The sequence below is a fragment of the Schistocerca piceifrons genome, chromosome 8 (genome assembly GCF_021461385.2).
Source record: "Schistocerca piceifrons isolate TAMUIC-IGC-003096 chromosome 8, iqSchPice1.1, whole genome shotgun sequence".
Classification (NCBI taxonomy): domain Eukaryota; kingdom Metazoa; phylum Arthropoda; class Insecta; order Orthoptera; family Acrididae; genus Schistocerca; species Schistocerca piceifrons.
In genome coordinates this window covers 436276378-436420556 of record NC_060145.1, presented here as the reverse complement: position 1 = coordinate 436420556, position 144179 = coordinate 436276378, and the positions used below count along the sequence as shown (strand labels likewise).

Sequence of the window (144179 nt, the reverse complement as noted above, 5' to 3'; positions counted from 1 at the left end):
TCGTGAGTCGTGCTTGGGTAGCTCACTTGGTAGCGCACTTGCCCGCCAAAAGCGAAAGTCCTGAGTTCGAGTCTCGGTCCGGCCCACAGTTTTAATCCACCAGGAAGTTTCATACCAGCACATACTCCGCTGCAGAGTGAAAATTTCATTCTGTAAAAGAAAATGCTCTATTTGAAAAATTAAAATTGATTTCTATAGCTGTTTGGGTAATAACTAATGCCCTTAACGCCAAAAAAACGAGTAAAATTTCCCATGATCGACTTTCTAATTAAATATTCAAAAATGGTTCAAATGGCTCTGAGCACTATGGGACTCAACTGCTGAGGTCATTAGTCCCCTAGAACTTAGAACTAGTTAAACCTAACTATCCTAAGGACATCACAAACATCCATGCCCGAGGCAGGATTCGAACCTGCGACCGTAGCAGTCTTGCGGTTCCAGACTGCAGCGCCTTTAACCGCACGACCACTTCGGCCGGCTTAAATATTCCTTACAATTATTATTTTGTAAGTTGGAGAGAGAACCACATTATCTGAACATCCTGTGTATTTAACATGGTTTTGAAATTTCTTTTATTTTTAGTATTACTGCTGTAACGGGATTTAATATTCTGTTCGTAGTTAGTATACAGAGACTCTGTTGCTGCGCAATAACTTTTAATTCCTTAATTTATTTCCTTCATACTGTTTATTATAAAACAATACATTTGATCCGACGACTCTTTGTGTAGAAATAGAAATACAGAGAGCAAAGTGAGTAGAGTTTTACTGAAATTATCTCATAGTCGCACAGCAATGACGTATAAGTTCGTTACACTTTGGCGTTATATTTTGGCGTAACTGTAGGATGTAGGATTTTATCTTGTATTTGGTTCCAAGTCTTTTACATCTGCTGTATCTCCTATTATTCACCTACTATACGAGGATAAAAATGTTTTAAGCTGCATGTTGTTGGCCTTTGGAGAATAGACACCCAAGATAACAGAGGCAATAAATAGTTTTTTTAAAGTACACACAGCTATGGGAAGTATTCCACAGATTCGACACATCTTACAGTAATTGCGAAATAATGAAACGTAGTCAAAAGCACAGAGAGTTACACTTACCAGATGAGCAGGTGTGGCTCGTACTGTTTGAGAAACTGCAGTCGTAAATTGTGCTACCCGGCAGTCTTACTTGAAAATAGCCGTTTCCATACGGACTCGAATGGCGGGAGCATACAACATTTGAAAGTCTGCCATCTGCACGAGTAGGGAGCCCGCTGACCAAGGAATGATGGAGCTGTTTCTCCGAGTGCTTGTCATTTGTTTCCAGGTCTGAGTACACCTGGAATGCGCATTCCAGCCTGTCACCAAAAACACCTAGCAGCTTAAAACGATAAGGCGAGTTAGGATAATGTGCTTGGCATATAATGGTGGGGTACCCTGGAAGCCTGACGTACAACTTTTAGTCCAGGCTATGGAAACGACATTTCACTTGACCTTCCTCATTAGGGCGCTGTATTCTCAGATGGAAATACTCCTCTGGTAGCTGTGAATCGGTAGTGCATCTGACATCGCTGCCGCTATAGACTAGTTTCCGCTCCCCTTCGGAAAGGAAAACTCGTGGTAGACCTTTCAGGATCAGTTTCAAGTCAGCGTGTGATGTAGCATTTCTTTCGAACGAACACGTGTAGAACGACCTGGCGTATGCCAATTTGAGAATGAGGTCGGCTTTCAAACGGTCTCCCCCTGTCCAGTCGCCATCCATCTCCAGCTCGCAAATGAGGGGCGCAGCAGCGGCCGTGAAGAAGATGAAGGCGTCCTCGGGCCTGGAGGGAATGTGCTGGAATCTCGCCTGCTGGAAGTATTCTGTGGCGTTGCGGCCGCTGGACACTGCGGCCATCGTCAGCAGCAGGAGGCTGCAAGCCCCGCCCGAGCTCTTCATGGCGCACTGCGCTCCGGCACTGCTCCCTCCTCAGACTGCGCTGTGTAACAAACACCGCGCCCAAACGCCACAGCTGTACCTCACGGTGCGTTCTGTTTCTCGGATTGGCCACTAGCGCAGTAATTAAACAAGTGTTGCGGTGACGTCACCACAGCTGCTGCGATGGCCGTGATCCGCACTGACTGCTGTCCCCCAGGCTCAGAGTGTTTCCTGTTTCCTGTTTGCGACTGACACGTGTGCACGTGTCGCTGCTTGTCGACAGACACAGCAGATTGAATTCAAGAATAATCATTTCTAAATCTACTTAATATTCTGGAAGTCACTTTCTGCGGATGGCGGTCAGCGCATTGCGAAGCACAATCTTCAGCCTCCAACCGGCCCACTCTTTCGCCGTCATAACCCTTAACGCCAGTAGATCCTCGTGAGAACGATTGTGGTAAGCTTCCTGATGAAGCAGGAATTTCGTAGATTTTGTTTTCTTTTCAAGTCTTCGATTTTTGAGAGTAATTTCTTCCATAATGCATACTAGCACTCTGGTATTTTCTAACAGTAGACACGGTTATGTATATCTGAGGCGCTCTTGCGATAGCTAAAACAATACGAGGTGAAAAATTTCTTTTCCTTCCTCACTATTAACACTATTTGATAAACCTTTCGTAACAATAGTCCGAACTGAATATGCTCAATTCGTGAGCTAATTACATTTCCTTGAGATTTTTGTAACGTATCTCATTTGGAATCTGCCTCTTCTGCAGCTGGCACCATATCGTTTTCCCACCTTAAACTACTGTGAATGACTGTCTTGCGGCTGTGGGCTTCCAGCAACTCTTTAGCAGACGTCTAGTCACACAGTAATGACGAAAGGCTTCTTTCCTTTTCCATCTTATCTGTTGACAGAACAGATTTTACATGCAGTCTTTTTGGAAGCATTCGTATCACACGAATCAATCTACTAACGTATGCTGCCGCACAGAAATACAAGATACACTCTAAGACAAAAAATAACGGAGCACCATGAACGAGTCATCTGATTGGGAGAGAAACCAGTAGATGTGATGCACACTTACAGACGAATAAACTGTTGCAAGTGCAGAAAAATTGCATGATTTATTCAAGAGAAAGAGCTTCAAAAACTTTGCAAGTCAGTAACGCGTTGGTCCACCTCGTCCATTATACAATCGTTTATTCGACTTGGCGTTGATTGACAAAGTTGTTGGATGTCCTCGTGAGGAATACCTTACCAAACTCTGTCCAACTGACACCTGGCGTGTTAGACCTTCAAAATCCAGAGATGGCTGGAGGGACGTGCTCATACTGCTCTGAACGTTCTGAATCGGGGAGAGATCCAGCGACACTGCTGGCCAAGGTAAAGTTTGGTTAGCTCTAACGTAAGCAGTAGAAACCCTAGCTGAAATGTAATTCCATGGTGGCTTGCCATGAAGGGCAACAAATCGGGGACTAGAATATCGTCGACGTACGGCTGTGCTGTAAGGCTGTCGCGGATGACAACCAAAGAGGTCGTGCTATGAAGAGAAACGGCACCCCGGACCATCACTCCGGACTGTCGCGCCGTACGGCGGTCGACAGTCAGGTTGGCATCCCACCGCTGTCCAGGGCGTCTCCAGGCACGTCTTCGGTGGTCATCGGGCCTGAGTTCGAAGCGAGACTCATCACTGAAGACAATTCCACTCCGGTCAATGACATTTCAGGCTGAAGACGTGAGTGGAGACGTCCCAGACACCGGTGAAATATCAACCTCATTGTCACCCGCCACACTGGCCGACAACCAAAAGTTATGGTCTGGGGTGCTGTTTCTTCTGATAGCAGAAACCTTTTGGTTGTCATCCGCGACAGTCTTACAACAAAGTGATGCCTCGACTATATTCTGCTCCCCGATTTCTTGCCCTTCATGGTAAGCCACTATGGGATGACATTTCAGAAAAATAATGCCAGCCCACACACGGTTAGAGTTTCTACCACTTATCTTCGTACGATGGGGACCAAGGTCACCTGATCGTATCCAGTATCATAGGTACCATCCGACTTCTGCGTAAAGAGTTTAGAGAATCTACAGAAATCCAAATTCTGGATGGCTGTACGTGGGTTTGAATTCTGGTCGTGTCGAACGCATGTCCAATGTACTACTGGCCACTTCATTCGGTCCCAACATTCGGGGCTAAAGTAACGATATTACATGTGTAGCATTTCCCCAGTGCAAATATATATAAACTGTGGTGTCACCGCCAGACACCACACTTGCTAGGTGGTAGTTTTAAATCGGCCGCGGTCCATTAGTACATGTCGGACCCGCGTGTCGCCACTGTGTGATCGCAGACCGAGCGCCACCACAAGGCAGGTCTCGAGATACGGGATAGGACTCGCCCCATTTGTACGGACGACGTAGCTAGCGACTACACTGACGAACCCTCGCTAATTTGCAGAGCAGATAGTTAGAATAGCCTTCAGCTAAGTCAATGGCTACGACCTAGCAAGGCGCCATTAGTAACATTTCATGTATCTAAAGAGTCTCACTTGTATCACCACAATCTCCAGATGTACCAAAGGGATGGATTAAAGTTAAGTATTCCAGAAGCTACGTACTTTTCTTTATAGCATTCATTACGTATCCTGTTTCAGACCTCACGCCCATCTGCGTGAGCGTAGCGTGTGCCTTTCGGCTTCCTCTCATTGTGTCTAGGCTGTCTTGTCTAGACACAACAGATTTCATCACTGGTTGTATCGTGTTAATTAAATAACATCACAAGGGATTTAGTATAGCAATTAATTTGTGTCAAAGTTACATCTTGTTTCTGTATTAGCAATATCTGTGAGAACCCTCCCTTATATGTCGAGAGAGTGAGGGTGAGGCGCGAGAGACCTCCCTGAGACACTGAGACAACCAGAAGTGGAGCAGTGCTCACTTCGTGCGTGCCAGCGGAATCACGACACATGTTCGATATTATACGGTGTGAGACAAAATTATGTGAACACTATTCGGGACAAAGCACTCATAATACAGAGTCAACCTGACCACCATCACAATTAATGCACTCGAACCAGCGTTCGACAGCACAGTTTAGTGCCAGAAGACACATTTATGAGGTAGTATTGGATATCACAGCTTTTATTCAGTCCCTGAGTTCTTCGAGGTCTATCGTTTGTGCGCTACATACGCGCTCCTTTATCTACCCCATAACCAGAGATCAAAGGGTGTGAGATCTGAAGAATGGGGAAGCCATAACAATGGTCAGCCAAGGCCAACGTTGTGGGGACGTTTCATCAATATAAGCACGAACGGAACCAGCAAAATGGAGCGGTGAACCATCTTGTTGGAAATAACCGTCTCGCATAAGCTGTAGGAGCATGTTGTCAAGGAAAACTCTTTCAGCATTTGCAAGTAATCATGTGCGTTCACCGTTGGGGTTGTAAAGATAAATGGGACATGTACACCAGAAGCCGTCACGGCGCACCTCACATTTACTTTCAGTGACGCACGCTCATGCTCACGTGTGATACGCGGATTTTCAGCACCCCAGAAAATTGTGTTATGACGATTAACCACTAATCTCAAATGAAATGATGATTAAATGGACACCCTAGCTGCAAACAGGCGTTGATATACTTCATTGGGGACATGTTGAAAATGTGTGCCCCGACCGGGACTTCCTGCATACATGGCAGACGCTCTATCCATCTGAGCCACCATGGGCACAGAGGGACTTATCCCTTACACGCTCCCCGTGGGACCCACATTCACAACATGTCCATACCACTACATTCGTAGTGCGCCTAATAGATGTTTGCCCATCACACTCATTACTCGTGGCAGATTAATCTACCAAGTCCCGTAAGAGTTTGGGCATAGGGCGAGCGTTCGCACAAGAAGGTCAATAGCTGGGAAACCTGTTTGCAGCTAGGGTGTTCATTTAATTATCATTTCATTCTAGCGAAAGCTGCATGGTCATCAACTGTAACTGTTCTTTCGGGAACAGATACTACCTTCATATATACTAATCTCAAAGGTAGCTTCGTCACTGTAAATCATTTGGCTAACAATGCTCGGCTGCCAGAATCTTACAGCTTTCCACTCGTACCTGTTTCTGCCGAGCAGTCAGAACCTGAACGATTTGTGGGTGATATGGTCTCATGCTAAGGTTCTTGGATAGAATTCAGTTCACTGTCCTCCGTGTAATCCTTATTTCTAGACTGCAAGGTGTCGTCGCTTTTGATGGACTCCGTAGTATGGCTTTCTAAAATGTGGCAATGTATACTTCACTTATGCCAGTTCTAGGTCACCCAACATTCACGTGATAATGGTCTACTAGTGATCCAGTTGATACAAACTTCTAGTAAAAGCAAAAAATTACCAAACGAGTTGAGCCGTCTACCTGAAAACCGTTCTGCATGCCAACGCCCCTCTGCCGCCCACTACAGAACTTCGATTGAGTTTGCAACCACTCTTCGCTGCTCCAACGTGAGCCTCTCAACCATGGGTACTAACAGCTTGCAATAAAAAATGAAACAAAACTAAGACTGTTCACATAATTTTGACTCAGCCATTGGTAATAATCTGGAGTAGGAAACGAAACAAAATTAAGACTGTTTATGTAATTTTGACTCATCTTGATATCAAGACCCTAATAAAGCCTGTATATGATGTCTATGTAGTAGTCTGTAACTGTACAAGAATAAGGCAGCATTCGTTTTCTTGTGACATGGAAATACTTTTGTAGGAAGCTCTCACACTCTGGGGTATATTGCTGGAAATATCGAAAGAATCATCGCCAGCATTTGTTATCTCACTTCGATACTGCCTCCTACGAGAACTCACCACATATGTCGAACGACAGTGTGTCGTAAAGTTCTCCAACGAAAGATGAGCTATTGTATTTAGGCGCAATGACCAGTGTACACTGGCTAATACCTACAAGTGCAAATAATAATAACAAAACGAGAGGTGAATTTTACAAATTTGGATAGGATGAGGAATTGCACCTTATGCATGACACCTTTTCAGTTTGGTTTCACCTAGACAAGTTTCAGCGCTTTTTGTGCTATCATCATTGGGTTACTTTATTTTCTTACTTATATGAAGATATTGTGTATTTATGTTGGTAGCTAATCTGCTACACAATCTACAACTTGTCTTGGCATTGATGTTGTAGTGTTTTCAAACATGTCTGAAAATTCGTAGAAAGTGCATTGTCAAACGACCATAAGTCACAGAAATCAGCGTATTCATCTCGACAAAACATATGAGAAAATACTACAACATCAAAGCCATGACACATTGTAGACTGTGTAGCAGACTAGTTACCAACATAAATACACAACAGCTTCATGTAAGTAAGAAAATAAAAGAACCCTTAAAGGTAGCACAAAAAGTGCTTAAACAAGTCTGGGTAAAACGAAACTGAAAAGGTGTCTAGCATAAGGCGCAATTTCTTGTCCTATTATCATACCAAGTGTGGACATAAGAAGAACTGCAACACCACAAGATGATTATTTACAAATTTGTTTTGCAACGCTTTGCTGGTAGGCAGTAGATAGGCTATGATACAAAATATCTGTCACTTTTCATTAGCGCAAAATATATTGGTAAGCTTTCCTTTTTCACTTATTAGTCTTGATCATTAATTATAAGTGAATCTTCCTGGCAGATTAAAACTGTGTGCTGGACCGAGTTTCGAACTCGAGACCTTTACCTCTCGCCGGCAAGTGCCGTACAATCTGAGCTACCCAAGCACGACTCACGACGCGTCCTCACAGATTCAAATCTGCCATTACCTCGTCTCCTACGTTCCAAACTTCACAGAAGCTCTTCTGCGAACCTTGCAGAACTAGCACTCCTGAAAGAAAGGATATTGCGAGACAAGGCTTAGCCACAGGTTGGGGGACGTTTTAATCTGCCAGGAGGTTTTATATCAGCGCACATTCCCCTGCTGAGTGAAAATCTCATTCTGGATTAATTAGAAGTGTTTAGAAGCTGTGCTTAGGAGTGTTATACCTCTGTAGTTTTCAAATGCTGTTCTGTTCCGTTTCTTATAAATAGGGATTATTATTCCAGTTTTCTTGTTATCTGGCATAGTTTATGTTTCCCATATATCTGATGTTAATGTGTGCAGTTCTTTTATTACAGCCTCACTACCAGTTTTTATTAATTCAGGTGTTATGCTGTCTTCCCCAGGTGCTCGATTGTCTTTTGACTTGTGCACAGCCTGGGAGACCTGTTATAGTGTTGGCTTTCTTGCCACATTGGTTTCATTGTCTGCTTCCAGCTCCTCTCTTTCCTCCCCTGCAGCTGTCTCTTCATCTTCTAGGCTGGTGCTTTGTGTATCTTTGAAATACTCTGCCTGTAATACCACTATCTGTTGTTACTTCCTTATCATTACTATCAATATATTATTTTTTGCAATTTTTAAACTTTTTTAATTCCAACGCCAGCTTCTTTTCCGTCAAAAAATTGTGTCCTTTTTGTCCCTCTAATTCTTTATCAGCTTTCTTTTTATTTATTACTGCCTTTGTAATGGCTACAGAACCACCAGCTAGTGATCCGATAGTTGCTAGATATGATTATGCAGCCAGTAGTAATGGCGAAAATTGGTCTTCATGTTGTGTTAATCAAGAACCTTCTTTCTCTTCCAATAGATATTCATCGATTTCGGTTTTGTTTTACCACTAAATAGCAAAGTATAGTCCATACTGAAGTTATTAATTTATATTGATGAAAAATTGTCAACATTTTCACAAAGCCCATCCATTTTCATCGACAGCTAAACCAACAACAGCTGACAAAGTCTCAATACAGAGTCCATTCCGAATTTTCGTTTTCCATACATTGTTCCTCCGACTGCAGTTGCCGTCGATTTTTCACAAAGTGAAGCATCTTTAGAATGCATTCTTTCTTTTGCAGGTAAGTCCTTTATCTGCTTCATACCTTTTTCCCAACTCTTTATTATCTCAACAGGTAATATCATGCATTTTATAAGGTTCGTCTAATGGATTAGCTCCTTTATCACCTCTAGATAATCTTTCTTCTAATTTTGTTCCAGGGTCACAGTATATTTATAATTAGGAAGATGCGTTTCAAACGTTAATTTGCTAATCAAAGTATTTACTAATCCTTTTCCATATTTTTCGCTTTTCCGAAATGTGGGAGGGATATTATTCAAAAAACTAATCAGTTATAGAATTCCTTTTGCATTGTTGATGATGAAATCAGTAAATTTATTAGTAACATTTTAGTTATTACAACATTTTCAATATGATAATTTTTATTTCCAGACAATTCTTCACCTTAAATTTCTGACAATTTATTGATTAAATGATGGACATCATCCATCCAGCCATACGTGATTTGTTTTTCTGAATATTTCTTTATTAGACCTTGACCTGTTTTTTCATCTAAACTTGAATTTGTATCAATTATGTTTTCTCTTATTAAGTTTTAAATAGTCATCAATAATTTGTTTTATCAGTCCTGGAGTACCCATGTCGCCACTGTAGTGTCTCGTACCACAAAGGAGTAAGGGAGAGGACGTTACAAGGGCTAGTGTCCTTTTTTACAACACAGATGCACACGTGGATTAATGTGGTTCTTTATTTACATGAACATTTACTTATCTGGAATACAGTCTGTGTGTTGTGATACATGCTCATTTGTAATAGTCCTCTTGCAGACAACAACGGTAATCTTGCTATTACAAACATTAATCTCAGTGTTAGTGAGCCGTGGCGCGGCTTTTGGGCGCAAGACGCTATCGATTACTCCTCTGATTGAGGTTGGCACTATGTGCGATCGCGAGCGCCTGTTGTCGGACCGAGTCCTAACGAGGAAGTGAGTGCGAGTACGGGAGTCTGGGGCAGACAGCATGGGAGAACGGACATTGTGGCCGCACTCTGAGGCGACAAGAGAAGAGTTGTTGTGCACGGCCGAGAAGGGGCGTTGAGCAAGGCGGCAGTCAGCATCGCTTTCCGGGGGACAGAGAGTTGCGGCAGTCCAGCAAGCAGACACCAGCTCCGGGAACAGTGCTCCGGTTTGTGGACGTGACGTGGGTCGTATTTTGGCGCAGTATAGTTCGCTTGGTACGCATCTGCTGCTCCCTTTATGCCCACGTGTGTTGTTCTGTCCGTATGTGCATTGAAAAGGTTGGAACAGTGGCTTGTGTTTTACGTTCATGTACCCTGACTCATTTGTTTTGCTGCAGGCAGGCAGCTCTGAGTGGCTTCGGTCGCTTGGACTCGGCAGTTACCTTCTGGTTAAACAGATCAAACTTGTTTATTTGCTGTAAATTCCTAAGTAGTTTATGAGAAAAGTTGTAACTCAGCTTTTCATGATTTTACACAATTCAAGCATTTTGGTAAGGCATTTTCCTATCTATGTTTTATTTAAATGAGAATTCTTTATTGGGGTTATTCACCTGTTGAAGCTTAACATAAAATTTGTAACTTAGCATTCATGATTTTATTTAATTTAAGCATTCTTGTAAAGCAGTCCTTTATCTACGTTTTATTGATTGGTTATTCTTTATTGGTGTTATTCATTGGTTGAAGGTTAACATATGTTTGTAACCAAGTTTATGTCCTTGCTTAATTGAGATTTGTTAAGAGCCTTTATTGCTGGAAGATCATTAAAGCTTGGGTGCTTGTAATTGTGAATACTGTTGTTTGTCTATGTTGTGGGCTACCATTCCACAGCCAAGCTGTCCTATCTACCAGTACAGTTAGTCCCGCTATCATCACTCATCTGGTCGCTGTGAACTGTCGCAACCTGTGATGTGGACTGAGGCTGCTCTGTGAATGTGCCGACAGACACCAAAGTCGACTAGTAAGTCAGTGAGACGCTCCAGTCAGCGACGGCGACCTAACTACATGCTGTCGAAAGGGCGTTGGCAGCGTGTTGCTTGTCAGTGTGTCTCTGGCCTCACTGATGATAGGTGTGCTTGATCCAGCCCCTACCACCAATCTTCGAGCTTCATCTTTGATGACCAGTGTGCTGGCGACAGCTAACGCTAGCACATTCCTGCGCCCCTGTAATGCCAGACTGTCGACATGTAGGGAGGATGCAAATGATAACGGGTGGGGGGACGCAGAATGCAGGAGACAGAGATGAGCCAGCGACGGTGACTGGAGGACGGCGTTCTTTCGACCCTACCCTGCTATATAGCTAGCGACGCAACAGGAACATCCTTCGGAAGACTGCTGCCAGGGCACAAATCCAGACTTGAGAGCGTGTCCTGGAACGATGATGGCGACAGCGACGGGGACGACGGGTCCACGTCCATTGGGCCGGCGAGCGAGTACGGTGGGGGGCGAGGGCACACCGTCCATCTGCTCCTCCTGGGGTGCCCTGGTGGCACCACTGGGTTTCTGCAAAGGCCACGCGGTTCCGTGAGTCCGTGGGTCTGGGTGGGTAATAGCAGCAGAATCACGGGGCAAATGACACACACGAATTTGGTTCTGGTGGCGGCGCTGCAAACAATCGGTACCTGCAATCAAGTACATAAAAGAATCAATGCGTTCCTTTATCACACCTCTTTCCCAGCGCCCTTGTTTGCCATAAACTGTGAAAAGAACAAGATCGCGTAATGCAAAGTGATACCAGCGGACCATTGGCGGTACCGGGTGCTGCGTTGGGTGCAGGAAGTGCAGCAGCGTTCTATGGCGGCGGCCATGCAGATGTTCCGTCGGTAATGGTCCGTCTTGTGGCTGTAAGCGACGGGAGGGGAGAAAGTTGCTGCGCCTGTTCCCGTGTGTGGGTGCTGCGGACCTTGCCCATCTCTTCTTTAAAAGTGCGTAGGAAGTGTTCTACTTCTCTGTCGGACTGGGGGGTGAAACGGAGCACTTTTTATATGACGAATGTTGGATGATGAGCTTTCAGGATCACGTAAAATGAACTGTAGTCTATTGTCTGATACAAGTACTCCTGGGAAAACTTTTATGCAAAATATGGAGGACAACGCTTGAATGGGCTACGTGACGTGGTAGTGTTCATATGAGCCAACGAGTGTTCCAAAATCGTTCTGCAAAGTCTACGTGCACTCGTTGCCGTGACGACTAGGTGTTAGGCCAAGCTGAGAACGTCTGTGGCGGAGGGGATTGGTTTTGCGAGCATGTGCGGCACTGCGACGTCATCTGTTCAATATGGGCGTCCATACTCTGCCAAGTACAGAGCCTTCGCGCTAACTGTTTAGTGGGAACAATTCCCCAATGTCCTCGATGGAGCAATCGCAACACATCTTTTTGCAAAACTTTAGGAATAAGCACATGCGATTGTCCACTGTCAGTTTGAACCAGAATCACACCCTGTTGAACTGAAAGGTTATGCCAACATGCAAAATATCAGCACACAACTGGTTCTGGATACTGTTCAACCAGTGAGGTCAAGCGGTCCGAATGTAATGCAACAGAATCTTCAGATCTGGTCTGCTTCCGCGGTCTGCGTAATTTTTCTGTAGTGCAAGGGAAAAGATACCAGTAATTCAGAGTCCTGCGCATCAATCTGGCAACAAGATGCGGAAGATGCATCAATATCAGAGCCTGGGTCAATCAAAATGCGAGATAGGGCGTCTGCATTGCCATGCTTTGCTGTAAGTCTGTACACAATTTCATACTGATACTGTGAAAGCAACCAAGCCCTTCGTTGCAATTTTTGAGCAGTGCGTGCAGGGACCGGCTTTGACGTATGAAACAAGGACTACAAAGGCTTGTGATTTGTCACTAAATAGATCTTTCGACCAAAGAAATACTGATGGAATTTCGTAATGCCATACACAATAGCGAGAGCTGCTGTTTCAGTTTGTGAATAATTGCACTGAGTTTGTGTTAACAACTTTGAGGCAAATGCAACGGGTCTGTCTTGGGCACCAATTCTGTGCAAAAGCATAGCGCCGATTCCGTAGGAAGAAGCGTCGACTTGCAAAACTACTGGTTTGGCAGGCTCAAAATGCACCAAACGTCTGTCAGCAAAGCATTTTCGAGTTTCCGAAATGCGTCTTGACAGTCTTTAGTCCACACAAAGTTTACATTTTTCCGACGCAAGCGATGCCATGGAGCCGCGATCTGAGCGGCATTCGGTATGAATCGCGTGTAGTATGTCATTTTGCCTAGTGCTAACTGCAGTTCAGATACATTGCGAGGAACAGGCAGGTCGTGGATTGCAAGCAAATGAGACTGGGTGAGGGCGGGAGGGTGCACAGCCGCCCTGTTTATCACATGACTTAAGTACTGTTGTTCAGTTTGAAAGAAGTCACACTTTTCGAGACGATACTTGAGTCCTGCTTCTGACACACTCGAAGAAAGAGTGCGCAAATGGGCAGTGTGTTCCTCTGGTGCACGACCTGAGACGCCAACATCGTCAAGGTAGTTTGAAGAAAATGGAGCTTTTGCCGTCAGCTGTTCCAAGTAGCGTTAAAGAATGGTGGTGCGGAGGCCCTGCCGACGGGCAAACGCAAATATTCGAACATTCTTAAATGTGCATTTACAGCAAACACTCTCTGTGATTCTTCATCCAATGGAAGTGGCAAATAGGCATGACGCAAATCTATCGTAGAAAAGTAACGTCCTGCACCAAGCCTGTTCATGAGTTCCTGAGGGCGAGGTAACGTATAAGTGTCAACTACTCTCTGTGGGTTGACTTAAGACTTGAAGTCAATACAAATGCGTAGGCAGAAAAGGAGAGGACTGGCCCACTGACTAGCTTGAATGCCAGCAATTACACCATTATCTTGCAAGTCTTTCAATTCACCGGCTACTTTGTCTCTGAAAGAAATTGGAACGGGGTTGGACCTGAAAACTTAGGCTACCCATTGTCTTTCAATATATCATGCGCTACAATGTTATTAGATTTTCCCATCCCTTCTGAAAATAGTTCAAAAAATTCGTTGAGCAAGCTAGCTAGACTGCCTGTTGGATTAAAATCAGATACTAAAAGTACGTTGTCTTGGATGCTAGGTCTTAGCAAATCAAAGGCATCTAACAGAGTACGTTCTCACTGTCTCTCGATTTCGACACAGGAAATTTCACTGTTCTGGTGCGAGATTTGTAAGTGACAGGCAAACTAATCTGTCCAAGCAGTGAGGGCTTACTAGATTTAGAAAGGTGTGGTGAGTCTAACTGTTGGCATGTGGTACGATTAAGCAAAGTTACTGAGGCACCTGTGCCTAAATGACAGTTCACACAACGGCCGGAAATTCGTAATGAGACAAATAGTTTGTTAGAACGTCGTTGCACAGCACTACGGCCGGCGAGAAGGAGGCACAACCTTAACCTTAATTTTGTCACAACCTGTTTTACGTTTTGAAATCAAAGCGTTCACTGCATGTGCACGAGCCTTTTTTTTCTGGGAGCGGGCAAAATTGGCGTTTTTGTGCCGTTGCAAACAAACTGCTTGGAATGGCCTTTTTCTCCACACGTGTAACACGTTCCGTTACGTGATGGGCAATCCCGTCTTTTATGGCGAGCAAAACGTCTAGGGCAAGATCTCACTAAATTCACAGTCCTACGTGGCTGTCCGCGCGGCTGTGTACGTACTCGTTGTGGTTGCTTTGGGCGGCCGCGAGGGAAGGGCCTGGTCAAAATTATCGGCCAATCGGCCACTATGGCACCCTAACCACATTGCTCTGAGATTTGCAATACTTGGGAGAGTGATGGATCGGAGTACTTTAAGACCTGTTCTACTTGGAACATTGGATATGATTGAATTGTGTATCATTAAACCAACTTAAAACTTGCCACAACTAAACTTAAATTTACGCTTCACAGTCGTTCCCGTTAATTCCGTGTACCACTGGCGGTACCTCTGTTCCGGCTTTTTATACAAACGAAAGAACTGATATCTAGGTGCAGCTACTTGGACTTGCTGATCGTAGTATTGAGTTACTACAGCAATTACCTGGTCGTAGAGGAGCGTTGGGAGAGGCGGTTGGGATCAGTTTCTTATTAACCTGAACACTGGGGGTTCTGTAATCTTAAGTAAGTATTGTATCTCTACAATACCTCGAACACCATGAACTTGACAGTGTGCTTGGAACTGAGTCAGGTATTCAATCAATTCTTACTGTGATTCCTTAAATGGCCGGAACGGATGTATACTGTTCGGCAGTACACTCTGTGTACAGAAAACCGACGCATACAGAGTTATATCTAAACGCGCGTAGTTTTCACCACCCAGCTCAGAAGAGAGCTATGCTGAATACCTTGGTACACAGAGCAAGGACTATTTCGGACAAGGATCATCTCGGCTCCGAGATTAAACATCTGACGACGGTATTCAGAAAAAATGGATATTCCGACCGTGATATCAGATCTACTCTGCCGAAGAAACCTAGGAAGGACACTGTTCGAACAGATGACCAGCGCATCGCGCGGCTACCATTCTGCGGTGCAACGACCAGCAAGATCGGCAGAGTCCTGAGCCGGCAGGGAATCAGACCAGTCTTCCGGCCACCCAAGAAGATTAAGGAGATGTTGCGACCCGTGAAAGATAATCTCGGCCTGAGAGTACCGGGAATTTACAGCATTCCTTGCGAGTGTGGGAAAAATTATGTGGGCCAGTCTATAAGAACTGTTGCCGATCGCTGTGTGGAACATCAGCGTCACCTAAGAAAGAGGTATCTAGAAAAAATAAACAAACATAAGATCGTTTGTTAAATAAACATAAGATTTTATTCGATGAAACAAGAATACTTGCTCACGCTTCAAACTATTGGGACTCTGTCATCAGGGAAGCAGTTGAAATTAGACTCTGTGAAAATAATTTCGACAGAGACTCCTGTTATGCACTCAGCAATGCATGGAAGCGCGCAATTGATAAAGAAAGAGCGCTGAGGGAGGCTTCTACAGTCCTCACAGTTCTCCGCCTGTTGCGATGGATGGCGCTGCAAGCAACGCTGGATAAAGCGCGCCGAGAAATTCCATGGATACAGAGGCCGCCACCTCGGTACGCGCCGTTTTCACCGTGACGTCAACCAGCCAATCAGAAGCCGTCCACTGCTTATAAAAGCGGAAGCCTCACCGGTCCACGACAGTCAGTATCACCCCTGACAAAGATGACGGAGGTAGTCACCGAAAGCTTGGGATTTTATCCAAATTTGACGCGTCAAGTAAACCGAGAACTTTTAATGGAACCATTCTAACAGTCTCGTTACTATCGATCTTTCCATGTGGGTCAGGCATGGAGATGGCGTCCCACGTGCCGTGCCGCCAGCGCTGAAGCTGCGCTGCCACCTCTTATGGAACGGAGCTGACCAGGCGACCAATAAGCTTTCAGCACTTGGATAGTACGATTTTCACCTGTAGCAGGAATGGCAGGCCGTTCATTCCCTCTGTTTCTGACCGCGACGCGCCACAGATCGACTTCATGAGATACCACCCCCGCGCAGGATGTCTGCATCCCTCTTCCTATAAAACACTTTCGCGTCAGTTACACCTTCTCCTCCTTACCCCTAAATTTCCAGCCCATCATTTCGTTCACACTCCTAACTTTGTCACTCTGTACAGCCTTTGCACGCTCCATAATTTCTTTAATTTTGTCTTAGTGCACCTTAGTGCACACATATGTAGGCGTCTATAATATATTCCTATATTACTCACTTCACACATGTTAATGAAACATCTCTCAGGACCTGTACATTAGTTTTACAGAGGAATGGATAACCGTATGTCTTACTTTGGTGTACTATTGTAAGAAAAACATGACAAAACACATTTCAGAATCCCTTAATCTATATTACCACATATAAAGAATTCACCATATCCACCTAAATGATGCTAACGAGATACCCGTTTCTCTTAAGACCATATTATCAAAATTTTCTCATTGAAGGACGGTTTCATAATGCCGTATATGTTAAGTACGCATTCACAGTACAATGTAGCAATGTAGATGAATAAGAGAAACAGGGAAAGAGGAGATTTAGTTCTGCTTTGACTGACATACAAACATAATAACACGGAAGTATCAATACAAGCCTAATATAAAAGCTCATCGACTGTTTCTCATATAATTTTCCCCTCTACCCCAAGCCAAAAGAACTCTAATAGAAGAAAAACTCAGAAAAAAGTTTCAATAGTATGCGTATGACACAAGTTACAACTGACCAGATTTGCAGAAAAGGTTATTAAAAGTATTTAAATTCAAAATACAGATACTCCGGTATTTTTACTATTTCAAATGTAAATACAAAACGGTTTTAAGTAAAAGTATTTAAATACGAATGCTAACTACATGTTCTCGAATACCTTTATTCAAATACCTTTATTCAAATAAAATACCTCCAGCTAGTGGACAATTTACAAACCTTTTGTTTCACAGATTTTAACACTAGTAATAGTTCGAATATATAATCTTTTGTGTTTCACGTATGTGGCCTTATTATTATTCCACAGAAGGTAAGTAGTCGTTCAACAGGAGGAGAATTTGGTAAAGAAGTAATATAAATATATTTTATAAATGTTTGATATCTCTTCAAGAACCTAGACTATTGTCGTCATCCTTAAATATTGTAGTGGTATCAAGATCTATTATAGTGTGGCCACTATCCCTGGCCACAAAATAATCAGTCCTCAATCAGAATATAATTAACTTCAACCTTTTCTTTATCAGACCGTCGAAAGTTCTTCCCATCTTCTCGTTCTTGTTTCTTCTTCTGCACTTCTGAAATAAACTGCTCTTTACCGTATTGCCCGCTAGTTTTCGGCATCCATTTCAGCTGGAAGAAAAGGACAAGACAAGTATGCTAATATGCCATCATTTGCTTTTGGTTCCTGTACATTATAGGCTCTTTCAAAAACTCCATTAATACCTTCTACATCACAGTACGCAGGTTTATCCATTTGCAATCTGCTTAACATTTCGTTAGTTCTGGCAGAAGACATCGGTAGTAGGTATTTTTCTTCCCTTCTAAGCTTTTCATATTCTCAGCAAAATATTTAGAACAGCTTACGTATTCATTAATAAACTGTATTTCAGTTTTAGCCGGCCGTTGTGGCCGTGCGATTAAAGGCGATTCAGCCTGGAACCGCGTGACCGCTACGGTCGCAGGTTCGAATCCTGCCTCGGGCATGGATGTGTGTGATGTCCTTAGGTTAGTTAGGGTTAAGTAGTTCTCAGTTCAAGGGTACTGATGACCACAGATGTTAAGTCCCATAGTGCTCAGAGCCATTTGAACCACGTATCTATTTTGTACGAGCTGTAACTAAGCAGATGCCACTATTAAAGTTTCAACACTCACATTTGCGACAAGTTGTTTTGAATTCAGTTACCATTTCACCTTGAAGTTGGTTGTAATTATACCAACCCAAATATCGAAAGAAAAAATAATTTGGTCCTGGTTGCACTCCTGAAGGATTATAGAATATTCTATATACCAATAAAACTCCAGGAAATTGTATTTCAGTTTCCTTAAAAGCTCCTAATTTGAGTTTCGTTTAAGCATCCTTGAGTGTCAGTAGATCTTGAAAAGAATTATAGTATGAATTCCATCGTGTTGGACATGTACAAGTAGGGGATTTTCCAGTTGCTCTTAAGTAGGTTTCATAAGCTTTAGAAGACTTTGAACATAAACTTCAATTGTCTTGCTATGTTGATGTAAATGTATCAGAAACTTTCTTGTATGGATTACTTCTAGATCTGGCCTCATACTTACCTCTTGAAGTTGTTATATGTAATGTGTGTGACGTTGCTTCCTCCTTCAGCCAGTCACATGGTGTTATGAGATCATTTCTGTTTGTTTTACATTAAAGTAACAATAATGATAAACACATAACATGTACTCAGGTCTTACAGACTTTTCTAGTAATTGGGGTCATCGACATATTCACATGACAGGTATACCTTAGGCGCTTATTGCGCCATTTGTATCTGTCGTGGATGAAAACTATGAAGTACGAAATAAAAAATTTCAAGAGAAGCATTTTGCATTTTACAAATTTCTATTTTTTAAGTGTTTCAAAAAACATATGAAATGCTTTTCGAAAAATAATGTTTCAAATGCTGCATAAAAATAGGTATTTGCCATTTTGTATTTGCTTTACCGAATTTAAGCGCTGTGCGGCTAGGCCAGCACTTGGATGGGTGACCGTTTGGTTTCCCGAGCGTTGTTGGAAAGCGGAGTGCACTCAGTCCTTGTGAGGCAAATTGAGAAGCTACCTGATTGAGAAGTGGCTGCTCCGGTCACGAAAACTGAGAACGGCAGGGAGACTGGTTTGACGTTATGTCCGTATCCGCACCCAGTGGCGCCTGTAGACTGGGATTGACACGGCAGTCTGTCAGTACCGATGGTTCCTCCGAGATCTGTTCGGACGGAGTTTAGAATTTGACATGTGGGTAAGCACCACCGGTAAAAGAGAGTCGGGAGTACAAAACATTGTTATTTAATTAAAAATAGTACCGTTTAGAATCGGCGTATATATGTCAGAATCCTTCATAGTTTTGGATGCACTCTTGCAATATGAGTTAAATTCAAAAGTTTCCATCTATGTAGATGATCTTTTGATACCTACTCGACAATGGGAGGGGCACTGTCAGATACCTGAAGAACTACTCAGAGCACTTAATCAGGACAGACATGACGCTGAAAATTGCTGAATCAGAATCTGTAAAAGACAGAACCATGGTTTTGGAGCATTACGTTTCTCAAAAGGGAACTGAAGTGAATTCAGAAAAGGGAAGAGCAATCAAGGAAGCACCTCATCCGAAAGATAAAAGGCAGTTAAAATCACAGTTTATAATGTGGGAACTATATCGCGAATTCATACTGAATCAAGCATGCATTGTACAATCAGAATTTAGCAACATTATGTAAGACCAACAGCATTTTGCTATGGAGTCTCGATGCCAGCAAGTATTTGAACAGATTAAAGGAACGTTAGACAACATCCTAACATTGCAGTGGCCTAATTTAATGTACCGTCTTGTCTTGGACCAGAATCAGGTGACCGTAGGACAGCATGCCATCTACACTCCTGGAAATTGAAATAAGAACACCGTGAATTCATTGTCCCAGGAAGGGGAAACTTTATTGACACATTCCTGGGGTCAGATACATCGCATGATCACACTGACAGAACCACAGGCACATAGACACAGGCAACAGAGCATGCACAATGTCGGCACTAGTACAGTGTATATCCACCTTTCGCAGCAATGCAGGCTGCTATTCTCCCATGGAGACGATCGTAGAGATGCTGGATGTAGTCCTGTGGAACGGCTTGCCATGCTATTTCCACCTGGCGCCTCAGTTGGACCAGCGTTCGTGCTGGACGTGCAGACCGCGTGAGACGACGCGTCATCCAGTCCCAAACATGCTCAATGGGGGACAGATCCGGAGATCTTGCTGGCCAGGGTAGTTGACTTACACCTTCTAGAGCACGTTGGGTGGCACGGGATACATGCGGACGTGCATTGTCCTGTTGGAACAGCAAGTTCCCTTGCCGGTCTAGGAATGGTAGAACGATGGGTTCGATGACGGTTTGGATGTACCGTGCACTATTCAGTGTCCCCTCGACGATCACCAGTGGTGTACGGCCAGTGTAGGAGATCGCTCCCCACACCATGATGCCGGGTGTTGGCCCTGTGTGCCTCGGTCGTATGCAGTCCTGATTGTGGCGCTCACCTGCACGGCGCCAAACACGCATACGACCATCATTGGCACCAAGGCAGAAGCGACTCTCATCGCTGAAGACGACACGTCTCCATTCGTCCCTCCATTCACGCCTGTCGCGACACCACTGGAGGCGGGCTGCACGATGTTAGGGCGTGAGCGGAAGACGGCCTAACGGTGTGCGGGACCGTAGCCCAGCTTCATGGAGACGGTTGCGAATGGTCCTCGCCGATACCCCAGGAGCAACAGTGTCCCTAATTTGCTGGGAAGTGGCGGTGCGGTCCCCTACGGCACTGCGTAGGATCCTACGGTCTTGGCGTGCATCCGTGCGTCGCTGCGGTCCGGTCCCAGGTCGACGGGCACGTGCACCTTCCGCCGACCACTGGCGACAACATCGATGTACTGTGGAGACCTCACGCCCCACGTGTTGAGCAATTCGGCGGTACGTCCACCCGGCCTCCCGCTTGCCCACTATACGCCCTCGCTCAAAGTCCGTCAACTGCACATACGGTTCACGTCCACGCTGTCGCGGCATGCTACCAGTGTTAAAGACTGCGATGGAGCTCCGTATGCCACGGCAAACTGGCTGACACTGACGGCGGCGGTGCACAAATGCTGCGCAGCTAGCGCCATTCGACGGCCAACACCGCGATTCCTGGTGTGTCCGCTGTGCCGTGCGTGTGATCATTGCTTGTACAGCCCTCTCGCAGTGTCCGGAGCAAGTATGGTGGGTCTGACACACCGGTGTCAATGTGTTCTTTTTTCCATTTCCAGGAGTGTATTTCAAGAAACAGATGAGAGTGGGGAGAAACAGCAGGAAATAACATCGTTTTCAGTCATGATCTAACGACCTGCAAAGGGAATTACAATATTTTGAAACGGAAGGTCCATCTGTTACTTAGGGTTTGAAGACAACATACGGTAGTCGTCACAGATCGTAAAGCAGTGAGATACTTAAAGGGACGACATTTCTTACATGGATGCTTGGTCAGGTAGTCATTGTTCCTGCAGCAATTACATACTGATATTATAAATGTAAAAGGAGAACACAGTGTGGTAGCAGATGCACTTCCGTAATGCCAAGAGATACAGAACTGGAAGATAACATGCTGAAAGCCAAAAGAAAATTCAAAATCATGTATTTCAAAGGGATTCCACATAAAGTGAAAATTAAAAGAGTTATAAGAAGTTACACCTAATGAAAGAACAGGACACTTGTTTGAGAATAATACGAGACAGAATTCAGCAAGATGAAAAAAAGTATTGAATCACTACTTCATTCACGGGAAGACCCACTTCTACATCTACATCTACATCTACATTTATACTCCGCAAGCCACCCAACGGTGTGTGGCGGAGGGCACTTTACGTGCCACTGTCATTACCTCCCTTTCCTGTTCCAGTCGCGTATGGTTCGCGGGAAGAACGACTGTCTGAAAGCCTCCGTGCGCGCTCGAATCTCTCTAATTTTACATTCGTGATCTCCTCGGGAGGTATAAGTAGGGGGAAGCAATATATTCGATACCTCATCCAGAAACGCACCCTCTCGAAACCTGGCGAGCAAGCTACACCGCGATGGAGAAGAAAGGAGGAAGATTCTGACTGGACAATTTGTTGACATGAAAAGTTTGTGGATAAGTTAATTGACTACACCTATGACAGTTGTGATGCTTTTGGGGTTCGATAGTGTTTAGGAAAACTCCTAGTGTACCCAGTGGATCCGCCCTCACAGCAGGGTGAGTGGCGGATGGTAATGCATTCGTGTCGCTCGAGGCGGAGGGCCAATGAGCAGGCTGACCACCCGTCCTCGCCTATTCACCCTGTGAGTAAACAGGTGGGCGCCATTCCTTCAGCAGGGTCTCAGTAGGCAGACCTGGGTAGAGGTTTGCTGGTCGGCGGGATCTCCTAAATTATTCAGCTCCTTAGGATGACATCACTTCGGGCTGGAAAAAAATGTTCACTCAGTATGAAACTTCCTGGTAGATTAAAACTGTGTGCCGAACCGAGATTCGAACCTGGGATCTTTGCCTTTCGCGGCCAAATCCTCTATCATCTGAGCTACCCAAGCACGACTCACGCCCCGTCTTCACAGCTTTACTTCTGCCAGTACCTCGTCTCCTACCTTCCAAACTTTACAGAAGCTCTCCTGCGAAACTTGCAGTACTAGCACTCCTGAAAGCAAGAGAGCTTCTGCAAAGTTTGGAAGGTAGGAGACGAGGTACTGGCAGAAGTAAAGCTGTGAGGACGGGGCGTGAGCCGTGCTTGGGTTGCTCAGACGGTAGAGAACTTGCCCGCAAAAGACAAAGGCCCCAAGTTCAGGTCTCGGTCCGGCACACAGTTTTAATCTGCCAGGAAGTTTCATATCAGCGCACACTGCGCTGCAGAGTGAAGATCTCATTCTGGCTCACTCGGTATATCTGCCAGGGGCCCTTATCCGAGATGCAGATGCGATCTTGCCAGCGGCTATTGAGTATGGAGGAAGCAGTTATGGCTCACACTATCACCAGTCATGCCTGTCGAGCGCGTTCTGATGCCATCTGCAGTTCATACAGGGTGCTGGCAGAGTTGATGAAGGATGCCGGTCTTGCGTACAGAATGCAAGCAGAGCTCGCAATTTGAAACACTGTTCCCATAGTTGATTGGGGTCTTTGGTTTGGAGTGGAGGAGAGGATCTCAACGAAGGCCAAATCTTGGCTGCAGATTTCTGGACGTGCGTTGTCTGGTGGGGATTAGTAGGGCTCCCATTGACAGGAATTCATGGGTCCTCTGTTGTACAGCTACTCCGGTAGGAGAATATTTGCGGACTGCACATTGGTTTTTTTATGCTAGACGGTAGGCACTCAAATGAATACTCGCCAACCAATGCGCATATAGCGTTATCAGACCGTATTCAGAGTAAAGGCACTTCGACTATCAAAATTTTATCACTAAATTTGTCAGTGTTTTCCACATATTCCTTTTCTCTCCGATTCTGCGGAGAACCTCCTCATTCCTTACCTTACCCGTCCACCTAATTTTCAACGTTCGTCTGTAGCAAGCACATCTCAAATGCTTCGATTCTCCACACAGTCCATGTTTCACTACCATACAACGCTGTGCCCCAAACGTACATTCACAGAAATTTCCTCCTCAAATTAAGGCCTATGTTTGATGCTAGTAGGCTCTTCTTGGATAAGAAAACTTTTTTGCTAGTGCTAGTCTGCTTTTGATGTCCTCCTTGCTCCGTCCATGATCGGTTATTTTGCTGCCCAGGTGGCAGAATTCCTTACCTTTATCTTCTTCGTGACCATCAATCCTGATGTTAAGTTTCACGTTGTTCTCGTTTCTGGTACTTATCATTACGTTCGTCCTTCTTCAACTTACTTTCAAACCATATTCTGTACTCATAAGGCTGTTCATACCATTCAGCAGACCCTGTAATTCTTCTTCATTTTCACTCAGGGTAGCAATTCCATCAGCGAATTGTATCATTGATATACTTCCACCTTGAACTTTTATTCCAATCCTTAACCTTTCTTTTATTTCCATCATTGCTTCTTCAATGTATAGACTGAACAGTAGTGGCAAAAGACTGCATCCTTGTCTTACAAACTTTTTAATCCGAGCACTTCGTTCTTGGTCGTCCAGTCTTATTACTTCCTCCTGGCTCTTGTCTCTTGTACATATAGTATATTACCTGTCTCTCCCTATAGCTTACCCCTATTTTTCTCAGAATTTCGAACATGTTGCACCATTTTACATTGTCGAACGCTTTTTCCAGCTCGACAAACTCTATGAACGTGTCTTGATTTTTCTTTGGTCTTGTTTCCATTATCAATCGCAACGTCAGAACATCCTCTCTGGTGCCTTTACTTTTCCTAAAACCAAACTGGTCGTCATCTAACACATCCTTAACTTTCTTTTGTATATTATTCCCGTCAGCAACTTGGACTGCTTTAGCTGTTAACCTGATTGGTCGATAGTTCTCGAATTTGTCAGCTGTTGCAGTCTTCGGAATTGTGTCGATGATAGTTTTCCGCAAGTCAGATGGTATGTCGCCAGACTGATACATTTTACATGTCAACGTGAATAGTCGTTTTGCTGCAACTCCTCCCAAAGATTTTAGAAACTCTGATGAAATGTTATCTATTCCTTCTGCTTATTTGATCTTGAGTCCTCCACAGCTCTCTTAAATTCTGATTCTAATACTGAATCCCCTGTCTCTTCCAAATCGATCCCCCTTTCTTTCTCTGTCACATCAGACAAATCTTTACCCTCTCAGAGACCTACAATATACTCTTTCCACGTATCCGCTCTCTCCTCTGCATTTAAAAGTGGATTTCCCATTGCACTCTAAATGTTATCATCCGCGCTTTTAATTTCACCGGAGGTTGTTTTGACTGTCTTATATGCCGAGTCAGTTCCAACAATCAGTTGTTTTTCGATTTCTTCATATTTTTCGAGAAACCATTTTGTCTTTGCTGCCCTGCAGTTCCTATTTATTTCATTTCTCAGCGACTTGTATTTCTTTTTTCTTGAAATTCCCTGATTATTTTTGTACTTTCTTTTTTCATCGATCACCTGAAGTATTTCTTCTGTTACCCATGGTTTCTTCGAAGTTATTTTCTTTGCACCAATCTGTTTCTTCACAACTTCTGTGATTGCCCTTTTTAGAGATGTCCACTCCTCTTCTACTGTACAGCCCACTGAGCTAATCCTTACTGCTGTATCTGTAGCCTTAGAGAACTTCAAGCGTGTCTTTTCATTCCTTAGTACTTCCGTATTCCACTTCTTTGCATATTGATTCTTTCTGACTAATCTCTTAAATTTCAGTCTACTTTTCATCACTACTACATTGTGGTCTGCTCCTGGTTATGCCTTACAATCCAGTATCTGATTCCGGAATCTCTGTTTGACCATTATTTAATCTTACTGAAAGCTTCCCTTATCACCTGGCCTTTTCAATGTATACCTCCTCCTCTTGTGATTCTTGAACAGAGTATTCGTTATTACTAGCTGAAATTTATTACAGTACTCGATTATTCTTTCTCGTCTCTCATTCCTTGTCCCAAGCCCATTTTCTCCTGTAACCTTTTCTTCTTTTCTTCTACTCTTTCCCTTACCTCTGCATTCCAGTCCCGCATGACTGTTAGATTTTCATCTCCCTTAAGGCACTGTATTACCCTTTCGATATCTCCTCATCTTCAGTTTGTGGCGTCGGCATGTATACCTGAACTGTAGTTATCGATGTTGGTTTGCTGTCGATTCTGATAACAACAACAACACCATCACTGACCTGTTCACAGTAACACACTTTCTGCCCCGTTCCTCCTATTCACAGCGAATCCTACTCCCGTTATACCATTTTCTGCTGTTGCTGATATTACTCTATGCTCTACCGACTATAAATCCTTGTCACTTCACTGACCCCTACTGTATCTAGACTCAACCTTCGCATTTCCATTTTCAGATTTTCTAGTTTACCTACCACCTTCAAGCTCCTTGCATTCCACGCCCCGATTCGTAGAACATTATCCTTACTTTGGTTAGTCAAATTTTTCTCATGGTCACCTCCCCTTGGCAGTCCCCTCTCGGAAATGCAGTGTTGCCACTGCCTTCTGCAGCCTCATGTCGTTTGTCGTTGCTGATTCTTCCGCCTTTATGGCCATTTTCCCACCCCAAGGACAAGCGAGTGCTCTGAACCTCTGCCCGCCCCTCCGCCTTCCTTGACAAAGCTTTTGGCGGAATGAGCGTGACTGATAGTGCCGAAGTCTTCAGCCACCAGTGTTGATTATTAATCAAAATCTAAGGAGTGGTGGGTTTCGAACGCGGGACTGCCGATGTTCTGATTACTAATGAAAGAAGCTACCCCTAGACCACCGGTCAGTTATTCTATCACATAACGTCTTTGGACTTGTAAGAAAAAAGTAGTTTGACTTGTTATGTTATTTTTAGTATAATTATATATAACGTCTGTGTATTTTTGAAAGCTTTGGCCTGGTAGGAAATATGGCACATATATAAAAAATTATAAATGCATCAGACCAAAATTTCTTTTGGTGTTACGTTATATAGAAAAGGAACTGTGATTTTTACAGTTCTATGGATTTTTTGCAAGTGGAGACTGTCCAATATGGTTCTGTGTATTGAACTATGTATTATCTTTAAACATCAGACCTAACAGTGTGAGGATTCTTGCTCCGAAATAGTTATTTCCGAAGTCTTAAAGTGTGCTCATCCACGAAACGACGTGTTGCACCATAGCTGAAATTTTATTTGAAGTTCGGTGATAAATTTTCTAAGTGAATAAACAGCAACCGCCGCAACAACCATTTTGCTATGTCCAGAAGTCTTCAAAGAACAGCAGCATTGCACAAGCGGAAAAGAACTTCCTCCACTGCCATGTATCTCCAGGTGAGCCATATTATACATTTAGCGATTATTATTCAGAGGCCAGCTTCATTGTAACATCCTGTGAAAAACACAGTTTTGAGGGGGTTGTGTGGGGGAAGAGACCAAACAGCGAGGTTATCAGTCTCATCGGATAAGGGAAGGATGGGGAAGGAAGTCGGCCGTGCCCTTTCAAAGGAACCATCCCAGCATTTGCATGGACCGATTTAGGGAAATCACGGAAAACCTAAATCAGGATGGCCGGACGCGGGATTGAACCGTCGTCCTCCCGAATGCGAGTTCAGTGTGCTACCACTACGCCACCTCGCTCGGTCACAGTTTTGACTAACTACTAAATTAAAGGGAACAAAAGTATTTGGGTCTGTACATAGAACCCACTATCAGAAGAAATCATTTCAGATAGTAAAGAAAGAGGATTGTGTCCAGCAATATTAGTCAGTTACAGTAGGAAGTATTATAGTTTGCATCAGGATTTCGCATAGCTAATTAAAATTTTGTAAAACTGTTTAAACTAAACCAGTACCCATGATATCACTTGCGGATTGGCTTAGTCAGAAGAGTCAGAGAAGTAAATTGAACCCGTTTGCACTTACCTCTCCCAACTTAATCTCTGCCACAACTGGTAGCAGAGTGTGGTTGTGTATTCCGAAGCTGTGCTCTTTTTGGTATGCTTACATTATTGATTAGTAGTTTTTCTTATGCTATTGCTTAACTGTTAAGGAATGGAAGGACAGTGCTCTTTTATGCTGTAGGGTATGACCATTTCATTTGGTTACTGTCTGTTTATTCGTTTATTCAGAGTCAATGATTGTGAATATTATGGAAAGATGTGACTAGTGTTATGATGAACATTGTTAGGGGGTGTAGTAAGAAATGTAAATGAACGATATGTTTTCAGAAAACTATTTTTAGAAGGTAAACTTGGAATAATACCAAAGCTTAGAAACTAAGTCTCTCTCTCTCTCTCTCTCTCTCTCTCTCTCTCTCTCTCTCTCTCTCTGTGTGTGTGTGTGTGTGTGTGAAATTAACCTGAAAGATACTAAGCAGGACACAAGTGATTGAAGATGGGATGCTGACAGACAGTTCCTGTCATGTTTGTCATGACAAGTGGATTTTTTTTCAATGTTGTATGTATGAATTTTTTAATTGCGTGATATTCTGCCTGTAGCAATATGACCAGATACAGATGAAGGGTAAATGTTAATGTGTACTCCCCATCGAGTATAATCCTGTAATGATTTAATTCAGTAAATTGACTTTAGGAGGTATATTGTGTTTGCTGTTGATTAGATTGAAATGTCTGGGACATTTAGTTCCTTATGTACCGGTGAGGCATGCACTCCCCTCACTGTTGTGCTGCTTCTAAATGTTGCAAACACGCAAGTTTCACTTTTTGTGATTAACTTGTGCACAAGTACCACATCCATGACTTAACAAACCATGGTGTGGCACCAGATGATGGAGCTCTAGCTTCCCCAGAACTACTTAATATGCAATAAAAGATATATCATTCGAAAGTGGAAACGGTTTTCAGTCTAATTAGTCTGGTTATCTGCTTAGGTATTGTGAGTCGTTTTTGTAAGCAGCATCTAACTTTACACTCATCTGGTCTAACTGCAACACACATATCACGTAAGGACATAATATGTTACGCTTGATACCAGGACGGTGCTGTGTTCCATTATATTTTTAATACTATAGGATTATTTCGGCGTTATTGGCATCGTCAGGCTATATCACGTTGTCTTGATGTCCACATGATATCGCTTCTTAGTTGCTGTCACTACAGATATTGCTGGCTCAACTGTCAATATAGCTGTCAGTTCACAACATTATGAAGTAAATTTTCATAATTGATAAACTCCAGAAGCAACATCCAGCTACAGTTTAAAACCTGCCATACCTTCACCACCATCAAAGGAGCGAACTTATACTGTAGTGTCAGCAACTAAAACAGCGATATCATATGGATATCAAGACCAACTGATATCACCTGATGATGCTAATCAACCCGAAATAGGCTTATAGTAATAAAAATGTAATCGAACACAGAAGCGTCTTTCCCTCACAGCATAATGTATAAAATCAAAATTGTTGAGTTTAGTAATGGGGAGATTGCCCATAGATGTTGCAGAATAAATTCGTGTGCAAAGTAAAGAAGACAATTTCTGCAGGAGCCTTGATGTCTTGTGCAACGTATTTAAATGATTGGTATCATGAAGAAAAGCCTTGCACCAGGCGAACGGTCCACCCGACGTGAAGCCCTAGCCACACGACATTTCATTTTATTTCATGAAGAATTACTACCTCTGGCCAGAGTTGAGTGACATGTGATGTTTAGTAGTAAACACCTACTGTTTTAATTCCAACTAGAGCTTCATGTAAACTTTATAAATTAATATTTTGTCTAATATTAGCGTATGTACAATGTGTATTACTCCATTCACAGTGTCGTGCTGCCAAGTATAGGAAACATGAAATTTTCATGGTCTTTGATTTGTTCACACAAATTTTTTCCAGTGATCCAGTTAAAATTAAAAGAATGGAAATGAGGAAGGGTTGCAGTGTTCGAACAAAGTCAGTCAGATTGTAGAGATTGTCTATACGTAATTTTCGGACCAAAGCAGACATCTGTTGTATTTTGACAGTGCCTAAGTGGAAGCTTTGTTCTGGCAATTGTGATCACTAGACTTGTTTGATCAGCTAGCAGGATGAATTAGCTCACGAATCTTGGTACCATTTCTGCTTATAGTTTATACAGTTCTTCCCAGGTATACTGTTTCAGTCCAAGTCACTTTAATAATGTTGAGCAACATAGTCAAAATAGTCACTCATTCGTGCTATTGACAATGCTTTTAACTTAGTAGCAGTTTGCAGTACAGTGCTATTGGAAACTTTGTCAGTCTCAATTAGGATGATGAAGAGATAAAGTTAATGAACCACATTAAGTGCCTAATGCATGAATTTTTTCGGATGGCTGTTGTCAAACGATTGATTGAATAGCATGCTGAGGGATTACATTGCTATTACATTATCCATACCAGTGTGTGCATCTTACAGTACTCTGTTGGGCGTTTTAAGACTAAGACCTGGATGTAACCTAATGTTGAAATTCTACTAAATGAAGTGGGACAGTGTAAGGGTCCCACTAATGCTTTATCTTGAAATTATTTGTTTGAGTGATACTTCCGTTATTGTATTCTTTATAGATACTTCTGTGCCGATGAGACGGACTTCCCACTTTAATTAAATACGACTCTAGGCGGTGATGAGCTGTGCTAAACCACTAGACTAACTACTGACTCCAGCGGAGAACCACCTATTGTTGTAAGTAAATAGTGAAGTAATACATATGCTTAGTGCTTGTTTTATCATAGACACGTATGATGAGAAAGATTTATTTTTATTTTTACATTTAAGAATGCACCACCGTCGGTCTACATCGGTAAATTTGCCTGCAGTCGGTTTTTGTGTGCTTGTCTGTTAACGGCATTCTCACTTGGTACACGTCTGTCAATGAAAAAATAGTCATTCGCCTAGGCTTCATTATGAATTTGAAAAACATTTAGCGAAATTAAGAAAAAAACTGGTTATCCTATCATGAGAAAGGGTTCTTTTTAAATGAACTGCATAGCAGCAATCATTGGACAAATGTTCTTTTCCGTTATCGGCATCGTGTCCCATGTCGCCACATCACCAACGGTTCTCAGGATGTTGCTTCAACGGACAAATGGATGAAAACAGTCTGATGATGTTTTGTCCCAGTCCGAAACCGGCCATACTGTATTCGCAAGTAAATATAGAAAATACATTTGTGACTGACTGTTATTTTGAATATCACGACGCTGCCACAAACCTAACAAGATTTCTTGCAATTTTGTAGCTGCAGATGCAGAGTACGATGTTGAAAGTAGTAGTAGTAGCTTCATTCACTCGTAGATCTCTATTTGCAAGGATGTAGGACATGTCAAAGTATTTACAAATCTATGCCAATTTAAAATAAGCTAATTCGTATACACAAATATTTACAGACTTCTAGTTAAAGACAATCATTAGATTTACTCCTGGTATACTATACTTTTTTTTACAAATAACTTATTAAATAATGTAATGCCACATTGTTCACCCATATTTCACTATCAGTCACTGCACACACTATACACACATTGTTTCATAACACTTCACTCACTACACACACACACACACACACACACACACACACACATACACACACACATTGGTGACCTTTGGGCCATTTTCTGTAACGCAACTTTCCATTTGCTATCCTGAAAAACTGAGTCAGCACCCCTCCATAATGAGTGAGATGTTGAGCTCAGAAAGAGGAGGAGGTGTTAGTATTGTGCCATGCATAGTTTGGGGGTAAGTATTTCTAGAATGAAAAAAAAACAAGAAAAAAACATAAAGCGATGGTGTTATGTGGAATGTTGGATATTTTGTAATCATTATTATTATTATTATTATTATTTATTTGTATATCATTTTTGTCAAATCCCTACTATAAGTAATCCTTCAATGTATAAATTTTATTGCATAACAGGTACTTTTTGGCTGCCTTTTTAAATAAGTGTATTTTTCCAATTTCTTTAATCTCTTTTGGTGATTTATTGTACAGTTTTATTCCTTAGTAGAAAATGCCATACTTGGCTGTAATTCTGCAAGAAAGGTTTCAGTCACTTTGAGCCATGCGTTGCTCACGCTCGTGCCATCTCTTATTTTAGATCTTATTTTTCTTGTGTTGTCACCCGGCTATGTTAGTTTCACTTTCTGTTGTCACTGAGTTGCTGCTTTGTCTGGCCGTCATTGGCTGCAGCAGCGCCTATCGATATAGCCCTCACGTGTTATCTTTGCTGCACTGCTATTACTTCCCGGTTGTCGTCTGTTGTGGAGTCAGTTGAAACGTGCCAGGAGGGCAGTTTGGACCTGGCAGTCGTGGAGTTGGAACACGGCACTAGGTCAGTCCGGTTGGAGCAGCAGTGAGGCCTGGATGTCCATGGCTCACCCGACCGTTTCCGCGATGCATCACTTGAGCCGGGGACGGTCTTCGTGGATCGTCGGTCGGTCGTCCTACTGGACAACGTGAATTCGCTCGCCCATCGTTTATGGGTTGGCTGTGTGTGTGTGTGTGTGTGTGTGTGTGTGTGTGTGTGTGTGTGTGTGTACCGCCTCCCGATTTGTCTTCATGATTGCACACTGCTGAGTGTTGTTCAAGTCTTCGTGCAAGTGTTTGTCAAACTGTGTGTGTAGCTGGTGTCATTTCCACCGACAACTTGTTTTAAATGTTGTCGGCGTACTGGCAGTGAGTCGGTCGGTTGGAGCAGATCAGGAAGCAAGTCTCTACGCGCCACAGTTGGCCGGCCACGCTGGCGGTCTCTACGCAGTGTCGGAGCGTGTGGGGGCTGTTCCGAGTGTTACAAGTTTCGTGCCTCACCGACCCAGGACATGAAAGTTGAGTGGTGATTTTATTACCGAAGCCACGTCTGTACATGTTGTCCCATTGTTTGGTGGTTCGCTGTTGGCGGTATTCCTGGAAGCAACAGCGAGTGTTCGAGTTACTGAAGATTTATCCGCCATGTGGTGGAATTAATTACATTTGTCGGTTTGAAATTCAAGTGCACAAGTGGAATTTTCTGCCTTGTGGCCGTTAGTGTTCTGGTTACCTGCACTGGTCGCTGACGTAGATTCAGGCAGTGTCCTTTCCTTACCTGTTGTCGCTGTCCAACAAGGTGTGTAGTTTTTGACCGCTTAATGTATTTTTGATTGTGGGCGGCTATGTTTGTAACGCTTTTGGCTTTGGAATTCTCGTATAGTGGTCGGTCGTTAGCAAGTCGTCTTTATCGGTGGAACCCTGACTGTCTGTTCGTTGTGTTGCCGGCGGATTGAGTATAGTTGGGCCGACTTCTTGTCTCCCGTAAGCGAACGTTAAGATATCAAGGGCTGACCCCCCTGGAAACTTCTAAGTGCCGTTGCCTATAAAGCCTTCTTATTAGCGTTTAATTGTGTATTTTTAATGGCTCATAGCCGATGGTTGGAATCTGTGTTTTTTTTAAAACAAAGGCCATCATCCCTTTTAAAAGCAAGTTCTTCTAAACTGGGTAAGTCTTACGTTGTCTGAACATAAATCTTGGGCATTCTGCTTGTTAAAAATTTGTTGTAGTTGTGTTGTTCTTAAAATGATGGGCTTTCAGCCTCTTTAAATATTTGGATTCTTCGTTATCAGGTCTTACATCACATGGGCCTAAATACAATTTGAGGATAGAAGCCTTCTGCTTTGGAAAATTGCTTGCAGTTTTTTTAAAACAAAGGCCTTCAGAAATTTGAAGTAAAATTTCTTATTGGTCATAAAGCTTGGGCTTTCTGCCTATTGAAAGATTATTGTAGTTACATTGCTTTAAATGTACGGGCCTTCAGCCTCTCTTAAAAACTTCATCTGATTAGTCAAGTCTTACATCGCTTGGCCTGAAATACTATTGAAGGTTAAAGCCTAGAGCCTTCTGTCCAAATATATATATATATATATATATATATATATATATATATATATATATATATATATATACACACTCCTGGAACTTGAAATAAGAACACCGTGAATTCATTGCCCCAGGAAGGGGAAACTTTATTGACACATTCCTGGGGTCAGATACATCACATGATCACACTGACAGAACCACAGGCACATAGACACAGGCAACAGAGCATGCACAATGTCGGCACTAGTACAGTGTATATCCACCTTTCGCAGCAATGGAGGCTGCTATTCTCCCATGGAGACGATCGTAGAGATGCTGGATGTAGTCCTGTGGAACGGCTTGCCATGCCATTTCCACCTGGCGCCTCAGTTGGACCAGCGTTCGTGCTGGACGTGCAGACCGCGTGAGATGACACTTCATCCAGTCCCAAACATGCTCAATGGGGGACAGATCCGGAGATCTTGCTGGCCAGGGTAGTTGACTTACACCTTCTAGAGCACGTTGGGTGGCACGGGATACATGCGGACGTGCATTGTCCTGTTGGAACAGCAAGTTCCCTTGCCGGTCTAGGAATGGCAGAACGATGGGTTCGATGACGGTTTGGATGTACCGTGCACTATTCAGTGTCCCCTCGACGATCACCAGTGGTGTACGGCCAGTGTAGGAGATCGCTCCCCACACCATGATGCCGGGTGTTGGCCCTGTGTGCCTCGGTCGTATGCAGTCCTGATTGTGGCGCTCACCTGCACGGCGCCAAACACGCATACGACCATCATTGGCACCAAGGCAGAAGCGACACTCATCGCTGAAGACGACACGTCTCCATTCGTCCCTCCATTCACGCCTGTCGCGACACCACTGGAGGCGGGCTGCACGATGTTGTGGCGTGAGCGGAAGATGGCCTAACGGTGTGCGGGACCGTAGCCCATCTTCATGGAGACGGTTGCGAATGGTCCTCGCCGATACCCCAGGAGCAACACTGTCCCTAATTTGCTGGGAAGTGGCGGTGCGGTCCCCTACGGCACTGCGTAGGATCCTACGGTCTTGGCGTGCATCCGTGCGTCGCTGCGGTCCGGTCCCAGGTCGACGGGCACGTGCACCTTCCGCCGACCACTGGCGACAACATCGATGTACTGTGGAGACCTCAGGCCCCACGTGTTGAGCAATTCGGCGGTACGTCCACCCGGCCTCCCGCATGCCCACTATACGCCCTCGCTCAAAGTCCGTCAACTGCACATACGGTTCACGTCCACGCTGTCGCGGCATGCTACCAGTGTTAAAGACTGCGATGGAGCTCCGTATGCCACGGCAAACTGGCTGACACTGACGGCGGCGGTGCACAAATGCTGCGCAGCTAGCGCCATTCGACGGCCAACACCGCGGTTCCTGGTGTGTCCGCTGTGCCGTGCGTGTGATCATTGCTTGTCCAGCCCTCTCGCAGTGTCCGGAGCAAGTATGGTGGGTCTGACACACCGGTGTCAATGTGTTCTTTTTTCCATTTCCAGGAGTATATATATATATATATATATATATATATACATATTTATATATATACATATATATATACATATTTTTAAGGATAACCAACTCACATGTCCCTACACTAATAGAATGTGCAATTCCCTGGTGTACTTTTCAAAGATATCTGATTATCTAATTTCACACGCAACGATCACGCCTTCAAGCAGTACAGCAAGCATCGTACAGACGGCACTACATACATGTACTGGTGACTCAGTCGCGACGCACCGTCTGTGTCCCGTGCAGTACGCCACATGGCTCCAGAACATGGGACCGTGCGAGGGGACCGTGCGAGCCTCTGATTGGCTGAATCTAGCACTGTTAAGTGGTATGCATATCTATTCCAACGTTATTAAGGAAATACAAGTACATTTAAGTGAGTAATCATTCCTCCTGAATGTAATTTATGATAAATACCTAAATATACGTTGAAAGGTCTCTTTTGAATTCCTTTCATGTTAATTTCTTAAATCTATTGTCATTTACGGCATACATTCCACTTCTATATTTACTTTGGTGTTTCTGACTATCTGGGAGGAGACTTAGCAGTGGAACATGTTACTTTTACACATAAGCAAGAACGATCTGTCACACTACTATACTTTAAAACACAGTTTATATGTAATTCATGTCACGCAGTCTCATACAGAACCTACATCCGCTTTCTTTTATATACTGTATATGATAAGATACTGTCATCCCCCTTCCCTTATGTGTGAAAGGATGAATGAGCATGCTTGATGGTAGCAGACAAGCCTGTCTGCTACAGAACAGTAGGACCAACGTCGGAACAGATAGCTACGATTTCTAAAAGCAAAGAGGTTTCTATTCTTAGTATGGTTCTGTCCGCCCCTTGTCATGTTGGTATAGGAAGCTGCCTCTCTGGTCACTTCCGTTTGTATCTGTTAAGCACCCTCGGTAGGGGCCAAGGCAGGCTCTCCGCGGCAAGCGTCTGAAGTGGTAAGATCTCCAGCTAAGCGCGTCTCTGCCAAGTCCGTAGGACAATGGATTTCTTAAGTTCAGCCTAACTGAAAATTTAATCACCTTTATTTCAGGTTTAGATCTAAAATATCTAATGTTATCTTCAATTCCAACGCAGTGTAATTCGAGTGTGAAGTTCAGAATATCTTCCAGTAGTTGCTTTGTCACTACTTTGTGAGTAATGTGCAACCACGTGTGGATGATCCGCAACTCTAACTAAAATCATCAATCTTAAATGTGAATGTGCGTGACATTATAACGTCTCGTCTTGAGAATATTTTTCAATATAGCAACTTTTCTTTATGTTCAACCAACGTGGGGTGTAATTTGTGAGACCAGTACCACGTGCTTATACAATTGTTTGACCCATCAGGTTAATAGTAAGACAATAGTGACCAGTCGAGGTTTTTCTTTTGTAATTTGTGTTTCGATGTAATTTATTTTAATTATCAAAATTATTGTGGAGTTACACTCTTTGTGTAAACCAAGTTGACCACGTGAAGCATGTAGTGTAATCATCAAAGTAGCCCTCAGCTGTTCTTTTCAGGAAGATTTCACAGAGAGTTAGTATGAATTTAGTATACCAGTGTGTGGTAATTTCATGACAGACAGGATTGCACTACGAACGTAACTTCATTGGGTGAAAATTGGATCAGTTGGTTATGGTTAATTTCCTCTGGCATATGTTTCAATGTTCTTCGTGTGTTATTTTATGAATGCAGTGTTGTATGCAGTCTCCCAATCTTGGCTCCATATTTGATGTGTTCCGTAAGATTACAGACTCACAATTTCACAATCCTAAATAAGGCACCAGTTTAGTTATGAATCAAGTTTAATATGCTGAAATTTTAACGGAACAATGATCAATGTTAAAATAAATGTCCAAATATATACTGATTTTATCTTTTTATTTAAATTGTCTTATATATATATATATATATATATATATATATATATATATATATATATATATCACCAGTTATTGTAAGATGAGTACTAAAAGATTATAATTAATGTTAGTCTGGTTGGGAATTTGCTAAGCTAGACTGGACACCTGGTGAAGCAGTTGCTCAGTAATGCAAGGTTAACTTCCCCAGACAGCTCACAGCTTTTAACCCGCTTTTTTTGTCTTGAATATCAGCACCGCTTTTAGAACAAATTAATGCATCAACTTCACAATTTTTAAATGGTAAATTAACTTCTACCAATCACATATTCAGTGATGAATCGGCGTAAATATGCTCCTTGCCCGGTGAAATTATCATATTGTTCTGCAGTTTTTAGTTAACTCTGTATACGAGATTATTTCACTACTGCGCAACGTTTCACACTCTTAATCATTATTACCCACAAATTAAAGATTAGTTCCACACATACACTTCCAATTTACTCCACACACATTCGAATAACATACCAACTGTAATTTGCTCTTAACTATTTGTAAGTTTGTGCTTTAAGGAATTTACGAACTTCAAGCATGCTGGAATAACTTGGGTCAGGAACTTCTTTTAATCAGTAGAACGAAAAACCAGTCCAAGCTGAAACTTTTTACTTTTATTCATTTTCTGACTAGTTTCGGGCCGATATCCATTTTCAGAACACCATAACAAAGTCGAAAATGACATTTCTGAACACGTTAAAAACGTGCAATGAATATTTACAGTTGATACACATAACTGTAAGGGCTGTAAATATTCATTCCACGTTTCTGACATCTTCGGAAATGCCGTTTTAGACTTTGTTATGATGTTCTGAAAATGGGTCTCGGCCCGAAAATAGTCATTGAATGAATAAAAAGTAAAAATTTTCAGCTTGGACTGGTTTTTCGTTCTCCTTTAAGGAACTGCCTATATTTATAAAAGATATTGACTTGAAATTCATATTTCAAGTAACTGCATGCAAGCTTCATTAATATTGGACCATGGAAAGGAATAAAAGTGGAATCTCAATCTGGTGTATGATTTAGAATCTCTCTCTCTCTAAGCACGTGTGTTGAAGCATCGCAGAATGTAATGTGTACGACTATTTAATACTGATGACTACGAACGCACTTCATCAGAAGTTCTCATAACAATTCTCACGCAGAACGTACAGTTCTGGATATTAACAAGCGTGGAGGAAACGAAAAAGACGTTTTATTTTTTTATTACTTCGAAGAAACCATGAACCTCCATATCAAATATAGAAGACAGTATGCACAAAGTGTAACAAACAACCTTTTTTTTATAGAAACAAACGACGCTTTAGGAAGCGAAGACATACTGTTGTGGTTTCTCATTTGTGAATCTCAATGTATTAGGAAGTACATGTTGGTTCATGGAATAATAACCTTATCTTTGATTATTGGTGTCTGCAATTATTATAGAAACTTTTCTCATCATCATATTAATTTTATTTAATGATCTTGTGTGTTTCAGGTAGATGAATCAGGTCGAATCTTCAAATCTATTTTTACGAACTCCGAAATAATATTTATCACTACTTTTTTCATGGATGTCCTCATAGTATTGTATGTATATGATCAAAGAGCCTCCAAACAATGATGATATCAGTAGCCACAAAGGCTGATACCAAGGCTGATACTTCAATAGATCAAGATACGCAAAGGCATAGGTATTTGAATGACGCTGTTTCTGTTCAGTAGAAATTTTGATTGTATGCCGAAATCTGTCCTATTATTAAACACAATGTGCCATCACACTAGTAGCGTTTCTTTCCTGGGGCAAACCATTCTTCATACATAACATACTATCACCAGAATTTAAATATTTCTCTCTTATCTGGCGCAAAGAAAAGATTCTTAATAACACAAACGCCATTCCTCAAACAGAGATGGAAACAGGTAATAAACGTCAAGAGAGGATACGATGACAGGACTAGGATATTACAGATAATTAAACTGGGAAGATGAAGATGACAGCAGGCAGACATTGCGTCGATGATAATAGAGTAAGCGAAGGGCGAGGTCCGCAGTCACCACTCAGTGTGTGAAGCACTGCACTCGCAGGCTGGAGGACGCTGGTTTGTAACCCCTTACTACATGCTGACTCAGGTTTAACGTCATTTCTCTGAAGTGCTTAAGACACTTGTCAATGTGGTCCCTGAGAAACGGCACGGCCAACGTCTGTCCCTACAGTTCCTCAAACACTGCTTTCACTCCGTCTCTGACACCTTGTCAACGACAAGAAGTTAAGTCCGAATCATCCTTCCTTTCCTTCGATCAACAGTGAAATACTGAAGGCAATCAATAGTTGTAATAAACATTTGTCCTCTGGATAATTCTGGTCATCGGAGTTGTATATTTCGCATTTTATTTATCGCCGGCCGTTGTGGCCGAGCGGTTCTAGGCGCTTCAGTCTGGAACCGTGCGATTGCTACTGTCGCAGGTTCGAATCCTGCCTCGGGCATGGATGTGTGTGACGTCCTTAGGTTGGTTAAATTTCAGTAGTTCTAAGTTCTAGGGGACTGATGACGTCCGATGTTAAGTCCCATAGTGCTAAGAGCCATTTTATTTATCTTGGCTCCCTATAATTATGCAGCGCACTTAACCTAAATCATATATTTCTAGAAAGCGTATTGATTAGTGTACAACTACGGAATTAACTCCGCAGAGGGAACTTTAAAGGGGGAATAAAGTTACGTAACACAAACTCTGAAGATCAATTATTCATATTTATTGTAACAGTACAAAGTATTTTAGTTTCTTAAGTGTTCCTGCTTTGTCGTCTTCTGCCTTAATGAGTGACCTGGCTTTCAGTCTTGTGACGTGTTTTCTGGCTGGAGCTGCAACAGAGAAACAGCAGACTTACAAAGGAAGAGAACACAGGTAAGTCACACAAGTAAAAAGTTACTGGGGGTTGAATCTGCTGGCCCCTTCGAGGTGATGCAAAAGCCATCGAATTTGTTGCTGTATAATTTTAAATATAGTTATTATGTAATTCGCTTCGTTGTGTAATCAGTGTAATATGTTAATGTATACATTGTATAAATAAATTGTTATTAGTAATTTCTCTTTATTAATAATGGAAAAGAAGGCTATAATAATATAACTTATAATAATAAAAATATATTGTTTAAATATTTGATCTAAACTTTTTATTAACGATAAAACAAGGAATGTGTTGTGGTCGTATGAGATACGTTATATTCTTGTATAAATTTATTTGTATTAGTCCCTATTTTCTTCATTGTTCTGTTATTTTAAAATGTTGGTTGGTTGGTTAATCAATCAGCTTAAGTAAGGTTTAACTATTATTGAAAATTTTTGTATTTTGTTAAGTTATGTACGTGCTGATGTATTCACTTTTTCTTTACGTTATGCATTATCCCATCTTCTCAGTTTCTCTGAAAACTGCTGTTGTCTTTGCATTTTCGCATCTTTGTGATTTGAAATATTAATATTTACTTAATATTCTGTTACCTGGTCAACGTGGAATTTAAGTTGTTCACTGCAACCTTAAACTTTTAAGCATTCCTCACTGCTAACCACAGTTTCAGAAACTCTTCACAATGCTATCTTAAGGTTGGCAGAGTTAAAAATTACTTCAGCCCATCTCTGGAAAGTACATAAATCCTGTCGCGATAATATTCTACTTTAGGGGGGCAATTCAAACAACACACAGTAAATTGAAATGTTATATATGTGAATCTACAAACGAAAGATTACCATCTCCTTTTATTTTCACTTACTGTCAAAAGCTATTTTTTGTTTTTTGTTTTTTTGTAATCTGCGTATGAAATATTGACAACAAGTGCTTGAGACACGTTGAGAACTTTCAAAGGCCAATAATGTGCACTTGCAACAGACTGCAGACAACTGTTGTTCATAAACACAGTTATGTTTTAAGAAGGCTTCCGCTAGTCCTTACGGCTCCAATTATGTTTACCAAATAATGATACAAAAAGTCTGTTCGTGTTGCCATCCTCCGCCGTTTTCTCATTCTTTTTTTTTCCACCACCCTGCACATAAGAAAATTTTGCTTTAAGTACAAAGCATTACCATTACCGATTTTGTAAACATTGTTGAATGCGTAATATTGGTTTCCATTTTAATTCCGGTGCACATAAAAACATTTCTTCTTCCTTTTAGTATATTTTATGCATATTATTTATGTCGTTTAGTGCTATAGGTGGTAGAAAGAAAATTACACTCTTCCACGTACTTCGTAATGTTTTCAGAGTATAGGTGCAGATGTAGATACCCATAGTTAAAATAACACTGAAGAGTAGCCTATGGAATGTAAACGGAATAATGTTTGAGACGCAAAGAAAATTTTTATTCCAAAATATGAAGCGATAAACATGAAAGTCGTACGTAGACGTGGCAGCTCTGAGTTCCATGCTGAACTACCTTCATCCTGGACAAAAGTTATGCTTATTAGTGCTCTTAAACTTATTTGACTAAATCAGACGAATTCCCAAAATTAATAGAGCGTCGTATCTGATGATTGCCACCTTCTTTGTCGATGGATATGCTTAAATAAAAGTCTTCGATTTTACGTATTAAGTCCGTTAAGTGGTATGCCGAGTGAGTGCATGGTGGGTCAGCTAGTTAAGGCAGTGGACGCTTACTGTGGGGGAGGAGGATTCGAATCTCCAGTCGGACTACCCAGAATTCCGTTCGCCCTATTTCTGTGAATGAAGTCACGCCAATCGAGAGGCGTCTGCATTGATTACCCTCCTGACGGCTAGCCCAGTTTCCCCTTCTTCGCCCATTGCGTATCTGAGCTCCGTGTCTAATGATGTCTTCGTCGTCTCAACTGACAGCAATTTAAGGTAGCTAGAAATTACAAAATAAACAAAGAAAATCGGTACCAAATGGTTCAAAATTAATAGTGGGAAATATACTGTATTCGATTTGCTGATTTATTATAGTTTCAGTAAATCCCGTAAAAGAACATAATTTTTTGTTAAAAACTGTATCTAATGCCTTGGACAGCTACAAACCGAACATAATGACAAAAGTCTAAAATAAGCCAGTAGCCAAATCGAACAGAAGAGTAAAGAAAATGAGGTAAGAAATGCAAATGACTGTTCGTGCATGGGCAGTACCTCAAGGAAGAGTGTAAAGAAGAAAGCGAGTGATATCTCAAGCTCCATGTCGCTTCGGCAAATGATGCGGTTGTCTATAGGAACGTAGCAATGTCAGAAATCTGTAGGAACTGCAGGAGTAGCTGAAGAGGAGTAATGGACGGTACAAGACTGGCAGTTCACCTCGAACGTAAGTAAATGTAACGTACTGTGGGTGAAGAGATGAAGGCATCCACTAATGTATGTTTACAATATTAGCGACAAATCTAAAGAAACAGAAAATACCGTAAAATACCTAGAAGTTAACATTTGGAGGGACCTAAGGTGGAATTCACTGCAAGACTCTTAAGGAAATCTATTTCATCTACGAAAGAAATAGCTTACGAAATACTCGTTCGACTGAATGTTGAAGGTTGTTCATTAGTCCGAAATTCTTACCAAGTAGACAAGAACCAACGAAGAGAGGGTTTTTTTCGACACTGGATCGTTTAGTCGACGCGAGAACATTACGGAGATGCTCAACAAATAACAGGCAGACGACACGGAGGGGGGGGGGGGGAAATACATTGTATGAGAAATTCCTCCGCCACACACCTTGAGGTGCCTTACGGACTACAGATGTGGATATGGATGACAACAGATGATAACAAAAAATAATCTCTTTTAAAATAAGGTTTGCAATGCTCAAGCAAGCCTTAGAAATGAAAGTCATTTATCAACAGATACCCACTTTTATACAGGACGAGCAAAGAAATTTATTGCGAGATTTTGTTAGAGCATTTCAACTATGATTGTGAAGTATGGATTCTGATGAAACAGAAAAGGAAAAATTAGAAGCAACAGAGATTTAGAGATGGAGAAGATACACAAAAATGTTTTAGACTGAAAAAAATTACAGTAAAAATTCAAAAAGAAATTAAGGCGACAAAGCACAATGAGATTATGTCTGGATGCTACATTAAACCATAAATTATCCATCACAAAGTGGCTCAGATCATCAGATCTTCATGTGATCTGGAATCTTAATCTGATGATGGTTATTACAACCGAAACAAATTACCTCCAGTAGGCCGAAAAGAAATTGCGATTTCGAGAGTTGCTTTATATTTTTTATAAAACGTGCACCGACAAACATGGCATAGAAATGGATCGAAATTCTCGACAAATCATCGTTGCACACAGCGTAGTAATCAAATTGTTGCAAAACCAGTTCCAATCATGAACAGACCATCTTCGGGTGTCTGTATACAACGAAAAATTAAAATAAGGAACAACGAGTCATTAAAAAAACAGTAGTAAATATAGTACTCAACATTTATAAGCTATTGGCAACGTGCATTGTGATATCTTATTCAGATGTGTGACAGCTCCTATGATTCCGATATTAAACTTATGTGCTAATGTCACCACAGAATGATTATAAGGTCTGTACATTGGTATGTTGGGTTCACTTTTAGTGCAAGGCTATTCAGTTTCATTCTCCTCAGAGCTTGAAGTTAATTTAGGTTACTTAATATCACCATTGACTTAGGACTGATTGTATTTAACATAAACCATGAAGTTAGTAAGACACGTAATGCTTTGTAAGTTGGTTACTTAAATTTGTTACTTGGTTGCCAATATGGTGTGTTCACCGATCTTGACATTTTATTTTTGTTGTATTCTGCTATGACTATAGATTGTAAGCAGAATAATTGTAAGGTTTTGACAACATAGTATTTTCAGCCATTGTGTTAATGTAAAAATGCCTTCATGTTTCCACCTCCCCTAATAAATATGTGAATAATGATGTAAGATGACATGAATGCTGAGAAAGTTATTTACAAAAGGATGATAGATTAACGCCTGCAGAGTATGTTTATGTCCCCTAAACATTTTATTTTGTGGAAAGCTGTAATCTAGGGTGACCGTTTGTTACTTGCAAACTTGCCTACATGTTTCCACTTACTCGTTCTAATTTTGCCATTATGTGAACAATAGTAAGGTACCACAAATCCAGCGACGCCTTTAAAGTATAAGTATAAAAGACTCTTCCGATCTGCGAGCGTCTCTTCTGCCAGTATGACACTTGCGACGATTTTCTCATTACTGAGAATTGCATGCCACGTTTTATAATTTCAAATGCTTCACGACGGTATTACTGGACACTGCATGTGCTCCAGATTTGTATTTCATTGGAGCTGTTGGCTTAATACATGATGGCTTGTAGTTGGTTATGGGTTGCCGCATGTCTGACGACATTTTCGCAGTGTAAGTTGTCAGCAGGTTATAAACGCTGAGTATAACGTTTATGTTGTTTTTATAATGATTCATTGTGACTTAATTTTGTGTTTCGCTGTATTCAGACACCTGGGTGTGGCCTGTAATCACTGAAACTAGTTATGCAATAAAATGATTAACACAGCTGTGTGCAACCATGATTTTATCCACAATTTTTACAGTATGTAAATCACCACCTCCTCAAAAGTATGTAAGAACTCAATTATCTGGGCACCTAGTTAAACACAACAACTTCATAAAAGATATATTAGAAAGAAAAATCCTTGGAAAAATCATGATGCTGGCTACGAACATCAGCATCACACAGTGTTATCAGCGGACAACTGCAGCCAAATGTTAAAGACGCGAGGGACATAGAAAGATGGTTATATCATCAAGGCGTTGCTTTTAGTGTCTGATAATGAGCAAGAGCAAGAGGGAGACCAAGAAATGAACATACTAAGCAGATTCAGAAGGATGTAGGCTGCAGTAGGTACTGGGAGATGAAGAAGCTTGCACGGGATAGAGAGTAGCATGGAGAGCTGCATCAAACCAGTCTCAGGACTGAAGACCACAACAACAACAATGTGTTAGCAGGTGATGAGTCTATAAAAGACGGATTCGCTTAACTTATTGTTGGTATGATACAAAAATGTGAAAAGTGCGTGCATTCAACGCCTTCGAACTGTTTAGCGCAGTCGTCAATTGGTACACTAAGTTACTCGCGTGTACTACTACGTAAGCTAAAAAATGCAGGCAAAGAGTACGTCTTCTTAGTGTGGAGAGAGCCACACTAACGTCAAGTAGGTTTGCCAACTCTCCCGTATTACACGGCAACTCCCGTATTCTTCTGAATTTTTAAGCCTAATACCGTGTTTATTTTATACAGCAGATACAATCTCCTGTGTTTGAGAAAATGACACCGAGTAAGATTTAGTCCTGCTGCATATTTTTCAAATCTTGATGCCGGACGGTCCCTACAACATCGATTAATCGATACGACGTAGTATTTTCTATACTGTTATTACATCGATATGAAGGAAGCACAAAACGTAACACGGTGTCGCGAGTCACGTTGCGATTATCTTGTTTCTTTGTCGTTCCTCCTAATCCGATTTACGCGAAATGGAAGAAACCAAATCTCCGCATAAGAAGAGAGGAAAGTGTTTCTGTACATATCAGAAGAAATGGGAAGAAACTCATTTATGGATTAATCCCGTAAAAGGAAACAGTTCTAAAGTGTATTGCACCCTCTGCCAGCGTGAATTCAACGTAGCACTTGGTGGTAATAGAGATTGTCAGCAGCACGCCAACACCGAAGGACACAGAAGCAGAGTGAGAGGACAAAACACATCTAAGATGTCCAGATATTTTCAGTGCGTAAGTGATAGTCCCAGTAGTGGTGAATCCGCAAAAGGGGCAACAGTACGTTATCGGCTGTGTATCATACAGTGAAAGACAACCTAAGTAATATTAGCATGGACTGCGCAAATAAACTTGCAAAGAACGTATTTATGGTTCAGATGTGGCCAAAAAACTACGTTGTGGTAGGACGAAAGCAGAATCTATTACATAAAACGTATTAACACCCAGAAGTGTAAGTGCTTTCCTAGATACGCTAAATGAACCAGAGAAGTGTAGCACCTTTTTTCTGTGGCTTCAGATGCGTTGCATTTCAAGAACGGGAAAAATTTTCCTGCAGTAATCAGGTACTTTGAACCTTGTGTTGCCATCAGAAATAAACTATTAAATCATGTGGGACAAGTAGATGAGGGTGCATTTCATCTTACAGTGCCGGTAATGCTAGTGTCAGTTACGGCAAAAATAAATCCGTGATGAAATTGCTGAGCGAGAAAAATAATAAAATATTTAAAGCAAACTGCACAAATCACATAAGCCATAATGGCACTAAATACGCTTCTGATGTCTCATATGTAGACATATAAATGATAGTTCTTAAGATTTATTGACAGTTTTCAGTGTCAGATAAACGCAGGTAAGAATTAAGATCGTTTTTTTAATTTTGTTGGTACTGATTGGTGTGAAATTTTAGGGCATGTACCTACTAGGTGGCTGTCCCTCACACAAGCTGTTGATAGGCTAATAAAGATATGGGAGCCAATAATATGTTATTTTAAAAGCACAAATGAAACTTGTAAGGCTTTCAAATTCTATTTTAGTGAGGAGGCCCCAAGCAAAATGTTAATTCTCGAAGCATATCTTCAATTTTTTCCTACATTGGAAATATTTTGGAAACATTAAAATATCTCGAGATTTCAGATTTAACTATAATGGGGACCTGCAGTGCCATTGGAGCTTTGTCAAAGAAACTTTTAGCACAGGAAAGATGACTCATTTTCTGGAAGCAATAAACTCAACGTTTGAAATAGATTAAATCCTGCCAATGAGAAGAGAATTCAAAATAATTTTGCTGAATTTTATAATATCTTTCACACATATATTGTAAAAAATGTAAACATTTCTTACAATGCTACAATTAAGTCCTTGCCCCCACTATTCCTAAGGAATTCGGTTAATTTTAATGATTTTCAGAACATGCTTACTCATTTTCAGGTAGACATAAAATAAGGATAATGAATTTTGTTCTTTGAAAAATATAATAAATACAAAAATTGCCACAGACGGTAGTACAGTTGAAAAGTGGATATCTGTGATGACTGGGGCAGAGACCAAAATAATTAAATCCAAGGAGATAAATAAGATTCTTGGCTTTGTTCTCGGTATACTGGCATCTAATGCTCACACTGAAAAATTAGTTCTTTGGTGAACAACAAATGGTTTGATGATAGGAACCGTTGCAATCTAGATTTACTGAAATCTGAACTAAAAAAAGTGTTAATTCTGGTTCCACATGTGACAAATTTGTCCAGTTTGTAAAGAATGATCGCAAACTTCAGACTTCTGCCAAAAGTGTAAACAAATATAGTTTTAAGTAAAAAAATTGTGTAGACCTTCAGCTTATAATTGTTATGAATAAGTTATTGGTAGGTCCATGGAATAAACCAGTTTTGAGGTTTAAATAAATTGTGTTAGGCCTATTAATTTTATTGGGTCAAAGCGTCCCTTATTTTGACAAATAAAATTTGGTAATGGAAAAAACGACATTTTGTCAATGGAGTGAGTGACTGATTATTTTGTAAAAATTTTGTTTATTGTTAGACGCAATCACATTCTTATGACACAGTCTTAACCGGTTTCGGCCATACAATGACCATCTTCAGATTCTGAAGGCGGCATACAATGAACACAGGTACATGCATTGTCAAACAGGTTCGTGCATTGACAATGCTTGAACCTCTGTTCAATGTATGACGCCTTTAGAATCTGAAGATGGTCATTGTATGACCGAAACCAGTTATAACTGTGTCATAAGAATGTGATTGTGTCAATAAATAAACAAGAAAAATTTACAAGAGTTGGTTACCTCACAGTCAAGAAGTGCAGCATGTTCCACAGGTTTGTGTGATTTTAGTCTTGCTACCTCCAATGCTAATTTTATTTTATTTTTATTTTATAAACTGACACTGAATGATGGTAATTTCATAGAATTACCATTATCATTACAAGGAAAAACAGAAAAAAGGAAAAAAAGTCTCCAGTCTAGCACTATCTCTCGAGTATAGCTTGTATCTTTTGAAACTTTTTTGAACCAAGTTGACAGTTGACATTCTACTTAGGGAAGTGTTTTATTTATTGTCAAAGAACAACATGGTTCACGTTCTGAGTTGTGATCTGATAAAGGAAGCGATATGTGATAATGGAAGTAAAATATTAAGCAATGTGGACAGTTTTATTCACAACAAAACATTAGCATAGATACTCTATAGGCTCCAGTCTATGAGAGATAATATAATATATAGTCGATTTTCAAAGTTCTGAAATATTCTAATATGAGCTTTAATTAAACAATGTTTTTGTTATCATAGGGTGAGACAGCTGTACCTAGAGAATAGTGAACCCAGAAACACATGATGTTTTTAGTTTGTGCTTTAGTCGAGCGACTGATTTCAGAAACATATGAAGGAATGCACACTAGAGGCCATCATAAGCAAATCTGCCACTTCCTACTAGCTTTTTTGTTGCTATACATCAGGTTGGATTTTGGGTCGCATTTGCTAATAATTGGGGCACTGTATGTTTTGGTGATGTGTAGTACATTCAAGCTATTCGGAATATATTTCTAATTCTTTAGTCTCACCGTTTAAAGCGAATAAAATTCTGTGTATTATTAGAACTTCTTGTGTAATATGTGGGCAGTTAAGTCACACATCGCCAATTATACACCATTAAACTGAAGAGGTTCTTTTACTGTTGAACATGTGACATTTACAGAATTACAGCATCTTGTTAATGTCCTAACAATTAAATCTTTCTTGAAGATGAAAATTTCTCTTAGTTTCTAATGGCTTCAGTTTCAACATTTTTTTTTAATTTGTGTTGTTTTTGATAATACTTCTCCTGAATTAATTTCAGCTATTGATTATTAATGTGTAGTAGAGATATGATGTAACAGATAGACGCCTAAATACAGAACGGACAAGATTTTCTCGATTGCAATGCTTTTAAAGGTTATTAGAATATTTGTTCTGAGGTGCATGACCAAACTGTATGTTTTCCATTAACGGATAAACCGTACTCTTCTGGAGTAATTTTTGCAATTCCAGGAAAAGACTGCAACACATAAAAAGTGAGTGTCATCATTTAAAAATTGGATCAGAAAATACACTAAACTTCTATTAGACGGCTGTGTAGAAGCAAACAGTTGAAAAGTATTCCAAGGTACAACACTCTAACATATAGATAGCAATGTCTGCCAAATTTAATTACTTGACAGCTTGACAGGTTATCAGAAAGACAGGTGAATATAACTAACAGCAGGAAACAGGGTTGCAGCACATCCCCAATGTTATTTAATCTGTACATTAAGCAAACAGCAAAGGAAACTATGGAAAAGATTGGCAGAGGAATTATAATTTAGGGGGAAGAAATGAAAACTTCGAGGTTTTACCGAGGGCAGTGTAGTTCAGCAAGAGACTGTAAATGACTTGGAAAAGCAGTTGAACGGAATAGATAGTGTCTTGAAATGAGACTATAGGACGAACACTACCAAAATTAAAACAAAGGTAACGGAATATAGTCGAAGAAAATGAGGCGATGCTTAGGAAATTATATGAGGTACGGCATTAGGAATGGTATATGAGTTTACTCACGAGAGGCGTGCGGTAGTTAATGCAACAAATTTTTTTCTCGGCCAGGTTCGATTGAAAAGCAGCGGAGTTTGTGGTGGTACATAGTGGAATATTCCAGCTTCAGCCCCTATAGTTTCGTGAGGTTCCGGTAGGTGGTGGCTTTATGCAGCTTGCGAATTACCTTCTATAACAGAGAAGCGCTCCAAGCAAAGAGCCGTCATTAGTTTCTTTTAGAGGAAACCCAGAGCACCTCAGACATTCGTAGGCGTTTGCAGAATGTCTACAGACACCTGACCCTGAACAATAGCACGGTGAGTCGTTGGACGAGTAGTCTTTCATCGTCGCAACGACATCGCGCAAACCTTTCTCATCTCATGCATTCCAGCCGGCTGCACACAGCTGTTACCCCAGGAATCTTGTGACATGCGGACTTTCTCATTCGAGATGATGGATGCAACACAATTAAACACCTCTCTCCACAACTGGCTGTCTTTGTTGGTAGTACAGCCAGACACATTCAGCAGTTGGAGTACTCAAAGGTACTCCCACTGGGTTCCCCACCGACTACGTACCTTCCATCTGTTTTGCCTAATGAGTTGCACACTGCGGGAAGCAGTACATGATGATGGGGAGGTTATTGATGCAGCAAGACGTTGGCTCCGACGTAGACAAGTAGGGTGGTACAGTGTTGGCATACAGGTCCTCCTGGTAAGGTGGCATAAGGCCGTAGTACTCAATGGAGATTATGTTGAAAAACAGGATGTTGCAGCCAAAAGAGTAGGCAATAATAAGGTATATTGGAATCCTGCACAAAACCAACCTACTTTCAAAAGAAGTGTTGCATTATTTACTGAACGACCTTCGTATTTAGGCAACATAATAACTAATGACGTGCGAAGTAGAGAAGAAGAGCAGATTCAAAGTGCAGGTTTGTTATAGTAAGACAAGTATTCCCGAAAAAGAGGAAATCACCAACATCTATAGGTTACTAAGTTCTTCTAAGGGTATTTATAAAGTTTGTGGTTTGTGGCTTTGTACAAACGTGGAACGTGGGCACTAAGCAGTTCAAACAAAAGGAGATTAAAAGATGGAGTAACTAATGAGGAGTCACTGAACCGAAACTGGAAGAAAAGAAATTTATAGCACAACATGACTAAAAGAAGGGATCGGTTAATTCGATACATCAAACAATAGTCAGTTGTGTAACTGTGGGAAGGGTGGTAAGACGGGGAGGGGGGGAGAGGAGTGGGGGGGGGGGGGGGAAGTTGTAGACGGAGGCCTAGGCATGAATACAATAAGCAGGTTAAAAAGGTTGTATGTTGCACGTGGAACGCCAATGGAATTCGCAATCAAGTAGGAGACTTCCGTCAATTCCTCCAAGATGAAAGAATCGACATGTGCCTTGTCACCGAGAAACACTTGAAACCCGACATCCAAGTACGAGTCGCCAACTACAGCTGTTTCCGGACGGACCGGCCGACTGCTGGTGGAGGAACAGCAGTATATGTAAGAAACTCGTTGATGCATCACCAACTGCCGCCCCCAGCATTAGCCACAGTAGAAGCCACATCGGCTGCAGTACAAACATCAAGAGGCCGCATACAATTCATTAAAGTGTACAGGACCCCCCGTGGCCATCTAGATGAAGCAGGCTTTGAGGCGTTACTGTCACAACGAGGAAATATTTTTCTTGCTGGCGACCTTAATGCCTAAAATACCAACTGGAACACCCGCATCACTAACATCAGTGGACACCGTCTCCTACGAGTTGCAGAAAGAAACCACGCCATCATTGTGGGACCATACGACCCCACATGCTTTCCGAACAGAGGCCAGAGTGACGTTCTGGATATAGCCATCATTAAGGGATTTCCCAATGATGTTACTGCCACTACCAGAACGGCCCTTACATCAGATCATGAACCTGTCATCTTTGATGTCGACCTCGTCGGCATCAATAAACGGGCAACACACCACTTTGACATTCGAGGAATCGGCTGGGAAACATATCGCCAGCTGCTTGAAAGAGACCTTCCGGACACACCAGACCCAGAGACAGCAGGAGCAGAAGCCACTCTATTATACCTAACAACTAAAGCACTAGACGCTGCAACAGAAGGCACGCCTCCGAGACGGCCTACACGACCAAAAACACCAGCTGCCTCCACTTATCATAGCAGCCAGGGAAAAAAAACCGAGCATTCAGAGAATGGCAGGCAACGTGGAATCCAGCCACAAAGCGCCTAGTAAATCGACTGCAACGAGAAATAAAGGCAAAAGTAGAAAAATATAAGAATCAGGTCTGGGTAGATAAGGTTGCACTGCTACAGCTACAAGACCAATCAGCCTAGAAGATGACGAAGTCTCTACTGAGGAACGGACAGAGGTTACCCCCACTACACGTGGCCAACAATATAATTAGCGAATCAGATGCCAAAGCTAATGCTTTGGTAGATGTATTCGCAAAAAACTTCATGCCGATGAATGACCCCGCCGACGCAGCCCACATTGGCCTAGTCAACGAGAGACTTCCAAGATTCCTCGCCAATCGAGCCGAAGATGACCACATTCAACCGATTTCTACAGCAGAAGTTACAAAACAGCTCGAAGAACTAAATCGGAAAAAGGCTGGAGGACTAGACCGCCTAACAAATGATCTGTTGAAGCAACTATCACCTACTGCAGTACCACTAATAGCGGGCGCTTTCAACGAGATCCTGGGAACTGGCGACTTCCCCCTCACATGGAAACATGCCGAAATCGTCGCCATACCGAAGGCAGGAAAGGACCCTCGATCACCTGCTAGCTACAGACCAGTCTTTTACCTGCTAATCGAAACCTTTCGAACGTTTATATATAAAGAGACTTCAGCAGCATGTGGAAGCAGAGCACCTGATACCAGACGTCCAGTTCGACTTTCGCCGAGGCCTCTCCACCACCCAGCAGCTACTACGCCTAGCTGAAGAAGCATTCGGCGCCATGGAAAGAAAGGAATTCTTCGGGGCTGTATTTCTGGATGTCTCTCGTGACTTTTATTGCGTGTGGCACGAGCGACTCCTGTATAAACTCCTAGATAAAGGGGTCCCCGTGTCACACGCAACACTCCTGAAGGGCTATGTCGAAAACCGGACATTTCATGTCCGCACTCAAGATGGTATATCGTCCACCAGACCCGTCAACGCAGGATTACCTCAGGGCAGTGTACTGGGACCACTGTTATACATCTTGTATACATCCGATCTGCCATCGACGGCCAGAACACACCTATCTTTATATGCAGATGATACAGCCATGTACTCCCGAAGTATGAATGCTGCACACCTCCAGGCAAGACTGCAACAAGCATGTAATAAGCTGAGTGAATGGGCGATGAAATGGCGATTGTCTTTCAACGCCACGAAGACGCTGGCAATAGCTATTTGTAGAAGACCACTCTCGCGTAACATCCAGCCCATTGAGATAAAGGGCACCCCAGTCCCACGGTTAAAAACAGCAAAATACTTGAGTGTGACCCTTGATAGGCGATTGACGTGGCAACCTCACATAGAAAATATTCGAAAGAAAGCCAGTTTTACCCACTATTAAACCCATCGTTAACACTACCATCTAGACTTGGGGTGATATTGTACCTCACATTGGTGCGACCAGTCTTGAACTACGCCGCTGTTGTGTGGGGCAATGCTGCTCCAACCCACATACAACGGCTGCAAAGAATTCAGAATCGTGCTCTGAAAAGGGCACTCCACCTGCCATACCGGTTCCCAACGAACGAACTTCGCCAACTCGCAGGGGTACCCTATTTGAGGGACCGATTCAGAACCACTGCCAAAACCTTTTACGAAAACACACAACAGTCGGATAACGAACTTGGACACAGGGTGCACTCCCTGGCCTCCACCAGATGGCCCGACGATCTACGCGAATAACAGGACTACACATCTTGTGTATATATTTTTATATAATCTTCATTTTATTTTATTTTGAATCTTATTTTACTGTATTTAATATTTATTTATTATTTATTTATTTATTTTATTATTTTTTTAAAAATAAAAGGTGAATGAATGAGTGTGAGAATGTGTTAACTGTAATATGTATGAGTGTGTACAATGTATATATCGTGTGAATGTGTGAGATGATGGGAGAAAAAAATAAAAAATAAAAAAATAAAAACAAAAATAAAAATAAAAATAAAAAAATAAAAAAATGAAAAATAAATAAAAAATAAAAAATATTATCATCGAGCCAATGTCTTTTTAAATCATTTAAAAGCAGAAAAAGCAAGACAACCAAAAAGCTATTGTTTTAATGTAAATTTTTATTATTGGAGGTGTAGCCGCATGGGTTGAACTTCTATTTTCAGACTGGGCAATCCTAGATGCCCCAATATATTCTGCAGTAGTTATTCAGTGACGAATAGGATCCCACATGATGGACTGGCATATCGAGCTGCATCAAAGTGGTCTTCAGACTGAAGAGTATAATAGAAACTGTCACCTAAAGTAAGTAAACTAAACCTCAACTAAAGTACGCATTCTTCCTCTGTACAGTCACTCAAAATCAACATTTTATTCAGTCATTTCGCTGATAATCTGTTAGTGACTATGACAACGCTTTATATGCCTTGAAAAAGAAACGCTCGAAGGGCACTAATGTGGCTTGAATTACCAGGTACTCGTTAGCTAGCTTATGCGACTAGCGGAATAAAGCTTCCACGTCTTCCCAACAAGCTAAGGAATTATACTACGGATTTAGGTGACTGCTTCACCATTCTCCTTTTGGTTGATGTGTGCTAAAGTCTAATAACAACTCCTAAAGTCATCATCATTTGAAGAGAAAATTCACCATCTGCTCCGTATCTGCTGGAGCCAGCTGTAGCAGTAAAATTAGTTGCTTGTAAATGCCTTATTATAGGAGCTGTCATAGCACAAGTTCTGAGATCCTCGGAATCTATAGTTTAGAACCTTGGGTAAAGCAAGCAAGTTAGTACAGTCAAATGGTTATGTTAACTTGGTCCAAATCCGCGTTCTATGTGCTTGAGTAGCTCATCTTTTGTTGCCTCTAATACACCGCTGTTATCAGTTATGTCGGCAAAAGTTTGTGGTTAGCTATAACAATGTAATAAAAAATTACTAGATACTAATACTAGTAAAAGTATTAATTGGATGTGATCGAATAGTAGCGTGTGTTAGGTGAAAGGGCTCCATGCCAAGAAGTGTCTACAGTGTTTCAGGGTCCATGCTGCCAGCGTTCCTTTGCAGTAGGGCTGCTTCCGCGATGGGGAAATGCGTCCTCACAGTATTTCAGACGCTGGTAAGGAACGCTGTAATGGCCAGTGAGAACTGATGTCGATCAAATAGGCGTGCTCCGAGAGCCAAATGGATATGGTTACAGGTTATGGAATGAATGATATCCGGATTCGATTCGCAAACGCCGGCCGGAGTGGCCGAGCGGTTCTAGGCTCTGCAGTCTGGAACCGCGCGACTGCTACGGTCGCAGGTTCGAATCCTGCCTGGGGCATGGATGTGTGTGGTGTCCTTAGGTTAGTTAGGTTTAAGTAGTTCTAAGTCTAGGGGACTGATGACCTCAGGAGTTAAGTACCTTAGTGCTCAGAGCCATTTGAATCATTTGATTCGCTAACTGAATAAACGCAAATGCAGAGACGGTTCTTTCAAACTGGCGGACTGCTTCCACAATGTAGCTGCTGCTCGGCGTGAGAACTCAGAGAGAGCGAAAATAAAAAACATTAAGTCTCACACTTACCGGATAGCGAGAAGCAGAGTCGGGGTAACTGCAGTAGTAAGTGACGTCATTCAGCAACAGCAGCTCAAAGCGCGCCGTTCCATTAGACGTAGCTTGGCGGGAGTATACGGCACGCGGACGGGTGCTATCCTCCCGAGTGGGGAGTCCGCTAATCAGAGACCGGTACAGCCGTTCCTCTGTGTGCGTGCCCGGTAGAGGCAATTCTGAATACACACTGAACGCGCATTTGAGTGGGTTATCAGCGATAACCGGCAGGTTAAAATGATAACGCCCGTCAGATTGATAACTCTCTCCTTCAGCAAAAATTTGGCAAAAGATGGTCGCGTATCCTGGAAACCTGAGATACAGTATTCCTCTGTCGTAATGCAGAAGACATTTTCACTGGATGGTCCTCATGAGGGCGCTTTACTCTCAGAGGTAAATATTCGTCTGATAACGGTGAATCACTAGTGCAGTACATGCTATATCCCCTAAAATTTACGCGACGTCCCTCGCTGAAATCGAAAAGACGCGGTTTACTCTTTCGGATTAGGTTGAAATTACTGTCTATCGTTGCGTTTCCTTCGAACGAGCATTTGTAGGGAGAGTACCCTCGTGGCAGACTGAGACAAAACCCGGCCTCTAAGAGGCCTTCCAGGTCGCACTCGTGATCCTTGTCTGGCTCACAAATGAAGGGCGGGACATTGGCCACGAAAAACACGAGGGCATCTTCGGCCCTAGAATACTGGAACTGCTCCTCCTCGAAGTAATCTCCAGCGTTGCGGCCGCTGGACACTGCCGCCATCGTCAGCAGCAGGACGTTGCAAGCCCTGCCCGCGCTCTTCATGGCGCACTGAACTCTGGCGCTGCCCACTCCTCAGACAGTGGGCCCAGTACTGTGCTAAAAATGCAGCATCCCTACTTCACGGCCGTGTATCACCGTGCTAGTTTTTGTTTCTAAGTTTGTCCGCTGCCTCAGTTTCTTGTGTATCTGACGTCACCACAGCTGCTGCGGCCGCTGTGACCCGTTTGGATGTTGTCTCTCGGTCCCAGTGTTTACTGCCGTCCCATGACCTTTTTCTGCTTACTGTTTGTGTCTGACATGTGAGCACGTGTTGCTGCTCGTTGAAAATATTGCGTAACACTGTTTCAGGGTGAAGTCAGTGATATCACTCTCCAAGAATCCCCAAGGAACGACCGCAGGCCACCATTGGCTGATGCCACATACTGCACTGGGAACTACGATAACTAAATCAATCGCAAAGCACTTTTTACCTGTCTTCACAGTTACTTGTATTCAGCGTGGAATAAATGTTGTCAGGCTATGCTAGGGATCAATCCGATACCATACCTTTTGTCGAGTGTTCACCTTACCTCCGCTATTATCTCCCAATGTCACCCTGACCTCTTGATATGCTGTCAGCTACAATTTATCTGATTTTATCCTCGATCTCCTTAAATGTTCAAAAATGGTTCAAATGGCTCTGAGCACTATGGGACTCAACACCTCAGGTCATCAGTCCCCTAGAACTTAGAACTACTTAAACCTAACTAATGTAAGTACATCACACACACCCATGCCCGTGGAAGGATTCGAACCTGCGACCGTAGTGGCCACGCGGTACCAGACTGTGGCGCCTAGAACCGCTCGGCCACTCCGGCCGACTCCTTAAATGTATCTCGGAATTTTGACACCAGTTATTTCCGTAATACATGCGATATGGCGCGCGCCGCTATCCTGTGATCTTGTTCAGAGCGCGCACTGTAAACGATTATAGTTCGCTGTCCTGGTGCGGGTGGCGCTCCGGTGGCGATTTGTTACGATGTCGCTGGCGTGTGTTTGCGGTGGCCGGCGGAAAGCGAGGGGGTAGTTGGTTTTCCGGGTATTGCACGGAATGAGAAGTTCGCTCTGCCTGACCTGCTAGTGACTAGCGCTAAGGTTGTTATGCCTCGCAATATGAGCAGAGTGGTCTGGGGCGGAGGCGACTCGCCGCTGTGCTGGCCATGCGGTGGTGATTAATTGGAGTCGGCGTACTTGTTCTTTCTGCCTGTCTGATGTGGAGGTCCGGTGGGGTCCTGTGATACTCTGGCCCGGAGACAACTAGTTGCTGAATTTTGGAGTCGTCAGCCAGGTCAGGGTGTGGGCACGGTTGGCTCTTCAGATTTTCCCCTGGAAGCTCCAGCAGCGGTTTCTGAACTTTTCTGATGTGAGACGGTGTTGTTAGAACTTTTTGCTGTGTGTGTGGCTCGTTACGATATGTTGGTACTAATTTATTTGCTTAACTGTAGTCCTGCCCGGAGTTGAGTTCATGTCTGGTACGTTTGGCATTCGATGTGTTAGAACATAACCAAGGTGCGTAAATGATGGGCAGTTGTGGGAGGCATGTCGGGGAGCTCTCAGCGGTTTATTTCGGGGACCGTTTCTAGTGGGAAGGCTCGGAAATGTTGAGAGCTCGCTCGTCTGTGATTCGTTGGGAGTTGCCCTCGCCCTTTGGTTGTCTCAAATTATTACTTTGTTATTATATTTATTGGTTGTGTGTTGCGCTTCCTTCATTTTATGGTCCAAGCGCCATTATCTTTCTCAAAGTTTTTTATATAAATCATTTTAAATTGTAATGCCAAGTTAACTTATTATTGGATTTTGTCTTTTGGATAAACTCTAGAAGCACTATTGTAAAAGGTTCTTGATTTTATTGCGGCAAGCCGCCGTTATTGTTTTTTAAAGCTCACTCTTTAACCATTTGTTAAGTTTTGTAAATTATATGAATTTTTTGTTATTTAAAAGAGTTTAGTATTGGCAATTTAATAAATTGTGTGCAGAGTCTGCTGTTTGGATATTATTGGATGTAACTCCTAGGATAGTTGTCCTATAAGAACACACATTTCAACATGGATCCCCGCTTTGATTTTCTGTTGGTGGTAAATAACTTCTCTCTGGGTGTCTTGCTATGACAAAGCTAATATGTGACAAAAAGATTCTGTTTTTGATCTTTTCTGTTTCTTCTATTTATCCAACCTAATACTGCTTAAATGATATTCCATCGACCATAAACTGACAACTTCGTGAAAAAATTAAATTTCTGTAGCATTCTTCTCATGAATCTAAGTCTGGCAGCTGCCTTAAATATAACTAATTTTATTTTGGCGTTCTACGTTACAGAGCAACACACTTCTATCGCACAGTTTGATCAACCATTGTGTAATGGAACAGTAATTAGGATTCATTTTTTCAGCTGAGGTGTCCTGTTTACACACTACTAGTTTCTAAGTTAGATTCATCTTCAAGCACATAACTAAGATTCATAAATCAGTCGAGATTAACAAAACTGTGCTATCTCATGAAACCCAAGCTCTTCTGATTTCCACGTACGGACTTATTGAAATCGATGCAATTATGAAACTACAGGGCAATCACCAGACAAATAGCGTTTGTGGTATCAGGTCTCCCCATTATTCACGCTTTGCTAAACGATGTACTACTACTTTATAATGATATACACTGCTAGAAAAAAATTAGTTTACCCTGTACAGGCTTCCAATTATTATTATTGATGCAACAGTGCATACGGAGTACATGGTACAAATGGCTCTAAGTACTATGGGACTTAGCATCTGAGGTCATCAGCCCCTAGACTTAGAACTACTTAAACCTAACTAACCTAAGCACATCACAAATATCCATGCCCCAGGCAGGATTCGAACCTGCGACCGTAGCAGCAGCGCGGTTCGGTACTGAAGCGCCTAGAACCGCTTGACCACAATAGCACAAGCAGTTCTGAGATACCAGGTATTGATCCATGCTGAAATACCTATGTCAGTACATGCTGTAGCCTCCACGGATGGCAAAGCAGTTGCTGATTCTTGCGTGCAGCCGCGAATACCGTCCTGGGATCCTAGAATGCGTCATGCTGCCGCGCGGGATTAGCCGAGCGGTCTCTGGCGCTGTAGTCGTGGACTGTGCGGCTCGTCCCGGTGGAGGGTCGAGTTCTCCCTCGGGCATGGATGTGTGTGTTTGTCCTTAGTTTAATTTAGGTTAAGTAGTGTGTAAGCTTAGGGACTAAGGGACTAATGACCTTAGCAGTTTAGTCCCATAATATTTCACACACTTTTTTTTTTTTTTTTTTTTTTTTTTTGCGTCTTGCTTCACGTAGATTTGTAAGAGTTGATAGCTGACGAGGTCCACCAGCTACTTCTTGTTCCATAATATCCCAGACGTACTCGACTGGAGACAAATGTGAAGATTATCCAGAATGAGATTTTCACTTTGCAGCAGAGTGTTCAAAAAATGGCTCTGAGCACTATGGGACTGCGCTGATATGAAACTTCCTGGCAGATTGAAACTGTGTGTCGGACCGAGACACGAACTCGGGACCTTTGCCTTTCGCGGGCCAGTGCTCTACCAACTGAGCTACCCAAGAACGACTCACGCCCCGTCTTCACAGTTTCACTTGCGCCAGTACCTCGTCTCCTACCTTCCAAACTTTACAGAAGCTCTCCTGCCAACCTTGCAGAACTAGCACTCCTGAAAGAAAGGATATTGCGGAGACTATGGCTTAGCCACAGACTGGGGGATGTTTCCAGAATGAGCTTTTCACTCTGCAGCGGAGAGCTTTTGTAAAGTTTGGAAGGTAGGAGACGTAATAGTGGCAGAAGTAAAGCTGTGAGGATGGGGCTTGGGTCGTGCTTGGGTAGCTCAGATGGTAGAGTACTTGCCTGCGAAAGGCAAAGGTCCCGAGTTCGAGCCTCGGTCCGGCACACAGTTTTAATCTGCCAGGAAGTTTCCTATCAGCGCACACCCCGCTGCAGAGTGAAAATATCATTCTGGAAACATTCCCCAGGCTGTGGCTAACCCATGTCTCTGCAGTATCTTTTCTTTCAGGAGTGCTAGCTCTGCAACGTTCCACAGGAGAGCTTTGTAAAGTTTGGAAGGTAGGAGGCGAGGTACTGGCAGAAGTGAAGCTGTGAGAGCGGGGCGTGAGTCCTGCTTGGTAGAGCACTTTCCCGCCAAAGGCCAAGGTCCCGAGTTCGAGTCTCGGTCCGGCACACAGTTTTCATCTGCCAGGAAGTTTCTGAAGATTATGTAGACCAGGCAGGTTGCTGCAAGTCTTGCATAGCACACTGAATTTCATGGGAAGTGTTTGGGCAAGCATTAACCGTTTGGACCAACTCATCACCTTACCGATGGAAAAAGACCGAGACTGACAACATTTTGCACCTATCACTTGGTGATTAGCGTTTCCTCCAGAAACACCAGAAGTGAACGAGAGTTGTAGCTTATCGCACCCGAACCATAAAGCCTCGGATGGGGCCATTGGGTCTTGGAAGGATGCCCTGTAAGAGACAGTGGTCACCAGGTATACGACCACTACGCGCCATTCCATCTGCCAAGTGATCTTCTGTCAGCGCCAATCGAGCCGTGCACTTCAGTGCTGTGGTATGAGCAGAAGACGGGCTAGAGACGTGCGCCCCATGGTCCTACTCCTAATAGTTCGCAACAGCCTTTTATCTGCGCTGCGGTAGCCGTGGTAGCAGTGGCAACTGCTGCCCTTACAAGACGACGATCCTGGCGGACATCTGCGCTAAGTGGACGTCCAGAAGCATGTCTACGGGTCTAACAATGTTCACGTGACCACTGATGCCAGAATCGTTGCACAACTGATGCAGCACGTCCGACTTGCGTGACCCCGCTCCTAGGAAGGCCAGAATTTGACACCTTGCAAACTGGTTCATTTGCCTATATGAATCACGAACGCGTCTCCATGGCATGGTTGCAGGCTTCCTTGACACGCTTGCATCCAGTGAGCCTTCTGGCTGTGAGCATCCCCTATTAAAGGGTAGACACAGATAGTTGTCTAGTAGCTATGCCACGTCGCTGTCTGTTGGCGGACGACGATGAAACCAGTACGCCAGCCAAAAGTGATAATCTAACTGGAATGACATAAATGTTTGTTGACTCCATCGACCACGTTGATAACGAAAAGGACAGTGAAAAACTCATATTATCTCTCGATTACAAATTAAAGAGCGTGGAAATTAATTACAATTATGTTTTGTTAGCTTATTCTCTTTATTTATTTTATGTATTATTGTTTATATGTTATTTATTTCATATTTTATCTATATATTTTCTTAGCTGTGTTCTTGTGCTGGAAGGGCGTGTTACTGAAGTTAGTGCATGTGGTCATTGTAAATCCTGTGATTCAATATGCTTTGCAAATCCGTTTACTGTACTGACAATTTTTGCTACATTTGCGGACAGGCTGCACTGAAATCGCAGAGGGGGCCTTTAACGCCATATATCAGGAAGTCGTAAACACTGTACTTTGACTATAAAGTCAGAGGCTCTGGACAAGCCCCGGGCTGCTCATGTGTGCTGCACATCTTGTACCTTGAGTCTTCATTGGTGGTTGAACTGTAAAGCCGGCCGGCGTGGCCGAGCGGTTCTAGGCACTACAGTCTACGGTCGCAGGTTCGAATAGTGCCTCGGGCATGGATGTTTGTGATGTTCTTAGGTTAGTTAGGTTTAAGTAGTTCTAAGTTCTAGAGGACTGATGACTTCAGATGTTAAGTGCCATAGTGTTCAGAGCCATTTGAACCATTTTTGAATTGTAAACGATCTTTCATGGGCTTTGCTATACCCATGATCTGGCGTGAACCATCAAACCATGTGAATGGTTGTTATTTTGTGTGACAACTCCATTAGCACATGGCTTTCGTAAAGAAAAAAAAATTCTTCCCTGACATATCCTAGCATGCCGTCGACCATGCGATCAGTGCCTGTACCTGCTGCACCTGACTATGTTAGTGACGAGGACATTAGTGAGACAAGTGCTGCACCGTCACTTTCAAAACCTAGTTCTTCAAGAGATCCTGATTTTGTGTGTAACGATGAGCGTATGGAGGTTCACAAAATAACACAATGTGAACTTAATGACCCAGTGAGGGGTCTGAAATTGCCGAAAGGTAAAACTGAACATTGGAATTATCTTGATAAGATGGTAAATGTGACTGCGTTCCGTAACCGCCATATTCCATTCCTTCCATTCTTCCAAAGTGAAATGAACTTGCCATTTCGTAGTGATATGCACGGACCAATGACAGATATGGGCAAAAGTGATTAGTGGAGGTTGTTCATCGACTCCTCCAAAATGTCAAATGTGTGCTACAGCATAATGGAAACGTGTTATCATTGACTCCCATTGGGCATGCATCTTACATGAAAGACACGTGTGATAATATGAAACAATTGTTATTGCGATTCAACTATGACAAGTTTAAATGGCAGATTTAACGGGATCTGAAAGTCATATACATATAACTTGAGGTACAACAAGGCTTCACCTGATTCTGTTGCTCCCTGTGCCCCTGGAATAGCATCGCGAAGGCACAACATCAGTCATCTGAATGGCAAAAATGCAAAATTTAAGCTACTCTAAAAGCAAATGAGAGATTCATGTTGGGCATTATTAAGAGAGATAGCAGTATGAGCAACTGTTTGTCTGACGAACCGGTTTCAGGCTCTGTTTCAGGCTGATACTGATCTTCGGCCTGACATGGCTGCTTGTCCTGTTCCAGAGGTTGCCCCTCAGTCTGCAAGATCCGGGCGGTCGCAGAGGGTGGGCTTACTGGTAGTTGGGAGCTCCAACGTCAGGCGCGTAATGGGACCCCTTAGGGATATGGCAGCAAGAGAGGGGAAGAAAACCAATGTGCATTCCGTGTGTATGCCGGGGGGAGTCATTCCAGATGTGGAAAGGGTCCTTCCGGATGCCATGAAGGGTACAGGGTGCACCCATCTGCAGGTGGTCGCTCATGTCGGCACCAATGATGTGTGTCGCTATGGATCCGAGGAAATCGTCTCTGGCTTCCGGCGGCTATCTGATTTGGTGAAGACTGCCAGTCTCGCTAGCGGGATGAAAGCAGAGCTCACCATCTGCAGCATCGTCGACAGGTCTGACTGCGGACCTTTGGTACAGAGCCGAGTGGAGGGTTTGAATAAGAGGCTGAGACGGTTCTGCGACCGTGTGGGCTGCAGATTCCTCGACTTGCGCCATAGGGTGGTGGGGTTTCGGGTTCCGCTGGATAGGTCAGGAGTCCACTACACGCAACAAGCGGCTTCACGGGTAGCAGGGGTTGTGTGGCGTGGGCTGGGCGGTTTTTTAGGTTAGATGGCCTTGGGCAAGTACAGAAAGGGCAACAGCCTCAACGGGTGCGGGGCAAAATCAGGACATGCGGGGACCAAGCAGCAATCGGTATTGTAATTGTAAACTGTCGAAGCTGCGTTGGTAAAGTACCGGAACTTCAAGCGCTGATAGAAAGCACCGAAGCTGAAATCGTTATAGGTACAGAAAGCTGGCTGAAGCCAGAGATAAATTCTGCCGAAATTTTTACAACGGTACAGACGGTGTTTAGAAAGGATAGATTGCATGCAACCGGTGGTGGAATGTTCGTCGCTGTTAGTAGTAGCTTATCCTGTAGTGAAGTAGAAGTGGATAGTTCCTGTGAATTATTATGGGTGGAGATTACACTCAACAACCGAGCTAGGTTAGTAATTGGCTCCTTTTACCGACCTCCCGACTCAGCAGCATTAGTGGCAGAACAACTGAGAGAAAATTTGGAATACATATCACATAAATTTTCTCAGCATGTTATAGTCTTAGGTGGAGATTTCAATTTACCAGATATAGACTGGGACACTCAGATGTTTAGGACGGGTGGTAGGGCAGAGCATCGAGTGACATTATACTGAGTGCACTATCCGAAAATTACCTCGAGCAATTAAACAGAGAACCGACTCGTGGAGATAACATCTTGGACCTACTGATAACAAACAGACCCGAACTTTTCGATTCTGTATGTACAGAACAGGGAATCAGTGATCTTAAGGCCGTTGCAGCATCCCTGAATATGGAAGTTAGTAGGAATATAAAAAAAGGGAGGAAGGTTTATCTGTTTAGCAAGAGTAATAGAAGGCTGATTTCAGACTACCTAACAGATCAAAACGAAAATTTCTGTTCCGACACTGACAATGTTGAGTGTTTACGGAAAAAGTTCAAGGCAATCGTAAAATGCGTTTTAGACAGGTACGTGCCGAGTAAAACTGTGAGGGACGGGAAAAACCCACGGTGGTACAACAACAAAGTTAGGAAACTACTGCGAAAGCAAAGAGAGCTTCACTCTAAGTTTAAACGCAGCCAAAACCTCTCAGACAAACAGAACCTAAACAATGTCAAAGGTAGCGTAAGGAGGGCTATGCGTGAAGCGTTCAGTGAATTCGAAAGTAAAATTCTATGTACCGACTTGACAGAAAATCCTAGGAAGTTCTGGTCTTACGTTAAATCAGTAAGTGGCTCGAAACAGCATATCCAGACACTCCGGGATGATGATGGCATTGAAACAGAGGATGACACGCGTAAAGCTGAAATACTAAACACCTTTTTCCAAAGCTGTTTCACAAAGGAAGACCGCACTGCAGTTCCTTCTATAAATCCTCGCACAAACGAAAAAATGGCTGACATCGAAATAAGTGTCCAAGGAATAGAGAAGCAACTGGAATCACTCAACAGAGGAAAGTCCGCTGGACCTGACGGGATACCTATTCGATTCTTCACAGAGTACGCGAAAGATCTTGCCCCCCTTCTAACAGCCGTGTACCGCAAGTCTCTAGAGGAACGGAAGGTTCCAAATGATTGGAAAAGAGCACAGGTAGTCCCAGTCTTCAAGAAGGGTCGTCGAGCAGATGCGCAAAACTATAGACCTATATCTCTGACGTCGATCTGTTGTAGAATTTTAGAACATGTTTTTTGCTCGAGTATCATGTCGTTTTTGGAAACCCAGAATCTACTATGTAGGAATCAACATGGATTCCGGAAACAGCGATCGTGTGAGACCCAACTCGCTTTATTTGTTCATGAGACCCAGAAAATATTAGATACAGGCTCCCAGGTAGATGCTATTTTTCTTGACTTCCGGAAGGCGTTCGATACAGTTCCTCACTGTCGCCTGATAAACAAAGTAAGAGCCTACGGAATATCAGACCAGCTGTGTGGCTGGATTGAAGAGTTTGTAGCAAACAGAACACAGCATGTTGTTGTCAATGGAGAGACGTCTACAGACGTTAAAGTAACCTCTGAGTGCCACAGGGGAGTGTTATGGGACCATTGCTTTTCACAATATATATAAATGACCTAGTAGATGGTGTTGGAAGTCCCAAGCGGCTTTTCGCGGATGATGCTGTAGTATACAGAGAAGTTGCAGCATTAGAAAATTGTAGCGAAATGCAGGAAGATCTGCAGCGGATAGGCACTTGGTGCAGGGAGTGGCAACTGACCCTTAACATAGACAAATGTAATGCATTGCGAATACATTGAAAGAAGGATCCTTTATTGTATGAGTATATGATAGCGGAACAAACACTTGTAGCAGTAACTTCTCTAAAATATCTGGGAGTGTGCGTGCGGAACGATTTGAAGTGGAATGATCATATAAAATTAATTGTTGGTAAGGCGGGTACCAGGTTGAGCTTCATTGGGAGAGTCCTTAGAAAATGTAGTCCATCAACAAAAGAGGTGGCTTACAAAACACTCGTTCGCCCTATACTTGAGTATTGCTCGTCAGTGTGGGATCCGTACCAGATCGGGTTGACGGAGGAGATAGAGAAGATCCAAAGAAGAGCGGCGCGTTTCGTCACAGGGTTATTTGGTAACCGTGATAGCGTTACGGAGATGTTTAACAAACTCAATTGGCAGGCTCTACAAGAGAGGCACTCTGCATCGCGGTGTAGCTTGCTCGCCAGGTTTCGAGAGGGTGCGTTTCTGGATGAGGTATCGAATATATTGCTTCCCCCTACTTATACCTCCCGAGGAGATCACGAATGTAAAATTAGAGAGATTCGAGCGCACACGGAGGCTTTCAGACAGTCGTTCTTCCCGTGAACCATACGCGACTGGAACAGGAAAGGGAGGTAATGACAGTGGCATGTAAAGTGCCCTCCGCCACACACCATTGGGTGGCTTGCGGAGAATAAATGTAGATGTAGATATCAAGCAACTGTAACACGTAGTTATGACTGCTACGTAAGTGCAGAGGATAAGGGTGTATTTAGCCTGGCGAATGGATGGTAGATTGACTACGAAAGGCTATGCTGGATGCCAAACGATGAGGAGAAAATTCCTTGCTAATTCGTACCCGGGTTACGAAGTGAAGGAAACTATGGGCAAGATGTGAGACAGACGAGTCATATTTCATTTCATATTTTCTGCAAGGATAGAATGATTTATACCGCTGTTGTACCTTAAGTATTAGTGGATCTCGACTCACTATTTCACGCGTTGTTGCATTTTCAGCAATATTAATTGCAGTCAGCAATTAGCTAATTCATCAGCAAACAAAGCTTTGTGAGCCGAGACAAAAAGGGAGAAGCTAGTTGAAGATCATCATTAGCGTAGATCAATTTAAGTTACTGTTTCAGAACCTTGCTTCTGCAGCAAAAGTTCTATTTCCACCACTCATATAGGATATATTTGGTTTTAACCCGTAAGTTTCCGGGGTGTCCATATGGACGCAATTGTTGAGTAGCTTTGATCTTTGATCTTCCTTCACTGTCAGCTTACAATCAATTTTATAGTTGGTAGTCATGTATTCTTGTCAGATAGGTGCATAATTCTACATTTACTGTGTTAGGATTTCTTTGTTACTATTCCCATTGAGTTTGCAACATTCTGTATTGTAAATAGTGCTTTGACAACAGCATTCAGTATATTGATCTGAAGTAAGTGTTGTTTTATTGGCCGTGCGGTTCTAGGCGCTGCAGTCTGGAACCGCGAGACCGCTACGGTCGCAGGTTCGAATCCTGCCTCGGGCATGGATGTGTGTGATGTCCATAGGTTAGTTAGGTTTAACTAGTTCTACGTTCTAGGGGACTAATGACCACAGAAGTTGAGTCCCATAGTGCTCAGAGCCATTTGAACCATTTTTGAATTGTAAACGATCTTTCATGGGCTTTGCTATACCCATGATCTGGCGTGAACCATCAAACCATGTGAATGGTTGTTATTTTGTGTGACAACTCCATTAGCACATGGCTTTCGTAAAGAAAAAAAAATTCTTCCCTGACATATCCTAGCATGCCGTCGACCATGCGATCAGTGCCTGTACCTGCTGCACCTGACTATGTTAGTGACGAGGACATTAGTGAGACAAGTGCTGCACCGTCACTTTCAAAACCTAGTTCTTCAAGAGATCCTGATTTTGTGTGTAACGATGAGCGTATGGAGGTTCACAAAATAACACAATGTGAACTTAATGACCCAGTGAGGGGTCTGAAATTGCCGAAAGGTAAAACTGAACATTGGAATTATCTTGATAAGATGGTAAATGTGACTGCGTTCCGTAACCGCCATATTCCATTCCTTCCATTCTTCCAAAGTGAAATGAACTTGCCATTTCGTAGTGATATGCACGGACCAATGACAGATATGGGCAAAAGTGATTAGTGGAGGTTGTTCATCGACTCCTCCAAAATGTCAAATGTGTGCTACAGCATAATGGAAACGTGTTATCATTGACTCCCATTGGGCATGCATCTTACATGAAAGACACGTGTGATAATATGAAACAATTGTTATTGCGATTCAACTATGACAAGTTTAAATGGCAGATTTAACGGGATCTGAAAGTCATATACATATAACTTGAGGTACAACAAGGCTTCACCTGATTCTGTTGCTCCCTGTGCCCCTGGAATAGCATCGCGAAGGCACAACATCGGTCATCTGAATGGCAAAAATGCAAAATTTAAGCTACTCTAAAAGCAAATGAGAGATTCATGTTGGGCATTATTAAGAGAGATAGCAGTATGAGCAACTGTTTGTCTGACGAACCGGTTTCAGGCTCTGTTTCAGGCTGATACTGATCTTCGGCCTGACATGGCTGCTTGTCCTGTTCCAGAGGTTGCCCCTCAGTCTGCAAGATCCGGGCGGTCGCAGAGGGTGGGCTTACTGGTAGTTGGGAGCTCCAACGTCAGGCGCGTAATGGGACCCCTTAGGGATATGGCAGCAAGAGAGGGGAAGAAAACCAATGTGCATTCCGTGTGTATGCCGGGGGGAGTCATTCCAGATGTGGAAAGGGTCCTTCCGGATGCCATGAAGGGTACAGGGTGCACCCATCTGCAGGTGGTCGCTCATGTCGGCACCAATGATGTGTGTCGCTATGGATCCGAGGAAATCGTCTCTGGCTTCCGGCGGCTATCTGATTTGGTGAAGACTGCCAGTCTCGCTAGCGGGATGAAAGCAGAGCTCACCATCTGCAGCATCGTCGACAGGTCTGACTGCGGACCTTTGGTACAGAGCCGAGTGGAGGGTTTGAATAAGAGGCTGAGACGGTTCTGCGACCGTGTGGGCTGCAGATTCCTCGACTTGCGCCATAGGGTGGTGGGGTTTCGGGTTCCGCTGGATAGGTCAGGAGTCCACTACACGCAACAAGCGGCTTCACGGGTAGCAGGGGTTGTGTGGCGTGGGCTGGGCGGTTTTTTAGGTTAGATGGCCTTGGGCAAGTACAGAAAGGGCAACAGCCTCAACGGGTGCGGGGCAAAATCAGGACATGCGGGGACCAAGCAGCAATCGGTATTGTAATTGTAAACTGTCGAAGCTGCGTTGGTAAAGTACCGGAACTTCAAGCGCTGATAGAAAGCACCGAAGCTGAAATCGTTATAGGTACAGAAAGCTGGCTGAAGCCAGAGATAAATTCTGCCGAAATTTTTACAACGGTACAGACGGTGTTTAGAAAGGATAGATTGCATGCAACCGGTGGTGGAATGTTCGTCGCTGTTAGTAGTAGCTTATCCTGTAGTGAAGTAGAAGTGGATAGTTCCTGTGAATTATTATGGGTGGAGATTACACTCAACAACCGAGCTAGGTTAGTAATTGGCTCCTTTTACCGACCTCCCGACTCAGCAGCATTAGTGGCAGAACAACTGAGAGAAAATTTGGAATACATATCACATAAATTTTCTCAGCATGTTATAGTCTTAGGTGGAGATTTCAATTTACCAGATATAGACTGGGACACTCAGATGTTTAGGACGGGTGGTAGGGCAGAGCATCGAGTGACATTATACTGAGTGCACTATCCGAAAATTACCTCGAGCAATTAAACAGAGAACCGACTCGTGGAGATAACATCTTGGACCTACTGATAACAAACAGACCCGAACTTTTCGATTCTGTATGTACAGAACAGGGAATCAGTGATCTTAAGGCCGTTGCAGCATCCCTGAATATGGAAGTTAGTAGGAATATAAAAAAAGGGAGGAAGGTTTATCTGTTTAGCAAGAGTAATAGAAGGCTGATTTCAGACTACCTAACAGATCAAAACGAAAATTTCTGTTCCGACACTGACAATGTTGAGTGTTTACGGAAAAAGTTCAAGGCAATCGTAAAATGCGTTTTAGACAGGTACGTGCCGAGTAAAACTGTGAGGGACGGGAAAAACCCACGGTGGTACAACAACAAAGTTAGGAAACTACTGCGAAAGCAAAGAGAGCTTCACTCTAAGTTTAAACGCAGCCAAAACCTCTCAGACAAACAGAACCTAAACAATGTCAAAGGTAGCGTAAGGAGGGCTATGCGTGAAGCGTTCAGTGAATTCGAAAGTAAAATTCTATGTACCGACTTGACAGAAAATCCTAGGAAGTTCTGGTCTTACGTTAAATCAGTAAGTGGCTCGAAACAGCATATCCAGACACTCCGGGATGATGATGGCATTGAAACAGAGGATGACACGCGTAAAGCTGAAATACTAAACACCTTTTTCCAAAGCTGTTTCACAAAGGAAGACCGCACTGCAGTTCCTTCTATAAATCCTCGCACAAACGAAAAAATGGCTGACATCGAAATAAGTGTCCAAGGAATAGAGAAGCAACTGGAATCACTCAACAGAGGAAAGTCCGCTGGACCTGACGGGATACCTATTCGATTCTTCACAGAGTACGCGAAAGATCTTGCCCCCCTTCTAACAGCCGTGTACCGCAAGTCTCTAGAGGAACGGAAGGTTCCAAATGATTGGAAAAGAGCACAGGTAGTCCCAGTCTTCAAGAAGGGTCGTCGAGCAGATGCGCAAAACTATAGACCTATATCTCTGACGTCGATCTGTTGTAGAATTTTAGAACATGTTTTTTGCTCGAGTATCATGTCGTTTTTGGAAACCCAGAATCTACTATGTAGGAATCAACATGGATTCCGGAAACAGCGATCGTGTGAGACCCAACTCGCTTTATTTGTTCATGAGACCCAGAAAATATTAGATACAGGCTCCCAGGTAGATGCTATTTTTCTTGACTTCCGGAAGGCGTTCGATACAGTTCCTCACTGTCGCCTGATAAACAAAGTAAGAGCCTACGGAATATCAGACCAGCTGTGTGGCTGGATTGAAGAGTTTGTAGCAAACAGAACACAGCATGTTGTTGTCAATGGAGAGACGTCTACAGACGTTAAAGTAACCTCTGAGTGCCACAGGGGAGTGTTATGGGACCATTGCTTTTCACAATATATATAAATGACCTAGTAGATGGTGTTGGAAGTCCCAAGCGGCTTTTCGCGGATGATGCTGTAGTATACAGAGAAGTTGCAGCATTAGAAAATTGTAGCGAAATGCAGGAAGATCTGCAGCGGATAGGCACTTGGTGCAGGGAGTGGCAACTGACCCTTAACATAGACAAATGTAATGCATTGCGAATACATTGAAAGAAGGATCCTTTATTGTATGAGTATATGATAGCGGAACAAACACTTGTAGCAGTAACTTCTCTAAAATATCTGGGAGTGTGCGTGCGGAACGATTTGAAGTGGAATGATCATATAAAATTAATTGTTGGTAAGGCGGGTACCAGGTTGAGCTTCATTGGGAGAGTCCTTAGAAAATGTAGTCCATCAACAAAAGAGGTGGCTTACAAAACACTCGTTCGCCCTATACTTGAGTATTGCTCGTCAGTGTGGGATCCGTACCAGATCGGGTTGACGGAGGAGATAGAGAAGATCCAAAGAAGAGCGGCGCGTTTCGTCACAGGGTTATTTGGTAACCGTGATAGCGTTACGGAGATGTTTAACAAACTCAATTGGCAGGCTCTACAAGAGAGGCACTCTGCATCGCGGTGTAGCTTGCTCGCCAGGTTTCGAGAGGGTGCGTTTCTGGATGAGGTATCGAATATATTGCTTCCCCCTACTTATACCTCCCGAGGAGATCACGAATGTAAAATTAGAGAGATTCGAGCGCACACGGAGGCTTTCAGACAGTCGTTCTTCCCGTGAACCATACGCGACTGGAACAGGAAAGGGAGGTAATGACAGTGGCATGTAAAGTGCCCTCCGCCACACACCATTGGGTGGCTTGCGGAGAATAAATGTAGATGTAGATATCAAGCAACTGTAACACGTAGTTATGACTGCTACGTAAGTGCAGAGGATAAGGGTGTATTTAGCCTGGCGAATGGATGGTAGATTGACTACGAAAGGCTATGCTGGATGCCAAACGATGAGGAGAAAATTCCTTGCTAATTCGTACCCGGGTTACGAAGTGAAGGAAACTATGGGCAAGATGTGAGACAGACGAGTCATATTTCATTTCATATTTTCTGCAAGGATAGAATGATTTATATCGCTGTTGTACCTTAAGTATTAGTGGATCTCGACTCACTATTTCACGCGTTGTTGCATTTTCAGCAATATTAATTGCAGTCAGCAATTAGCTAATTCATCAGCAAACAAAGCTTTGTGAGCCGAGACAAAAAGGGAGAAGCTAGTTGAAGATCATCATTAGCGTAGATCAATTTAAGTTACTGTTTCAGAACCTTGCTTCTGCAGCAAAAGTTCTATTTCCACCACTCATATAGGATATATTTGGTTTTAACCCGTAAGTTTCCGGGGTGTCCATATGGACGCAATTGTTGAGTAGCTTTGATCTTTGATCTTCCTTCACTGTCAGCTTACAATCAATTTTATAGTTGGTAGTCATGTATTCTTGTCAGATAGGTGCATAATTCTACATTTACTGTGTTAGGATTTCTTTGTTACTATTCCCATTGAGTTTGCAACATTCTGTATTGTAAATAGTGCTTTGACAACAGCATTCAGTATATTGATCTGAAGTAAGTGTTGTTTTATTGGCCGTGCGGTCTGGAACCGCGAGACCGCTACGGTCGCAGGTTCGAATCCTGCCTCGGGCATGGATGTGTGTGATGTCCATAGGTTAGTTAGGTTTAACTAGTTCTACGTTCTAGGGGACTAATGACCACAGAAGTTGAGTCCCATAGTGCTCAGAGCCATTTGAACCATTTTTTGTTGTTTTATGAAGAATCTGTTCGCAGTAAATCTAAATAAGTTTATTGACAGTTTCATTTTAGGCAAGTTTTCATCCATCGGTTCACTTTATGTTTATGAAGTGAATATTTTAGTTGTGTCCATATGGACACGCTGGTCAGTTAAGCACTTTAGGATGGGCTGGAAGCACCGGGGAATGTGAGGAGGAAAATAATGTGTCAATAGACAACGCTAGCGCCTCTCGCAGTATGGGAAATTCTAACGTGATTAATTCATGTAATTTCGCTAAGCTGGCAAACACTCTCTTAAGCGTGTTGCGCAGGGTGGAGTATCTTGCTACAGATGCTGTGCAACAGTTCCGTATTTTTTTATTTTTTTTTTTTTTTTGTTCTCCGTTGACTTGGAAAAAGAGGTGAAAGTGTTAAGGATAGGTTGAGAGACTGTTTTCTAATTACTTTTCCGACTGTGTTGGATTTCCTTAGCCGAAAGGGTGGGAGATGTACTGGCGCAACAAGGCTGTTTCGTGATTTGCAAACCCAGGTCTTAAGAGGGAGGTTATCGGCCATAACTGAAAATGAGTTGGTTAATGAGTACTTCTTTCGGGTTCTACGTTCACGTGAACCATGGAGGAATATATACCGAGTGGGGCAAATAAGTGACTAGGACGAATTGATACGATTAGACGTAAATCTGTGTCAGCATTAACGGAGGGGGGAAAGACCTACAGTTACTTCCAACAGGATGGACCAATTGCCTATACAGCCGGCCGAACTTTGACGTACATTTACACAATCTTCACTCCTGACAGAGCAGAGGTCAGTCTGCTTGAGACCCAAGCTTACCACACAGACCACCTGATAGGTCAGTATGCGATTACTCTGTGTAGGGTGCCCTCAAGTCTAAGATATATTGCAACAACACTGTCTTCAAAAACTGCAGCAGAAGGTTTCGAGTGAGACTGAAGCAATCCCAGCAATCCAGCTTCGATCCGCCCTCAACAACTTGCTGATCAGGGCCCAAAAGTGCCAACATTTGCTGTAGTCAGTTTAAGTACTGTATTTCCTTTCATCTTCTGTGTTTCTGTGCACACTGGAAGTCTGTTCCCTGGGCCCCTTTACAAGCCCCATCCTATACAAGAGGTTCGCTCTGCCGCTCTCGCTTTTGAAGTGCATTTTGCTATACTGGAGAGTGGGGTCACAATTTTACAAGGGCTTAATCGGAAGGATCGCTCGTGTGTTGTGTTTTCACAGAAACCGCTAATCTTTGGCGAACTAGCCCACTCAATTATCGACTTTGATTTTGTGAAGCAAGCAGACTTGAGACGGGACCGTGAGCTGGTGTCCAGTCATGTGAGTGGTGATAGAGATCGTCAACCCAAATAAAGTTAATTGGTACTGGAGCAGGAGTCCAGGGCGTATCGGGAGTGAAACAGCACGCGAGCAACTGACGCCAGGAGAAATAAGAAAGGTACTTTAGCTGTAATAACCTTATTACAGCAGATTCCAGTCTATGGGTTTTATTTAGATTTCTTGAGCTGTTACTAATGAGCTCCGACATATAGTCCACTTTACTTGGTAATGCTTTGGGTAGTTAGTCCACTATTGCCATACACTGTGTGGTCAAAAGTATCCGGAAACCTGGCAGAAAATGACTCAAAAGTTCGTGGCGTCCTCCATCGGTAATTCTGGAATTCAGTATGGTGTTGGCCCACCCTTAGCCTTGATGACAGCTTCCACTCTCGCAGGAATACGTTCAATCAGGTGCTGGAATGTTTCTTGGGGAATGGCAGCCCATTCTTCACGGAATGCTGGACAGTGTAGCCTGGCATGAATTCGGCTTTACAAAACATCCCACAGGTATTCTATAGGAATCATGTCAGGACTCTGCGCAGGCCAGCTCATTACAAGGATGGGATTGTCCTGTAACCACTCCGCCACAGGCTATGCCTTATCAAGAGGTGTTCGATAATGTTGAAAGATGCAATCGTCATCCCCGAATTGCTCTTCAACAGTTGGAAGTAAGAGGGTGCTTAAAACATCAATCTAGGCTTGTGCTGTGATAGTGCCTCGCAAAACAACAAGGGGTGCAAGCCCCCTCCTTGAAAAACACGACCGCACCATGAAACCACCGCCTCCGAATTTTACTGTTGGCACTGCACACGCTGGCAGATGACGTTCACCGGGCATTCACCATACCCACACCCTGCCATCGGATCGCCACATTGTGTACCGTGATTCGTCGCTCCACTGTTCAATCGTCCAATGTTTACGCTCCTTACACCAAGCGAGGCGTCGTTTGGCATTTATCGGCGTGATGTGTGGCTTACGAGCAACCGTGACATCCAAGTTTTCTCATCTCCCGCCTATCTGTCATAGTACTGGCAGTGGATCCTGATGCGGTTTGGAATTCCTGTGTGATGGTCTGTATAGATGTCTGCCTACTACACATTGCGACCCACTTGAACTGTTGGCGGTCGCTGTCAGTTTCACCTCATCACCTCACCACGTTCTAAGTCCGTGAGTTCCGCAGAGCGACCCATTCTGCTCTCTCACTTTGTCTAATGACTACCGAGGTAGTTGAAATTGAGTACCTGGCAGTAGGTGGCAGCACAATGCACCTGATGTGACAAACGTATATTTTTGGGGGTGTCCGGATACTTTTGATCGTATAGTACGTATGTCCGCAAGCTTGTGAAGGAATTCCACTGTATAGCCAAAATGAGCCGTTAATATTTCAAGTGCGTAATATGTCAAAGTAATATTGATGTGCCCTCCTTTCTTGGTACGTTTCTCATAAGTCTTACGACACTAGTTTCCCTTTTAACACTATGCGCCACATAATATACAACGATCCCCTTTTTTTATTATTCCACTGCATCCTATTTTGTGACTTTTATATATCGTGTACTCTTGCGTGGTTCTTATTGGTTTACCTGCTCAGACCCTATTCCATTTTATGACAATTTATATCGTATACTCACACGTGTTTTCACTAGCGCATTAAATGAGGCTTTTCACCTTGTAGAGTTCACAGTTAACTGTGTTCCAATAGTGTTGACGCTTTAACAATAAAGTCATGCCTACACATCCATTTATACCTCATGATCCAATAGCGTCAGAGCTTTGATGGATGATTCCAATGTCACAAGTTGGTCCTCTTCTTCCTATCTTGTTTCCATACAAACTTGTGTAGGGTTATGATTGGTTATGTGCTCTGTATTTGCCTTATTCTTTAGGTCTTTTATTTTAACTTCTATGCTGTATGTGGGCACGCATTTTCATTTTTATTGCTGGCTACTATATAGACCAGTTGCAGAGGTGCATGTACGTCACACCACTAAATTATGTTGGTAATTATGTTGTACGAGCGATCATACCCAGTATTAGTGGATATTTTATTTGCACGATGTCATTAACCACATATTTTTAATTATGTCGTTTATTGTGATATATGCTGGGTTCCATTCTTTTTGATGACGAAGTGTATCGTCGAAACTGATTGCCAAAAAGTTGATAATGAAATTGCAGCTGACAGTGCGTAGAAAATTTTAATCTTTGTATAGCTGTCCCAAAGACAGAACAACGACTATGAAATCGGCGGAAGCCTGTCACCTAAGTTTGCCATAGCATACTCCTCAACAACATCTGCGTATACATCTATAGTTCGCAACACACCGTCACCTGTGTGATGGAGGGTACTTTATACGCCATTGTCAATTGTCCCCCTTCCTGTTTCTGTCACGTGTGGTGTGCGGGAGTAACGATTGCTGGTAAGCCTCTGTATAGGCTCTAATTGATCTAGTTTTATCTTCATCGTCTTTTTCTGAGATATTCATAGTCGAAAGTAAGACGCTTCTAGGAAAGTACACGTATGGTTCAAATGGTTCAAATAGCTCTGAGCACTATGGGACTCAACATCTGAGGTCATCAGTCCCCTACAACTTAGAACTACTTAAACCTAACTAACCTAAGGACATCACACACATCCATGCCCGAGGCAGGATTCGAACCTGCGACCGTAGCGGTCAGGCGGTTCCACACTGAAGCGCTTAGAACCGCACGGCCACACCGGCCGGCAGTACATGTATGAATTTTAATCCTAGGTAATACTGTGACAAGAACGCCTCTCCTGTAACGTCAGCCACTGGAGATGACTGAACATTTCTGTGACGCTTTCACGTCTACTAATTGAAGCTGTAACGAAACATGCTGCTCTATTTCCACTATTTCTTCTCTCAGTCCTCTCTGGTATTGTTCCCACGTTGACAAGCAATATCAAAGTATTGTTGAACAAGTGTTTTGTCAGCTATTTCCTTTGTTGATGAACTACAATTCCTGAGTTATCTCCTAGTGAATGTCAGTCTGGCATCTGCCTTACACGCGATTAATTTTTGTTATATCCTAGCCAGTAATGCCACCCGAGCCCGCTGCCAAAAGGTTGGCAGCATCAAAGTCCGGACGCCGTCCGCATAAGCAGCGCCAGCGAGACAGGAAATCGCCGCAAGTCTGCGCGCGCCACCGCTGGCTTCTGGTTTCTTAAGCGCTGGAGTCGCGAGCGCTAGGACAGTTCTGTATTCGCCGCTCAGTCGTATACTCGCCACCGAATTGTGTACTTGCTAGTCAGTTGTGTGTTCATCGCAGCAGAGTTGTTGTTTGTCGTCAGCCGACGCTGACCTAGCCGCTCCGACTCGAACTAGACAGATTTCTGTAGACACGGAGTTCACTACTGTGTTTCTGTATCTTCGTTAATAAAGATAAGTACCGACTTTTATTTAATCAGAGTGTTTGGGTTTTCATCTTTCTGTTCACTGTTCCAGCGGACCGGTCGGCCCGCTATTAAAAGTGTGGCGGTGACTTCGTAAGCCGTTTCTACAGCGAATTGTTTGTCGCTACGAACGCCGCCACAAAACTGGCGACGAGGGCTTCCGAACTCGTGTGCAGGGCTGGTTCAACTTGTTTCTGGTTATACTAATTATAGCGATAAAATTTTGGGGGCTGGTTTAATTTATGTTCACTATGTCTGCCGAATTACAACAGTTGATCTTGTTACATAGTCAGCAAATACAAAGTTTGGTGGAAGCAATCGCCAAACTAGCGGCTAATCCTCCAACACAAAAGGAACAAGCACAGGCAGCACCACCTTTCCGTGCTTTTGATGCATCAAGAGAAGAATGGCGAGAATATTTCGCGCAGTTGCAGGCGCACATGACAGTCTACAAAATCACGGGTACTGAGCGGCAGCTTTATTTAATTTCCACTGCAGGCGTGGAAGTCTATCGACTACTTTGTAAGTTGTTCCCGGAATCCAAGCCAGAAGCTTTAGACTATGACGTTGTTGTTAACAAGCTTGCTGAGTATTTCGAGTCGCGAGTTCATGTGGCAGCAGCCAGATTCAAGTTCTTCAGATTGAAGAAACTGCCACATCAATCTAATAAGCAGTGGTTAACAGATTTACGGGGCCTCACCCGTCAGTGCCGATTTAATTGTGTGTGTGGAGCTTCCTACAGTGATGTCATGTTACGAGACGCTATTACTCAAAACATTGCAGATTCTCGTATTCGTGCTGCTATCTTAAAGTTGCCTGACCCGTCATTAGAGACTGTGATGAACATCATTGAAGCCCAAGATACTTTTGACTATACTGAGTGTGAGTTAGATCAGCCATGTATTTCTCAAATTGCCTGTGCTAAGCAAGTTATGTCACGCCCGCGGCCCCACCGGCAGAGTCAGGCTGTAAACACTAGCCGGCCGCGTCATGTTAAACACATTCGTCTGCCGCGTGTGCAAAATGATAGAGTTAAGTCTTGCCCTAAGTGTGTTCTTGCTCATCCTCGTGAACGTTGCCCGTTAAGAAACGCGGTTTGTCACTTTTGTCAAAGGAAAGGACACATCCAGACTGTTTGTTTGCGTAAACGCAAGAACAATTCTAGTGCTGCCCAGCCCATGGATATTCATGTTCTTCAAAGCCAGCCCGCCCAGAAGGTCGCGTTTAAAGACTCTTCCACGGTTCGTGTGGGTAATAAACTTGTTCGCAATAAGCCATCCACCCAGCCCTCTGCTATGCGACCCAAGCGTAATTCAAACGCTGTAAAAAGTAATGTACAGACTGCAAGTGAAGCGGGAGTTGTTGTTCCACCCGCCCAACCCACGAGTTGTCGTAAGCAGCGAACACGCGCTAAACGCGCTGATTTTGTGTCTTCCGCCTCCACTGCACCGATCCAGAGACAGTGTAATAAACTATTTGTGAAGCTACGCATCCAGGATAAGACCTTCAATTTTCAATTAGACACTGGTGCGTCTGTGACTCTCATAAATAGTGCTACGTATGCGGCTATCGGCCGCCCTAAACTTTCAGCGGCAAAACATTCTTTGGCTACTTATAGTGGAGAACAAATTCCTGTGTTAGGTGTATGTAGCGTGCCAGCCAAATTCCGTGGCAATACAAAAACAGTTTCATTCACAGTGCTCCGCGCTGCAGACAGTGTAAACATTTTCGGATTAGACTGTTTTGACTTGTTTGGCCTGTCTATCCAAGACAATGTGTTGCAAATTAATTCTGTTGTTGTTTCTCAAGACAGCATAACCGATTTGTGTAAACAATACAGTGACATATTTAAAGACGAACTAGCTTGTGCTGCGAACTTTGCCGCTCATATTACGTTAAAAGATAATGCTCAGCCTCGATTTTTTCGTGCTCGTCCAGTGCCTCACGCCCTCCGGGCACCTGTAGCAGATGAACTTCGTCGTTGGCAAAACAACGGTGTTATTCAACCCGTTTCAGCGAGCCAGTGGGCTTCTCCCTTAGTTATTATAAAGAAACCGTCTGGCAAGTTACGTTTGTGTGCTGATTTTAAGTCGACAGTTAATCCTCAGACTGTCATTGATTCTTTTCCTTTGCCTAGACCGGACGAGCTGATGGATAAGTTAGGGGAAGCTCGTTTCTTTTCCAAAATTGATCTCCGTGACGCATATTTGCAATAGCCCCTCGACGAGCAATCACAACAGTATTTTGTCATAAACACGTCGTTGGGGTTGTTCCGTTTTCTGCGTTTGCCTTTTGGTTGTGCGTCAGCTCCAGCTGTTTTTCAGCGTTTTTTGTCACAACTTCTGGCTAATGTGCCATCGTGTTGCAACTATGTAGACGATATTGTTGTGTCCGGTCGGACGCCTGCTGAACATTTCCGTAATTTGGAGTGTTTGTTTACAGTGTTGTCTCAGGCAGGCCTACGTTGCAACATCGATAAATGTTCATTTTCCCTTACGGAGTTGGAGTATCTGGGACATGTTATTAATGCTCAAGGCATTCATCCCTCCCAGTCACATTCAGCAGCTATTCGTGATTTGCCCGCCCCTCGCAATCTGCAGGAATTGCATGCAGTTCTTGGCAAATTGACATATTATATTAGGTTTATACCTAATGCATCACAGATTGCTGCACCGTTGCATCGTCTCCGCCGTAAGAATGTTCCGTTTGTGTGGTCAGCTGATTGCCAATCAGCCTTTCAGCAGCTTAAAGAGGCTTTATTGAATGATCGTTGTCTGGTCCATTACGACCCTAACAAACCTCTGGTGTTAGCTTGTGATGCCTCTTCTTTCGGCCTCGGTGCTGTGTTGTCTCACCGAGTCGGTAACACCGAACGTCCTATTGCGTTTGCATCTAAATTGCTAAACAAAGCTCAGTGTAATTATAGCCAATTGGACAAGGAAGCGTTGGCTATTGTGTTCGGTGTCACAAAATTCCATCACTACCTCTATGGTAGACCATTCTATTTAGTAACAGATCACAAGCCCCTGACGTCACTGTTTCATCCGTCTAAACCGGTTCCTCAGCGGACAGCTCAGAGACTACAACGTTGGGCTCTTTTGTTATCACAATACCAGTATGAGATACTATATCGCCCTACAGCTCAGCATGCAAACGCTGACGCGCTTTCTAGATTGCCGATTGCCGCGGATGATGTCTTCGATTCCTCTGACGACTCTTGCCATCAGATTGACGCTGATGAGCATCAATCCCTCCGGGATTTTCCGATTGATTATCGTCAGGTGGCACGTGAGACAGCTACGGATCCTCATCTGAGTTTACTATTACGTTTTGTTCAACGTGGTTGGCCGTCCAAGGCAAAGGACACATCGGATCCTGTGGTTCGTCGCTATTATCCGCAACGTCATCTGTTGTCTGTTTCGCACGGAGTTTTGCTGTTACGCACCGAGAATGACTAGCTTCGTGTAGTGGTTCCCCAAGTGCTCCAATCCAAGGTCCTCGACTTGTTGCATCAAGGTCATTGGTGAGTGGTCCGCACCAAGCAGCTTGCCCGCCGTCATTGTACATGGATCGGCATTGATAAGCAGATTACGCAGATGTCTACAGATTGTTCGACGTGTGCCGAACACCAAGCTGCTCCGCCTCAACGCTATTTTGAGTGGGCACGCCCTGCCGGTCCCTGGCAGCGAGTACATATTAATTTCGCTGGTCCATATTGGAATTCTCGTTGGCTCATCGTGATAGATGCATTTAGTAATTTTCCGTTTGTTGTGCCCATGCAGTCTACAACGTCTGCACAAACTATACAGGAGTTGACTTCAATTTTTTGTATTGAGGGTCTTCCAGAAGTTTTAGTGTCTGACAATGGTCCACAATTTACCTCTGCTGAATTTGAAAGTTTTTGTTCTGCCAATGGCATTCGCCATGTTCTTACTCCGTCGTTCCACCCTCAATCGAATGGTGCAGTGGAACGTTTTGTACGCACATTCAAGGATCATATGGACCGCCTTCGTGCTACGCACTCTCGTCAGCAGGCCCTCATCACGTTCCTGTCGTCGTACCGGACCACGCCACGCGACGGCCCTTCGCCTGCGGAGCTCCTCCACGGCCGTCGTCATCGCACCCTACTACGGTTGTTGCACCCCCCGGATCGACCCGCCGCTTCTGAGCATCGCACGCGTTTTCAGCGCAACGACGCCGTTTTTTTCAGAGTTTATCACGGTCGTCGTCGTTGGGAACGTGGTACCGTGATAAGTGTCCAGGGTCGCGGTTTTTATGCTGTTCAAGGTGCTACTGGGGTGCACAGGAGGCATCAGAACCAGTTGCGCCGCGCTGGCCGCCCGGATTCTGCCGCTCGTTCTTTGTCCACAGATTTGGTCCGCGGCGGGTTCCAGCCGCGCCTTCCGACTTCACTGCCGCCCCCAGGGCAGCAGCAGCAGCCGTCGCCGCTACCACGCCGACAGCCCGTCCCGTTGATGCCTCCCGCGCAGCTTCATCCGGGAGCGCCCCAGGTGGTCGCTCCGGCGCCTGCGGTCCCTCTTCAGTCGCCACCGCCTTCGGAGCTGATGGACGTCGACCCCTCAGCCGGGCCGCCTTCCCAAGCGGTGGCTGTGCAGCCTGTCCTGCAGCCGCTTTCCTTGGGCACCCCCAAGGAGTCTGACACCGCAGCGCCTTGTCCGGCGCCCACTCAGCAGCCGTCGACGCAGCGTCAGGAGCCGCTGCCTCTCTTCGTGGGTCCCGACGCCCCGTCGCGTCCAGTACCAGAAGCTGCGCCTGTGGTCACCGGCGTGCACCCTGACCTCGGTTTTCAGTCGGTGTTTCCCCAGGCCCCGTGCAGCCAATGCTGGGGTGCGGACCGGGGACTGCCACCGACACCAGTCTCCGCCCCGGTCTCTTCTGCTACGCCTGCGGCCAGACCCCTCCCCCGCCGTCGACGCTCGCCACGTCATTACTCAACGACGGTGCGGCGATTTGGGGGGGAGGAGTGTTATATCCAGCCAGTAATGCCACCCGAGCCCGCTGCCAAAAGGTTGGCAGCATCAAAGTCCGGACGCCGTCCGCATAAGCAGCGCCAGCGAGACAGGAAATCGCCGCAAGTCTGCGCGCGCCACCGCTGGCTTCTGGTTTCTTAAGCGCTGGAGTCGCGAGCGCTAGGACAGGTATTCGCCGCTCAGTTGTATACTCGCCACCGAATTGTGTACTTGCTAGTCAGTTGTGTGTTCATCGCAGCAGAGTTGTTGTTTGTCGTCAGCCGACGCTGACCTAGCCGCTCCGACTCGAACTAGACAGATTTCTGTAGACACGGAGTTCACTACTGTGTTTCTGTATCTTCGTTAATAAAGATAAGTACCGACTTTTATTTAATCAGAGTGTTTGGGTTTTCATCTTTCTGTTCACTGTTCCAGCAGACCGGTCGGCCCGCTATTAAAAGTGTGGCGGTGACTTCGTAAGCCGTTTCTAAAGCGAATTGTTTGTCGCTACGAACGCCGCCACAAAAATTTTATGTGATGGTTGTAGTTCAGATCGCTTCATATGCATCTCATAGATATTTTATAGAAGTAACTGCTTCCTGTGAATGTTCAGCAATCACGCAATCATACAGTAATGGGTCTTTCTATCTCTGAATTCGCAAAACGTTGCATTTGTTTATGTTGATATCCAATCACCACTCCTCCCTAGGTGTTCCAGCATTTCGCTATAATTTTCTAAGGTCTCGACTTCTCTGTAATGACAGCATTACAGTATCTGCCGCAGGCGGTCAAAGAAAATTGGAGATTCTGGTACAGAAAGAACACCAAGATTATTTGAGAAAACAGAACATAATCTTCACTCTTGGGAATCAGTTTGAAGACAGCCATGAACAACATAATTCTTCTGGTTTGAGCAGAAACAATACATCTGGGCCCGCATCTCGTGGTCGTGCGGTAGCGTTCTCGCTTCCCACGCCCGGGTTCCCGGGTTCGATTCCCGGCGGGGTTAGGGATTTTCTCTGCCTCGTGATGGCTGGGTGTTGTGTGATGTCCTTAGGTTAGTTAGGTTTAAGTAGTTCTAAGTTCTAGGGGACTGATGACCATAGATGTTAAGTCCCATAGTGCTCAGAGCCATTTGAACCATTTGAACCAATACATCTGGTAGAAGACCTTTAGCTGGTGAAAAACATAGAGTTCTGAATTGAAGTTTGCGTGCTTGGTACCGAATCAAAGACCTCATGGCACCAGCCATAATCCACACCGATAGTTTTTTTTAAGTCTAGCAAAGCTGATTTTACAGACAACAACTGAAATATTACAAGTCGGCTGATCGATTCCCATGTCGGAACTATGTGGGCCAAGAGCGAAGTTCAAATGGTTCAAATGGCTCTGAGCACTATGGGACTTAACTGCTGTGGTCATCAGTCCCCTAGAACTTAGAACTACTTAAACCTATCTAACCTAAGGCATCACACACATCCATGCCCGAGGCAGGATTCGAACCTGCGACCGCAGCGGTCGCGCGGTTCCAGACTGTAGTGCCTAGAACCGCTGGACCACCCCGGCCGGCCAAGAGCGAAGACCTGGTTGTGGAAATGCGACCGCATTTGGCGCCTGTCCCAGGAATTTCACTCGGACTGAGCTGGCCTCTCGAGGCACATTCCAGGCCTAAGTACATCCCTCGGTGTCGGGATAGAGTCGGTCTTGCTTCGTGTGACGTAACCAGCGTAAGGAAGAGATCTGTGGAGCCAGAGATTTCTGCTGGCGCTTAGGGTTCCGTCCGGTGATCGCGTATATCATGGCAACACTTAAGTGTCCTTTGCTGCGGAACCGACTGACTGCTTAACTTGGATGTGATGTGTATTTGTGGCAGCGTAGGCGTACATCTGCGATACAGCAAGAATTTTACATGATATGCACCATGGAACTTCCGAATTCATTTATATACAGGGAGTCCCAGAAATGTTGTGAGAAGTTTCTTGGGGTTGTGGAGGGAGTCTTGACAAACAAATAGAGAATAGGAACTCGTGTCCCGAAACGTCATACAACGACGCTACAGAGCGCTGAAGTTATAGGTGCCATCGCCGGCGCCTACCACTAGGCTACTCCTTTGGCAGCAAACGTGGCTTTCTTACGTTGACTGACCACAGACGAAACATCTCACAATATTGAAACTTCCTGGCACGTTAAAACTATGTGCCGGAGCGAGACTCGAACTCCTGCCAGGAAGTTTCATACCAGCGCACACTCCACTGCAGGGTGAAAATGTCATTCTAGATCTCACAATATTGTTTGTTATTCAGTTATCATGACTGGTTGCCACGAGCGCCATTGTAGAAGATGGAACTAAGTGCTACATAGAAAGGCCTTGGTTCCTGTGAATGTGATGCTCTGAGGCTTTGGGGATTTCGGACACAGGTCTCTATCCTCAGTTTATTTCCCTCGTGGAACATTACATAATCTTCACAGTGTTTGGAAATACATGAGAAAAATGAACAGCAGACTGAAACCCGTGTCCGAAACCATTATCCACCAAGGCAATAGAGCTTTACATTCATGGAAAACAACGCCTGTCTAGGCAGCACCTAGCTCCGCCGTCGATCGTGGCAGTCAGTCGACACCACTGAATAACTACGGTCTGTCAACAACCAAAGTCACGTTTCCTGCCGCAGGGGTGACCAAGTGGCAGGCGCTGCCTCCTGTAACGTCGACGCTCTCTAGCGTTGTGGGATAATCTTTCTGGACATGGGTTCCTGCCCTCGATTTGGTACCCAAGATACCCTCTGCATCCACTTGAAGATTGTCGCAATGTTTCTTTGACACCCAGTAAGTATTGTTATAGATAATGGTCCTATAACACTCTCCTGGGGCACGCTGGAAATTACTTTTAAGTCTGACGACTTCTCTCCACTCATAATGACATGCTGTATTCTCTTTGTTACAAACTCTTCAGTCCAATCACGTGGTTTCTATGATATCCCGTTCGCCAGTATTTTGTTTAATAAGCGGTAGTGTGGAACTATATTTAATGCCTTCCAGATGTGAAGGAACATGACATCTACGTTGGTACCTGTATCTACTCCTTTTTGAGTCTCGTGGACGATCTGACATTACAGTGCTTCAAACGATCATTGTTGTCGGAACACATGTTGGTTCCTACAGAGGAGATTTTCGGATTCCAGAAATGTCACAATACGCGAACATAAGACGTGTTCCATAATTATACAACAGACATACGACAGAGATATGTATCTTGTGCGTCTATTTCATGATTCTTCTTGGAAACGGGAATGACTTGTGCTTTTTTCTCAAATCATTAGGAACGCTTCGCTTCCCTAGAAGAGAGGCCAGATCTTTCACACATTATGTGTAGAGTGGAATTGGTATCTGACATTTCAGTTACTTCTATATTCCAGGCTCACCTATTTGATATATGCCTTTTTAAAGGTGAAGCTGTAGAAGAAAGGCGTTTAATATTTCAGCTTTTTCTGTGCTACCCACTGTTATACTCTGCACAACAGCTGCTTTATGCGTCCTATAACATGACGGACAGAAAAGTGGAAAGCAAAGCGACAACGTGAGGCGACAGTCTCTACATTGGCTGAAAAGTGCTTGGTGCCAGGAGCAGCAGAATGCGGTGTCACCAGCCGGCAGTCATGCTTGATGTAACCTGAATCACAGAGTGACATATCCGTGCTGTGTTCACTGGGAGGAGGTGGTGAAGTTTTGTACGCTTGCTCTATGGAAAAATCCTCTGGTCCCTACAGCAAGTGAAAGGGCAGACCACTGTATCTGGCGAGCGAACGTTATGTGTGGCCTATTGCTGCTACGATCTAGGGTTACTTTCTCATGTGTACCGGTGATTCGATCTCGTCAACAGATCATGATAGTCTGGATTATGAAAACTGACGGAGTTACAGCAAATGCACGAAATACATCACTACATTAATTAATAAAACTAACATAGACTGGTCCGCAGCTCGTGGTCTCGAGGTAGCGTTCTCACTTCCCGAGCACGGGGTCCCGGGCTCTATTTCCAGCAGGTTCAGGGATTTTCACCTGCACCGAGACGACTGGGTATTGTTGTGTCGTCTTCATCATCTTCATTCATCCCCATCACGGTCGGAGGAAGGCAATGGCAAACTACCTGCATTAGGACCGTGCCTAGTACGGCGGTGCGGGTCTCAAGCATCGTTCCCCTACACTCTGTCAGGAGTTTGGGACTTCATTTCTAACACAGATGGAGCTTAATAGCTACAAGAGACTTACACTATGTCAAACCATATTTGCTGTTCACAGATGCATATGGCCGAAATATTTCAGGTATTCATCAAACAGTTCAGAAGTTACAATGTTATTCGAAAGAACGGAATGCTCAGACTGAGATAGGACACCGTAATTCAGACATTTAAATACTAAAAAAAATGACAGTACGATAAAATTATATACTTTACTTATCTTACTGTGTAGAAAGCTTGTTGATATATTATTGATTTTGTAGTGAAAATAGCATTTAATAGAAGTCGTGATCAGTAAAAATTACTAACTAAGAAGAGGTGTAAAATATGCAAAATTTGAAAACACCAACTGAAAGCCCATAAAAACAGCTTCAAAATGACATGCCATTTCAGTGTACGGAATTTTGTACCCGGTCGTATAGCGATAAACTGCCCGTCTAGAAACTCAAAGGTCACGAGATGGAATCCCTGTCAGACATGAAATTATCAGTCACCCATTAACTTAGCCTTCACCTTTCAGTCATATGAAGAATCTTCAGGAAAATCACGTGGTTGGTATCCCTCATTAAGGGGGAGCAATAGGGTGACGGTCGAAAAAAATTAAGTTTGTATTATGGAATTCGAATGTATATACATGGAAGAATTACTCCGCAAAATATCATGCGCAAACCCCAAAAACCATGATTCTGCGAGCGTACGTCAGAGTCATGCAAGTCACCTTGATGGCATTCAATTAACAGATTGTACTAGGTCGTTGATCAGCATGGTATTATTGTTATTATTAATATTATTATTATTGTTACTGTTATTACGCCCATGGTCAGAAAAAGAACAGAACACATTTAACGAGTAGATAGAGGACGTACCTGTTCACAGGACATATACACTGCTATGTTCTGCAGCAACTGTTAGCATTTCAGTCAGCGCAGTTCAGCGTGTGTCCTGTTGCCTAGTAGGCGCAGGGTCCACCGCGGTGCTGCATCCGTCATTTCGCCATGTCCCATACGTTTTAGATTGGCAGCACGTCTGGTTATCTGGCGAACCAGGGCAAAAGGTTGACATCCTGTGAGTCCAAGACAGCAAGTGTTCGTGCATCAACATGTGGTCGTGCATTGTCTTGCTGAAAAATGGCGTCTGGGGTGTTGCGCAGACAGGTTATGGTTATTGATCGCAGGATGTCATTCAAGCAGGTCACTCTGGTTACACTGTCCAGGACACGCACCAACTGTGATCTGTGGTTGTATCCAATAGCACACCACACCGTAAGTCCTGGAGTTGGCGCTGTATGTCTTGTGCGATGCAGTCACTGTGATGTCGCTCCCCGTGTCTGCGGCGGACCAAAATGCGGCCATCATTTTCAAACAAACAAAACCTGGATTCGTCCGGAAACACTGTCTAACGGCATTCCTGTCCCCAGTGATGTCGTTACACACATCATTGCTATCTAGCATTTTTCTGCACATTCGTCGAAAGTAGGCGGGGAAGTGGTCGACGCGAACGTAACCTGTGCCGTAATAAACGGCGAAGGACTGTCACCACTGATACTGTACGATGTGTTACGCTGTTCCACTGTTGCGCCAGAGCCGAGGAGGACGTAGATCTGTCCTAAAATGCCATTCGGATGAGGAGTCTATCTTATCGAGGGGTTGCCTGAGTGGAGCGACCTGACCCCTCTCGTCCTACGGCCCTTCCGTGAGCCATTCTGCACACACCCGTTGCACTGCCGTAACACTTCGTCCCACACGAGCAGCAATTTCCCGAATGGGTGCATCACATTATTTCATGCCAATAATGCGCCCCCTTTCAAGTTCACTGATTTGACGGTACGGTTCGCGAGTACGTCTGCGAGGCATCCTGCACGTCTGATCAAGTCACACTGTCCCATTACCTTCGGTTTATAGCGACAACGAGAGCCTCAAGCACATTTTAACGGTAGGTGGTGTTGCGACGCGCCATCGATGTTAATATTTTACTCACGGGCCGACATTGTTAAAATGCTGATCACTTCTGCAGAACATACTAATGTACATGTCCTGTGGATATAAACGTCCGGTCTCTAGTCGTTCAAGATGTTCTGTTTTTCTGGACATAAGTGTATTATTTTTATTGGTGTTGATATTATTATTAGTGGTAGTAGTGCTATTAGTAAAATTTTCTCTTATACTAGTGTATTCTTGATAATTTTTTTCAAATTAATGACTCAAAGAGGAATAGTAGATGTGATTCGACTGCGAGGTTTCGGATCTGAAAATGAAAGGCGTAGAAATAAAAAAATGCTTTTCCAGTCGACGTAGCATAATGATAGCCTAAGTACATGTAAATGGTCTTTTCCTAAATTTTACACCGCATACTTGCAACAAGTTAAGAATAGAAAGGAGAAGAGCATATTTCGGGCGGCGGCCCCACGTCTTGCGATTTATTTTCGTACGGAAGCGTACATACTGTGTGGTTGACAGGAGGAAGGTTCGACCTCGGGACTTGGTGAAATTCTCACAATGGGAGACAAAAACCTAGATTCACCAGGTGCCCAGCATGCACGCTTATCGCTCAGTACTAAGCTGGACGGGCAGAAATTACGACACAATAATTTTTCTGCATCGTGGATTACACCAGTATGTATTGTACGTGCACTTTTCTCTAACGAGTTTAAATTCTGAATGTGACTTCATATAGCCACTATCCCTATCTTTCACTTAATCTATCTTCATTCAAAGCTTCTTCATAAGACCCTGTTGTAAAATCTTTGGCTTCTTGTATTACTACTACTTGCGAATTCTCTACGGTTGACGACGTTTCGCCACGCCCCCCCCCCCCCCCCCCCCGTCCCCGCCCGCCCATCTTCTTCTGGCTTGGCTTTCCTCAACGTTCATATTCCTTGTTTCCGGTGCCTCCTGAACACCATTTTGCCAGTTGCTTAGTGGCCGATCACTTTTCTTCTGCTGGTGTGATATCCACCATACTATCCTATTTGGTATCCTGTCCTTATTCATTCTATTCAAATGACCAAATCAGATCAGCTGTTTTTGTTGGACATCGTCACAGATACCCCTACCGATTTTCGTCCTTTATAGGATTACGTCATTTATTGTCCTATCAATACTTGAGCCTCGTCTTCAATAATCCATCTCAGTGGCAAACAGTTTGTTCTTATTTGTTTTGTTAACGTTCCAGGCTTCTGCTCCGTACAAGAAAACACTCTGGACTATAGAATTACACGTTCTCTTCTACGTTGTTCTTCTTATCCTTTTGTTCCACAGAAGAGAGTTCATTGCCATTGTTACAGCTTGTTCTTCATTAATAATATTACTGATTTCATCACTGCTTGTATCGTGTTAATTAAATAACATCACAAGATATTTTGCTTTTCCGCATCTATAATTACTTCTTCATACCCCTTCAAATTATTTGCTTTTTCCCTTCTAAAAGCCAAGTACTCACACTTTTTAATGTTCATCTTCAGGCCAGCCTTACTGTATTCATCTTTAACCTGTGTTATTATATAGCTCAGATCATGTTCGTGTTCCGCTAGTACACTCTGGTCATCTGCAAAGTACAAGCTAAATGTCTTGCTGTCCTCTACTGTCACTACCATAACCTGTTATTTTAATGTTCATCTTCAGGCCAGCCTTACTGTATTCATCTTTAACCTGTGTTATTATATAGCTCAGATCATGTTCGTCTTCCGCTAGTACACTCTGGTCATCTGCAAAGTACCCTCTCTACACTGGATGCATTCAGCGATTCTCTTCGTAGGGGTGTCATAAAGTAGCTTGAGCAGCGCACCATTATCTTTACCCAGTCATCTTTTTCGATTTTCCCCGCCTTGCTGTCCTCTACTGTCACTACCATAACCTGTTATTTTCTTTGCCAAGGCTATACGATTGTTCTTAGACGCAGCTTGAAGAGAGCCGGTGACAGCCCACATTCTTGCCTCAAACCCTTATTCACCTCGAATTCTTCTTTCCAACCATGCCCAATCCATATAATCACTGCGTTATTTTCGTATAATTTTATGAAATATTTTAGCAGTTTTTGATCTCACAAAATGTGACGAGGTCGCGAATTGAACTGTGACCCGAATATAGAACAAATTTCCTTTACTTCACGTCTAGGGTCACAATTTTTGGGTCATCAGACTACCGGTTTCGGTATATAATGACCATCTTCAGATCTGTTTTATAAAAACATGTCCTAATATACTAGAGGCATAGTGGAATAGTTTTTGATCTGTCTCTACCCGTTCCAACTTTTCCCAGTTTGTTGGTGGGTATATTATCATATGCTTTCTCTACGTCAATCGGTTCAACATGAGTCTCCAGTCCAGTCTTTCACATATTAATTTGACTGGGAAAATGTTGTCCATTACGGTAACGTTGTAAAACTTCTGCCACTGAAGAGCAGATGAGTCTTTTGATCCCAGTAAAACAAACTGTTTCAATCTGCTACACATATCCAGACCAGCAAACACACGACTATCAGGTAAAAAATTATATTTTTGGAACGCACACGCAGTAATAAGTGGAGGAGGTAAAGTCTCTACATAGGACACAAACACCCAATTTTACACATGTTTCACATCTTTTTATTTCATATTATCCACATTTCGTGTACCAAGACATTTTCTGGCATTACTCTTACAGAGTACCTGACAAAAAAAAGTGAAGCACCCAGGAGGATTATTGCGGTGATTAGAAAATCAAGACAGATATACAAAGAAGTTGGTAGTTTGAGCCCACTTATCAGCATGACAGTGTACCCTCTCTACACTGGATGCATTCAGCGATTCTCTTCGTAGGGGTGTCATAAAGTAGCTTGAGCAGCGCACCATTATCTTTACCCAGTCATCTTTTTCGATTTTCCCCGCCTTGCTGTCTCTTTGGTTTAATCGACTGTGGTCTTTAGTTTTCCCTCCAGAGGGTAGCGAGTGCAGAGAGGTGTACAATTCGGGAGCATGCGCGGTGGCGCCGGAGGTAAGCCACGTTGTACAGGTCTGTTGACTAGTGGCGCGACGGCGTGTTTCTGGCGGTGAAGACCTCAATTCTGATACCTGATACTGGCGCCAGTACAGTCAGCCCGCTGTGTGTGCGTCAAGTACAGCGCGGCGGCTGTGTGAATTCGGTGTGGTGTGGTGGGTGTGCCTTCGTGGTGTCCTGTCGGGGCAGTGAGGTGCGTTTGTGTGGGTCAGCCATCGCTCTGGATTATATATCCAAACTGCATTATCATCACTGTTGTGGCACGTTCTCAGCATTACGACAATCTGACCACGGGAGTCCTGGTCGTACATCCCGATTCCAGTAGACTGTCGCCACGATGTTGCTATAGTCACAGTTAGAAGAGGAAACTGAAATATTTAAAACGTGTTCCACAATATTCAGATCCACGGAAAAGCAATGCGGAATTGCTCTATAATGATAGACTAGTTCTTAGCGCACTGGGAGTCCCCACCCTTAGGTGAGTGGTCAACACGTCTGACATGCAGCGGGCTTGGCTTCGATTCCCGGCCGGGTCGGAGACCTCCCTGCGCTCGATCACCGGTGCTGTGATGTTCTCATCATCACCTCATCATCATCGTCACCCAAATCGCCCAGCGTGGCGTCAACTGAACGGACTTGCAACTGGGAGGCGAGTTCCACACGAGCATTTGATTTTTCAGCGCATTGGTTAAAGAGTGTTTATTTATGTGAAACCTAAGAAAGTTTCATTAAATACTTAAGTAACTTGCATAACCTTAAAGTGACCTGACTGGCGGTCACGTTATTTGTTGTTCTAGCATAAATTGAAATTTTATGAATGCAGAAATACGGAAAACTAATGATTCTGTTTTAAACTTGTAAGTGATATACCTTGTGTATTTTGTATACTGTTTCGCGCATGCAGTAATCGTTTTATGGTACAGGAATTTGTTGTATACTTGTTCCGCCCTGTTCAAAATTTCGCAGATTCAGTCTGAGCCATAGAAAGTGACAGACTTGCATGACGACCGCTTTGACAGAGGGCGACTCTCGTACTGTTAACGGCTGAATGCGACACCATCTGCGTAAGTTCAGCAATTTGTCGTTAATTTCATTTACTCACTGGAAAATTGTTCCACTTGCAGTTACATAATATTAATCATGAACTATTTACTGTTTGCTGCAAACTTGAGTCTTGATATTAGCTCTGAGCGTTTAGATTAGGCTTTGAGGAGCAAATATTTGTTGCAGGCGGTATAAGTTAATGTGAGCTACTCTCAGCATGTGTTACTGAGTTACTGAGTTTTAAGCCAAGTGTGGAAATTTAAATTTGGTGCAGTGGAACAGCACGTTTTTTCAGCCTTTTATCAAAAATTGTAAAAATCTGGACATTTTACGTAACCACAATTACAATCGACTAAGACTGGTTTTATAGAAACCATTCAAATTTTTGCTCTAATACACGCAGGTGGTCTGTGAGACCAAGGAAAATATTTTCACATTAACACAGTGTCAGAAAATTGCTTCTAAGAAGCTCAGTACCTTTCAGTGACCTTAATAGAAGCCGTTTGGTATGGGGTACCTGGTATTTTAATAATAACACTTTCGGATAGCTTACGTGAAACAGTTCTAAGTGTATCACCGATGAGTCGCATGCAGTGTTGTCAGCTTATTGTTAGCTCCACGTAGGTTATTCCCGTCAACGCATTTATGCAGTATTACCTTTGTTTTGTATTATAACAGACCTTTCTTTACTTGACAACTTATTTTAGCATCCTGACGTATTAAACTGCATCATGGCATATTTATACTAGGCTGAAGATAAGAAAATTCGGCAGCTGATTGAAAGAAATAATGGCCGAAAGTGTAGATGCTGATTACGAACACTGAGAATTCCATTTCGAAGTAATCCAGGACTCAGAATGTGAAAGTGGTACTGAACAAGAAGCATCGAATGATGAAACAGGAGACAATGATAATGGAGCAGATAGTGAGATGTTTGTCGGTAAGGATGGATGGAAGTCACGTGCTCCACCAAAGAACTCGCGCACACGTTGTCATAACATGAACAAGTTATGCACATACTTGTTAACTGTATTAATAGGTACACTGAAAGCATCCTGGGGAATTTTTCTACAGAGAGAGATGTTCACCATACTAATAAAGGCGAAATGAGATTTTCTTGTGATCATTGTACTACACTTGTGTATTGCCTGAGCATCTATTAAGTCTGCTAGATTTGTGGCGAACAAATGGCACGGGAGTTGAGCTACATCATCTCACCATGGTCATAAACAGGTTCGTTTTCTCCTTCGTTGCCACAGATTCAACGGTAAAGGAAAAACATGTGAAGGAAACAGATCACATGTCTACAATAAGACAGATTTTCAACATGTTGAAAACTTTTAGATGGCTTATACAGTTTCTAAATTCGTGAAAACGACAAAAAAGAAAAGGACTTGAAAATACGAGGAATGAGAAACAAACCGGATATGATCACATTCTACAAACTTACTAATGATGGATTTGACGTGATACCTGGAACCAAGGCATGATATAATGTAGCTAGAAATGAAAGAAGATGGCCAACGATTGGCGCCATCAACACAGCTGAAAGAAATGCCGCTATTATTATCAACAGATGAGTAAGAACAACTGGGAAGAAGATAATTTTTGAGGCAGTTCTCGTTTGCGCTTCTGCAATACCATGTTCAACAAAGGGCAATGTCAAAAACTTTGCCAAAACGGGTAATTGAGAACTGGTGAGCTTTATGGTATGAAGAGTTCTGAAGTGGAGTCAACTACGAGCTCACGAGGAATATGTATGAACTACAAAAGCGAAACCGAAGAACCAGTTATGTTTGTTGAACCTACAACATGTGCGTTTGCCTTGAACATTCTATTACTGTGCGCAAAGACAAGATCGACAAAATATCTGTGTGTGCATTGTTTTGGTAGCAGCTGATTTGTATGTATCTATGTTATGCGTAAATGATTTTGACAAATTTGTATTTTTTAAATAGATGTATTAAAGCGATTGCTAATGATACTATTTCATTCATTAAAACTTCCCACCATACTACACACTGAAACGCCAAAGAAACTGCTATGGGCTTAGGCTTGCGTATTTAAATACAGATATATGTAAAAAGGCAGAATACGGCGCTGCGGTCGGCAACGCCTATATAAGATAACAAGTGTCTGGCGCAATTGTTAGATCTGTTACTGCTGGTACTGTGGTGTCACCGCCAGACACCACACTTGCTAGGTGGTAGCCTTTAAATCGGCCGCGATCCGTTAGTATACGTCGGACCCGCGTGTCGCCACTATCAGTGATTGCAGACCGAGCGCCGCCACACGGCAGGTCTAGAGAGACTTCCTAGCACTCGCCCCAGTTGTACAGCCGACTTTGCTAGCGATGGTTCACTGACAAGTTACGCTCTCATTTGCCGAGACGATAGTTAGCATAGCCTTCAGCTACGTCATTTGCTACGACCTAGCAAGGCGCCATTATCATTTGCTATTTATCTTGTGATGCAAAAAGTAATAAAAATCAGTACTTACCCTCTTCACTTTCATCCAGCTTGCTGCTGTCAGAAACTACTTGATCTGGAATTTCCATGACTACATCTTCAGTTTCACTGCTTGAGCTTTCTGATAGTTCACCACTAAATTCATTGTCCTAACTCTCAAGCAAATTTCTAATTTCGTCATCTGTCAATTTCATCTTCTTGTACATTCTGTCAAATGCCACAAAGATATTACCTTCCACTCACCACCCTGTTTACGGGTTGACTTCGAGTGGTGATTGTTGAGCTGCTACATCTTCAGTTATAACAATCACTATAACTCAACAATGAGTGTAAACCAAAAGCTGTTCTTATTGTCTATTGTAGCAATTATAATTACGATAAATGTCATGTATTTATTAAATAAACTACTGAACACGACCGGAGTTTTAGCCTAAAAACTTCGTTGGGGTCAGTTACTGACCCTCCCATTGGTATGCAACAGTTAAGTATTTCATCAACCACAACAGTGCCCACATTGAAACTTGATACTTTCTGCCAGATTAAAACAGTGTGCCGGACCGAGACTCGAACTCGGGACCTTTGCCTTTCGCGGGCAAGTGCTCTACCAACTGAGCTTCCCAAGCACGACTCACGCCCCGTCCTCACAGTTTTACTTCTGCCAGTACCTCGTCTCCTACCTTCCAAACTTTACAGAAGTTCTGCTACGAACCTTGCAGAACTAGCACTCCTGAAAGAAAGGATATTGCGGAGACACGGCTTGGCCACAGCCTGGGGGATGTTTCCAGAATTAGATTTTCACTCTGCAGCGGAGTGTGCGCTGATATGAAACTTCCTGGCAGATTAAAACTGTGTGCCGGACCGAGAGTCGAACTCGGGACCTTTGCCTCTCGCGGGCAAGTGCTGTACCATCTCAGTGCCCTTTTTGCGAAACACCATCTTTATGACGGGACACCATTTGCTATATAACAGAGAACAAAGTTAATTTCAACATTTGTTAAAGGATTTAAGGATGGAGATATAGGTACAAGTTAAATAAATTAACGGTACATTGCAGATGGCATGTCATCCACGACTCTCTCTACCTTCTTGTACTTTTCACTACCCAGGAGCCTGGTCAGACACTAGCAGCTCTTAGTGGCCCTTCTGATGCTTTTTTAATTTAATTCAAATTTTTGTATTACTAATATTTCGAGCCCAGAACGTACCTCTTCTTCCTAGCCTGAGTACAATATTTCGACACGGAATGTTTATGTTTCGCCACATTCCTGCTTTGTCATCTCAAGCGGGCCACATCCAAATAGAGGATACTCCCTGTCTTCGTAGCTGAACAGATTCACTGCCGCTATTGCTCTACTGTAGTAAACGCAGAATATTTTACTGTCTTATAGACGTGGCCGATTCTGTTGGAATTGTCAACAAACAGCTTCACAGAAGTTGTGTCAGATGTAATTTGGGAATTACTGTGTATAATGCTACACATACGTCAACGTCTACACCTGGGTTGTGCAAACCACTGTGAAGAGCATGGCAGGGTCTATATATCTCACTGTACCGCATGTTCGGATTTCTTTCCGTTCCTTTAGCTTATGGAACAAGACACGAGAGACTTCTGAAGTTCCTCTTGCGTGCTATGATTATGGTAATGTTTTCTCATCAGTCACTGCGGGGTCAATACAAAGAGGGTTACGGTATATTTCTGTAAAGGTGAGTAAAAATTTTCCGTTCAAAGGCTGTGGAGTCGAAAAGCGGTATGTCAGTCAGACAATACGGCCGTGAGAATTGAGGCACTCATCCCACCGTGGCATCAGATTAAAGACGACCGCTGTCTGAAACAACGCGCCCTGCTGAGTGCAGAGCTCCGCAGCTGGCCGCTGCACGTCCTCGTCCCACAGCAATCGTCGACCCTTCGAGGCCTTATTTAAGGGACCGAAGGCGAGATAACCGTGTGAGGAGAGATCCTGACTGTAGGTCTGGTACTGGAGGGTCTCCCATTAGAGTTGGTTTGACTTATGCGTCATCACAGTTGCGATTTGGGAACGTGCGTTGCCATGAAGCAGCGGCCCCTGTCGGCGCGCCATTCCACAACGGTGGCTTTCAACGAATATGCTGCGCCACACACGTTCCTCTCTCACCGATGGGTGTTCACCGGTGTTGATCCTTCGGCGTTCTCTTTGGATGCATTTGGTAATAATGTCGCCATATTTCACGTTTCCACATTTACCGCACGCAAGTCGGAAAGACACGAATGCCATACCAATCCCTGCCTACTTGTCGATGCAGCACCGGAGACGCTCTACGTTGCATATGATGTGCAGCAACGTTCTCAAACAGAAAGTTTTTGATCGCCCCTTGTTATTACTTGCTTTTTACTGATACTTGAATCTCTGTAAGTAGACTTTCACGGGATAACTGACGATTATGTTCAGGGGACTGGTAAAGTCGTTTCTCAGCATTTTCGTGACACTCTCCTCTTAGTCAAACAAATCTGTCACCATTACTGCCGCCCTTCCTTCTATGCTTTCAAAATCCCCTGTTACTATTATTTAGCAGGAGTCCCATACGACTGGCAATATTAAACGATAGGTTCAGTCTGTTGTAAGCAATAATGTTTGTATGCTGATTACATGTTTCCATTATTCTAGCAATGAACCGATGTTTTCAGCTCTTTTACGCATCGCTGAGCCTGTGTAGTCAACATATTTCACATTCCCACGGATTTTTTTCATTCAGGTATGTGTACGGGTGGACAGATTTCAGTTATGAGTCATTGATGGTGTAGTTAGAGTACAGTGTATTATTTTGTTTTATGTAGTGCAGAATATGATTGTAAAGATGTGAAGAAAGCAGTCAACTTCGAACCTCTTTGAAATATTTTCAAGAAATAAGAGAGTGTTTGGCAGTATTTTATCTTGACATTACTTCATTCTAGACAACTGCATTATCCACAAAAAGTCCAAAGTTACTACTAAAATTGTCTGCGAAGTTATTATAGTAAAATATGAACAGCAAGGGTCCTAGCACACTTCTCTTGATTATGCCTACAGATGCTTACACATTTGTCAGCGACTGTCCACCCAAGATCACAAGCTGTCTCCTCTTTACCAATAAATTCTCAGTCTACTGATAATTTTCGTTTGATACCCCATAAGACAGTAGATCCGTTAAAAAGCGTTGGTGTGGTACTTGGTAATCAAAAATACTGTATGAATCAGATTACCTTGATTCATGGGTTTTGGGGTGTTATATGAGAAACCACAAAAGGAATTCCAATCATTTCGAAATCGGTTTTGGTTGCCACGGTGGAGGTTACATTGTCGGAAACTACCGTTTGGTCACATCTTAGAACATATGTCATAAGATCCAGGTGTCTTCATTTCCATGGCTGAGCCTGTAGAGCATGCTGTAAGTGAGGGTGAACCGATAATCCTGGTTTAGAGGTATTGCTTCGACAGCAGCGTGATCATGCTCAAATTCATTTCTGGACATAGGAACGTACAGACAATGATGTATCCTAAGGTGGAAATGGTCATTCTGAGTTTTAACTGGTTGCTCTGATCAAGTTGTTGTCGTTGCCGTGAGTCGCACCTCGTGTGAGCTAGACATACCTCAAACGACAGAAGCTACACAGGACGGGCTACTTTACAGGCGAAGTCAGTTCTCCAGCAGATTATAGCAGCATACTGCAGGATAAATTGGGGTTCAGAGGCTTAACTGGCAGGGCGTGTTCGAGAAGGTGTTCGTCACGTTCCGGTTGGTGTTCCGAGAGCTGCGACAAAATCATGAGCGGCATGTGCCGTTCAACTGGCCAACTGGCTTCGTGCAGGGAAATGTTAATCGTTAAATAAAGGGCTTGTTCCAACAAGATTAGATTTTCCACAAAGTTGTCGTGTACTCCCAAAAAACCGATATAGGTCTAGGCTAGGTAGTCTGGAGTAGGCAGACTTTTAGGGAAAGGCAACAAGGGTCACATAGGATGCATGTAAAGCCCACTTTCCCCAAAACAAGCTTAGACTAGTAGACCAAGGCTAGGAAGCTCCCCCCGCCCCCCCCCCCCAAATAAATAAATAAACCAAACACAGTAAAACCGTACAAAATCGCTTACTATTCAACATTAACGGGACAAAGCACTCCACAAGAACAATATCGAAGTAACAATTCACGTTGACAAATGCACCGGAAGAAACGATGCAAACCTACCAATGTGCATCGTGATACACGAGGGTCACTCCAAAAGAAATGCACAATTTTTTTTTTAAATCCATCTTTTATTCTACACGTTTGAATGTTTTACAGTGTGTAGATACATCCTTTCAGAACAATATTTTCATTTCTCCACATAATTTCCATCCCTTTCAACTGAATTACGCCATCTTGGAACCAATGCCCGTATACCCGCACGGTAAAATTCTGGACCAGCATGTTGGAGCCACTGTTTGGCAGCGTGCACAAGGGAGTCATTACCTCCAAACCTTGTTCAACGAAGAGAGACTTTCAGATTCCGAAAGAGATTATAGTCGCATGGAGCCAGCTCACGACAGTAAAGCGGGTGTTTCAGTGTTGTCCATCCTAGTTTTGTGATCGTTTGCATGGCTTTTTGACTGACATGTGGCTGTGCATTGTCGTGCAACAGCAAAACATCCTGCTTTTGCCGATGTGGACGAATACGACTCAGTCGAGCTTGAAGTTTCTTCAGTGTCGTCACATATGCAACAGAATTTATGGTGGTTCCACTTGGTATGATGTCCACAAGCAACAGTTTTTCGGAATCGAAAAACGTCGTAGCCATAACTTTTCCAGCAGAAGGTGTGGTTTTGAATCTTTTTCCTTGGGTGAATTTTCATGATGCCACTTCATTGATTGCCACTTCGTGAAAAATGATGGAGCCATGTTTCATCACCTGTCACGATTCTTCCAAGAAATTCATCTCCACCTTTCTCGTACTGTTCCAGAAGTTCACTGCATACCGTTTTTCTTGTTTCTTTGTGAGCCACTGTCAACATCCTGGGCACCCACCTGGCACAAACCGTTTTTTACGCCAACACCTTCAGTATTCTGCAAACGCTTCCTTCCCCTATCCCAACGTAGCGTGACAATTCGTTCACTGTGATGCGTCTGTCAGCAGTCACCAATCCGTTAACTCTCTGCACATTGTCTGGAGTGTGTGCAGTACGAGGCCTGCCACTGCGAGGACAATCCTCTACATTGCCGTGCCCGCCTTCATCACGTAACCTGCTTGCCCACCGACTAACTGTACTGCGATCGACAGCAGCATGTCCATACCCCTTTTTCCACCTCTTGTGGATGTTTCCCACCGTCTCGTTTTCACAGCACAGGAATTCTACGACAGCACGTTGCTTCTGACGAACGTCAAGTGCAGCAGCCATCTTGAAGACATGCTGTGACGACGCCACTCACGGGAACAGGTTGAACTAACTTTGAAAACATGCGGAAAGGATGTATACACACACTGTAAAACTTTCACACATGCAGAATGAAAACTGTGTTTTGAGAAAAATTGTGTGCATTTCTTTTGGAGTGACCCTCGTAAGAGTACAAGAAAAGAAGGTGTGGAATACGTCGACGTCGAAGAAGGACACGACGACGATGCTGAAGCAATGGTCGAAGACATGCAGCAAGAAGACGCAAAACGCACATGAGTCGCCAACGCGATTTTCCGATTAAACTTGTAGTGAGGAGATACACTCCTGGAAATGGAAAAAAGAACACATTGACACCGGTGTGTCAGACCCACCATACTTGCTCCGGACACTGCGAGAGGGCTGTACAAGCAATGATCACACGCACGGCACAGCGGACACACCAGGAACCGCGGTGTTGGCCGTCGAATGGCGCTAGCTGCGCAGCATTTGTGCACCGCCGCCGTCAGTGTCAGCCAGTTTGCCGTGGCATACGGAGCTCCATCGCAGTCTTTAACACTGGTAGCATGCCGCGACAGCGTGGACGTGAACCGTATGTGCAGTTGACGGACTTTGAGCGATGGCGTATAGTGGGCATGCGGGAGGCCGGGTGGACGTACCGCCGAATTGCTCAACACGTGGGGCGTGAGGTCTCCACAGTACATCGATGTTGTCGCCAGTGGTCGGCGGAAGGTGCACGTGCCCGTCGACCTGGGACCGGACCGCAGCGACGCACGGATGCACGCCAGGACCGTAGGATCCTACGCAGTGCCGTAGGGGACCGCAGCGCCACTTCCCAGCAAATTAGGGACACTGTTGCTCCTGGGGTATCGGCGAGGACCATTCGCAACCGTCTCCATGAAGCTGGGCTACGGTCCCGCACACCGTTAGGCCGTCTTCCGCTCACGCCCCAACATCGTGCAGCCCGCCTCCAGTGGTGTCGCGACAGGCGTGAATGGAGGGACGAATGGAGACGTGTCGTCTTCAGCGATGAGAGTCGCTTCTGCCTTGGTGCCAATGATGGTCGTATGCGTGTTTGGCGCCGTGCAGGTGAGCGCCACTATCAGGACTGCATACGACCGAGGCACACAGGGCCAACACCCGGCATCATGATGTGGGGAGCGATCTCCTACACTGGCCGTACACCACTGGTGATCGTCGAGGGGACACTGAATAGTGCACGGTACATCCAAACCGTCATCGAACCCATCGTTCTACCATTCCTAGACCGGCAAGGGAACTTGCTGTTCCAACAGGACAACGCACGTCCGCATGTATCCCGTGCCACCCAACGTGCTCTAGGAGGTGTAAGTCAACTACCCTGGCCAGCAAGATCTCCGGATCTGTCCCCCATTCAGCATGTTTGGGACTGGATGAAGCGTCGTCTCACGCGGTCTGCAGGTCCAGCACGAACGCTGGTCCAACTGAGGCGCCAGGTGGAAATGGCATGGCAAGCCGTTCCACAGGACTACATCCAGCATCTCTACATTCGTCTCCATGGGAGAATAGCAGCCTGCATTGCTGCGAAAGGTGGATATACACTGTACTAGTGCCGACATTGTGCATGCTCTGTTGCCTGTGTCTATGTGACTGTGGTTCTGTCAGTGTGATCATGTGATGTATCTGACCCCAGGAATGTGTCAATAAAGTTTCCCCTTCCTGGGACAATGAATTCACGGTGTTCTTATTTCAATATCCAGGAGTGTATTTTCTTTTGTTCGACAGGTGAATGTTCGGTGGTTGTCACCAGACGGCAGGCAGAAGATGGGAAAAATAGAGGCTTGCTTGCGCGGGTAGTACTCGAAGTGCTCGCTGGTGACAGTGCTCTTAAGGCAGCAACAGTCAGTAGCGCTCCGGTCTCGAAGCAGTGTGAGCGCGGCTCTCGACAAGAACGCTCAGCTGTTTTTACGAGTTTGACATAGTGCAGGAGAGGCCAGTGCAGCGTGGGGTGTAGCTGAGAGGCAGCAGGCAGCAGTGGTGGTGGGTCTCACGAGGTTTTCGACAGGGCTGGCAATTTGCTTCTATTGCGGTGCGTTAGGCCGTTACGAGGACAACACTGCAGCCAGGCCGTATATTCCAAGTTGCACTCTTGTCTCATCGTGGTTCCTACCGTGGCATGTGACCTCCTTACTTCGGCCGGATTGCGTCAGTTCAGAATGGCGAGCGTCTGCTTTACTACGTTCTATCCTGGTTTCCAATCTGTTGAACCGTGAGTAAGAGCAGTGCAAAAAAGCCGTATTTAAAGTGTGATGTCAAGTAAAATGTGTTCCGTGGCCATTCACTTGCGAAAGCGTTGTCATTTATTAAAAATTACTGTGTAATTCTGACCCGAGTGGCGTGCGAGTACTGTTGTCGTTAATTTATAGAACAACTAATCAGCATTTTCTTGTTTTGGTCGGTAAATTTCCTGAGCCTTTAATATACTATTTGAACCAAAGTACCTTGTCTTTGGTGGCTTATTCACTTGTGGCCGTTATGTAATAATTTTAAGTTGGTTTCCAAATTTTAAGTACTTTCGGCTGTTGAAGTTAGGATGGGTTAAATTATTGTATGTATTTTTAACCGTATTTTTGCATATTTATTTTTGACGTGGTACACGTTCCTTATTTATTGTATTGTAAACGCAATGAAACTATAAGCGCTTATGTGGAGCCTGTGGCGTACTTTGTAGCAAGTAAAGGTAATTTGATGTGACCACATTACCATTGGGTCTTCAGTTTGTACATAAGATCTTGCAGGGGGACGGGTTCCGGAAGTTACTATTGTTCTTTTAACGTTTTTTTAAAACATTGAAGGTTTATTCTTTTAAAGATCATACACTAACCTGCTGTAGAAATTATTTATACATGTTAAGGTTTGAACTGAGTTTAATAATTGCTGTTGGTCGGAGTCGTTTCAATAAACTCATTTTAATATAGATTCTTGTTTCCTGTTGTCCGTGATACACTATTTTTATTGGAAAAGGAGAAGTCAAACCTGTTTCCACACTCTGGGATTTTAAATATTTTAAATAAGTTGGTTTAAAGTATTATGAGATTTATACAAGTCCAGCACTTTACCACTCCGCGACCCAGCTCACAACCATTTCACTACAAAGGACGAGCAACACAAGTAGTCTGTAGTGAAATGGGTCTGAGCTGCGTGGCGAAGTGGTACGGAGTGACACAAAAATGTCGACGATGAAGATTTTACCAAGTACGACAGAAACATGATACGTCAGCAGTGGATACTAGCACAAAAATAACGACTAGAAGTTTCCAACAGATTCCCAATACTCATGTCACCGAGGACTCAAGTAGATGACCCAAAATTGGAACAACAGCAGTCCCAACCAAAGACTCAGGTTGCGAAAACAGTGACGCTCCGAGACCAATGAAGGAAGTACCACCAGTCACCATTTACCACACAGGAAAATGCCCTCAGTTCAATTTCACATTAGAAAAGCACATCGAAGCAGAAGTTAAGGCTGCCTACAAGGCAACAACACAAAATACCATTTTTATTGTTACATCAATACAGAAAAGCAATAGTCGTTTTCCATCACAACAAATTGGATTTCTTGTCGTCAACGCCCGTAGAAGAAGCAACTGGTCGTAGTGAGGGAACTTTCTGCCTATGCCCCAAGGCACGAACTAACGAAGGCGATAAGCGCGAAGGGATTCCTTGCAGCCACAGTTTATCAATATAAACAACGTGATGAAACAACGGTAGATATTCGGTCTCGACCTATTATTTCGTCGCTTTACCTGAGGACCAGAACAACGAAGGAAAGTATGCACTTTACACAACAGTGTGATTCGAAAATTACATCCGAAGGGAAGGGCCTCCGCAATTCAATTAATGCCAGCAGTTACAGAATATGGCCAATTACTGCGACCTCCCAGCCATACCCGTTGTGCTGGTTGTCAACACTGCTGGGATGTTGGAGGGTTGGAACTTAAATAGTGACAACTATTTATTCACAAAAGAGTTACATGTTTGCAACTCTTACTGTCCTTCAAAGTAGTCACCAGCGTTATGTAGAACTCGTTGCCAGCGATGTGGAAGGCGTAGTATACCGTTAGCAGAACCTATTATGTTGATGGTGTGAATGGAGTGATCTACTGCCAGTCGAATCTCTGGAACAGTTCTGAAGCGAATGCCACGAAGTGGCTCCTTCGTCTTCGGAATCAAATCAAAGTCACAAGGACTTAAGTTCGGGGTGTATGGTGGATGGTACAGTTCTTCTCAGTCCCATAGACCGAACAGACCAGCCACAGCTTGCGCTGTATGCGCCTGCGCATTGTCGTACAAAATGATGGATGGGTTACGCATAAAGTGTCGCCACTTCTTTCACAAAGATGGTCGCAGGTGATGCTCCAAAAACGAACAGTAATACTGTGCTTTGACGGTCTGCCGTGGAGGAACGTAATGCGTTAGGATAACACAATCACAGTCGTACACGAGAGTCACTATAACTTTCAACATAATGGGGCTCTGACGCACGTTCGACTTTCGCGGCGACCCATAATGACGCCATTCGTTGGATTGGCGTTTCAGTTGTGGCTCGTACGGTGTGGCCCATGTCTTATCCAGTGTCACGACACGGCGTAAAAAAGCCTCTCCTTCGCGCTCATAGCCCTCCAAGAGCGTCTGAGCAGCGTCGTAACGCATCCATTTCTGCATTTCCGTCAAGTCATGAGGAACCCATCGTGATGCAATTTTTCGCATGTCCAGGCGTTCCTTTAGTATGCGAAGCACAGTCGTATGCGTTAATCCGGTTTAGTGGGCGAGCTCACGAATCGTATGGCGTCGATCACAGTCCACTAACGTGGCAGCAGCATGCACTTCTTCTTCAGAGACGCTAGGACGACCTGCCCGATGCATGTCTGCCACAGTTTGCCGACCTCCGTTGAAGGCGTTTACCCAACGTGCCACTGTTCTGTAAGCAATGCCGATTCCCCGCACGCCTCTTGAAGACCATGATGACACTGTCGTGCTGTAAGATCTCTGGCACATCCAATCTTGATCCAACTCCGTTGCTCCTGTTTCGAAAACATAGTGACACCGTTACTATAGACCGCTCGCTCACAAGCGACTATGTTTCCCTCGATTGTGCGCACGCCGTTGACGTGGGACGGGCGAGTCCATTTGCTCGGAGGTAAGTTAGGTATGTCAACAACGTGTGCTATCAGCGATAATAGTAGATTCATTTGCATAGTGTCTCCACAGCAGTGTTGCCACTATTTAAGTTCCAACTTACGTATAATGCCGAAGACAGACCCACCCAAATGCCCCAATTGTGAAAAGGATCACCCAGGCTCATGGAGAGGCTGTCAGACGTAGCAAGAATTCCTGTTGCTCTTTTATGGCACACACAATGGTGTGCACTTCCCGATAATAAATTACGGAACATAAGACCTCTTCCCTGTGGATGGACCTCTTCCTCCCGGCCTCGTCGTCGGGAGGAGATAGTTTTAACTGGACTACGTATTGGGCACTGTCTTTTTAGCCATCGACATCTTTTAAGTGGCGATCCTGCCCCTCTTTGTCCTCACTGCTCTCAACCGTGGACCGTGAGACACCTTTTACTTCAGTGCCTCCATTTTAATCCGCTGCGCGCCCGTTTACAACTGTCGCCTGATCTATCTTCCCTTTTACCAGATAACGCTGGCTCAACCGATAGCGTCCTTGAGTTTATAAGTGCTAGTGTGACGACATCTGTTATTTGAAGCTATTTTCGGAGAAAACAACTCTCCCCCTGAACAGTAATTTTTAAGATTTCCTTCCGTTTTTAGTTTCCCTCCTTCTTCAGTTTCGCTCCCATTGCTGCTGATTTCAGTTTCGGTTTTTTACCCTTCACTAAGCCCCAGAATGGGCGCTTATAATCGTAGCAGTTTTGCGCCCCAAAACTATAATCAAAAAGTAGCAATGACTGTTCCCCATTTACCAACGACGGACAACTTGCCGACCACAAACACCCAGACGAACGACGAGCATTAGACCGGCGACCCAGGACGAGCCTCAGCAACCAGAGCAACGCCGGGACCTCGACAACAACAGAGCCGGGAACAGCGACGACCCGCCTGCAAGAGCTAGCGACCGACTTGTACCACGAAAACGACAAGCAGGAAACGGTTCCACGAACGTCATGGACACCATTACTCCAGCTCTTTCGGACATCCAGCAATTGCTGACAGTGCTTCCGCAAAAAATTACCAGCGCACTCAGAGGAGTTTCTCTCCTCCGGTTCTGTATATGAAGCGCCAGTGGACTAAAGAGTAGAGCCACGGAACTTTAAGAGTTTGTTTCCTCCTACAGACTAGGCTTCGATCTTCTTTCTGAGACACATCTGACGGAAAACACGCTGTTTAAACTCCGAAATGTACAAGGCTATTGGCCAGAATTGGACACAAAGGTGAATTCACTACAATCTTCATTAAGCAAACGTTCATCCACTCTGTTGAAGAACTACCACCCTTGCCATTCTTCGAAGCGAAGGCTGTCACATCGCTAACAGCAGTCGGCAAAATAATTCTCATTGTTTGCTTGGCTATATTTCCAGTCTTCCAGTCTTCCGGCCTTGGCTCACAAAGCTTATTTGTAATCAGGTAGTTAACCACAGTCGCTGATGGCCATTTTCAGACCTTGAATGCATTATCACATGTAATTACGGTTATTGCCGACATAAATAAATTACCTGATTACAATTAAACATTGTGATCCAAATGACTCTGCAAAAATGATACCGATGATAATGGATGCAACAAACCTCAGTTAATAAATTGCATACTGTGCCAACTAGACAGGGACTACAGAACAAATTTATCATTATCCCTACGACAGTAGAAGCATTTCTCTCTGCAAAGAAACAATATCCAATGAGCTGATACCTTGGACGGTGCAAAGAAAGTAACCTTACAACATGGTTATAAAAAGGACTTACTATTACAACCCATAGCAAGACGACGGTATTTAAGATGAGTCGGGCGTTGATGACAATGTTGCTCTCAGAGACCTCCAGCTGGCAACAGACTTTAGTCTTTACAAAGCGACCATTCAACACAGCATAATGTGCCATAGTGTAGCACGGCCACACCTGCAGTATCAATATCCGATAACTCAGTACCCTTCAAAGTAAACGCATCAAATGAAGTTTAGAACATGCATCGTGGACGAGTACGAGAGATGTCCATGAGAAATATCTCATCGAGAAAATACATCACCACGGCGCTGTAATTTTTATCGGGACAGACGACCCATGCCGCGTCATCAGACGTCCCAGCTGTCGGAACAACGTCCCAGACCAGGACATCAGTCCCACGACATCTGGTTGCCCGGTGGACACCGCATTTGCTGATACATTCCACCTAGGCAGGTTAACAGCATAGCCCTCCCACACGTCGTCATGATACCGGGCCGCGCGGGGTTAGCCGAGCGGTCTCAGGCGCTGCAGTCATGGACTGTGCGGCTGGTCCCGGCGGAGGTTAGAGTCCTCCGTCGGGCATGGGTGTGTGTGTTTGTCCTTAATTTAGGTTAAGTAGTGTGTAAGCTTAGTGACTAATGACCTTAGCAGTCGAGTCCCATAAGATTTCACACGCATTTGAACATTTGATTTGAACATGATACCGGAGGTGATAGGGACCGATCTGTGTACCAATCCTGTGACACTGCCAAATAAAGAGAAAGCTTTTTGTTATATCCTAGCCAGTAATGCCACCCGAGCCCGCTGCCAAAAGGTTGGCAGCATCAAAGTCCGGACGCCGTCCGCATAAGCAGCGCCAGCGAGACAGGAAATCGCCGCAAGGCTGCGCGCGCCACCGCTGGCTTCTGGTTTCTTAAGCGCTGGAGTCGCGAGGGCTAGGACAGTTCTGTATTCGCCGCTCAGTCGTATACTCGCCACCGAATTGTGTACTTGCTAGTCAGTTGTGTGTTCATCGCAGCAGAGTTGTTGTTTGTCGTCAGCCGACGCTGACCTAGCCGCTCCGACTCGAACTAGACAGATCTCTGTAGACACAGAGTTCACTACTGTTTCTGTATCTTCGTTAATAAAGATAAGTACCGACTTTTATTTAATCAGAGTGTTTGGGTTTCCATCTTTCTGTTCACTGTTCCAGCGGACCGGTAGGCCCGCTATTAAAAGTGTGGCGGTGACTTCGTAAGCCGTTTCTACAGCGAATTGCTTGTCGCTACGAACGCTGCCACAAAACTTTTCTCAACCCCCACACCCTAGAAGCAGAGATGGTTAAAGGTATACAGGGGAAAAAAGAAGAAAAAAGAAAAGAAAAAGCACACACACACGCACACAAGCGGGTATTCCTGATAGGGTTCGAACGAAATCCAGCAGCTGTCACCAGTACCTTTCCAGTTTGTCACAGTTCATTTTTCCGAGGATTTATAAGTACGACACCGCCACGTGCGCCAGCTGGACTTACCTTCAGAGTAGGACTGTCGCAGCCTGGGAATGTTGTACAATGTTCTCTCCAGGTGTAGTGTTAAGCGTGTCATTGAAGATATGTGTGTTTTGGAAACAGGATTGTAGCCAGAACAGCAGTCGTCCTTATCGACACGAGTGCCTGATGTTTGGTTGGGAGTAGCGCCGTTGTTTACACTGAAATCAGTGGCACCGCGGTGTTTGTTGTCAGCGTATTCTAGCGCTCCTTTAATACATCGAGAAAAGCATGGACATGCCTAGTAATTTATTCATACCAATAGCAGTACTTTGCATACTACGCCAAAAGTCCTGATTAAAGGAATTAGTTCTCAAATCCGTCCGTATAGATTGCTGACAATAGTGGTGGTAGTATGTTGGTAACCCCTAGCTAGTTCACAGGTTACAATTTGTGTTTTGTTGTGTAATAATTACGATGCCTTGCTAATAACTCAGCGTCAAAAAAATTAAAAATCACCAACATTCCTTTCTTGAAACGTATTCAATAGGTAATCACTGACGGGGATAACAATACCTCGAAGCTTTCTTGAAAAGTATCTAATAATGTAGACTGTTCCTTCAGAAATGTAATCGTGGTTGGTACAATAGTAGAATCCATAAAGTGTATTTGTAGTTAGATTATCATAAATAATAATTTTCTGTGCCCAGAATTCATTAACATCAACCAGAATACCGCATCATACACTTTGAATTCGCTGTTGACATTGAGCCATTCTTTTCCTTGTCTCAGCAGTGGAACACTAAAGACAATCGACAGCTATAATAAACATTTTTCCTCCGGTGGATGCTGACCAGCGGTGCTGCATGCTTCATATTTGACTCACTTTAGTTTACAATTACTATGAACTCCTGTTATTTAAATCATACAACAGACTAATCCACATGTATTAGGGAAGTGCAGCCATACCCAATTAATGTACTCTGCAGAAGGATCTTTAAAGAAGCATCGTTAAAATGTGGAATAAAGTAATGTAGCAGAAATGTTGAAAGTCGTGTACCCATATTTATTGCATTATTACAAGATTTTTTTCAGATAGTTGTGGAGAGTATTCCTGCTTTGTTGCCGTAACGAGTTTTCTGCCTCGCTGGGGAAGGTAGCCTTCAGTCTTGGGGCGTATTTCCTGGCTGTAGCTGGAACAGAGAAAACAACAGACAATCTTAGTTAAGTCGCACTTCATCACAAGCTGTCCATCTAATTCAAAAGTAACAGAAACTTAAAACAGACATCCTAGAACATATTTTGGACCTGCTGTCCACTTCGAGGAGACGGAAGCCCATCAAAATTTTATCTGTATTAACTTAAATATAGTCATAGCAGATAATAGAAAACTTCTTCGAAAATCTGCCTGCGATAATAATGAAACAGAAAGATTACATTATACAATTTATATCATAACAATAAGAATACATTCAACAGAAAACTGGATAATTGAAAGATTTCTGCAGGCTTTAGTTAACATGTTCGCAACTTTGTAGTACAAAATATTTACCTAACTTCCTGTTACTCTGTGAAATGATTCTATGTATTTTTAGATTTTATGCCAGAGGTTTTACTGCTAATACCTGTTTAAGAAACGCTTCGCAATGCTGTCTTGAGGTTGAGGAGAGAGAGAGAGAGCGAGAGAGAGAGAGAGAGAGAGAGAGGGACTGCCAAATTTAGTTTCTAGGACAACTCTTCCACAGGGCTAGAGAAAACTGCCCTCCACCCTGTAAATGACGTTTTGACAATCTGGAGGATTCCGGAAGTCTGTTATGATAAGAATTGTTGATTTTGCTTTATGGGTGCAACCGAAATAACAGATAGCAGATTGAAATAAATTATACGTATTCAAGAACATGTAAGGTTATTAGTCCTTATTTGAATTTCATGGCCGGCCGAAGTGGCCGTGCGGTTAAAGACGCTGCAGTCTGGAACAGCAAGACCGCTACGGTCGCAGGTTCGGATCCTGCCTCGGGCATGGATGTTTGTGATGTCCTTAGGTTAGTTAGGTTTAACTAGTTCTAAGTTCTAGGGGACTAATGACCTCAGCAGTTGAGTCCCATAGTGCTCAGAGCCATTTGAACCAATTTTTTTTTTTTGAATGTCATGTGATTGGTGTGGAATTATAAGAGAAAGTTTACAGATCCTTTTACTTCCCCTCGCTGACAGATGCAAACTTTTAGTGCCTTGCACCTGCTGATTACTAATAAAAAATTTGTATCCCTGGTCAGAACTCGCAAATCCCAACAACTTGCACCAGACTCACAGTGCGTTCAACTTGATGTATGAACACTGCAGTGCTTCGGACGTGCCACTGTTTCTCTTCACTTATCCCACATAATGGTTTAGCAAGTTTTATCTGGGTGGCTATCTTTCGATTTAGCTGATATGATTATTGTTTGTCTTAAACGTATTGCATTTTAAGAAACTTTCTTAGCGGAAGCGATTAACTTTATTTGTAAAGCATCATTATTGGTGACTGAGTAAACGTTTTTTCACATGTAATACGTTTTCAGATTTTGATTCATATGACCTTAATAACCGTTTTACAGAAACGTAATGTGTGGCGTTTATTGTCACCTTTCACATCTTTTGAAGCCAACAGATTTCTCATGACGTTACAGTAGGAAAAAGATTTTACGTACACTACTCTCTTCCCTCATGTTTTGGAAGACATATTTTCTTGCAAATAATAGATTTCAGCTATCAGTCGTCCTTTTGAAATTTTATTGGCAGATCTAGATTTCAGTTAGAAACTAGCCATTCTCAATGCATTATCATTTTTGTTCAATACATGTAATGCCTGTTGGTCGGGGTTCATCCACATTCAACGATTTACAACACCTCAAAACTTACATAATTGTTGCGAATCCAATTTCTTTGGTACGTATTCTATAAATTCTATTTTCTCTTCCAACGGGCGGGTGCCGACTGCTGAAATTGTGTGCCCTAGGTACGTCACGTGTTTTTTTTCGCAAGTTACACTAATTTTCATTAATTATTATCCCATACCTACGTAGTCTACCAAAAACAGCCTTAAGGTGAGCCTCATGGAGGTTTTGTGTAGCTGAAAACATCAGTATATCGTCGAGACAGGCGAAGGTGAAGTCTCATCCCCGTAACACCTTATCAATGAAACGCCGCCGCGTTTGAGCTGTGTTTTTAAGAGCAAATGACATACGCAAAAGTTCGAAGGGTCCAAAAGATATAGTAACAGTTGTCTTCAGTATGTCAGCGTTTGCAACCTGTATATGAAGGTATGCCTTTTGACAATCTAGGAAGCTGATGTATTTTGCTCCCACGAATATTGGACACTGGTTATTGACCGCGTATCGTGTGAACATTCAATTCCCTGTATCACCGCAAGGCCTCCAACTTCCTTCTTTTTTTTTCTTTAGTAGATATAAAAGTGACGAGCATTCGCTATCATCTCCGTGACATTCCTTTTTCTGACATACGTTCGAACTCGGTCTTCCCGTCCGCGAACCCGTCTGGTGACAGTCCCCTCGGTCCAAAAGAGTCTGTCTTCATGGGGTGAACCGTACTGTGTGCCACTGCAGTCGGCGATTGTGCTGTCAGGTCCATAAGCTGCTCTACCTCCGTCGCTTGTACCGAACCGCCACCTCTCTCTCTCAATTTTCCTAGAAGATCAATTCCCATTCCTTCTCGAGACAACAGAATTTCAGTGAGGATAACTAGGTGCGTACAGAAAATTCGCCCCTAAGATCGGTTCCGGCACGTCGACTGTTACAAACGTCCAGTGCCAAGTATTACGAAAACCTAAATTCACATCCTTGCTGCAGCTGCCGTACGCTGTTATCGGCCGTTTATTTTGTGCCGTGTAGCAAACTAATGAACTGTCCTTGACTGACATATCTCTATCTACTAGCAGCGTGCTTACGTCACACTTGGTGTCTACCAGATAATAACATGAGGTTTTCATATCTCGTACACACAGTCGTCGTTACAAGGGCAGACAGGAAGTGTCTGTACTTACAGTCTCCACGTTATTGACGAAACGTGCCTAACTGCATGGTAGAACACTCTTGGCTGCTCGTTGTCCGAACCGTTTGTGATACAGGATGACAATTACTGAACTATATAAAACAAATTCGTCATACCTTCTGGAACGGTTTGTGATGGGGCATTCAAACTGCACGGTTGGCCGCAAGGCATAATGGGAACTAGAATGATCAGTATGACTTGGTTTGGCGACGAATCCCACTTCCACTTGGATGGGTTCGTCACTAAGCAAAATTGGCGCATTTCGGGGACCGAGAATCCGTATTTCGCGATCGAGAAGCCTCTTCATCCCCAACGGGCGACTCTGTGGCGTGCAATGTCCAGGCACAGAATAATCAGTGCGATATTCCTTCGTAGTAATAGACGGCAAATCATCGAGTAAAACTGAAGTGATATCAGGTGTTCCCCAGGGAAGCGTCCTGGGACCTCTGCAGTTCCTGATCTATATAAATGACCTGGGTGACAATCTGAGCAGTTCTCTTAGGTTGTTCGCAGATGATGCTGTAATTTACCGTCTAGTAAGGTCATCCGAAGACCAGTATCAGTTGCAAAGCGATTTAGAAAAGATTGCTGTATGGTGTGGCAGGTGGCAGTTGACGCTAAATAACGAAAAGTGTGAGGTGAACCCCATGAGTTCCAAAGGAAATCCGCTGAAATCCAATTACTCGATAAATAGTACAATTCTCAAGGCTGTCAATTCAACTAAGTACCTGGGTGTTAAAATTATGACCGCTACGGTCGCAGGTTCGAATCCTGCCTCGGGCATAGATGTGTGTGATGTCCTTAGGTTAGCTAGGTTTAAGTAGTTCTAAGTTCCAGGGGTCTGATGACCACAGATATTAAGTCCCATAGTGCTCAGAGCCATTTGAACCATTTTTTTGTTAAAATTACGAACAACTTCAGTTGGAAAGACCACACAGATAATATTGTGGGGAAGGCGAGCCAAAGGTTGCGTTTCATTGGCAGGACACCTAGAAGATGCAACAAGTCCACTAAAGAGACAGCTTACACTACACTCGTTCGTCCTCTGTTAGAATATTGCTGCGCGGTGTGGGATCCTTACCAGGTGGGATTGACGGAGGACATCGAAAGGGTGCAAAAAAGGGCAGCTCGTTTTGTGTTATCACGTAATAGGGGAGAGAGTGTGGCAGATATGATACGCGAGTTGGGATGGAAGTCATTAAAGCAAAGACGTTTTTCGTCGCGCCGAGATCTATTTACAAAATTGCAGTCACCTACTTTCTCTTCCGAATGCGAAATTATTTGGTTGAGCCCAACCTACATAGGTAGGAATGATCATCATAATAAAATAAGAGAAATCAGAGTTCGAACAGAAAGGTTTAGGTGTTCGTTTCTCCCGCGTGATGTTCGGGTGTGGAATGGTAGAGAGATGCTATGATTGTGGTTCGATGAATCCTCTGCCAAGCACTAAAATGTGAATTGCACAGTAATCATGTATATACAGATGTAGATGGCACGGTGACTACCGAACGGTACATGAAGGTTTTGGAATATGATTTCATCCCCATTTTCCAAACATACCCTGATTTCGACGAGATGAGGTTAGTGCAAGACGGAGTTCGACCCCATCGAAGCAAGAGAGTGTTTGATGTCCTGAAGGAGCAGTTTGGGGACTGCATTGTGACTCTGGGATTCCCAGATCTGCGATACTGGCATGGGTCTCGATTGGCCTTCATATTTTCCGGACCTGATCACGTGCGACTCCTTTTTAAGGGACTATATTCAATAAAAGGTTTACAGCAATAACCCCAAAAAAATTCCCTAGCTGAAAGCACCAGGAGCAATCAGAAGGTCATCGGCAGTATTTATGTTCCGACACTTGAGAGGGTCATGCAGATCTTCCCTGTTCAGCTGCGCCACATCATCGCCAATGATGGTAGGCACACCGAACATGTCATAACCTAAATCCTATAATGTGTAGTGACGTTTAGATAATGAATAAAGTGTGTGCACGCCGTAGTTTTTTTCGTATCGTTCAGTAATTAGCACCTTGTACCAGCATATACATAGAAGAATCCTGGAGATACTAGAAGGTATCAGATAGATTATATAATGGTAAGACAGAGATTTAGGAACCAGGTTTTAAATTGTAAGACATTTCCATGGGCAGATGTGGACTCTGACCACTATCTATTGGTTAAGAACTGTAGATTATAACTGAAGAAACTGCAAAAAGGTGGGAATTTAAGGAGATGGGACCTGGATAAACTGAAAGAACCAGAGGTTGCACAGAGTTTCAGGAAGAGCATAAGGGAACAATTGACAGGAATCGGGTAAAGAAGTACAGTAGAAGAAGAATGGGTAGCTCTGAGGGATGAAGTAGTGAAGGCAGCAGAGGATCAAGTAGGTAAAAAGACGAGGGCTAGTAGAACTCCTTGGGTAACAGAAGGAATATTGAACTTAATTGACGAAAGGGGAAAATATAAAAATGCAGTAAATAAAGCAAGCAAAAAGGAATACAGACGTCTCAAAAATGAGATCGACAGAAAGTGCAAAATGGCTAAGCAGGGATTGCTAGAGGACAAATGTAAGGATGTAGAGGCTTATCTCACTAGGGGTAAGATAGATACTGCCTACAGGAAAATTAAAGAGACCTTTGGAGAAAAGAGAACCACTTTTATGAATGGTAAGAGCTCATATGGAAACCCAGTTCTAAGCAAAGAAGGGAAAGCAGAAAGGTGGAGGGAGTATATAGAGCGACTATATGTGGTGTCACCGCCAGGCACCACACTTGCTAGGTGGTAGCTTAAATCGGCCGCGGTCCATTTAGTACATGTCGGACCCGCGTGTCGCCACTGTGTGATCGCAGACCTAGCGCCACCACAAGGCAGGTCTCGCGATACGATAGAGCACTCGCCCCAGTAGTACGACGACATTGCTAGCGACAATAAGGACAAAGCCTTCCTCTCATTTGCCGAGAGTCAGTTAGAATAGCCTTCTGCTAAGTCCATGGCTACGACCTAGCAAGGCGTCAATTGTAACAGTGCATGGATCTTACGAGTCTCATTTGTATAGCCAAGAGAGATGTATCACAAGGAATAAATAAAGTTAAGTATATTCCAAAGCTACGTTTTTTCTTGATAGCAGTCATAACGTATCTTGTTCCAGAATTCACGCCCGTCTGCGTTAGATAGCGTGCCTATCGGCCCCCTCAAAATAACACTGTGTCGGCACTTCTGTCGACACATCATTTGGCGACGAGTAAAGAGTTCTTTCTGATTGCTTACATTTATTTGTGTCATGGCTTCGCCACAATCTCCAGATGTACTGTCCGAATTTTATCGCTTGCAGAATCAGCAGATGCAGGCGTTGTTGGATGCCCTTGTACAGCTCGTCCAGGGTCAACGTACACTGCAACACGATGCGGCAGCCACCGTTTCACCGCTACCGCAGCCACAACATGCAGTTGCACCGCAGTTTCGCCAGTTTAATCAAAACCACGAGTCCTGGACGGAATGGTCCCGACAGTTCGGCTTTCACCTAGCCGCCTACAGAATTCAAGGTAATGAGCGGCAGCCGTTTTTGCTTTTTTGTGTCGGTGTGTCCACCTACCGTGTGATAGTGAAATTGTTTCCCCGACGCGACGTAGCAACTCTGTCCTACGAAGAAATTTTGTCTGCTTTAGATGCCTATTTCAAAGAAACAGTTAATGTAGTTGCAAAACGGTATACGTTTTTTCGTACAAAACGTACGGCCGGTCAAACTAATAGGGAGTGGGTAGCAACATTGCAAGGACTTACTAGGGACTGTGCCTTTGACTGTGTCTGTGGCCTTTCTTATTCAGATACAATGGTGCGTGATGCAATTGCACAGAACGTTTCTGATGTTCGTATACGGGAGCAAATTTTGAAACTAGTTAATCCCTCCCTGCAACACGTGATAGACATATTGGATAGACAAGACACACTTGACTGTGCTCAGGAATCTTTTGAAACTTCGCCAGCCGTGTGTAACATTAACCGGCCCGCTGGACGCGCTGCGCGGCCCGGTAACCGGCCCTCACGTACTTCGACGCAGCTGCCGCCGCGCGCTAAACCAGGTGTGCCGCGCCAGCACACAAATGCAGTGAAATCATGCCCGCGGTGTGCTACTAGACATTCGCGTGAACATTGCCCCTCACACCAAGCTATTTGCTTTTTCTGCAATAGGAAAGGACATGTTCAAAGTGTTTGCCAGAAAAAGCTCAGATCAGACAATCACAATCATTCCAGGACCTTTGCTTCGCGCCGGAATCGAACCAAGGAACTCAGGCTCGTGGACCTTCGCCCATGGACATTCATGTAGTTAATTCCGCTTCGTCCAGTGCCACTTTCTCTAACAGTGACTGTGTTCGTCCCACAAAAACTGTGCGTCGACGTCGCCGGAAATCACATCAATTAGCAAGTGATTCTGTACAAGTGTCTGTTCAAATTGCACAAAACAGTCGCTCTTTTCGTCAGCAGGACAATAAACTTTTTGTAGATTTGGACTTTAATGGCAAGGTCATACCATTCCAGCTCGATACCGGAGCTGCAGTTTCATTGCTCAATCACGGCACGTACAAACAACTGGGCAAACCTCCGTTGCGTTCCGCAAATGTTAAGCTAACCACATATTCAGGACAGAAAATTCCTGTGTTAGGACAGTGCAGCCTTCTTGCCACATACAAGGGCCAAACGAAACTTGCGTCATTTTACGTTCTTCGTTCTTCTACTGCAGTGCACTTGTTTGGTTTAGATTTATTTAAGTTGTTTAACATGTCTATTGTAAATCAGGTCCTGTCAGTGAATCAAACTGTGCCTTCAGACAGTGTTTCTCGTCTATGTGACGAATTTGCAGACATTTTTGCACCGGGCTTAGGTTGCGCTAAAAACTATGAAGCACATTTGGAACTGAAAGTAAACGCGCAACCGAAATTTTTCAGAGCGCGGAATGTTCCCCACGCATTGCGTGATGAGGCCGCAAGAACGTTACACGATCTCGAATCACAAGGTGTAATTGAACGTGTGCAAGCTTCTCTCTGGGCCTCACCCTTAGTAATTTTGCCAAAACCTTCCGGAAAATTGAGACTTTGCGTGGACTTCAAGGCCACAGTGAATCCACAACTAGTGACTGCTACTTTTCCTTTGCCCCGCCCGGAAGATCTTTTTGCTAAACTGTGCCCGGGAAAATATTTTTCAAAGTTGGACCTAGCCGATGCGTACTTGCAAATACCGGTGGACGACGAATCCCAGCGCTTATTGGTGGTTAACACGCATCTTGGATTGTACCGATTCAAAAGACTGCCATTCGGGTGTGCATCCGCCCCTGCATTGTTTCAGCAATATTTACAAACTATTTGTGCGTCGGTCCCTACTGCAGCAAACTATCTGGACGATATAGTGATCTCCGGACAGACAGAAGAAGATCATCTTGCGAACCTACGAACATTATTTCAGGTCTTGCGACAAAATGGTCTTCGCTTGCGGAAGGACAAATGTGTGTTTTTTGCTCGTGACTTACCATATCTGGGACATTTAATCAATGCCCAAAGCATCCATCCCAGTCCAGAACACCTCCGTGCCATACAAGACTTGCCTTCGCCGCAGAGTTTGAAGCAGCTACAGAGTGTGTTGGGTAAAATAAACTATTATCATCGCTTTCTGCGCAATGCCTCTTCCATTTCAGCTCCGCTTCATCGCTTACGCCGTACAGGTGTTCCGTTCGTCTGGACGACGGAATGCGAACGCGCCTTTCGCCAGTTGAAATCGGCGTTGCTTTCTAATACTTGCCTTACGCCATTCGATCCCCAGAAACCCCTTTTGTTGATGGTAGATGCATCGGATTTCGGGATCGGTGCTGTGCTTGCGCACAAAGTTGGCTCCCATGATCGCCCTATTGCCTTTGCGTCCAAATTGCTCTCGTCTGCGCAAAGAAATTACTCCCAGATAGAGAAAGAAGCTTTGGCTCTCGTGTTTGGTGTTACGAAGTTCCATGATTTCTTGTATGGTCGTCACTTCACCATCATCACAGACCACAAACCTTTGACATCGCTTTTTCATCCGACCAAGCCTGTACCTCCGCGTACAGCGCAGAAATTCATACGCTGGTCTATTTTCCTCTCGCAGTACCGCTACGATATCTTGTATCGGTCCACTGCTAAGCACGGAAACGCCGCTGCGTTGTCCCGTTTGCCTGTTGCTGAGGATAGAGCATTCGATTCTTCCGAACTTGCTTGCGTGTTCATTGATTCGGAAACCGATGAAGTGGTCGAATCGTTTCCGATTGATTTTCGTCGTGTAGCTACAGCCACAGCTGCTGACCCTGTCCTTGCTACTGTTTTGCGTTTTGTTGCTACGCAATGGCCTTTGTCAAAGTCTCGGATCGAGGATCCGTTGGTTCGCAGATTTTTTGATCACAGGGAGAGACTTTTTGTTCGACGTGGTGTTTTGTTGTTGCGTTCTGACAATGATCAGTCCAGAGTAGTGGTCCCACGTTCGTTACAGTCCTCTGTCTTACGGTTTCTTCACCAAGGACATTGGGGTATAGTGCGAACGAAACAACTTCCTCGTCAGCACTGTACTTGGTTCGGAATCGATGCTGCGATTACGAATCTGTGTTCTTCTTGCATGGCGTGTGCCGAACAACAATCCGCACCGCCGCGGAGTCTTTGCATGGCCAAAAGCCACTTTCCCTTGGCAACGCTTGCACATCGATTTTGCTGGTCCGTTCTGGAATGCTCGATGGTTGGTTCTGGTAGATGCCTTCAGTAATTTTCCTTTTGTTGTCCGGATGTCTTCCACGACGTCATCTGCCACCATCCAAGCGTTGTCTGCTATCTTTTGCATTGAAGGTCTTCCGCAGACTATTGTTTCCGACAATGGCCCACAATTCATGTCCGCAGAATTTCAGTCATTCTGCCAGGCCAATGGTATTCAACATCTGACTTCCGCGCCGTTTTCGCCTCAATCAAACGGTGCCGCTGAACGATTGGACCGGACTTTCAAGTCACAGATATTGAAATTGAAAGAGTCGCATTCTCGGGAGGACGCATTGTTGCTCTTTTTGTCGTCGTATCGCTCTCAGCCCCGAGATGGTCGCTCGCCGGCTGAGTTGCTCCACGGTCGTCCTCGTCGAACCCTGATGTCTTTGCTGCATCCGCCGCATCAGGTTCCTGTGCAGCGGCAGACTCCTGCTTTTGCTCCAGGCGACGTTGTATTCTATCGCAACTATCGCGGTTCACGGCGTTGGCTCGCAGGGCGCATTCTTCGCTGCCTCGGCCGCGCGATGTATTTGGTTTTGGGGGCCTCTGGTGAGGTGCGTCGGCATCTCAATCAGCTGCGCCTCTGTCGTCGCACGGGTTCTGCCGCTCCCCGTCTGCTTTCAGCGACGGTGCCGTCCGGTCAGCGCCCTGGGGACCCATCCACTGGCTCGCCTCATCCCCAGGTGTTACCGACGATGCCTTCCATTTTGCCCCATGGCGACGCGCAGCCGCAGCAGCCGCCGCCGCCTCCGCCGCCTGTTCTCCCGCCGGCGCCGCCCGCATTCGACGCTTCGCTGCAGCCGCCAAGCGCCTCCCTGGGTCACGCGCCGCCGATCGCTTCCCGTGTCCAGCCGTCCTCCGCCATGGACCTCTTGCCCGCTCCGGACCACATGACGTCATCGCGCGTCGGGTACCCCGACGCAATGGAGGTCGACCCTTCGGCCCCTCCTGTGTCATTACGGGCGCATACACCGCATGTTGACGTGCACCCTGGACTAGGTTTTCAGGCGTTTCCTAGATCCCCTCGGACCGAATGGCCGGGTGCGGGTGGCACAGCCTCGCCTGTTGTTAGGCTCCCCACCTCATCGCATACGTCAACATGGGGTCCTCCCCACGGCGGGCGGAAGCCTTATCACACGACCGTTCGCCGATTTGCGGGGGAGGAATGTGGTGTCACCGCCAGGCACCACACTTGCTAGGTGGTAGCTTAAATCGGCCGCGGTCCATTTAGTACATGTCGGACCCGCGTGTCGCCACTGTGTGATCGCAGACCTAGCGCCACCACAAGGCAGGTCTCGCGATACGATAGAGCACTCGCCCCAGTAGTACGACGACATTGCTAGCGACAATACGGACAAAGCCTTCCTCTCATTTGCCGAGAGTCAGTTAGAATAACCTTCTGCTAAGTCCATGGCTACGACCTAGCAAGGCGCCAATTGTAACAGTGCATGTATCTTACGAGTCTCATTTGTATAGCCAAGAGAGATGTATCACAAGGAATAAATAAAGTTAAGTATATTCCAAAGCTACGTATTTTCTTGATAGCAGTCATAACGTATCTTGTTCCAGAATTCACGCCCGTCTGCGTTAGATAGCGTGCCTATCGGCCCCCTCAAAATAACACTGTGTCGGCACTTCTGTCGACACATCACTATACAAGGGCAGTGTTCTTGAGGACATTATGGAAATGGAAGAGGATGTAGATGAAGATGAAATGGGAGATATAATACTGCGTGAAGAGTTTGACAGAGCACTGAAATACCTGAGTCGAAACAAGGCCTCGGAAGTAGACAACATTCCATTAGAACTACTGATAGCCTTGGGAGAGCCAATCCTGACATAGCTCTACCATCTGGTGAGCAAGATGTATGAGACAGGCGAAATACCCTCAGACTTCAAGAAGAATATAATAATTCCAATCCCAAAGAAAGCAGGTGTTGACAGATGTGAAAATTGCCGAACTATCAGTTTAATAAGTCACGGCTGCAAAATACTAACGCGGATTCTTTACAGACGAATGGAAAAACTAGTAGAAGCCGACCTCGGGGAAGATCAGTTTGGATTCCGTAGAAATATTGGAACACGTGAGGCAATACTGACCCTACGACTTATCTTAGAAGAAAGATTAAGAAAAGGCAAACCTACGTTTCTAGCATTTGTAGACTTTGAGAAAGCTTTTGACAATGTTGACTGGAATACTCTCTTTCAAATTCTAAAGGTGGCAGGGGTAAAATACAGGGAGCGAAAGACTATTTACAATTTGTACAGAAACCAGATGGCAGTTTTAAGAGTCGAGGGGCATGAAAGGGAAGCAGTGCTTGGAATGGGAGTGAGACAGGGTTGTAGCCTTTCCCCGATGTTATTCAATCTGTATATTGAGCAAGCAGTAAAGGAAACAAAAGAAAAATTCGGAGTAGGTATTAAAAGCCATGGAGAAGAAATAAAAACTTTAAAGTTCGTCGATGACATTGTAATTCTGTCAGAGACAGCAAAGGACTTGGAAGAGCAGTTGAACGGAATGGACAGTGTCTTGAAAGGAGGATATAAGATGAACATCAACAAAAGCAAAACGATGATAATGGAATGTAGTCGAATTAAGTCGGGTGATGCTGAGGGATTAGGAAATGAGGCACTTAAAGTAGTAAAGGAGTTTTGCTATTTGTGGAGCAAAATAACTGATGATGGTCGAAGTAGAGAGGATATAAAATATAGACTGGAAATGGCAAGGAAAGCGTTTCTGAAGAAGAGAAATTTGTTAACATCAAGTATTGATGTAAGTGTCAGGAAGTCGTTTCTGAAAGTATTTGTATGGAGTGTAGCCATGTATGGAAGTGAAACATTTGACGATAACTAGTTGGGACAAGAAGAGAATAGAAGCTTTCGAAATGTGGTGCTACAGAAGAATGCTGAAGATTAGATGGGTAGATCACATAACTAATGATGAAGTATTGAATAGTACTGGGGAGAAGAGGAGTATGTGGCACAACTTGGCAAAAAGAAGGGACCGGTTAGTAGGACATGTTCTGAGGCATCAAGGGATCACAAATTTAACATTGGAGGGCAGCGTGGAGGATAAAAATCGTAGAGGGAGACCAAGAGATGAATACACTAAGCAGATTCAGAAGGATGTAGGCTGCAGTAAGTTCCGGGAGATGAAGCAGCTTGCACAGGATAGAGTAGCATGGAGAGTTGCATCAAACCAGTCTCAGGACTGAAGACCACAACAACAACAACAACCAACATAGCTGTTCAGGTTCTGTCTATCCACTGTTTCCTAAGTGCGCTGCAGAACCCTCCGTTACAGTGATATTACAAGCCTCGATTTTTCTCTGTAGCTCGTCTTTTAGTTTCTGAAACTGCGCAGTTTGTATCCGCCCGTTGACCCTTGAGAATTGCCACAGCCTGATACTTTTCGAACTTCGCTGCCGCTCTTGTTGTCTCCATTGTCACATGAACTCTGCCGGTCAGCTGGAGATTACTGGTCGTGTCCCATCCAGCCTTTGTAGCTACCGCCGCCTTTACTGCCGTGGGGACCTGTGATGTCCAAACGTGCCGGAGCACAGAATCCGAAAATTCTGCCTCTCCCACTATCCCCCGTAACTGCCGCCAAAATTCTGAGGGGGTCTGACACGTTGTCGCTCGCTGAGTTACACGTTGTTTATTCATTGATCTATCGGTTTACTAAGCTTGCTTATCAAAATCTTCTTTAGATTTGTATATTGCTGTGTTGTTGGTGAACGCTTAATTTCGTCATTTACTAATGCTGCCGCTCTGGCCTCCAAACTGTTCAGACTGTTGACTGCCATCGCGATCTTTTCTTGATTGTTTGTTAGTGAATTACGAGTGAACGCCAACTCTAACATCGAAAAGAAGAGTTCCTGTTTATCAGACAGGAACGGACACGTGCCCACCTTCACACGCCGTCAGGATGAATCTTCGTTTCTCGGAGTTTCGTCGACAGTGGAGCCTGTCGTCCGCAAATCATTAATTTGTCCCGGCGAAACTTTTCCGAGCCGCGCTATATATGCATCTGACTGCGCCGCTAATCCGAACCCGGGTAATCCGAACGTTTGGTTAATCCGAACATGAAAAATGATAGACTAAACATGGAAAACTGTGCGGTTAACTGCTGTACATACACACTGTTTTAATTTACACAGTACAGTAAACATGTAGTAGAAAAATTGGCAAGAAACATTAGGTTTAACAACGCATAACAATGAAAGAAAAGCTGTCAAACTTACTAAAATACAGGGGACATTTTATCCCAACTTATTTAGATGACAAAAACTCTGTCATCGGTTTTTGGCGTAATGAAGACAGTCTGTTATATGACGCATAGTTGCGCCACCGTCTCATAAACATGAAATCACCAGGTGTAGCAGTGGGCTGTTGCTCCAAGTAACGCAGCACGAGGTCCAGGGCTCCTGCTGCGTCACTGTGTCGCACCAGCTCTCCCTTGTCGCTCTCAGGCTCACTGTCACTTCTGTCACAGCAGTCCACTTCTTCCTGGTCTTGAGTCACAGCTACAGCTAATTCTGCGTCTGTAAGGTTCTCCACACATACCCTATCCGCTGCCATCCACTCATCTACGTTTCCTTCACTAGCTTCTTCACATCCAGCGATTGTCTGTATCCTTTTCAGTAGATTTTCTTCTTCATTTTCAACTAGATTGTCCTGAAATTCAACAGATGTCCACAGTTTTCTCGAAGATTTTCTCAGAGTATTTTCTGATATTCTGCCATGCCTCAGCGGCCCAATAAAAAACATCCTTCACATTGGTCCTTTTTATTTTGTCCACTAAAGGAATACTATCATCTTGGATCAGAGTTCTTAAAAATGGTTTTCTGTAAATCAGTTTTAATGTTTTCAGTACGCCCTGGTCCATCGCCTGTAGAAGTGGTGTAACATTCGGCGGCAAAAACTTCGTCACAATTTCTCCATCACATAATTCCTCAGTGCTGGGGTGAGATGGCGCGTTATCAGTCAAAAGGACTGCACGGGGAGAATAATTATTTTCGTTCGGAAACCGACGAAGAGAGGGAACAAACTGGCCGTGAAACCATTCTTTGAACAACTTACCATCCATCCATGTTTTTTTTCTGGTTGCGATAATATACTGACAGCGACTTTATGTTGCATTTTTTAAAAGCTCTGGGCCTACCAGATTTGCCGGTCAGCATAAAGGCAACTTGTGATTACCAGCCGCGTTGCTGGACGCTAGTAAATTCACATGATCTTTGCACATTTTAAAACCAGGAGCATGGTCTTCTGCTTTTGATGCCAGGCTTTTTGTTGGAAATGCCCTAAAATTAAGGCCGGTTTCGTCAGCGTAATAAATTTCTTGGGGAGAATACTTTCCCTCTCTTATCACTTTTTTCAAACTCACCCAAGTATTCCTTCGCTGCATCACGGTCAGAAGAAAGCTTCTCTCCAGTAATTGTTAGCTGACGGATTCCATGACGTTTTTTGAATCTGTCCACCCAACCCGTACTGGCACTAATGGACTCACCACCATTCATTAACTTGTTCAGGTAAACAGCCTCCTCCTGGACCAGTGTTTCACTCAAAGGAGTTCCCCTTTCTCTTTCCTGCGTAAACCAAAGGAAAAGAGCTTCATCCACTTTATCGTACTGGTACTGTTTCAGAGTCTGCCGAATTTCGGGTGTTTTTCCCGAAGACGTTGCACAGGACTGTTCAAGCTTCATTCGGATCTTCTTCCAATCACAAATGGTTGTTTTACCAACTCCCAGTTCCGTTACCAGTTTAGATACATTCTCACCATTGTCCATCCGCTTCAATGCATTCAGGTTTTCTTTGAGAGTTAACGTTGTGTGTTTCCGATTACTCATAACGAAAATTCGTGCACTACTACACCTGAACGAATACATTACAACTGCTAACGACTGCCAGCAATCGATAACTAACATAACCAAGCGCTTTGCGAGCCAACTGGCAGTGCAGTGACCTCAATCACTACAAAGGTCTCAACAATGCACAACAACAAGGGCAGGGAGTGAGAGTGAGCCATTGTTCCCACACCTGTTCCCATTTGTTACCATGGTGTACCTACTTATTTGCTTGGTATACTTTATTCTAGAAACTCGCGACCGTAATTCCGGCTAATCCGAACAAATCGGTAATCCGAACAAGGTCCGGTCCCAATTAGTTCGGATTAACGGGACTCTACTGTACTTTGTACCTGTACTAAATGTATCTTATGACTTCTGTCGTATGCGTCGGAGAATTTGCGTCTCCTCGCTTGCTTGTTTCTTGCTGTACGAGATTTCTGAACCTGAGGTCACCACTTTATGGATGGTACGTAACATCATACACTCCTGGAAATGGAAAAAAGAACACATTGACACCGGTGTGTCAGACCCACCATACTTGCTCCGGACACTGCGAGAGGGCTGTACAAGCAATGATCACACGCACGGCACAGCGGACACACCAGGAACCGCGGTGTTGGCCGTCGAATGGCGCTAGCTGCGCAGCATTTGTGCACCGCCGCCGTCAGTGTCAGCCAGTTTGCCGTGGCATACGGAGCTCCATCGCAGTCTTTAACACTGGTAGCATGCCGCGACAGCGTGGACGTGAACCGTATGTGCAGTTGACGGACTCTGAGCGAGGGCGTATAGTGGGCATGCGGGAGGCCGGGTGGACGTACCGCCGAATTGCTCAACACGTGGGGCGTGAGGTCTCCGCAGTACATCGATGTTGTCGCCAGTGGTCGGCGGAAGGTGCACGTGCCCGTCGACCTGGGACCGGACCGCAGCGACGCACGGATGCACGCCAAGACCGTAGGATCCTACGCAGTGCCGTAGGGGACCGCACCGCCACTTCCCAGCAAATTAGGGACACTGTTGCTCCTGGGGTATCGGCGAGGACCATTCGCAACCGTCTCCATGAAGCTGGGCTACGGTCCCGCACACCGTTAGGCCGTCTGCCGCTCACGCCCCAACATCGTGCAGCCCGCCTCCAGTGGTGTCGCGACAGGCGTGAATGGAGGGACGAATGGAGACGTGTCGTCTTCAGCGATGAGAGTCGCTTCTGCCTTGGTGCCAATGATGGTCGTATGCGTGTTTGGCGCCGTGCAGGTGAGCGCCACAATCAGGACTGCATACGACCGAGGCACATAGGGCCAACACCCGGCATCATGGTGTGGGGAGCGATCTCCTACACTGGCCGTACACCACTGGTGATCGTCGAGGGGACACTGAATAGTGCACGGTACATCCAAACCGTCATCGAACCCATCGTTCTACCATTCCTAGACCGGCAAGGGAACTTGCTGTTCCAACAGGACAATGCACGTCCGCATGTATCCCGTGCCACCCAACGTGCTCTAGAAGGTGTAAGTCAACTACCCTGGCCAGCAAGATCTCCGGATCTGTCCCCCATTGAGCATGTTTGGGACTGGATGAAGCGTCGTCTCACGCGGTCTGCACGTCCAGCACGAACGCTGGTCCAACTGAGGCGCCAGGTGGAAATGGCGTGGCAAGCCGTTCCACAGGACTACATCCAGCATCTCTACGATCGTCTCCATGGGAGAATAGCAGCCTGCATTGCTGCGAAAGGTGGATATACACTGTACTAGTGCCGACATTGTGCATGCTCTGTTGCCTGTGTCTATGTGCCTGTGGTTCTGTCAGTGTGATCATGTGATGTATCTGACCCCAGGAATGTGTCAATAAAGTTTCCCCTTCCTGGGACAATGAATTCACGGTGTTCTTATTTCAATTTCCAGGAGTGTATTAAATAATAACTTGTGGGAACATACAACTTGATTTCTCTTTCTCGTAAAACATAAAAGCCAATAACCAACAACATAACATTCTAAATCCATAGAAGGTGACCATCTTAAGCGACATAAAATGGAATGACCACACAAAACAAATTGTAGGAACAGCCGATATTGGCTGAGATACACTGGAAAAATAGTAAAGAACTGTAATTCATCCCCGTAAGAAGTGGTTTACAAAATACTCGGTTGACCGACTCTCGAGTCTTGTTTATGAATCTGACTCCCTCACGAAGTCGGATGTGCTCCCCGGTAGCTGAGTGGTACTGAGTTATTCGATGAACAACGAACTTAAACGGATGTCTTACGACGTCCACCCCGAGCAGATGCAACGAACGAAACCGAACAAAAATGAGATTAAAAAAAAAAAAATGTGGTCAGCGCGACGGAACGTCGTTCCGAAGGGTCCTGGTTCTATTCACGGCTGGGTCGGAGACTTTTTTCCCCTCAGGGATCATGATCTAATTCTTATCGACACGCAAGTCGCTGAAGTGGCGTCAACTCAAAAGACACGCACCAGGAGAACGGTCTACCCTACGGGTGGCCCTAGCTACACAACTTAGCCGTGGTAAAAGTTGTTGTTTTGAAGAGCGCGCCGCAGCTCGTAGTGTGAAGCAATCGCCCTCCGCCGCTGTGGCAATCGCAGCTTTGGTGTCTCCCTCTGGTGGGAAATGGGAAAGGTTGTCTTATCACGTGCATTTAAGGGGCGTTATGAGCTTGCTAGTGAGTCAGCCTGGGTCAGTCTCTCGTCCCCAGCTTGCTAGTCTGTCTCTCGTCCGAATTTGTGAGGCAGTTACTGTCTGTCTGTCATCCGGAGTGCTAGTATGTCTTTCGTTGGGGTCAATAGTTAAAGCCGGATAAATGAGAGTCTTTCCACTCCGCCAGTGAGAGAACTCAGCGAGCGATCGCCCGGTCGGGGCTTAGTTCCTGCATCTGAGTCTGCGCGTTAGGCCGCCAGTCTGCTCGAGTTCCCCAGGCAATGGTAATTGGCGGTTGGATCGATCGGTTGGTCAGTCGCGCAGTGAGACACAAGATGACTTGTCCGTCTTGACCGTCGGCGCATGTGAGGTCGCCACGTGAGTCCAGTGGGCCGCGGCGTATAGCGAGGTGTAGTGGCTTCGCGGACAACACGAGAGCAACAGGAGTCATCCCATGACATCGGTCTCGCCGGTGCGAGCTACGACGCCGTGAGACGGGAGATCGGCGCGCCTTCCTGCGTTCGTTGAAGCGGCTGAAGGCCGGCGGTTCGGGAGAGCGATTTGGGGGTGCTGCGCCAGATCTTCTCCAGAAATCGCAGTTTATTGGAAGTTAAGTGATTGGTGATATGTTGTTTCATTTACTTGTTAAATTATACTTGTTTTCTTGGTGAAGTCACCTGCCGCTTTGTTTTGGGGTCGTCCCACCATTCTTCTCCGTTTGCCCACCCGCGGGAATTTAGTTATTTATGAATTGGGTGGTCCGTTTTTCCCATGTGGAGTAGGGGCGGGTTAGAGCCACCTGTGGTTCGGGTTGTTCGGTAATCTCCCTATCAATCTGCCGTACATTAGTAGCTGCCTCTGTCATGTTTGTCGGATATGGTGTGTTAACGAATTTATTGCTTGGAGTGTAACGGCCTAATTCCTGAAATATATTTTGATCTTGCGGGGCGGTATCTGTGTACTGTAGAGAATCTTAAATTGTTTGGCCAACCCTGTAGAATTTTATATATGATTGCATTTCATAGGCCTTTATTTAAATGATCAATTTAGTATATAAAGTAGCTACCCTTTCACCGTAAGACTTTCTTGGAAGTTAAAATCAATTTGTACCTTCGGTGGCAAAGTTAATATTTTAATTTTAGCGTTTTGTATCATTTCCATGCCTCCTACAGGGTGCATAGTTTGTGTGCTTGTGTGAATTATTAAAACGTTTAGTTTAAAGTAATCTGGTGTGTTGCAGATTTGCACCAGTGTAATCTTTCAGAGATTGCTGTGAGCGGTCGTAATTACGGCCGTGTCAAAAGGGAGTGGCAAGGTTCTCAGCCCGAAAGCTAATACAGTCAAAAATTTGTTTCTTTCTGCAGCTGAATAAATTGTAATTTGATATTTAGAGGGTGCTTTCTGATTATAATTTTAAATCTGTTTCTTTTAAAAAATGCTTTAGGCACCATTAAAGTGAATAAATTACCATTTGTTAAAAAGGAATTTGCTTATGATTTCATCTGTTATTCCATGGCAACTACTTCCGCGCTCACATAGTGTGATTAAATGTGTTAATATTCTTGATGAATCGCTAGTAAATAAAATAAATTTTTAAGAACATTTTAAAAAAAAAGATAAATCACGGTTCAACAACATTTTCATGTACCAAGTAGGATTAATAGAATTGATAGAGACAATCCAACGACGAACAGCGTGTACCGTCATGTGATCGCTTTTTCTAGTCAGCGGGAGAACGTTATGCAGATGGTCAACAAACTCCAGTGGCAGAAGCTATAAGGGGCAGATGGAGCCACTCACATTAAGATTTCTCGCTAATATAGCTGTATAAGTAGATAATAACAGAAACATCGAAAGTATAATGCACAGTAAAATAAAGTAATAAAAGCAATGACCATCCAAGGCTTCAGAAATAAGAGCGATATGTAAACAAAATGCAACTTATTATGGGAACAAGAAAGAAATTCGCCATGCCGTATATTTACATAGCTTTCGTATAATAACATCATTGCCTGCAAGAAAATGCAATCAAAATACACGAAATGAAATTAAACAGCAAAGGAAGTTCATTTTTTCGTAACATGTTGAAACGTTTGCGATTGTTCATAACATAAGAACAAAATGCGACATTCCCAACCGCAGTTTCTTTTCGTTCTACTGGTGGTAACCGGTTTCGGTTACAAACCATAGTCAGAACAACGTACCAGGCAGCAAGGAGAGCCGCTGAACCGAGCTGATGTGCAACGACGTTAAGGTGTGTGTATCACTCAGCAGCTCTGAGCACCGGTGCTTCGTATAGTCTGACGATTTTTATAACCGAAACCGGTTACCTCCAGCAGGACGGAAATAAATTGGAACTGTTAATTTTTTTCTTTTATAAGAAGGACATTGATTAACATGTTACAGAGAATAAAAATGAAATTAACTGGACACTAATTCGACACGCCCATCTTGCAAGGCAAAATGTTCGAAAAACTCTGCAGGTAGGACTAGTACTTTAGACACTGAAGTCAATGGAATTAACGGCGCTAGGTGCAACCAGACGTAAAATTGGCTAGGGAAAGATAAGTATGGCCACATAAGCAAGCCGTTGCCTTCAGTGTCTAGTGATGATGAACTCGTGGTTATTCTGTAAAAAGATCGTTTCGCTTAGCCTGCGAATGAGATGACACATCAAAGGAAGAGGGAAAGGTAACCAAGGCACAGGAAATGTGTAACGCTGAGGTAAACTGGTAGACCACTTGTGCTACTACTTGTCTGGCAGTACTGACTATGTAAGCCAGAAAAGGCAGGCAAAGAGCAAATCCTCGCTGCCAGTAGAGATCCTCCCTACCGTCAAGAAGTGATGGAACTTTCTTGCAAGGTGTCTGCCTTTATCGTTTAACGAGTTGTCGGTGGCGCAAATAGTATTCTAAATATAAACAGTTTTTCATCTACATCTTTATTAGTGTATACGACCTTCAACGCTTTAAATAAGATGTTACAACAGCATGTTGTTAATAGTGAATGTAGCTCGAAATGGAGTTTAGTAGTTTTAATGATTTGTAGATCTTGAAGACCAATGTTTCAACTGTCAGTGTAGATAATTTTTTTAAATTTGAAACTTGAGATATAAAATTACATAACAGATTGACAGCAAATAGTTGAATAGTACCCAAGCGAGTGAGACAGGTTTTTAGCCTGTCTCATTGTTATTCAGTCTGTAAACCCAGCAAACAGAAAAGCAAACCAAGGAAAAACTGAGAAAGGGAACTAAATTTTATGTAAATAATTAATAACGTTCAAGTTTGTGGTGACATTGTAGTCCTGTCAGAGACGGCAAAGGACTTGGAAGATAGAAATGCGTAGTTTTTTGAGAAGAGGTTATAAGATAAACTCAACGAAGTTAAAACAAGGGTAATGGCTGCTAGTCAAATTAAATAAAGCTATTCTGAGGGAATTACATGAGGAAATAACATACTAAAGGCAGTACATAAATTTATTTATTCAGTTGGCAAAGTAACTGACTGTGGCTGAAGTAATGTAGATAAGATAAGATTCAGACCGGTGATAGCAAGAAAAGCACATCGGAAAAATAGGAATTTGTTAATGTAGTATAAATGTAAGTGTTGGAAAGTCATTTTTGAAAGTGTGTGCCTAGAGCGTAGCCTTGTGCGAAAGAGAATGTCGACAATAAGCAGTTCGGACAAGAAGAGAACAAAAGCTTTTGAAATGTGATGCTATAGCAGAAAGCTGAAAATTATGTGAGTAGGTCGAGTAACTAATGAGGTACTTAATCCAACTGTTGAGAAAAGATTTATGGTACAAATTAACTAAAAGAGGGGATCGGTTAATGGGACGCATCCTGAAACATCAAGAAATAGTCAGTTTCGTAATGGAGAGAAGATTAGGGAGTAAAAGTTGTAGAGGCAGACCTAGGCATTAATTCAGAAAGCTGGTTCAGATGGATGTAGGATACTGTTGTCGAAGAGGCTTGGAAAGGGTAGAAAAGCATGGAGAGCTGCATCAAAAAAGTCTTCAGAGTGAAGACCACAAAAACAACATAACCGAAAAGAAAGTAAATCAAATCTTTACGAAATTTCCGATTCTGTCTCCAATCGTTTCGCAGATAATCTGATAATAAAAATCCTGAGGACACTGATGTGATTGGAATTATCAGGTTATCGTTCGCTAGATTATGCAACTGGAGGAATAAAACTTTCATGCCTTTAAGGTTTACCTCCCAGGTTTCGTTTGCTGTGTACTAAAGTCTTATGATGACTCCAAACGTACCGCTTCAGGAGAAGAGTCACTACCTTGTTCGCAGTTGCTGGTTCCAGAGGTATCAGCAAGGTTAGTTGCTGATAAACGTCTTATTGTAGAAATCATCGTAGCACAAGTCAGGGATTCCGAGTACGTATATTTTCGAAACCTGTATTACGCAGACATGATACTACTTCCAAATGCTTATGTTCATCCTATTTGCTTTTGCAGCTCACCTTATACGGTCTCTGCTACTCTACTGACAGCGCAGTCACCAGAAACGCTGCCAGAATTTTGGGTAAATAATAAAAATGTAATAAATCATGACTAGGATCCACTGAGACGATACTTGTTGTAAAGTGCTGGTAGGAGTAAAAGTATAGATTTAATATTGTGGAGTAAAAAAGTATTTTCCAGATGAAAATTCTCGATAGCAAGAAATATCAGTAGTTCTTTTTTATATCCGTAGCCCATCGTTTCTTGCTCTGTGCCTGTTCCCGCTATGGGAGAACCTCTCCCCACGCTTCAGAAGTTACTAAGTATCCCTACTACTGAAAATGATATTTCGTGTCAATCAAAAAGGCTTAGGACAGTAGCAAAATAGTTAAAGTGACTGCCTATGAAAATGAGGATATCCAGATACGATTCACAGTCGGAGATCAGGCGTAGACGCAAACACAGAAATGGTTTCTTCAGAAAGTCGGGCTGTTTTTCCTGTGCAGCTCGAATCAAACTGGTGCTTCGCGTGAGAGCCATGGGCAAAGCTGTGAGACAACGAAAGTAATAAAAAAATGTTAAGTTCACACTTACCTCATTGTGAGGAATAGTGTCGGGGAAACTGCAGTCATAGATGGCGCCACCCTGCAACTGTAGCTGAAAAAACGCCGTCCCATTCGAGATCGTACGGTGGGAGCACACGACACGTGGGCGAACGCCATCCACATGACTCGGGAGTCCGCTAATCAGAGACTGGTAGAGCCGTTCTTCTGTGTGTGTGTCCCCTAAGGGTAGTTCCGAATACACGCGGAAAGCGCATTTGAGTGGTTCATCAACAATACCTGGCAGATTAAAATGGTAACGTTCTCTGCTAGTACCCAGACGGCAAACGACGGTGGGAAATCCTGGAAACCTTAGGTACAGCATTCCACTGTCGCTCCGGAGACGACATTTCACTGGACGATCCTCAGTAGGGCGCTGCACTCTCAGGTGGAAATATTCATCTGGCAGCTGTGAATCGTTGGTGCAGTACATTCGCAAACCGGTAAAACTTACTTTCCGGCCTCCAGTGAATTCGAAAAGATACGGTGCACTGTTTTGGATTAGGTTGAAGTTAGTGTCTCTCGTTGCGTTTCCTTCGAACGAACATGAATAGGACGAGTACCCCTGTGGCAGATCCAGACGAAAATGGTGCTGTGGGCAGTCTCGCCTGACTCGATCGTCAGTTTTCTCAGGTTCACAAATGAGGGGCGGAGCATTGCCTATGAAAAAGATGAGCGCGTCTTCGGGCCTGGAAGGGGAACACTGGAATCTCGCCTCCGCGAAGTAGTCTCTAGCGTTGCGGCCGCTGGAGACTGCGGCCATCGTCAGCAGCAGAAGGCTGCAATACATCACCGACCTCTTCATGGCGCACTGAACTCTGGCGCTGCCCGCTTCTCGGGCTCGAGAGGCCAGTGCTGTGCTATAAACGCTGCGTCCCTACGTCACTGAGTTAGTTTTTGTTTCTGAGTTGGTCCGCTGGCGCAGTTTCTTGTGAGCAAGCCTCGTGGCTGACGTCACCGCAGCTGCTGCGGCCTCTGTGAGCCGCCCTCGCCGCTGTCTCCCAGACTTGGTTAGCTGCCGCCCTGTCACCTTTTTCTGCTTACTGTTTGTGGCTGACTGACATGTGAACACACGTAGCTGCTCGCTGACGATGCCGTGTAACACTTTTTCAGAGTGCACTAAATGACTTCACTCTCGAAGAATCTCCAGTAAACCTCCGTAAGCTTCGGCTGAAGCCAGTGGGCCCGCTGAGTACCACAGTTTTCTTCCCTGTCCCTACACCTCTTTCAAAAAAAATGTTCAAATCTTATGGGACTTAACAGCTAAGGTCATCAGTCCCTAAGCTTACACACTACTTAACCTAAATTATCCTAAGGACAAACACACACACCCATGCCCGAGGGAGGACTCGAACCTCCGCCGCGACCACACCTCTTTCCTCCCAACTTGATCGAATAGTGAAAGACGCAGAAACACATGATTGTGATGGTGAATAGTCACATAGTATGTGTCCCCTCCATCGCAATTGACATTTCGAGAGGGGAGTGTGCACTATGCCTACAGGGTGTACGAGTACTCTCACTAACGCTGTAGCCCCTGTTTAGTGACAAATGTTATTCTGCATGTTGGAACCTACATTATCAGCTGTTGGGATTCATGTTTATAAGCTTTCATGGTCGCAATCTATATTTAATTTGTAGCCGTGGCAGATTCGAGCGTTCATAGGTACGCTATTAAGGAGCGCTTAGTGACGACTGTGTGAGTAGCCGAACGACAACACCCAGGACGGCCAGTGAAACAGATTGTCGGAGCATTACAGGAAAGATTTAGTACGGCTCGACGGCGAAAGGCAAAGCTTATGGACTGGGAAAGAAGTATTTTTGCTTTCGAAATGGTTCAAATGGCTCTGAGCACTATGGGACTTCACGTCTATGGTCACCAGTCCGCTAGGACTACTTAAATCTAACCAACCTAAGGACATCACGCAACACCCAGTCATCACGAGGCAGAGAAAATCCCTGACCCCGCCGGGAATCGAACCCGGGAACCCGGGCGTGAGAAGCGAGAACGCTACCGCACGACCACGGGCTGCGGACTTTTGCTTTCGGTTGTGTGAAAGACAGACAGCGGTGTGGAAGGAAGAGGATACGAGAAGAATCGTGTACCGGAGTCCCTGCTTCTACGGAACAATCTCATATAAAGTCGCCACGTAAAAATGTTGCGGAACTTGGTATACAAAGGACAACAAAGCGAGGTCACACGAGGAAGGACCTTTAAGGTCAGACCTCTTCGACCGACATTAGAAAACGAGAGTGAAATGAGCACGTTTAACATGCTTTGCTTGGTTAACTCAGTTTCCGAATGCACTGAACCGTGCCAAGTTTGTATTATCTCACGTGCTAGAAATGTTTTCGTTTGGACCAAAGAGAATCCTCATTACACAGTGGAGTTAGAAAGGAACCCGTCACGCGTTACGGTATGGGCAGCGATGACATCACAACTATTTCTCGGACAGACTTCTGTGAAGTAAGTGCGAATGGTGCAAACTGTTTCCAAATTTTACAAACATGGTTAATACCTCAGCACGAAGTAACGGGCCTCGCATAACACATACGGTTGAAACAACACGGAATGCCTGCTCACTACGCTCTTTAAATTTACGATTTCCTAAATGAACACTCTGTATGGCAGCGAGTAGGTCGTGGTTCATCAGCAACAGCAGCTACCTTGGAATGGTCACCTAGATGTCCTGACCTCACCACACCTGACAACTTGTCATGGAGACTCATTAACGCGCACGTATTTGCGCGTCGTTATGCTACAAACGAAGAACTGCGCAGCACTGTTCAGGATGCCTTTCGCACTACGACTGAAAATATGTCAGGAAGGACAAAGAAGTGTATGAAACTGTGTATGCAGTATGATGAGGAAGACACGAGTGTATTGCACACTTAATACTTTGCAAGTACTTGAGCTAAAACTAATCAAATCAATAGCATCCGATACTACGAGCATCCAAATACTCGTCGGAGATGTGTATACTGCTGGCTTTCAGAAGAGCGATACCACGAAGATGGCTTGTAACAGATGGCAACCGGCTTTTATGCAAAAGTAGCATTAGTGATTGTTGGTGAGAAGATCAGCTGTTGCCTCATGTATGGACGTGAATGTCTGCGAACATACTCGCTATTAGACAGCGGCAGGGCCTGTCAAGATTGCGGCATATCTTTCCACGATTCTGCAGCTCGTGTCGGTAGCGATCCGATGGCTGCCCTGCGAATATGGAATCCATTTGCTCAGGAAGGTCAGTCTCAGCTCTAAGCGAGATGTCAACGACACCACGCGTTAGCGGCCCAGGGGAGAGACTCAGGGCGGCTCCCGACGAGGCACCGAGGGGCGCCCGCCTGCAGCGCGCCGGGCCTCCACACCATGTGTGTGAAATATTATGGGACTTAACTGCTAAGGTCATCAGTCCCTAAGCTTACACACTACTTAACTTAAATTATCCTAAGAACAAACACACACACACCCATGTCCGAGGGAGGACTCGAACCTCCGCCAGGACCAGCCACACAGCCCAGGCCAACACAGGCGGCTCCTTACGTTCCACCATGGAGTCTGACAAGCAGGATGCCTCTTTTTTACTTCTCTTCCTGAATATCAAAAAGAGGTTACTTAAAAGTAAATCCTGGGTGCCACCACTCCTCGAAGGAAGAGTAATTAAAGACTGTCTATAAGTGCAGCCAACTTACCGAGCTGAGTGGCTGCTATAAACGGTAAACATACACCTGTCATCAAGGCAGCTGAAAGGGGTCATTTTATTACGAGATTACTAGCCATGTGTGATTTCACCACAGACTGATGTTCATTGACACTAGGGCAAATAGCGGACCTGTGTTCCGGAACTGAGTACTTCGCAACAAGTTCACTGACAATGAAACTAAATTTTCTCAAAGCAGGCAATTGTATCAAGGCTTTGATTACTTTCCTCTAGTACCGTTCGTGATTAAGGTTTCGCTGTGTCATGTTTCTTACTGGGCTAATACGGAAGCAATTTCATTTTAGAAGCTCTACAGATACAGTCTCTGTAGCGACAGAATATATGTTGAATGTATTTTTGGCAGTGTTGCTAAACATTCCACAATTTTTGACCGACCTTCAAATGTACCTCCAGAATTTGTTGAAAATATGATAAAAACTTCCTGTGGGTTGCACAGTTTTGTTGGTGATCGAGACAGACACAGATCTGAAAACACTTTGAATCCTTCTGTACACGACATGTCGACAGATCCGACACGAGCGGGAAAAAATATGAGTGATGCTCACGAATCGTCGTCGTCCATGAAGATCGTGTACCTCCAATATCCGGTGGAAGCTTTAATTTTCTGCAGTTTTTTCGGTGATGTTCGCTGTCTTAAGTAGATGTGGCATAATACCAGATTGTAAAATGTGATTAGGAAATTCTGCCAACATCCTTTTAAAAATTCTGGATGGACACCGCCTTCAGCTTGAGACTTTCCAGGTTTTATGTCATCTGTGACTCTATTCACTTCGTCGGCTATAGAGGGACCTGAGCATGTAATTACTATTGCAGCTTCGCTTTACCTGCTGATAAGACTGCAGTCCTGATGTTCTTTGGGTGTTTTGACTATATGGTCAGCTATTACACTTGGCGAGATGGATACACAGGGGTTGGAACACTTGCATGAAGTGACACTTGCACGGAGCCCGGGTTTCCGCTGGGGCTAACAGGCTACACTTCAGCGCACCTGCTCGTGCTAGCGGGTTTGCATTAACACCACAGCAGTGAGCAACCATGTACCACTCAGGGTGTCCCATTAACGCCTTCTATGGCACATTTATTTTTAAGACTATTGTATTAATTAGTACTTGCAATGAAATTCAGCATAATGGGAAATGTCAATGAAATTCAACATCGCAGCCTTTTGATGACTGCCGTTTTAGGACGAAATTTAAACTTCCAGCCTTACATTTCATTGTCATTTTATTGAAACGTTTAACATCTGAGAGTCATACAATAATTAAAGGGAAAAATTGGTCTGGAGAAAAATGCCTTTATTTTTACAAAACAATATCTTTTTCACTTTTCAGCATAATCCCCTTGAACATTTATGCACTTGTTCCAACGGGCTACAAGTTTTTTTTATTCCGGCTGCAAAGAACTCTTTATCTTGATGTTTGAACCAATTTCCCACAAAATTTTTCACGTCCTTGTTGTCCTGGAAACTCTTCTCACATAATGCCTCCTTCAATCCACCAAACAAATGTAAATCACTAGGTGCTAAATCAGGATTGTACGGGGGATGAAGCAGTACTGCCCAGCCCATTTTGTCGATGGTTTCACGAGTTAGTTGAGCAATATGAGGAAGTACGTTGTCTTTCTGGGGAATCACACCTCTCCTCTGAGATCCACGATGTCTCTCTCTCGTAGACGGCTTCACCTTGTTTAAAAGCAAATCCGGGTAGTATTGGCTATTCATTGTACGTTGCTCTTAGAGATAATCACTAAAAACTGGACCTACTGCACCCAAAACACCGTCAACATGACTTTTCATGCTGATGCTTGGGTTCTGAAATTTTCTTTACAGGTGAGTTGGTATGCTTCCACTCCATGCCTTGTCTTTTTGATTCTGGCTCATAATTGCAAACCCAATTTTAATCACAAGTTATTATTTTGTTGAGGAAATCCTCACCTTCTCTTTCATAACGTCCCTTTTGCTCTGTGCACACTCTCAACCTTGTTTCCTTGTGTAGGCAAGTCAATTCCTTTGGGACCCATCTTGCACATGTTTTGCGGTACTTCAGCCTGTTACAGATAATGCTATGAACTGTACCAGTACCAACTTTAACTTTATCAACTATCATTTCCACAGTCACACGGCGGTCGTCATGAATAATGTCATCAATTCGACTTACAAGTGAGGGAGTTTAAACTGCAACTGGTAGACCAGAACGGTGTTCGTCAGTCACTGAGTCGCGACGATTTTGAACTGCGCTACCCACTTGTAAAAATTTGTGCGATCCATACAACCTTCACCATAAACTTTAAACATTCTACAGTATATATTCACTAGTTTCTCCTCCTCAGCAAATAAAAAACGAATAACAGAACGTTGTTCAACTATTGTGAACGTTAAAGCGGAATCGCGATCTAGAAATGTATTTTTGAGGTTGTAAACAAAACAACGTTGGTACATCAGCTGATCAGGGCTCACCCCAGTCATGCCAACTTAAAGCCATAAAAGCACCAAACTTGCCCTACTAACAGTGTTTTCCCCAGACCGATTTGTTTCTTTAATTACTGAATGACCCTCGTAAAAAGACAGCATGTCGATGAATATTACTTTTTTTACCTTGCACGACGTATGGTATCAGTTTTTGAGTAATGCTGATTCGAAGTCAAGCTCTTAAATCTGCCAGTGAGCTACTGTAGACGAATTTCGTTCTCTTCATTGAGTAAAATAGCACCATGCACATGTAAGCCTAAACATTGACATAATCGTACCTGCAGACATCTGAAGTCGCGAAACTTCACGTAGAAGAAACAGAAATCGACGAAACTAATTTTGCTGTGAAATATTAATCGCCCAAACGCCACACTGTTGGTGTGTAAGTTGCAGCTGTAGCCGAGTTTCCGCACTGCCAGCATAACCAGAAAATCAGTGAAGTTGCGCCCGCGACCCTTTGCAATCTGAAAAGTAGTTTATGGTAACTGTATCTAAATGCAGATTCATTCGCTGAGTGTTCCCCCTCAAAACACAAAAATATTTTTTCCTTTTGAAAGTGTTGAGAAAATTGTTGAGGTCTTTATTTCTCTGCTCCCATATGATGAACAATTTCTTCAGTCAGATCACTTAAAAGGCTTCCTTTTTCCTTCTTTTTTTCAACTTCAGCTTCTCACTGTTTGCCTTCCAAGTATCCATAATGCTTTGCATGGAAGCTATTGTAATGTTCTTCTAACCCGGAATTTATTCTTTGTGTTCAATGTTTTGAAGCATATTAATAGAACACTGAGGTTATCAAGATACAAGCACATACAATAAACATATAGACTAGGTATCCAGCACTGATACATTGATGTTGATATGTCTGACTGCCTTGAAGTTCCTAACCCGACCATTATGCTACTTCTCAACTCTTTACAAACACCTTCCTAAAACTTAATTTTTTTTTCAAAAGAAATTTAATGACTATTTCACATTTTTGATCTGTTAACTCTTAGATCCCAAATCAGTTTGGCTGTATTCGAATTACAAGCACGTCTAAGAAATGTTTGAAATAAGGACTGCATAAGGGGACGTAGGACACTCAAAGATGCCAAAGATAATTTTTGATTTCTATCGTCGTAAAACAGAACCAGCTTTATAGCAAACTTTGCATAGTCAAACTGGGAAAACCAAGCTGCAAGATTTCCAGGAAAACTGAAGATAAACAGCTGGCTGGCAGTCAGTCGTTAGGAATCAATTCGTTTGCCTGGTGACAGTATAAATATAAATTTAGGGAACACAACGAAGTCCTGTTCTGTATCATCAACACGCTCCGAGGAAACAGGCATTGGCTTGCGATCAGATATCCCTACCACGTACCTCCACAGGAAGAGTGTGAGCAGATTTTTATTCAGGAAATTCAAGAAAAAGGCTACCTTGATATTGAGATTACAAGAAGAATCCTCCTATAAGCAAGAACGGTAAACGTTATCATCCCGGTGAATTTTAATGCGTGTGTGTCTTGTAGTCACCTTCATTCTTTGATGGAATGTTAACATCCGTTTTACGATAAGTTTGTTATTCTAAGCTCACTACCAACATTTTTTATCATAAGTATTAATAAATTCCAATGAAATTTTTGCAGGAAGTAGCTTGATGTGTTTCCATACTTCTATGCATTAATATTATCTAAAATATGTTTATTTTATCATCACGTTTATGTACTGATAATTTGAGAAAATTTAAGGTAAAAATTTCAGATAAGCCATGAAAACAAAATTATTAATATTTCTCACAAAGTTAATGGACTGAACCGTTGAACTATATTTTGGGAATATACCTTTAAAATCTGTCATGTGGAAATTGTGCTGTGAGCACCATAAGTTGATTTTCAACAATACGATTAAAATCGTACTAAAAATTCAAAAATCGAAACGACTGAAGTTATGGAGTTCTAAATTTGGGTAATGATTCATCATTCTAAAATAGACACGATGTTAAAATTTGGTTGTCGTCGGGAAACTACAAGAAAATTTAAATTTTTGGGTGGCATTTCCCCTTGAGCACTGCGCCGTATATACTGTGTGTTCGTATCTAAGGCTAAGCCGAACCTAAATATGGCAATTCTTCTGAAGGTAGCACCAGTCGGTCGCGTTGTATTACGTAACGACGTCTGACCGTCGCATTTTACCGCGAACACTCACAACACAGGCGGCGAGCGAAGGTGGCCGCTGTTGAACGCCTACCTGCATCCCCAACAGGCCTGCTGTAGCCTACGACATGAGTTACTTGAAATTAGTTTTAACATATGTTGAAAGGTTGCAAAAATGCGATCAGTCACTGTTTTATGATAATTTATTTTGTCTATACTAGTTTCATGCTGGTTTTCCCATCTTCTAACGGAGGGAGAAAGTACGGGTTTCACTGCATGACATTTTCCTGCGTTTCCGCTGCAAATATTTAGTATTCGGTGTCGGCCCACGAAGTTTTCCATTGCAAGAACCTCTCAAGGCGAATGCTGCGATTATTCCCTAGAATAATCTTGGTATTTGAGTAACCTTGTCAATCTTCATTAGGGAATATTTTGCAAATTTCGAGATATATTTAGCAGATTTTGTGTCGTTCCCAGAGAACATCAAGAGAAGGTAGTCTCGTTTCGTCCCCGATTAAATTTGTTTACAATATTTACAAGGTTTCCAACGAAAAGATCAAACTACTTTTCAATATTTGCAAATGTTTCACTGATTCTGACGTTTTCTTTGTCACTGTAACTTCTGTGGGCAGGCCACACAAGTCAGAAATGATTCTGAGTTCCCATCAGCTTTGAGTTTCTTCATTGCTGACTTTTGTCTTGTGTTCCCATCAACGTTTAAAATTAGTCGGTCAAAATGGTGGCTCTGGTCCTCTGCATCTTCTCGATGATTCTTCACTAAAGAGTAAACATTTGGGTGAACTTTGATATTAATGTGTTTATTCTTCGGTTCCATCCCTCTGTAACGTTATAAATGCGATGGCGCCTTCCACTGCAGCCCCACATCTTTCTTGGCAAAAGTTCGTTATCGAACCACTGCTCCACTAAACAGTCATAAAAGTCCTGACGCTTTTGCTTTTCTGACGTCGTCTGTATTTCCACGTTTTCCTTATAGGCTGGAACGAGGCCGCAACACTGAACTTGTTTTCACAAACATTGATTAAAATGATAATTGCAACTAGTGATCTCTGTTCTAGAAAACAAAACTTTAGCTGGTTGCACGATGCCAATTTCGAAGCCCATCATCAGAGATGCAGGGCTGCAGTTGTAATATTTTAAAGCAGACGTTCATATGTCTCTCGCTTTTTATATGGCAACAAAGTGCAAACGACTGGAATGGTGTTAGTTCTCTCCCAGGAACTATTAAGGTCGGCGTGAAGTGCAAACAACTGTCCAAACTGCTTGTTCGAACTCTTGAAGGTTCCATCCACAAAGAATGATTCATAATTAAGTAGACATGCTTTTCCCTTTCCGCTTTCTGTCTTTCGGTCCCTCGTTATGATCTTCAAGTAAAAAATTACTACCATCATTCATCAGTAAATTATTTTCTTGGAAGAATATTCCTGCAGAATGGGTGGAATCTTGCGTACTGCTTCACACTTCTGTGTGGTGGTAAGGATGCTACTAAGTCGTAGCCACGATTGAAGAGCTGTGCTACTCATTCTACGTAAACTGACGAAGCTGTAGCATCCGTTTCTTTTGCCCTCTTCTTTGAGCTGACCAAATGTTTCTACACCTAATTTGCTGCTTCCTCTGGAATACAAACATGGCTACCTTTTCCTAAAATTGAATTACTTTTTGTGGATAGTCCGCAGCTAGTGGTCGTGCGGTAGCGTTCTCGCTTCCCACGCCCGGGTTCCCGGGTTCGATTCCCGGCGGGGTCAGGGATTTCCTCTGCCTCGTGATGACTGGGTGTTGTGTGCTGTCCTTAGGTTAGTTAGGTTTAAGTAGTTCTAAGGTCTAGGGGACTGATGACCATAGATGTTAACTCCCATAGTGCTCAGAGCCATTTGAACCATTTTTTTTTTTTTTTTTTTTTTTTTTGTGGATAGACTTCCTTTGCATTTATTTTTTTTAAGTTTACGCAACGCCAGTAAGTCACGTCTTGTTTGTTTGTATAGTCCACTACATAGTAATGCTCGTTGTAAATCAGTAAAGGCTTCTGTTCGGTGGTCTCGGTGAACTCCATTTTCTCAGCACTAAAACACAGAACACTATTTGCCAACTGCAGTACTGAACTCTGGGATAAAGCCATCCACACTACGAACTGCTGCGGGGACAGGGAACTTTGAGAAGAAAATGGGCTTTGCCCTTTTTCAGAGAATGTCACAGGTAGTGGCAAACAGACCTTTGTCCCTACTTCTGGAACAGCCTGTCCACTACCTCCAGTGTCCTGGGCTTCGTGCAAATGTCAACACATTTCCTCTCCGTACAAATGGCTCTCTGTGCAAGTGTGAAAAAGTCAGATAAACCAGTGTGGGTGGGTTCGTTCGTCACTGCCAACATACGCAGCAACAACCATGCCAACTTTCCTGATGTTACAAAATTCACTTACTCAACTGTGGCCAGCTCATCCACGATTTCACGATTGTCACTCTCCAAGAACTATTGGTAAAGTTGTTCTGTAGTCTTTCTCCCCCCTGGAACGTATTCCTTTCTGAAGCCTGGGGGAAGGGGGGATACTTTTCTTAGCAGTATTTATTACCATTCCAACTTTTATAGTTATTTTGTGACGGTGGTATCCTACCAAGTGTCTTATCAAGAATGGCTGAAAATTTCTTCAACTTTGCTTTTCTGATGTGGTGTCACCGCCAGACACCACACTTGCTGGGTGGTAGCCTTTAAATCGGCCGCGGTCCGTTAGTATACGTCGAACCCGCGTGTCGCCACTATCAGTGATTGCAGACC

The 144179-nt window shown here is 43.9% G+C and overlaps 1 protein-coding gene across 2 annotated transcripts; it reads right to left on the bottom strand.

Annotated features, from left to right (window-relative positions):
* Positions 1 to 39594: 39594 nt before the first annotated feature.
* On the bottom strand, positions 39595 to 133920 carry LOC124711799. 2 transcript variants are annotated; one of them, XM_047242022.1, is made up of 2 exons: positions 133065 to 133920; positions 39595 to 39693 (listed from the first exon to the last, which is right to left on the bottom strand). In XM_047242022.1, the coding sequence occupies exons 1-2, from the start codon at positions 133875 to 133877 to the stop codon at positions 39664 to 39666; spliced, it is 843 nt and encodes a 280-aa protein (XP_047097978.1). In that variant the 5' UTR covers positions 133878 to 133920; the 3' UTR covers positions 39595 to 39663. The 2 variants fall into 2 exon arrangements, with proteins under 2 accessions (XP_047097978.1, XP_047097977.1); XM_047242021.1 differs by lacking the exon at positions 39595 to 39693 and adding an exon at positions 109749 to 109896.
* Between the last annotated feature and the right edge of the window lie 10259 nt (positions 133921 to 144179).

Bases quoted from the DNA above. Each gene is read 5' to 3' on its own strand.
- LOC124711799 (XM_047242022.1), bottom strand. From the start codon at position 133,877: ATGAAGAGGTCGGTGATGTATTGCAGCCTTCTGCTGCTGACGATGGCC. The intron at 39,694-133,064 runs GTAAGTGTGAAC...TCTCTGTTGCAG, and splicing joins ACACTATTCCTCACAATGAG to CTCCAGCCAGAAAACACGTC.